A 143864-nucleotide genomic window follows, 5' to 3' on the forward strand; every position below is an offset into this window, starting at 1 on the left:
ACATTGTTTTATTAGGTAGACATAACGACGGGTAAATGTGTTACGAGCCGGCCTCGTGGTCAAGGTAGAAGGAGGGTGACTATTGGCTCCCATGGGACTTCTCAGTCCTCACCTTCTACCTCGGTTGTCCCTGATTCATCATATGATCAGTTCTTTATCATAATCCCTAATTCTAACTAAGTGGGTCCTACTGTGCCATCCCTTTTCTAAGCAGTCGTCATGCTGCTTCACTAGAGTGGATCCTTTCACCTCCTCCACTCACTCAGCAGCCCACTACCTCCACGACGTCACATCTAATGAGAGTCACAACAATGTCGCAATCCTCTCATAGATTCCAGCTAGATGTCCCAGCACCGCTGGTAATCGTACGGATGACGATTTAGTCTGATGACTTTACCACGTGAGTACTATTTTAATTGGTTTTAAATACAATTTATTTTGAAGTTCTTAAACAACATTTGTGTTTACTAATCTTAAGTTTTTTATTGATAGGTTTGTGCCAGATAACAATACATGTACACAGGAGGGAACCACTGTTGTTATGCTGATGTACGACAACTGATGACCAAGCTACAAAAAGATACCTGCTGAGACCAGAGAGCGATGATTTCAGAAGTGGACGATAAAAGCTCTATACATTCAAACTTTAGTTAGTTTATATCTTCTATTTCATTTAATTATGTGTTTAATTTTGATTAATTAGTACTAAATATTTTCTTGTATAGGAAAAAATTATATGAGAGAAGACTGACGATGACATGATCAATAAGATCTTCGACCATCGGATGGCAAGGCGGCTTCATCAGCAGATGCTTGAGGACGACGTGAGAGGTGCGATCATTTTATTCAGTGGCTCCACCTGGATGTTAAGAAGGCCTTCTACGTTTATTGGGAGACTGATGAGGGGTTTAGGCATTGCCGACTCACAAATAAGGCAAACAGGGTATCTGCTAGGTTATCCAAATATATTGGTTGGTCAGCGACTTCACGAACACAAAGGCCAGGTTGGTATGTAACTTGTTTTAGTATGTTAAATTAGTTTTCTCTTTGACATATAATGTAATTGTCAATTGATTTATCCTATTGTTTCAATAGGTGCAGTATAAGTCATTGGATCGTAAGACGATGATGACAGAGACCTTTAAGTATACTCACATCTTAAAGGAGAATAAAGAGAAATTTTTCGATCAGCAGTCTCAAGATTATTATGTGAGTAAATATCATGTTTTAAATCATAACATATAATGTCATGTTTCAATCAATTGGCGTCTTACTTATTGTTGCATATAACGTAATATATAGAAATTCTATACGCAGAGGTTGGAGACCATGAGCTAGTAATCTCAACAGAATGGAGAGGATGACTACAAAAATCGTGTCCACGGAATAGGGTTATTTTTCGCCGGTAGCCTCAGCACCTCCACCTTGAGGGCTTTGTCCGCTTCAGCCACTAGCCCTGCCAATCTTGAAGTCGTCGATTTGTAGGAGCAGATTTTCGGCCTCACCCAGAGCATTCAAGACCAGGCTCACCAGTCCCCTTATTCTCCTTCAACATGTGAGTATATTTAAAGATCTCAGCCATCATTACATCATGGTACAACGACTTAGACAATACATATTGAACAAATATGTTAAATCAAGTGAATTAATTTAAAAATTAAAAATAAAATGAACTTAATATATTAAAACAAGTTATATACCATTGACCTTTATTTTCATAAAAGTGGTTGAATTGCCAGTATACTTAAACACCTTGACTGATGTTTGATTGGCCTTATTTGTAGATTGGCAATACTTGAACCTATCCTCATTCTCTAAATATTCGGAAGGATTTTGAAAAGGGCCATTAGACAACTTTTTCACACTTTTATTCTAAAACTATATCCTAAAAAAATTAAATTTGGTATAAAATTTAAACAATTTAATATATTCAAAGATAAAAAATCAACCTAATCATTACATGAGAAACTCACAAAATTAAATGTAACAGCATGAATAATCCACAATTAAAGCTATACCAAATTCAAAAACAAAAACAAAATCCTGAAAAGGAAACTAAGTAACTTTATTAAAGTACATAAAATAACATATTGAACCTAGATAATCTTAGTTACCCTAAATTTTATTAAAACCCCATAAATAACATAATCTGAAGTAAATAAAAATTTTAATAACTGAACAGAAATCACAAGTTAAATCAATATATATATTTTCAAAACAAGATTATACCCAAAATTACAATATAATTAAAATTTTGATGCATTAAAATATTAAACCTAAATAATCCTAATTCCCCTAAATTTTATTAAAACCTTATAAATAACATAATCTAAAGTAACTAATTATTTATTAAATGAAACAAACTCACAACTCTAATCATTATGTAAATATTCAAAACATAAATATACCCAAAAATTAATTAAAACTTTGATTAATTAATACAGAAAATTTTGACAATAAAATTGGTTTCATTAAATGAAACAGTACATTCCACCATTAAAATGAGTTATTGACGATAAAAGGCGCACCAATTTAAATACATTGCGTAGTGTCTGTTATTGTCAATTTTTTTAACAGAAATATAAATCCAACGATAATATTTCAATTTAAAAAAAAAATTAAATACCAAACCGTCGCAAAAATCAATAATAAAATTGTCAATAATATCACACATTTCTTGCCGTGTTAGTAGAAAGAACTTTTATAATTCTAGAATGCATTTGAAAGTGACCTAATGGAAAAATACTTTTAATCTTTTCTATCTAAAAAACAATAATAATGTGATTCATATTCTTGCATATGAAGATTATTGATTTTCATTTTTTCTTCTATTTCTTTTTCTTAAATTTGTTTTGTTTACTTGTAGTATTTGAGCAAATAAATTATGGGAATATCTTTCAATTCATACAGAATTATTATGTCACTTTTTTTTCTACAGTTTATCACATGACAATCATTTAACCAACTCTATTTCAATGATTATTTCTATTCAATAATCATCATAAGCAAATTATTAGTAGTTTTCTTTCTATATATCTTTAATTTAATCTATTTATCATATCAAATATATACCAAAAATAACTACTTCATAGGATATACATTGAATATAATATCAATATAATATTTTCGGTGGAATAATATACTAATATATACACCAATTATTAGAGATACAATAAATATTTTCTCATTATATAAACTTTATAATCGATTTTAATTACAATAATTAAGTAGTCTATATTATAGAGGAAGACGACAAAGAGACACTATAAGAGTGGCTACAAAGATACACCCCCACTAGAGAGAGATATAATTTGTCGGATTTAAATTTGACCAACTTAGTTTATAGTTTAATTTATTAATTTAATTTAAATATAGAAATTTGCAACACCTGTTTAGATTTGTTCCTATTGACTGCACCTACAAGGGATCATTGATCTCTATAATGGTAGCATCTCTTTAATTTATTATATTCTTAATTACCTTTGTTTAACAAAATATAATAACTCTCACTACATAACATATAACAAGGGACATGTCTTGTATGCTATACACTGTTGACTATAAAATACGCCTGCTAGAAATATTATTCTCAACTATAAAAATACAATTTCTAACCTTAAAACAAATTAATTAAAATGCTCCCAAAATACATATTTTTATTACTAAATTATTTAGAGTTCGTCAGAAAAGTTTCAAAAGTTATTTTTTGACCTTTATTTAACTTGTAAAAAGTAATAGTATTAATGTCTGGTGTAATTTTTAAAATTAAATGGTAACTTTTAAGAAGTTATTTAAGTATTTATGAAAAGAAAAAAAAAAGACTTTTTTCATAATAAAATTTTTTTTATCACATTTTTTTTAAATAAATACTTTTAGAACTAAAAAATTAAATATAAAATAACTTATTTATAAGCTAATTTTAATATAAATATTTATTATTTAAACTATTTTTAAAAAAAATTAATTAAACTATTTATCCAAATTGAATATAAATAGATATAAAATAAATGTAATATTTTTATCAAATAATAAAATAGTAATATATTAGATATGCAATACAAATTAAAAATGAGTATACAAAATTTTTTCCCTTTAAAAAAAAGCAAAGAGATAGACACAACAATCTATTTTCTTCTATAAACTAATTATACAAATCTCAACTAGAAATAGAACAGAATCTGAACGTGACCGGCCGTTTACCAAAATATACAAAGCAAAGATCATGGAATTATATTAGGAAGAGATCAGATAACATAGGTGCTTATATTGTCATCAATATGTAATCATACTAATAATAATTATTGTTAACTATTTTTTTTATTTTTCATAATATTTTCCTATCTAACAGGTTATTTATTAGGAATCTAAACTCAATTTAAGAGTCTATCGTTAGTCAATAAATTCACAAGATAAAATTCGAACCTTTAACACTTACTTAAAGAAACAAATAAGCTCACCGTTTGACCAATTCAAGTTGGTTTATTATATTGTTAACTACTTCTAGTATAGCTATTTGATTATGTACATTTATATATGTGAATGTGAGAAATTAAAGAAGAGATTTATATGATCACAGAGGAGAATGTGGAGTCTCCTATGAAACACATGAGACCACATGCAAGGCTGCTTATTTTACAATTTGGAATAATATTTGGACTTTGCATTGCATCATGAGTTCATGACACTGTTAAGCTTATAAATTGTAAGTAAAACAATAATCAAATACTGCCTTTGACTTTGACTTGAATAGCAGCTTCCATATGATTCGTTAGTCAATGCAACTACACATATACATCATATATAACTCATTTATATATCACTGGTGTAAAAACCATAGACTTATTAATATCATAATATCATGAATTATATATGTACCAACACCATGGTTAAAATTAAATGATAAATGTTTTAATTTTTATTAACTGTTTTTTTTTTTAATTTTAAACTTTGATAATAGGAAAGGAAAAAAAAGGATTGAAATATCTTTATTTCCTTTGTAAAAATTCAATTAAATTGAATTAGGTTATTTAAATTTCTGATAATAAGAAAAAAATAAACGTCAGTAATTCAATTAAAATAGAAAATATAATTATTATATTCTTTTTTATAATAGGTATTTTTTGGTCACTTTAATGTGTTTTGTTCTATTTTTATTATCATGACTTTAAAATGAGAAAATGTGATGGACCCTTCCCTTCACATGCATTTTTCTGAATCAATTAAAGTAAAATGATTAATAAAATAAAACAAAAATTACGGTGGCCATATATATATGGAATGTCTCGTAATTCTTGTAGTTATCAGCAAGAATTAAGGCCTACCAGATAGTGAGTGTTCTTCCATTCCCAAATATCTCTGAGTGTAAAAAAACAGTGCAAATTCTGTGTCTATCTTCAATTATATTGTTTCCTGGACCCAAACCATAATTTTATTAAAGGTTTGGATATTTTGTAAAGATAATTTCTACTAGAGTTTTTTGAACGAACTTTTTTCTAGTAAATTTATTATAAATGTATTTATTTTTTATTTTTAATATATTTTTTATATTAAAAATCTCTTACAAATCTTTTTTACAACGATATCTTTCAACTTTACAGATTAAAAACTGATTTTTCGCAAATTTAAATTCTATTTAAGAGTTTGTTGTTCGACAATAAATTACTATACGTACAAGATTGGATTGAAACCATCAATATTTTTTAGAGTAGACTAGTAAATTAATCACTCGACTAATCTAAATTAATTAAAAACTCTTACAAGCTAAGAATCCTTAGTTAAATTTTAGCATTAAATATATATATATATATATATATATATATATATATATATAATTTATGTGTCTCTTCCTATTAGTTTAAATTTTTAAAAAAAATAATTTTATGATATAAAATGGAATCTTTATGATCAAAAAATATAAAATTCGATTCTTATTGGATTCCAAAAACACTAATTTTAGCCTAAACCAAAAATAAAAAAAATAAAAAAAGAGTTTATACAAAAATTCAAGTAAAAATATTATTTTAAAATGTATATTAGAGATATAATTATTTATATATTTTTTTATTAATTTATATTTTTAGAAAAAATAATTTTATGATATTTGGATATATTAGTTTTTTTTTATCGAATCTAAAGAATAAAAGAGAGAATAATTTTTTTAAAAAAAATATGTATATTATAGATATAGATAGATAGGGACGTTATATTTTGGAAAGTCGTGGCGGGGGATGCATATATTTGGAGGCATGTGCAAATTGAAAATGACAAAATTGGAGTTATTCTAAGAATTCACAATTTATTTAATTATTATGAATAATTAAGTATGAGGAGAGTAAGACAAAGCTAAGAGTACAATATATATTAAGGGTATGCTATAGTGCTGAAGGAGAAAATTTTCAGCAGCTGCTGAAATTAGGTGGCATTATAGAAAAATTTACGCGTGTATTTATTGCTTCTAAAATCCCGACAAATTCTGCAATGTGCCCAGAAATTGATGAAAGAGAAAAGTTAATTAGATGTTATTTGATTTTGTTAATGAAGATGATTAGGTTGCTGGGCTTTTTTTAAAAGTCCAATAAATATTTGGTATGTAATATATTACAAGTCCAAAAAAGATTGAGTGTTGTGATAAAAAATATTGTACAGCCTGATAAAATGAATAATGATAATAATAGCACAGTAATTATAAATAATTTCTGGGTACCCAAAAAAAGAAATCAAATTCCAAATGAAGTGTAGGAGATGCTGTATTGGTGGTGGTGGTATATACATTCTTATGCTTACTCTTATTATTGGGTTTGATCAAAAGTCAGCTATCTCAAAATGTAAGAGCCCACCACCCTACAAATAACAATAATAATGCTTCATCATTATTTATACAATATTTAGGGTTAATTGCATGTTATACAGGTTAAATATTTTAGGTTATGTATGTAGCCTTTAAATTTTAAAAAATATGTGAAATTATTTTTTTAATTTATTTTAAATGTGAAAATAGCTAGACCTTTTAGTTAATTTTCTAAAATGTATATTTTAATTAAAATAAGTGTGTAAATTATGCATAGATTTTTTTAATCTTTCTTAAATATGCCACTTTGACAAATGATATAAAAAGACACGTATATATAGCTAGGTTCACAAACATCGCTACCTCATGAATGTTTTTTTTTTATTATTATTAAAGATAGAGACACTCGAAAGTATGACTTTTTAGGTAAATATGAAAAAATTATACCATTTAAATTACAACTCATTAGACTACTTCATGTATGTTAGTTGTTGTTTGTTTTAGGTATGAATAATATATGAAAATATACTTTATGAAATTAGATTACTCATAATTTATTTAATATTGTTTTATTTAATACTATTTTAGATTATAAATATTACTATGACTCTATTGTTAATTATAGTTAGTTTTTTATTTATTTTGTCTTTTTTAGTAGGATGAATAATTTATATTTTTAAAAAATTACAATGATAACATAATATACAACTATTACAATTACAAATTTTACTAGAGGTAACAAATAATAAAAAAAAGTTTGTACACAGAAAAAATAAAATACCAAAAAAAAATAGAAGACAAGAATTCAATTCATTTGGGACTTGATTTCTTTTTTGGTACCAATAAATTATATATAAACAGTGTGAATATTTTTATCATTATTCATTTTATAGGGCTGTACAATATTTTTATCACAATACCAATCTTTTTTGGACCCGCAAAAGATTATATACCAAAATTCTTTGGACTCCCAAAAAAAGCCCAACAACTTAATAATCACCATTAACAAAATCAAATGACATTTAATTAATTGGCCTCCTCCATTAATTTTCTGGACACACAACAAGACTTGTCGGAAACTTTGAAAGCAATAAACACACGTGTAAACTCTTCTGCTGTGCCACTTAATTTCAGCACCTGCTGAAAACTTTCTCTTTCAGCATCATAGCATTACCCTATATATTATTGCAATCTCTAATATATAATTATTGTGACAAGGAATTTCGTGATAGCGATATTGCTTGATAAATGCTGTTGCCTAGCTAGTTCGTTTTTATTATTAATGATTATTGGACATAATCATTTTGACAAAAAAAAAAATTCAACACTAACCTAAATCAATGATCACTACTTACTGGGCTAATTAATACCCTGTTAACAAACAAGCCTGATCCTTTTAATCACTTGACATGTCCAAGATAATTAGCAGTTACTTTCATTTTTTTAATTTTGAATAATAATAATAATAATAATAATAATAATAATAATAATAAAAGATTCTTAATATATACTATGTTAGGAGTAGTATTAGGTTTAACTCAATTAAAAAATTATATTATAAATAAAAATATAATATAATAATATAAAATATGTATGATGTAATTAGAAATTTTAATTTTTTTATTTTAATTTTAGAAATTTTTATTCTATTTTTTTTATTTTTATCTGGTATCATACTATTTGTAATATTTACTTATATAATGTCAATAAATTAAATAAAGAAATTTATTTATAATATTATATATACATTTATATTTGTTTTTGACTTTTTAAGTGAAAAATAAGTAGATGTGTTAATATATACTTATTTTAAATTCAAACAATTCATATTAATAATTTTTCAGTAAAACTGTTTAAATAAAAAATATAAACATTACGAAAAAATTTTGTAATGTCTGTATTGTTTCTTTTGCCTATTATTCATTTTGTCTAAAAATGACTATTTTTACCGTTTATTGACGTAATTTTGGAGGCACATACTAGTTTTAAAGAAAATCAATTTAAGTTAGTCGAGTAATCAACTCATTCGTCCATTTAAATAAATGTCGATAATAAGCTTGACAAAAAAGATAATAGTGGCAGTCATTTTCTTAATTTTTGTTGGTATTTATTTATTTGCCTTTTTGGGAAATCTTTTTCCGCGATTTTCTTAGTTTGTTATAGATTCTTGTGAAGAAGCTTCCACACACATATTATTAGATGGTTCAATTGGAGATTTTGCATAGTACATAAAATGAAAGCTTGTCCTCTATAAAGAACTTTATGGTTAGATGTAACGTTTTTTTTTTTGTATGGAAGATGGATGTAATGTATGAATGAAGAAACTAAAACATATAGTTAGTTTTTCTTTGTAGTATTTGATGCATATGCATGTAAGATTTTACGCACATTTTAACTTTTAATTATGTCTGCATTATTTCTTTTGCCCATTATCCATTTCGCTGTGTACGTTGCTCCTTAATATTTGCAAAAATAAACCCATTTTAAAATTTACAAAACAGAATTATAATATCGCCATAAATGTTAAATAGTGCACAAGGATAAAAATTGATTTAGCTTAGTTGGTAATAGTTAGATTCTTTTATTAGGTCTGCAGTTGTTCATGATTAGATAAACGTAAGAGTGATAGTAAAGTTCAATCTCTATGTATATTACATTGTGTTCCTACTCTTAATAAGTCAACATAAAAATGATATAATTTTAGATAATGATTCATTATTTATTAAGTTTCTATATAATTGTTATTAAAAATTTTTTATTTATCACGAATTCTATTAAAATATGTAAAATTTTATTCTAAAAATTATTATTTATATGATACTCTTTTATAAATAAATATGTAATAATAAATAATAGTATATATAAATACTATTATTAAATTTTACGTAATAAATTAATAAAAAACATCACGTATTTATCGTTTACTATTATAAAAAATTAAATTGATATTTTTTTCTTTTAAAAACTTAATTATCATTTTACTCCAAAAAAAACATTACACCAATGCCGTTATTAACACGCACAATGAAAAAAAAATAAAAGCATTGTAATCCTGTTATCCATGCAATTTTTTTATGGTAAACATTATTTTGACATTAATATTTTTTTAACAATTAACATACATTTTTTAATTTTATTAATTAAAAAAGTTAAATATGCAATTATTTAATTAATTAATTAATAATAACTGTATTTTTATATTAATATTAAGAGTGTTTGATATATGAATATTATTATTGAAAATATTGCCAAGAAATTATATTATTTTCTAAAATTATTTTTTAATCTGACAAGTTAAGAATTAATCTGTTACAAATCAGAATTTAATTTAAAAATCTGTATACACAAAATGAATTTAAATCTCTTATACTTATTTAAATGAATAAGTGAACTGATTAATGATTATTCTATCAGTTAAGTTGGTTGGAATTAATATAAGGTTTAATTATTCTATTAATTTTTATAGTTTCGTCAAATTTTTAATTAGATCCCTATACTTTTTTTTCTTTTAATTGTTGCACAAATTTTTTTTATTGAATCTTTAGTTTTTTTTATTTGGATCTCTGCACCAATTTTTTTTTTTACTTGGGTCTCTATTCAATTAAATCAATTATTGTTAAAAAAGACTTAATTAAAAAAAAATAATGTAAAGATTAAATTAAAAAAATATATAAAAATCTAATTAAAAATTTTATAAAATTATAAAAAACAACAGAATAATTAAACCTTAATATAACGTTATTATCATAAATAAAAGTGGGCCAAAGAAATGGGAGATTGGCATATACTAAAGAAATAGAAATATGGGCAAAATGTGAATACAAATGGAATTTCCACAACTAGGGAGTGCCTATATATAGGATAGTGAGAGAAATTGATTTTCATAGGGTGGAGGACCTTAACACCATTGGGAATGGACCAAAAATTGGTTTGCATTTCAGGTGAACCTTGTGGACTAGTATTATTTCTACAAATTTTGAATGGACCATAATAATAACAACAAAACCTAGAACAAACTCTTTTATCTCTTTTCTCTTTCTCACCAAAGCTTATCCAAATCAACAATCATAATTTTTGAGGCCCAATTATCATGGACCGTGAGATCATCAACATTAATAAAATTAGTGAGATTACAGTTGTGATGCCTATAAAATGTTAGATAACTATAGGGGGGGTCCAATACCATATAGCATGGTCCCTAACTTTTTTATTTTTTTTTTTAATTGGGTGTACCTATTCTTGAGTAATGGGTATGTAATGTAACCCTTGTGTGATTGTGCTAGTTAGTGGTGGAAACTATTGGGGCCAGAGCCATGTGAATTCCGAATGGGTTTGGTGGAACAAATTACAAAAGTTTCAATCTTAAGACTTTGTGATTTTTAATCAAATTATATTTTAAATTAAATATATTTTCTTTTTTGAAGGGAAGTTCCTATCAGCGGCGGATTATATCGTAGCAATTACCAAATAAGTTGCGACTTCATTTTCATTCAATTTTAGGTTGACTTACAAGTAACACAAATCATTGTTAGGATAATTGGATAAACGAATGTTTGCACTTTTCTTCATGACATGATAATAAGAAAATCAAAACAACCCATGTGTTCCTCTTGTGATATATGCAACTGAAGCATTTAGACCACAGTTTTTCATTCCATTTTTTTTTATTCACTCAAAGTTGGGCTTTCTTGGTATGAAAAACCCAACTGGTTTACAGTTTCTTCGGGTCGGGTTGGATTGAGTTCTGATTGTATGGGCCGGGTCGTTTCTTTGGGCCATGGGCCATGTAAAAAAAAAAGATTTGATTTAAGTTTGAGGCTGACATCCAATTGGAGTTTTGTTTGAGTGGCTAAATATGTTGTCTTTTAATATATTGTATTTAAATTTAAATTTTGATGATAACCAATTAGTAAATAGAACCCTTAAATATGTCATATGTGTGTGAGTATGTAGTATATATAAGTGTATGATGCCTAAGGTTAGGAGTTGTTGAATCCATCCGACACAAAAAAAGTTTGAAGCATGCAGTAAAGAACTTCAAAAAATTGAAGCATATAATATTTACAAACTTAGAAGGCTCATTCCCAATTTATTTCATTAATTATCTAGTAAAATATAATCTTTTACTTTATACTTTTAAATGAGGTTAACATTTTATTTGGATAGATAATGAAAAATAGAAGGAAGAAAATAAAAAAAAATGAGTGAAAAGAAAAACAAGTAAAAATTGATTATTTTATGTGTTGTTTGGATAAAGAGAAAATAGATAGAAAGAAAATAGAAAAAAAAATTCTTTTGTTTAGATGAAAAAAATAAGAAAAAAAAATTATATTAATACTCTTAAGTCTTTTATTTTTTATTAATTAAAAGGTGAATTAGTAATTTTATTCTTGTTTACACATTTTTTCTTCATTTTCATCTCATCTTCGAGGCATACTATTTTTTTTCTTGCACCCCATTTTGCTTTCTTATCCAAACATCAGAAACTCATATTTCGATGAATTTTCTTTCTTCACATTTTTTTTCTTTTATATTCTCTTTATCCAAATCATGTGTAAGAAAAAATACGTGAAAAAAGATATTAAATGATAAAAAATTATATTTTACCTAATAATTAAAAAAAATTAAGAAGATCTACTCTCTTCTTTAATTCGTAATAAACTTTTTTGAATGGCTAAGTTTGTAACTTTATTGATATTTACAAAAGATAAGTGGTGACAAGAAATTTGATGATACACCTAAAAGATACATAAAAAGAGTAATGAAATTTGACTTTTTTGTTTTCTTTTTGCATTGTATGTCTTTTTTCTAAATAATGAAATTAACAAGAACGACAAAACAATAATGAAATATAAATAAGGAAGACAAAGACGACAAGAACATAAAAAATGACATAAGAGGCATTATAACTTCTTTTTAAGACATAAGAAGAACAAATAAGGATTAATCTAATATCTGAAATCTGATACCAAATGATACAAAATAAAGATAAACAAAAAGATATGAAATTATGAATTGAAATTGAATAAAAAATATATTGAAATTGAAATAGAAACAAAAATGACGGGTTGAAATTGAATACAAAGAGAAGCACTCAACTTTTTATCCAATTTCTTGATGTAACAAGAAAGGAACTCCCAAACTAACTTGCCTACACTATAGTTTGGGAATTAAATCGAATGAACACTCAATCTTCTACCTAATTCCTCAATGCAACAAGAGAGTGACTCATTCAACCTCACTTGTCCACACCATGATTTTATCACGAAACTAAAAAGTGTTTTGACACTCCTCTAATCTCTCTAGATATGAAGACTAAATAGTTTAAGAGGTATTTAAACCTTTTATTAAATTAAAATAAAGAAAATTCTAAACCCACAAATATAGATCTCAATTAAGTAACTAAATAAATAAAATTAAAATACATCAAATTAAACTAAATATTTTAAAATATAAACTGATAACTTTTCAATAATATTTGAACTTTTCATATCACAAATATTTGAAGCAAGTATCAATAATTTATGATAAAAATAAATGAGTGTTACTCGCATTGTTCAACCCGATTCGACATGTATTTTTGTGGATCGATCTGAGTTGGTGAGGTGATTGAGTTGAGTGGCTGGGTCATTGTGATTCACCCACTAGCTCGACCCAATCACCAGATAAATGATGTCACATTTGCATTTAGTTAGAACTTGGCTAAGACATTAGTTTTCACGTAAAAGTATAAGAAATATATGATTTTATTATAGGCAATATGGTGAAGAGTGAAGATTTACTTCTTTTAAAAAAAATCCAACAAAAAAATTTATCAAATGCAATGCACATATTGAAGAAATTCCCTTGTGTCATTTCTAGACAAAGCTTGCACTAACTATTCTAGTTCCTCTTGATTGACTTATCAAAATGCAAAGAACCAGGATATGCAACATCTGTGTCTCAATCAAATGATATGTATTTGGATTAGTTTAAGTGCCTATTACCAAAATTACATACTTATTTATCAGAACTGAGAAGGCCATGGACATAGGTACCAAGATACTTATTTGAACTGAATAACATTGTTGTTTTCTATTATGTCTTGTAAGTTTCTGTGACCTATTCATACTCTCTGCCATTTGCATCTTGCTCCTCTATTTTGAACTTGACACAAAGAAAAAACAACTATAGCAAAGTAAATGAATGATCAGATATGTTAGAAACAAGAGACTAAATTGGAAAAAGAATTTGTGTATTATTTTATTGAGTGTATTCAAGTTGTCTATTATGATACAATATAGAAGAGTATTTATAGGTACTAAGAGAATCATAACAATAAAGACGTAATATCCTATAATAAATATTCAGATATACTAAATAATACTAATTGATCCTAATTATATTTTAACAAGATAAATAAGGTGGGGAAAAAGAAGTTCAGCTGAAATAGAACCTATTCATTAACATATTTTTAAATTTTGTAACTTTACATAAGTAAAAAATTGGTTGGAAAGCATTTCAGATTTACCAAAAGAAACCAATTAAAGCTCCTTCACTAATCCTACCATATATTATATATCCCTGCCCCTAGAAATGCTGAAGATTTGAATTTTTACAATTGAATGCCAACCAAAGAATGAAAAGAATAAATTTACATGAGGGGCATGATGATACAGGGAATAAAAGAAAACATGGCATTTACAAAGGCACCAATGGCAAGGACCAACAACTAGAACCATTTGTGACTATGCCTACTACTCATTTAAAAATTGGAAGTCTGGATTCTCAAGAAGCTCGTCCGCCACTTTCATGTCTGAGAAATCCTTCTCTTGCAGTGATATAGACAGGTCATCCACTGAGAATGGAATGCTGTGAAAGAAAGTAAACATGTCACCATTTTGCCTAGTTAACATCTCAACTTTAGGCCAAAAAACTGAAAGATATGAGCCTGCTATACAAGTTTTCACTCAAAGTTCATGTTATGGAAGCAATCTAACCTGGAGCTATCATCCAACAAGAAAGAATCATTCTGAGCGTTATTGGAGTCCTCGACCATAAGCATCCTCATGCTCGAAAGGACCTGAAGAAAAATTGGCATTAATCGAATGCGTAAACTTCAGCTATGCCCCTGTCACTGAATTCAGATGCAATATAGATAGAGATTTACATCAGGAGATACGCTTCGAGTATTGTAGTTAGCATCCCAGTAAAGCGAGCATATTCTATACAGCTGCTGGATACTTAGGATCTGCCATAATAGTACCAAGAGTTGGTGGAAAAAGACATGAGAGAGACATACAGAAAATGAAAAGACATAGATGAAGAGATAAAAAGAAATAATGCTTTCATGATCATATGCATAAGCATAATCTCAAAGCGCCTTCATAACAAAAAGAAAAGGAGGAAAAAAAAGGCACTATGAAGATTGAAATGGATAACGACTTACAGGGCATAAATCATTAATGATTTCATCATAGGAAATCCTATACTTCTGATGAATTACCTGTATATTGAAAATGACAACGATTAAACTAAAACAAACAAAGATTTAACCAACAATGAAAAATGTCAGATTATCAAACAGCAAACAGTTACCAAGAATCCAACAGCCTGTCTTATGTGCTTGAGCTCATCCCAAGATGACCCTGCATACTGCACACCAAAGGAGATTAATTTAAGAGCTTTTTGGAAGATTTGTATGTTCCTAAAACTACGGAGAATGGCAAAGGTCATCATATTTCATTAAATTAATAAATTCCAATTGATATATGTACTAACTCAAAACTCATTACAGTCAAACAAAAACCAAATACCTCTTCCTTGGCCTGACAGCACCACAGTTCTAATTCAGCTAATCCAGCTTTCACATATTCCCCATTGCTGAACGTACAACAATCACGGCGCAGAAGAAGACTAGTAATAATATACAAAAACTTGTTAGCATTGCCACATTTTAAGATGAAAACATCATAATGAAGTAGGTTTCTTCTATGTTTAAATGATGTATGTGAAAAAAGGCGGGTAAATCTACTTACCTATTAAAGAGTTGGACATTAATATACGAGAATGTTTGACTGAAAATCTTTTGGATAAGAACTTGAGGCACCTAAAACCCACATCATGTTTCAGCATATTCAGAAATCGCATGGACAAGTTAATGGAGATATTGCTAAATATTCAGGAATTGGAAAGTTGCTTCTTACAAAGTTCTCTTTCAGAGTACATAGGAGGGTGTTGAGGGATTCAATAATAGTCAGCCAGTGAACCATAGGAGAATCTTTACCATAGGATCGACCAGAAGACCGTAACGTTGCTTTTGATGTTCTTGGTGCCTGCAAGGAAAAGAACCAAAAGCATACTTGACTAAAAGCAATAAAATGACTCGAATTTTTTTTATTTTGAGTTTACTTTTTAATGCTTCTAGAAAGTATATTAAGAATGAAGTATGTGGGGTCCAATGAATGAGTACTATATGGGATGAAACATAGTATTGGTTTAAAGCTTGCACCTGGATACATAATGCAAGCATTGGTGTTAACTCCTTCTTCAAGTTGTCCCGAATGATGCCATATATTTTCTCCAAATAGGCGGTGAGCTGTTGCTTGAAAAGTAAAGCCGGGTATTTAGCCTCTACCTTGCGTACAACCTCCGATGCAGGGGTGGCAAGGTTTGCAGAAGAAGGGGATGAGAGAAAACTCTGCAAGTATGCCATTAAGTACATAAGCGAATCTTATAGCTAAACAAAAAATTAGATTACTAAGAATATAAGGAAGATACTTTACCCTGGTCATTCTTCCAAAGAGGGATGTTGGATTAGGTGGTTTTTTAGCTGGGGTAGCAGTTGATGCACCATGAGATTTAAGGCTTTGTTCGAGTAAAAATAATAACGCAGAGGTATTAGACAACCAATAGGCCATAAGATTATTTCCATCTTCATCCTGTATGGTAGAAAAGAGAGTAAGGAAGAAGAAGATGAAACTTATTTTCAGCAAGTGCTTTCATAATACCATTTATTAAACCAGAAAAGTAGCATAAAGAGCCATAAAAGAATTCATTTTTCAACAAATACATGTATGAATGTCCATATCTTTAAAGAAGTGGATGGAGGGATAACTGGAACAACAAACCATGAAACTAACCAGTGCTAAATGTATTACTCATAACAGGAATAGTGTGATGTAGAAAATGCATCCTAGAAACAAGAATTAGACTAAAACACACCACCAGATCCACCATTAAATTATTCAGTACGTTGCGATTATGATGGTAAGTATATCCTTACTTTCTCACTGAAGAGAAGTTCACTTTAGAGGAAACTTACCCAACTAAGTAAATTAAAATGCAAGTTTGTCAAAGTCATTAAAGAGCTATGTCCAAACTTTTACTAAGCTTTACAGTATCATGTATTATAGAGCATACTTCAGAATTTAGTAATAAAGTTACCTCAATTGCAGAACCAATCATCTGGATAAGGCGATCAAATACATTAGTTCTTTCGGCTTCAAATGATTTCCAGTGTAGAAGACATTTGTAAATGGTAAAAGCAGCAATAGGCTTTTCATTATTGAAGCCAATATTTTTCATAACACAGTTGACAAGTAAATCAACATTCTCCTACAATGAAACAAGTTTAAAATTGAGAAAAGTACTCTCAATTGAGAACTAACAAAATTGAGTTTCAGATTTTCAAGCACATACATGTTGTCGTTCAATGTAAGACCTCCTCAATTTACTGTTAGAATCTGTACCAAATAGTTTCACAGGCGTAACACACATTTCCTGTAAAGAAAACTCATTTTAGATTCCACTAAACAGGCATACAGGATGGATCAGACATAAAGAGTAGCAAAAAAATGCACTTACAACAGCTTTATGCTCTTCAACGACATGGTGACCATTTTCCAGCTTCTGTAGATAAAAATGTCAATCTTCCAAAAGTGCACACACAGAGAAAGTGAGGAACTGCATAAGAAAGTAAGTAAAATGACCTCATCTATAGGTGTTGCGATGTGTTCTGCTATTGTTTTCACAGATGAGTTTAGCTGAGATTGTTTCTGAAGAATATGGTTTGCAGATTCGATATCTGAGAATTTCTCTTCAAGCCTATCAATATTAAAGGAAAAAATGGTCATCAATTCTGAGTATGTACGAAGACTGTTAAATTACGAAGCAAGTCATGATTCAAACGATATCAATTTAATCACAAACAAAACCTTTGCATAGCAGTCTTCAGCTGGATTACTTTCGATTCTGCATCCAAAGCTTGCTTCAACCTTTCTTCACCAATTCTGTTTGCCTCTTCATACCTTTTCTCTGTTTCATCAATTTTCTTTTCCAGTGAATTCACCAAGTTCTGTAACATAATCCAGGAAGCACTTAATTAATTATACGAAATGGAAACCTATCTTATGCAAAAGATGAGAATATTTCAAAATATATCAATAAGCCTTTCTTTCGAATATAGTGCCAACATCTAACAACCTTACCTTAAGTTTTTCATTTTCACTACTAAGCTTCTCCAACAAAGAGTGGTCAACAACTGGAACCTCCTGTATGACAGGTACAATCTCCATTGCTCTTTTTGCAGCCTCCTGCTCCTTTTCAAGAAGTACTTTAGTTTCTTTAAACTGAAGTTGCATCTCATCCAAAGCAGATTGTAATTTTTCATTTTCCCGTGTTTTCGCTTCTTCCATGTCAACCTATAATTGATATTGAAGATTTAAGAAACTTTGCAAGGAATGATGTAAATAGCACAGATGTGAAATACATCACTGTTACATTTGCCAGAAGATAAGGAGAGACAATCCATTTCTATCAGTTACACAAATCAAGTTTACTCAACTAAGAAAAGTTTGTAAACAAGTTTTGCTATTGAGCAAAAGCATAGTCATTTACCCTCAAACGTTTTTCCAGCTGCAACCTCAGTGTAAGGTCTTCAACTTGCTTTTCAAGCTTATTTTTAGCAGCTTGGAGAGCTCCTGTTTCTCTTGCAGCCTACAACAAACACAATGATAAGAAAATGGATAATAAATGCATATAGAAAGACAATGCTGAAGAGTAAAATTGTTCACGATCCGAATGTTGCCCACTGAAGTTGAGATTTCCAGATCTAAACCAATGAAGTTTTGGCAGTAGTACTACATTGATAATGGGTTAGCTTTGAAAGAGTGTTCATGAATAAGAACGAATACGTCGGGTTTTCTTCTCATAATTTCCGCAAAGTGATCAGAAGGTTAACCAGAAGTAAACCATAAGGATCAATGCTAAGCTATGATGAGATTCTTCCACTAACCTCAATGTCAATACAGCTTTGATTTGTTTAATTCTAAAATATTGAGGCCTAGGTAATCAAGACCTACAATTTTATTTTAACATATCTCATTGATGGATTCAAAGGATTACCATCTTGAGTTTTCGCAGTTCTCGCCTCGCCATTTTTCCTCTCCATGCACATTGTGTTGCAATTGCTGCCTTCTTTAATATCATAAAATCAAGTTGTGCCAAGTACTTCTTGCAATGGCTCTGGAATACACAAATTCATTAGAGTTTGGGGCGGGGACTATTTGAACCAAAATGAAAAAAAAAAAACAACAAAACAGAAAAATTAAGCAACAATAACCGTTGTATGGAATTCGAATATTTGAAAAATATGAATAGTAGAACTGTTAAACATATTTTTATAATGATGGATTTTAAAAATATTCCCTACCTGAATGATAATCGCTGCTCTAGTACGCCTTCTAAAGCATAGCTCACAACGAGCAGCCATTACCCGCAATCCAGTCTGAATACAGACAGCAGACATATATAATTCTTCGTATGCCTTCTTAGCGTTATACATGCGGAAATATCTCTGAATCACCAAACTAGAAGCCTGCTGCCGCATTCCCTCGTAAACATGCCGAGAAAGTTGTCCTGCAGTCAGTATAAAGAAACTTGTCAGAATGATCAGACTTTCACAAGGTTTTCACCAAATCCATACAGCGAGCTAATATTTGAAGAAGCAAATCTAGCAGAGACCTCTGCATGCGGCTTGTATCTGCACTGCAGACAAACGAAGGGAGACAAAACTCTGGCGAGCCAAATAAGAGCGGATTTTCCGCTGAATAATGCTTGCTGAGCGTCCTAAGATCTCACTTCTGCGGGTGTCTAATTCTGCTATTTGACCAGCTCGAAGAAAAACCTTTGTTTTACCAATCTACAGCAATAAATATATCTGCTATAGTTAGTTGCATAGAATAAGCCTTATGTTGCCACTCTAAACAAACTGATGTGATGTTAAACATCATAGCATAGAGTTTTTCAAATACAAAGACACTGGAGAAAGAGTACTTAGAAGAATATATAGTTAAGGGATCTTTTGAGGAATCAAGGATTAACCAATAACCATGTAATTATCCAAGTTATTCTTATTTAGTAGACTGTTCTTTGTGCCCCACTACCCAAACAAACTTATCCCTACGTCCACGAATCAAACTATAATATAAAACAGGATAACATAGCAGTGGTTACCTGATAGCCTTCAAGTCCAACATTCTCCAGAATCCTCTTGCAAGCTTGAACTTCATCAGAGCTGATAACGAAAACATGAGATAAGTGGTCATTTTTAGAATATGACATGCATGATAAGGAAGATGAACAACTTAGATACCTTCCGACCAAAGCATCAGGTGCAAGAAGGCCAAATCGATCCACAAATTCATCAAAGGTTTTCCGAGTGGGATACCCAGCACAGCTAATCCTAATTGCCTCCATAACTCCCTACAACCATACATACTATTTAATAAGCATAAACTCATTAATCTCAGGTTAACCATCAATTAAACCATTGAAAAAATGCTAGCAGTCTTACCCCACAACGGAGTTGCAGCAAGACATTTTTATTCTCAAAAATTGCTGGCTTGAGAAAATTATTGGGTTTCACACAACGGATGTAATGTGGCTCAGTGGAACTGAGAGTTTCAAGCAAGGATTGCAATTGTTGCTGCAGGACATATGATAGTCAATACCACAAAGATTAAGCAAGTCAAATAAGTTCTGTCCAACAAGGGAAAAAACTAACCTTAAATCGTGAACCAATTGAAGAGAACTTTGATTGTTTGGATGATTCTTCAGGAGAAGGTGGAAACAAACCCGATACAAAGGGGCATTTAGAAGCATAAAGAAGTGCTTGGTGTTCAGCTACAACATAATCTTTGTTCTTGTCGAGGAATAAATCAGTTTGATAAGTGACCTAAAATTGACACAGATTAATTGCAAATGTTCCAAAGAAGAAACAGAAGACATGTAGCATTATGGCTTTATATTATACCATATGTGTGTTCTATTTATGATATGAATTTAATTTGTATGCATCATCAGTGTGAAAAAGTTATTCACAAACATCCAATCATTGAATGACAATGTAAAACTTTTTTATATTGATGGTGCATAGCAATTAAACTTTTATGGTCTGATATCTGCTGAACCCCCCCCCCCCCCCCCAAAAAAACAAAGAAACCCCAAAAAAGAGCTCAACTTACATCACCGGCATAATGGCAAATAGTGAAGTCACTAAGTGATAACTTGGGCTTGCTAAACCTTTTATGGTTTTTGAAGGTCTGATACAGCTTTTGAGCAAAAGTTTCATGTGTTGATCTAGGAAACATGCTGCATCACACACACACACACACACACAGAGTGATGCAGAGCTATCAGAGCATGAACAGAAATACTTTAAGAAATAATTAATTTTAAAAGTACTTACCAAGCTTCATCCAAAAGAGCAATAATGCCACCAGGTTTCTGAAAACGAATGCATAAAAATTATTTTAAAAGAAATACAAGCACAATTGCATCATTTGTATGCTAATAAGAATAATGACAATGGAAGTAGTTCAACATTTTATTTCACTCTTTAAGGGGAGGGAGATAAGAGTAAATATGTGTACGTATGTTCACATAGAAATTCATTTCATGATAATCAAATCCAGTAATATAATTTTTCCCCCTCTTTTGAGAAAAGGCTGTTGATACAACCTTGTCTCCAGATTGATAAAAATGTTACTGATTACTAAGTTTCCATTCCTTTAGCTACTGGGGAAAAAAAGGAAGTCCATTTCATGTCTCTTGTTTGATTTCAAGAAAATAGTCAAGCACCTTATTTAACACATTAAGATCATATACCAAAATGCATGCTATAAGAGACAATCAACGTTAAGAATTACGAATAAAACTATGAACCTTTTCAATGAGATCTAGAATATCTTGATTGTCAACAAATTCAATGTAACTCCAATCGATCTCCTCCTTCTTGTACTCTTCCTGCTCCATTTTGAAAACATGCTGGAGAACAAATATTTTAGATCATGAGTACATGTTTAAATTGAAAAAGAAGTAATGGTGTTTATCTTTCAACTATACAAGCAAGATACACCAGCAATTATAAACAAAATAATATCTCTATAACAAACAAACCTGATTAAAATGTTGCTGAAGCTTTTCATTGGTCAAATTAATACAAAATTGCTCAAAACTGCAAAGTACATAAATAATATACCAAATCAACAATGCCACCTTTGCAGATGATAGAACTGCAACTTGACTGGTAGTAACGAGTGAACACAAGCAATGGCATTTCAATAAAATGTATTTAGTAGGAAACAAAACAAAACAAAGGTTGTAGGAGTTAACACACCTGTTGATATTGAAACTCTCAAAACCATAAATATCAAGCACACCAATTAAGGATTTTGAGTCAGTATCTTGTCCAATTGAACTATTAATCTTGTCAACCAACCTAAAAGAGCATGAGAGAAAATTACAGAAATAGAGATTAATACTTGGATCAATTTGATCAAATTTTCCAAAGTGTAACCAAGGTTCAAATAAATACATTTTCATGCAATCTGCTTATAGGCTTACCAGTCAAACAACCTTGCATAAACGATCTTAGCCAAAGCATCTCGGCTGAGTGCAGCAGCTTCTGGATCCAGCCATTTTGTAATTGTTTCATCACGAGTAACAATTACTCGTTTGCAAAGAGAATCTTCAAGTGCCTTAGCATCACACCTGAATTAAATTATCAGCCAAGGTTGACAAGATATGAAATGCAAACCTTTAGTCGATGCAACAGTGCAATATTTGCTCACATGAAAAGCTCAGCTGCAGTCTGTAGATGGAACCGAGATTTCTCATCTTTTGGAGCAGATGAATCTATCTCCTTCCCTTTCATGAACTCAATGTTGCCAAGATGCAAAATTGCAGCAACAACTCGAAATATTGCATCCTGAAGAATGACAGGAAAATGGAAAGGCAAAGCATTGAAGCACAGGTCAAGATTTAAGAATCTAATCATGAATTTAAAGAAACTTCCTATAAAATACCTGCTCCTCAAAACTCATTCCAACAACATCCATTGCTCTCCTTGTAGCTATATATTCTTTATGTTCGTCAATCCCTTCTAACTCATAGCAATTTGATTGATTCAGATAATGAAATGTTTTTGGATGTCCTAACTTGTACTTCATAATCTCCTGTCAAAACAAAGTCCTATCATGCTAAATTTCTGTTACCCCATTCAAATTATCAGCTAGAGCTAATAGCAAGACCAATAATGAATAATGACATGCTCTAAGCTTCTAAGCACTGAAAAAAAGACCACAATGAATAACAACCGCATGCATTACCATAATTAAGCAAAAGGGCATAATGTACGACGAACACTGTATACCTAACAAGAAGACAATGATAGGAAAAGGAAATGATCTCTTATTCTCTATCAAACACTCTAGAGGTCCTATGTCAGGGATTTTTGTTTAATTATCAGTCACTCAAATGTGTGATTTCATCCAGAAACAAATTAGTGCAAGAAAAAGAATCCCACTACCTCCTGCGGTGCAGCGCAGAGCATGTAGAAACAGTGATAATTCCTCTCTGGGTCTGATAGCTGACAAACACGCGATCTTTCCAGCAGATATGTTCTGATAGCAGCTCCTGAAATTCTTCCCCTCTGATCAAATTGAATCTCCACAAACTTACCAAAACGACTGCAGAAGTCACAACTTATAGTAAGACAGCATGGCATAAAAATAATGCTATATAACTAAATAAGAAGAAAACTTACTATTATTTCCCACCTTGAATTATTATTCCTAACCGTCTTTGCATTCCCAAAGGCTTCAAGAACAGGATTGGACTATAAATCACAAAAAAGCAAAAATGTTCATGTTTATATAATTTTTATGGAAACTAGGTACTAGAAATGATTAACAAAGAAATAAATTTATGGCATTCAAATGAGCTTGCGAAACTAAACTCATGAAGTTTGATTCTCTTACCTCCAAGACTTTTTGCTCAACAGTTCTACCTTCAGCAGCAGCTCTCCCTCCCATGTAGGCAAGATACCGCATGAGCAACTTAGTACTTTCTGTTTTACCAGCTCCGCTTTCACCGCTGACTAATATTGACTGGCTGATTCCCTCATTTATCATAAGCCTTTTGTACCACAATAATGTATATGGTCAGACTTATAAAGTAGTAGTAGTAGTATACGCCATTTACAGTGCAGCAAAGAAGATTACCTATATGCAGCATCTGCAACGGCAAAGGGATGTGGACTTAGCTCACCAAATACTGCTCCTTTATATTGTGCCATCATATGACTATCATATAAATGAGGAAGCTTTACGAAAGGGTTCACCGCAATCAATATATCTCCAGTGTAAGTCTGGAAGCAAAGTATTTGACTAATTAGCATAATATTCCACATTTCCAACCATACAACATCATCAAAATATGAAATACATACGTAAATTTCATTGATATCATATCTTGATCTCAGATTTTCTAGTACACCAGGTTCGTGTAGGTATGCAAGCTTTGTCATATCGTCTACTCCACTTGGCGGAACTTCAGTGTCTTTATGATAAATACAGGACACTTTAACAACAACCTGAATTTCAAGGCAAAATTAAAGGGAAATTCCAAAATTTGAGTTAGCATTACACCCAATAAAGCATGGGCATATTGCAATACAAGAAAGGACCCTCACCGTCTTCCCTGAAGTGCAAGAGACTTTAACTTCTTCTCCATTAACCTCCAAGACTTCACCATCTATCCATGCTACTTCAGAATCCTCAACCCAAACATGGGACCCAACTATAGGAGTGGTAGCAGCAACCTACAGTGCACAAAGTGTCCAACTTTACTTAACTAATCATAGTACAATTCATTTGCCCCTCTAAATAAATTTATGCATAATCAAGCAACTAAAACAAAAGGCATTCACAGAACAGACTTGGAATTGACGAGAAAAGACCAAGAAAAATAGATACCATTTTGAGAATGGGGATGGGATCAAGAACTGAGCTTGCAACTGGATCTACGTGCAATGCATCAAAGGGCAACTCCACCACTGAAAAAAGAAGAGTCTTGGCACTGCCCCTCCACGTTTCAAAGCACAACGTTCACAAATGTGTGCTCCAAATGGTGAAGAAAACCAAACGGTGCCTATGAAACTGATTAAAAAAGGAAAAAAAGAAGGAGATAAAAACGCTTCAAGAAGACCACAAGTGTTGGAGATGGGATTAAGCGCTCTCTGCTTCTGCAATGGGGTTTATGTTTATTACTCTCTTTTGGTTTCCAAGTCTACAAGTTGTTATGGTGTGTTTCAGTTCAGCTGCTGCTTCTTTTTCGCATTTTTCACCCTTCTTTTCCATACTCGGATCATGTTCATTTTTGTCAAAAAAGAATATTTGTGAATGTTGTATATAAAAAATTATACTTCATAATATTATCTGAGAGAGGAAAAAAATTGAAAAATCTATTTCTGAAGTAAATAGTTAACTACTTAATTAACTAAAGTGAAATGTTAAAAATCATTGACTCAATAGATAAGAAATGATTTTTTAGACATGATTACATAAATATAACACAAAAATAAATGGACTTGGAAATTTATTTATCTATTGTACAAAGAAGCAAACTCAAGAAAGGCAAGAAAACAAAGGTGAAAATAAAAAAAAAATTATTTCTTAAAAATAAAGACAAAAAGTATTTTATCTATGTAAGTAATATATATTTTCTAATTCAAAGATATAATATGAATATAATTAGGGGTATTTATGGTCGGACTGAGTTTTTAAACAGATCATAAAAATTATTGGGTCTATTTTAATTCCACCCGAAATCAATCGAGTTAAACTGGATCATTTTATATAAAATTAGTATATATAAATTTGTAAATTTTATATATTAAAGAAATAAAATTTTACATTAAAAATTAAACTTAACAAATGTTATAACATATTTATATTAAAATAAATTATTTTAAAGCAAAAATAATATTGTATAATATAAAAAATATTAATTAAAGTATAAAAGTATAATATGATATTATTAATTTCACTAAAATATATTTTTTATTGTAAAAAATAACTTTGGATTGGGTGGAGTGACTCGAAGCATAAACGAATCCGACACAAAAATAACATCGAATATAAATGATAAATTTAAACCCAACAAAATATATCTCAAATTCGAATTGAAAAGTTTCGAATCGGAGCTTGAACACTCCTAAATACAATCATATATATTAACACATAGTAGTTGATATTCTAATTCTAAAAATCATACCGTGTCTGACAGTTTGACTCGATTAACCGAAAATTAATTATTAGATTAGTTTGGTTTAAAATTAAAAATTTTTTACAAAATAGGTCAAAAATTAAAAATCAATTAAAAAAATAGTCAATCAATACAATTTTTTAGTTATTAATCGATTTAAAATATTAAACACAAAAAATTATATATTTTATATATAAATATATTATTTTATTATATCTAATTTAACTCTAATTAAATCTTGATTAAAATTTTAAATTTTAAAATATTTAACTATACTAATTCGTAATCGTTTCGATTTTCAAAACTTTAGTTGATACTTTTTTTTTGTAATGAGTGTTCAAGATTTGAGTTCTTGAATGTAAAATAATTAATATATCAAAACTTGTTATACTCAAATATAATTACCTATATATTAAGAATATATGTAAAAAAAAATTATTAGATAACATTATATGTATATATTAAATTATTTCATTTGATTTCATACTATTCAATGTATTATTGTATTTAGTAAATATAAAATTTAAAAGATTATCACAATTTCTTAATTTTAATGAAAATAAAAAAATAAATACAAGATTTTTTTATTAGAGAATCATTTTTCTGCAGACTAAAATGACATTCTAAAGAGGATTAAGTACTTTTTTTTATCTTTAAGATCTTGAGTCAAAATTAAAATTGTTCTTAATTTTTTTTAATTAAAATTATACTCAATGTTATAAAACGTTATAAAATCATTCTTTTGTCTATGAATAATATTTTTTAGACAATTTTATCCTTAAATAAAAAAATATTTAAAAACTGGGTTTTACCAGATCCATTCCCCTCTCTATGCCACACTCCCTCACTTCCTTCAGAAGCTCCAAACTCTTCCCTTAGCTACGGCACCTCACGCTACGGTTACCACCAGCACCACGACAACGATGACGAAGGATCCAGCTCCGCTGCAACTTCGACAGGGAGAACCAGACAAAACAGAAAACAGAGAAGCTCGTGGATCTGCTGAATGAGGCAGAGGCGAAGAAGAAGGAAGAGGTGCTAGTGAAGCTGAAGCGAGTGGTGAAGGACCTAAAGCAGGGAGTGGACTTGGCGATTTATAATTTTCTAGGTGTTTTAAAGTTTTTGCCAAATCTTCAATCATACTCTCAACACACTAAACCTTAAAATCGTACTTTCATAATAGCGAGAAACGGCATCACCGACCCTCTACTCCCTCTATCCTCCTCTTCTAACTACATAATCCTCAACCTCTCCGAATCCCAATTCTCCCAACCCATTTCAGTTCATCAGATGCTCCAAATCCCTGATCGTTTCTCTAACTTCAACTGTAGACTCCTTTCGAAATGGCACACAGAACGTGAAGGGAGTGTACAAGTGAGTGAAAATCCTTGCCTTTGGCGCTGGTTCGAGTGGTGGTGTTCCGTGTTCGGAGCGTGCTTGATAGTAGGATACTTGACAACAAAATTATTTTGCTATTTTAAAGGGTTTTGGGTTCATCTTTTTCAGGTCATTAATTGGAATTTGATTATGGTAACTTTTGTTAATACCTATTGAATTATTGGTTGTGTGTGGGTTGTGTATTTTCAATTTGATGATTTACATTTTTCATTTTTTTATGGTTTTTTTAAACTCTTGTTTGAATATAATTTGTTCAGAATTTCCTGTCTTTGCTACATAATTAGGAGAGTGTATGGAAGACAGATGGTGTTTTTACTGAAGAGAGTGATAGGGATGGAGAGATGAAGAAGAGTATTTTAGTCTAAAAAATAGAAAAAATGTTTTTATAATATTTTATAACGTTTGGAATGATATTAATAAAAGAAAAAAGTTGATATTAATTTTAATTTTGACCCAAAACGTTAAAAATAAAAAAAGTATTTAATTCTTTCAAAAACAGAATTTCATATGTCTGGTAATAACTAATGGCAAATTCTTTTGATCTATAAATTTAGTATTGAATTTGTCGAACTTGTCTTTTATAATAAGTATTAAATATTTAAAAATTATTTATTTTTATATTTTTAAAATTAAATATTAAATTTTATCTCTTTTTAAGTATCATATAGCAAACACTATAACTGTTAACTACTAAGTAAAAAAGATATTAAGGTTAAGAGATGAGGCTATATGGTGCTACTTAAAATGAAAAAAATGTTCCCTTAAAAAACCAAAAGATTGGAGGCGCTAAACTTGCGGCTACAAGGGTAGGTCAGGTAACATCTTGATGATGCCATGCTGGTCCCATATTTCTATCTCTCTCTTCTAATTTGTCGTTTTTGTTATACCATATATTAATTAAAAAAAAGTATGAAATTTTTAAATATTAGTTTAAGAAGATAATGACATATAGTACAATTGGTCTTAAGGCGCTAAACATAAACACAAGTCCCACCCTTAAACATAGATCAAGATTCTCTTCATGACAGACAGGGTGATATGTCCTTATTATAATTTCGAAAAATTTTAAAAATAACAAAACTAATTTGATTTTCTACATATTTTTTATGTTTGTCTAAAAATATTCGAATTGGAACATATAATGAGATTGAATTTTTTCAATTTAGGTTCAGTTTTGAAAAATTCGTGCCAACCTTAAAGATGTAATTCAAAGATTGGTAATATATTTAAATTTTCTTCTCTTAAACTTTTTGTATTAAAAATAATTTTATAACATATTGTGATTTTTTTCAGAAACTACCAACTTTCTGGTGCATTAATTCAATGCCATAGAGGAGAATACAAGTCAATTTAATTTGACAATTTTAACAAGAAGATAGTCTGAATTTGTACGGATTCTAAGTGTTCGATCTTATGATGTTATTTCGGTTAGTTGTTACAAGAATGACTCTAATCTATACGTATCTAAGGATTAGAATAGATTAAATATTATTTAAATAATTTAGTTCTAATATTGGTAATTGATTAAATTTGTTTTAGAGAAATTTAAATTGTTGTCTCAATTTATATATTATAACTATTCTTTTTGAATATGTTATTTTTAAATTTTTTAATATGATTTTTTTTATTTTTAAGTTTGTTTTCTTTTTTGGATATATGTATCACTTTTTTTTGTATTATTTCAGATTCGTAATGCAATTATTAAAAGAAATAATTCATCAATAAATTAGAATGATTAAAAGTTTAATTATATTGTGTAGACACAAGATTGATTAATTAAGATTAAGGCGTGAAAAAGGAAAAAGAGTCACAATACGTGGTTTTGCTTTCTTACTAATATATAAAAATACGTGAAAAAAATATCACCATTTAAAAAAAATGTTAATCATGCATATGAAAAGGAATTGGAGAATATGCATGGATATAAAAAATAAAAAATTATTACTGGATTGTAGAATAAAAAATAATCATATATATATATATATATATATATATATATATAATCATAACAAAAAAATAATTAATATATGTGACTTAAATTTTTATATGTAAAATTAATATATACATATATAGAATTATATAGATAAATAAAAAAATTATTATAATTTATGAAAATTACACATACAATGACATTAATAATAAAGAATAAAAAAAATTATTGAATGATTGTAGACTTAAAAAAATTAATCATGATAAAAAAATAATTAATATATATGATTTAAATATATTTACATACAATTAATATATATATATATATATATATATATATAAACTACATAAAGAAGTATTTAAAATTATTTAACAAAATAAATATATTCTAAAAATAAAAAATTATTAACTAAACAATTGATATATTTACATATAAATAAATACGGAAATTAGTATGATTTATGAATATTATTACGCGTATGATGGTATTAATGAAATAATAAAATCATTGAATGATTCTAGGCTAAAAAAAAATATCTACTCTACTTAATATACTAAAACTGGGTTTTCTCCTAACTAATGGAAGTGAGGTGTCGATTACTCATAAATTCATTTTCCTGCCAAAATGAATGCATTATTTTCTCTTCTAAGTTTATTTTATAAAAATATCTTTATTATAGTTATATAAAATTAATATTTAATGCATTATTAAACTATTTATCAATTATCAATTATCAATCAAAAATATTTTTAATCATTTTAATAATAATAATAATAATAATAATAATAATAATAATATATAATAATTATATGATAATGGAATCGATTATTAATAACCAATTTATATTTTTCTAAATAAATTTATTTTTAAAAATATCTTTATTATAATTATATTACAATATTACAATTAATATTTAATGAATAATACATAATTATACTAATTTAAGAAAATAATTTTATTATCTATCTATTCTATCTATCTATCTATCTATTCTATCTATTCTATTATATAAAAATCGAATTTTTGCATTTAATGATAGAACTGATATGGCATGCTCTAGAGGTATTTCCTGATTTATTTCATTTAATTCGTTAAATCAAATCAATTATAATTAATTAATTATATTAATTAATTAATTTGATTAGACATTCAAATCTCACCATTTATTATAATTTATATGAACTGATTAATTATAATTAATTATATCAATTAATTAATTTGGTTAATTATATTAATTATTTGATTTAATTGAAGTAAATATCAAATTATTTAATAAATAATAAATATGATAACGAAATATATAAATTAATTTAATTGGTTTATTTTTTTCAATACCATCTATTTATACAAGATCAAATATTTTTTACTCATTCTGTCATTCGCTCTTTTCTCTCTCTCTCTCCCTTTCTCCCTTCCTCGTGTTTAGGGTATAATTTTTGTAATTTATTTAATTTTTATTTCTTTTATCTTTATTTATACATTTTATTTTTTTAATATTTTTTAAATTTTGTTTTTTAATTGCTTATTATTAGACACATACTTTTTTTTTCTTTTAGCTTCTGACTAATAAAAAGATGTGTCATCTTTACATTGTTTTTAAATAATCTTACTAAAATTTTGTTTTGTAATATTCTATTTTGTCATGTGTACTTCAATTCATATATATATATGTGTACTTCAATTCACAATTAACATATACATTGTTCGTGTATATGGTTTATATATTGTCTTTTTTTTGTGATTCACGATTAATATATACATTGTTCGTGTATGTGGTTTATATGTTAATGTTTTTATTGATTCTCTTTATTATTATTTTTTTATGTGTCTCTTTGTTGCTCTTTATTTTAGTTGTATTCATTGATTTCTCTGTATTGATACTCTTTTTATTTGAAATATCGTGACAATTTAGAGTGTATGTTGTGACTTATGTGATATTCGTTAATTTGGTATATCTTTTTAGATAGTTTATGTTATAATGTGTTTAAGGAGTTGACTTAAAATTATAATATGATATATAAATTTATAATATGATTTATAGTATGCTAAAATAATAGACATTATCATATAGATATTTTTTTATTTGTCCATTAGATTCAATTATATAGGATCCTGAAAATTATGCAATTAATTATTTTTTCATATAATTATTGTATTGATCATTTACATTAGTGAGACTATTTTCATTATTAATATTTATAAATATGCTATTATTTATATAATTGATTGAATTATCTTATTTGTTTAAATTTAATTCTATAGAATTAATTATTCAAGGTTCCATGCTATTTCTATTTTAAAAGAATTTTTTTAATATTACTAACAATTATAATAACATAATAACAAACTAAAAAGACATAATAGTGACTTCCGAATTTTGGTCTCCAACACATTAAAGCCACATCCGTAACTCTTTTTTCATAAAAGGAATTGCGATTCAACTCTATGCGGGATGCAGAAGGTTTTCAAAGAATAAGAAAATTGTCTGAATTTGCACGAATTCTAAATGTTTGAACTTACGATGTTGTTTTAGTTGGTTATCGTTACGAGAATGACTCTAATCTATACGTGTCTAAGGACTATAATAGATTAAATATTATTTAAGTAATTTATTTCTAATATTAGTATTTAGAGAAATTTAAATTGGTGACTCAATTTATATATTACGACTATTCTTTTTGAACATACTGTTTTTACATTTTCTAATATAATTTTTTTTAAGTTTATTTTCTTTTTTGGATATATGTATCACCTTTTTTTCTCATTTTATATTTCAGATTAGTAATGTAATTATTAAAAAAATGTATTTAAAAAAAATATTAAAACATCACTATTTAAAAAAAGAAAAAGAAAAGATACCTAAAAAAAGAAAACAAAAAATTAAAACATCACTATTAAAATAAAATGTTAATATGTGTATGAATGGGGTTGGAATTGAGGAATATATATGGATATAAAAAATAAAAAATTATTGCATGATTGTAGAATAAAAAATAATCATATATATAAAACGAAATAATTATAACAGTCAATTGTTACAATTATTTATAAGGATTAATAGTGTGTGTAATTAGTGTGTATATATATAAGAATTAATAGTGAATTGTTATAATTATTTATCATCTAAAAAATTTGTATCTCGGACATAAATCTTTTGTTTATTATTTTTTATATCTAAGGGCTACTAACTACGATTCTATCAACAGTGTTACTTATGGTAGATGATATAATGAAAAAGTTTGAAAAATAAAAGCAAGAATTATAAGGTTATGAAAAGTCTCATCCAAATTTGATAAGAACAAGACGACTTACATAGAAATGGTTCTCATGGATGATATGATAAGTTGATTATTTTTCATTATTCTTTCAAGTGATGCTAGGTCCATTTTATAAATATTTTTTTGTTCATATTTTAAGTTTATTTGATAAGTAAACCCTTGCACGAATCAAAGACAATGCGATTTTATAGATTTATAAGTGCCAATAGCCTTTATATTTAATTTGTTTTATAGTGTGATAATAGCCAATATATATGTTAGTGGATTTAACTATTACTATACTATTTATGATCACATTCAGTATATATATGTTTGATTTATTAAAGAACGAAGATTATTAAAACCGATTAATAATTATTTTAGAGTTAAGACTAACACTAGATTAAAAAAAACAAACAATGCATAACATGTTATTTTTTTATTAATCAAATTATTATAATTTAAATTAATTTTTAAAATTATAATTTCAATCTTATCACGTGTATGGTACGGGTATTACACTTGTATAATTATAATAAAGATATTTTTTATAAAATAATTTAGAATAGAGAATAGAAAAGTTCATTTTAGAGGAAAAAATAGAGTTACGAGAGATCGACACCTCACTTTCATTAGTCGGAAAAAAATTCAATTTTTTTTTAGTGACCGGAGAAAATCCAATTTTAGTATATAAAATAGATTTGAATCGAATAATGCTGCTGTTAATCTGTTATGTGTCCTCCGGCGGCGCACTGCACACAAAAATTATATTTGTACTGTTTAAGTTAAATATATTGTCTTACAGAGCCATATGGTAACGGCCCGGGCCAGGCCCTAAACTAAGTTACAACTTGCGAAGCCAAGAAATATATATAAAGAACGGTACAATTATTCCCTCCAAAATAAAAGCAGGGAGGGCGCTAGTATTGAGGAACAACCAGTAACCCTTGTCACGTCAGTTGCGTGTCCAATTCAAGTGAATGAACAATCTTGATTTTTAAAACCCTAGCCACCTTTGACGTTTTTGCAGGCAAATTCGTGGGTTTGTTTGAGGACTGGAAGCTAAAGGTGCTCACAAAAATTTGACGTGGCACTACGAGACTACATATAAATAGACAAAGAATAACATAATAGACTGTGTGTGTGAAAGAGATGAACTGAGTTAGAACCATAACTCAAGGAAGGAAATGGAGAATGCAACAACCAATTCTCCATGTGAAGAGGAACCAAAACAAGATGAGCATGCATCTGCACCACAGGCACAAGAAGCAGGAGGATGGAGATCAGTCTACTACATTATTGGTAAAAAAAAACAAAAGAGAAGGAACGTTTTTTCTATAATATTAATTAGCAAAAACCCTAATCTTTTTTATAATTTTGTTGCTTAATTTGGGTTTTTGAAGGTAACGAGTCGTTCGAAAAATTGGCATCAATGAGTTTGATATCGAATCTGACGATATACTTGCTAACGAGGTACAATTTGAGTGCAATATTTGTGGTGAATGTGGTTCAAATTTGGAACGGATCATCCAATGTTGCATCCATAATCGGTGCTTTCATTTCTGATACTTATTTGGGAAGGTTTCGCACGCTCTTATTTGGCTCCATTGCATCACTTCTGGTAAGCAAATCAATCATCACATCAATGTCACAATTACCAGGATAATGTTTCATTTCATTATTAAATATATTTCCCCCTTTTGGTAGTGTAACATTAACAAATTAGGGTTTATGTCAAGGAATTACGCTAATGAACTTTTTAAGTTGAAATAAGTTAAAACCCAAGAGATATATTTTGATGGAATAAATTATCATTTCTGACCATAAAAAAATCCAATGCTTATAATTTTGACTTTGATATAGTTTTATCGAATATTTACCTTAGTTTATATTGTCTGTGCTTAAATTCTTAATGATAAGAAATGATCATTTATTCTATTGTGAAATTGTTAAATGTTTTATTGATTGAGTTATTAACGTGGGGTAGAACATGAATTACATGGACAGGGTATATTGATAATGACCCTAACAGCAGGTATACATCAATTGAGGCCTGCTAACTGCACTGATAGGCCACATTGCCAGTGGCCACAACCGTGGCAGCTTGGTATACTCTTTTTCGCCCTCGCCATGTTATCTGTTGGCGCAGGTGGAATTAGGCCGTGCAACATTGCATTTGGCGCTGACCAATTCGATACCAAAACAGAGAAAGGCAGGGCACAATTGGAAAGTTTTTTCAATTGGTGGTACTTCACCTTCACCATTGCACTTGTGATCGCGCTAACTGGCGTTGTCTACATTCAAACCAATGTTAGCTGGACCTTAGGATTCGCCATTCCAACACTCTGCCTTGCTTTCTCAATAGCAATCTTCTTAATCGGTCAGCACACTTACATTCGAAAGAAGCCTCAGGGGAGTGTCTTCTCTGATATGGCAAAGGTGATCACTGCAGTGTGTCGAAAGTGCAAGCTTAAGACCTCTGATAGAACACGTTACTATGATCCTGGTCCATCAGAATTGGACCACAACAATGTTAGGCTTGTTCGTACAGATAGGTTCAAATTTCTTGAGAAGGCTGCTATAATTTCTGATCCTAGTGAGTTGAATGAACAATTGAAACCGAAAAATGTTTGGAGGCTTTGTAGCTTGCAGCAAGTTGAAGAATTAAAATGCTTATTGGGAATTCTACCAGTTTGGGTGACAGGAATATGTTGCTTCATTGTAATGGATCAGCAGAACACATTTGGTGTTCTTCAAGTTATTCAAACAAACAGATCAATTGGGAAACATTTCAAAGTTCCACCAGGTTGGATGAACTTGGTCTCAATGGTAGCACTTTCAATTTGGATCTTCATCTACGAATGCATCTATATTAGAGTGACAAAGAAAATTAACAAAAAGGCTACTCGGTTAAGCATGAGCCTAAGAATCAGAATTGGGATTCTTTTGTCAATTTTGTGCATGCTTGTGGCCGCAATTGTTGAGCAGAAGCGCCGCGACTCAGCTTTGAGAGCAAAATCGTTTACTTCGCCGATGAGCTTCGCAGTGCTGCTGCCACAGTTTGCACTGTCGGGTCTCAATGAAGCCTTCGCTGCTGTGTCCATAATGGAATTCTTCACCACGGAGATGCCCGAGAGCATGAGGACTGTGGCTGGTGCTGTTTTCTTTCTGAGCTTGTCAGTTGCAAACTACTTAGGATCATTGATTGTGAACATTATCCATAAAGCTACATCACATGGTGGGAGAAATTCATGGCTTGGTGGGCATGATTTGAATGACAATAAGCTTGATTACTACTATTATCTAATTGCTGCACTTGGTGTTTTGAATTTTGTTTACTTCAATTTCTTTGCTAGCCATTTCTTGGGTAAAAAACCTAGCAATGATACAAAAAAGGTGCAGCCAAAGAATTCAATACCAAACCAGCAGAATGGAGAGCCACCTCAAGAGAAGGTATTTGACATAACAATTGATCCAAGATGAAAGAGGGAACATGATCATGCTAATTTGATACATTTTATTTTATTGTTGTTTAGTTTAGGTGTGACTGTAACAATCTTTTTTGCCTTGAACACTTTATTGTGCTAATTAGGTGTGGTACATTGCAGATTTCTGATTCTTGGCTCAATGTATTTGGAATTGTTCTAAGTTGGTGATTTATGGTGGAGATTCACTGTTTTTCTGAGTTTGCTGTTATATTCTGTTGAACCAGTTTGATTGATGTTTTTGTTGGATTAATGGATAATTTGCCGACGAGCTAAATTGGTTACTTGATCTGATTGTCTGAATTCTGTTAATCCATGATATTGATTGCTGGATTCTTTGGTTTTTACTTTATTATTGCTATTTGCCATGCTGTTATGCTATCTTACATGCTGGATATGGTTTAGTGAATATGTATTATGTGCTGATGAATTGGAATTGCAATTTATTGGTTTGATCATGCCGAATTTCTGAGCTATCTTGTTGCTTTTGTGTTATTAAGGCTGAATATTTTATCTCTCATCCAACGCACTATTTTTGTTTTGTCCCTTTTTTGTATTCTTTTTCATTCTTATGTGGCTGGGGAAGAAACAAAAGCTATATCGAAGCTTTGCTTCTACTTTGAGGGAGTGGCTATAGTCTTTAGCAGGGAAAGGTTACTAAATAATGTAACAAGACATTTTGTTGCTAAAACAAGGCAACCTGGATTTTAAATCATTTAGGGGTGCACATGGCCCGACCCGGTCTTGCCCGAATACTTTAGAGGCTAATTTGGTGTGATTTCACTGGGTTTAGGGCTGGGTAAGGGTCTTAAAAATAGACCCGGTCATTATTTCGGGTCGGGTACGGGCCATAACTCGGGTCACCCGAACTCGGCCCGGTGGCCCGGTCATCATATACAATTAATATTTTGTGTTATTAGTGATGAATTATGATTATTCTTATGTGGAATTTAAGTATTATAAACTTTAATATTTTGTGTTATTGGTCATCATAAAATTATAAGTTAATATTTCATGTTTACAATTAATATTTTGTATTATTAGTGATGGATCATAACTAATGCATAATATTGAGTTATTTGTATTGATTTAAATATTTGGTGTTATTAGATAATATTAATATTAATTGTGATTATCCTTTAAAATTAAAAGGTTGGTTCTTGTTATAATTCATTACATGTTAAAAACAAAATTAACATAAAAGGCCACGTGACATTTCTAATCTATCTTCATCCTAGTGTTTCATTGATTTACTTCTAGTAATCTCAATTGAAATATTAGTATTATCATTGACAATTCAATTAAAATATTTGATAAAAAATATTATGCATATAGCAAAATTAGTGATCAAATTAGTCACGTGTATATATATATATATATATAAATTGAGCGCATGAATTATCATCAACAAATAGATATATTAAATAGTAATGTAAAATATTTTATGTATCAAGATTAAATTCATTTAAAATTTATATAAATTAAAATACTTATTATTATTTTAATAATTCAACTAGGTATTTTTTAAAAATTATACAATATTCAGCCTTTATTATAATGATTAAAAAAAAATAAAATAAATACATCTAAAAATTATTAATAGATTTAGTATTTTTTTAAAAATAAATACACATTCAAAATACAAATTAAATAAAACTGAAATTTAAATTTTAAATTTTTATTTCAGATTTAATATATTTAATTATTATTATTAATATATTACAATTTAAATACACATCTAAAAATTAAATTAATTAAAATTCAAAATTTTGATTTTAAAATTTTAAAATAAACCTTAAACCATGTGATAATTAACTAATACCATTCAAAACCTTGAAAGAGGCAGAGCAGTCACATTCACCACACATTATAATGCTTGTTTGGGCACTATTATTTTGTTTAAAAAAGATCTTTTTTCAATGAAAAATATCTTTTTTTATTTTTTAGCGTGTTTGGCAAATTTCTAGTAGTAAAAATAAAAGCACTAGAAAAATAAAAAAAGATATTTTTTGAGAAGCTGTAATTTACATCTTTTTTTAAAAAAATTTTTTTCTTAAAAAAATATATTTTTTATGTAACAAATAAAAAAAAGTACTTTTATATTATTATACCCAAACATAATTGATAGATAAAAAGGTCTTTTTACATGAGATATCCAAACATAAAATTACTTTTACTTCTCCATAAGATCTTTTAAAAAAAGATAATTAAAAAAAAGATATTTTCTTAGAAGTATGAGTAATACCCTAAATCAATTACTAAGAAATTTAGTCGGACACTTTAATTTCCAAATTTTTGTTTCATTAAACAAATCCGTCTCCACATCAGATTATTCACCTATATGGAAGGACTAGTATGAAAATTTTGAAAGTATTAGGATTGTTATAATGTTATGTTTTTATTAAATAATGATAGGAACTAATATGTAACATTTTTACGAAAATTTAATGTGAAGATTGATTGTTCTAACAAAATAAAAGGTTAGTAAGTAATTTTGCGATTAAAATTTATTGAGTATTAAAGTGTCGGACTAAAAATTTCTTTGGACTAATTTGGAATATCACTCTAATTAAATTTAGGTTATTTGAACATGTTGGACTTTGCTTAGACTTGCATCTTTTGCAGCATTTATAGCTCAATCCATGAGGATGTTATGGATCAAGTTTTGATAGAAGCACTGTGTCGCTCTCAAACAAGGGCGAGGATGGCGGAAGAGGCGGCGAAACAGGCTTATGCCGAGAAAGAGCACATTATTACACTGTTTTTCAAACAGGCTTCACAACTCTTCACCTATAAGCAATGGTTTCAGTTGCTGCTTCTAGAAAATCTTCACATTCAGCTCAAGAATAACAAGGATCAGCAAATCTCCGGTCTCTTCCAGGCTCCGGCATCCTTTGAATGTGGCGCGAAACCTTGGAAGACAAGGCATAAACCAAAAGATGATATCACAACATATGCTGTGGCATTTGCTTTAGGATTGAGTCTTGTTGGTGCTGGCTTGATCTTAGGATGGAGCGTTGGACGGATGTTACCGCGTTTGTAGCGGCCGCGGCCGCGTCGTAGGGTTTAGATCTAAGAAATTGAAGATCCATTTTTGCATGCTTAGAACTTAAGAAAATGAGCATGTTTGATGGGAAATGGTTAAGAGAGAATGTGTATGGGAATTTTGTATATTTGTGTTCTTAATATAGTGTACATTTTCTGAATCGTAATGCCTTTTGTGAAGAAATTGTTTACCAAAATTGTGGAGATAACATATGTTAAGAATATGATATAAATAGAGCAACAAGAACAAATAGAACTTGTCGTTTGATATCTACTAGTTCAACAGGCTAAGTTTAACAGGCTAAGGACTAATTGATCATGAATTTGAACATTATTTAAGGATGATCATTCACAAATGAATTGTGTAGCTAAATTTACACAGCTAATTGTTGCAATACAACTTATAAAACTATCAATGGGGGTAAAAGCTTCAAATTATGGTGGAACTTGGCCAAATTTAATTGCTGAAATAGTATGTAAAGTGCTTCAAAATATGCATCTTTTAAATATGTACATATTATGCTTGTATCATGTGTTTTAAGCTATGACCAAGTAAATATTATTTTGTCAACATTAAATAAATGAGTATATAAAAGTAATATCAACTATACTATATTATAAACATTGAATGTTTAAACTATAAAATTATATAAGTATTGTAATACATAAAATAACACTCCCAGGATTCAGTACAAAGTTTTACAGTGATATTGATTTCATAAAGGGAAGAAAAAGATGAAACCAAAAAAATAATAATATTAAAATTAAATTATTGAAAAAACAGGTGAATCATGGATAAGTTATGATTGATTTGGACCTGACTATGGTAAAAAGTCCTAGAGATTAAGGGCACCATAGCCAACTTCCTTGAGCTTTTGACTCTTCCATGGAACCACTTGCTTGAAGCTCTCACATATCATTGTCTATAAAAATCAAAAGCAGTGCAATAACATTATTAAGGTCCTATCAAAAAAAAAAAAAAAAAACATTATTAAGGGACCATATCCTTATTCAATGTTATAACTTTGTAAAAAGATCTAAGGCAAATATATTTAAAATGTATTTAAAATTACTAATTTTTTTTTTGAATGGTTATAAAAGTTTCTAAAACATGTATTATATATACTCACAAATAGTTTCTAGTCTAAAGCCACATTAATTAAAAATATAATCTTCATAATTTTCATAAGTGCAAGATAGTTTTCAACCTATTCCGTAGTGTTTATAACCAAATAACAACTACAACATCCTTAAAAAATAAAAAATTCAAAAGAATTTCCTATGAGATATTCTTAGATGAAAATAAATCAACCACTTTGAATTTCCATGCACTCCTATAAAAAGAAGTATTTAAGTACTAATATTCATTAACCACTTAACCCTAGAAAGGAAATTATCACTATAACACAAGTTCTTAATGTTTAGAAGTCAAAACTTACCCATGGCTTGGCATGGAAGAGGTGGGAAATGCTTCTAGAACGTTGCATCTTTGTCACACTTCTCACCTTATTCTCATTAACATGATAATCTTCATCAGCAGAAGATGTAGAATTAGAGGAAAAGACATAACTGCCCCTACTCACTTCCCTTTTGACATTGAAGCCCTTCCATCCCCTCAACGAACCAAACCACCCTCTCTCCTTCGTCCTCATTCCTGTGTCTAGACCCTAATACAAACAATCTTAGTTAGTAAAGTATATTATACATAAAAAATCTTACATGTACTATTTTTGTAACATCTCTTTTATATTAAAAGTGATCGATAAAAAAAACAAAAAACAAAATAAATAACGCCTTCATACTATTAAAAAAACCATATTAAAAAGTGTACAGAAAAAATAGTACAAATATCATTTCTTTTTATTCGAACCGAAAACTCACTCTAGAAGATGGAGGAACGTGACAAGTGTTGCTTCTTGAGATACAATAAGGACCCTCCAATACACTGCTTGGTGAGTGAACTTTAGTTGCATCATCATCACCTTCATCATGAACTAGTCGTTGCAACCTTGGAGGAAGTTGCAATGACTTTGACTTTGACTTTGACTTTGAGTTGGTCAAAGTAACAATGGCATTAGTACTAGAAGAAGAAGAAGTTATTCTTGGCTTGCCAGGTTCCTCTTCCCAACCAAATGGTACTGAAGCTAAGGTGCAAAGTGGTGGAGTTACAATCCCTGACCTCTCATGAGAAGAAGAAGAATAAGAATAATCCACCATTGTGGTTTGAGGATTGAACTTGAATATTGGTAGAAGAATTGATGTGTTACTCTGTTCTTGCTCTGTTTCTGACTCTGTTTTACTACCACTCATCTTTGCTTTCTCCCTTCTTTGTGTTTGTTATATAATAAGACTCTTTAATCTTCTGGTCCTATTTTGAAAATAATCAAATCAATTTCATGGTATATATAATTCCAAATCCTTTATATAAATAAATAAGAGGGAATTTCTTATTTGTGTATCAACAAGAGAAGCTTTTGGTTATTCCTCAATTTGTTTGTAAAATAATTTGATATTTAAGAATATAGAATAATAGCTAATATTGAGTTATTTTTATCGTATTTTTATATATAAAAGCATACATTAATATTGGAAATTTCAATTATCTTTATTCAATCTAGTGAAAATATTTTTAACATATTATAATATATCTCTCACTTTCACGGTGCAAATAAATAAATATACAAAAATATTATATATATTAAAATTAGTTATTATATATCTGTGTATAAATATATGTGTTATTTAACTTATTTTTAATATATATTTTATATTATTGGTTAATTTTAATATACATCTAGTATGATTGTTAAATATATAGGTATCTATTTTCTCTTTTAATTGTTTACAAGTTCATACTATTTAAAATATCTAAAATTGAAGTAGTAAAATACTAATATTCAGTAGGTTAAATAGTAGTTTAATAGATGATCTTATTATTTTTTAGATGTTCTTAATTTATGTTATGAAATAAAATACTCATCCTAAAAAAATGATTATAATTAGTTAACTTCTTAATAATATAATTTATTATAAATTATAAATAAACTTATATATGTAGGGATTAGGACATTTATGAATATACTACAAAGTTTGGTGTCTTTTTTATGAGATATTGAAGGAAAGAAAGTGCCACAAAGGTGAAGCTACTCCACAAAAAAATGTTGCCTTTCTCTGCAGAAAAGTTACAAAATGACAATTCATAATCAATAATCATATATGCTCTTATTATTTGTTCTCCATCTTGCATTGCTACATGTAATTTTCTCAAAATATGCGTATAGTGTAGGCAATTCAATTCCTTCATACATTATCATTCCATAAAACAAACATAATTTGTAGAAACATGCATAAAATGTCTGTTATGTATGTAAAATTTGCATGCTAAAAATTAATAGCTGAGTTATTCATAGTATATTTGTGTATATTTATATATATATAAATTAATTAATAGATTTTTTAATTAAACAATTAGCTATCAAATCTGTAATAGTTTAATAATTAATTTATTTATAGGAGGATAATAAAAGTTTTATAAAACACCAAATATGTTTTTTATACAGTGATTGATTGATAGTTAATTTTTTATATACACATAATATATAATCAATTGATTTGATCACAGAACTACTTGACAATTTTTTATATTTTATTAATTTAAAAATAATTTAAATATACAATTAATAATAATAATAATAATAATATTTTTATTTGGATTTTAACAATATCTGATGTACCAATAATGTTTTTGAACTTCCAATATTTCATGTTATAGAGCGTACATAAGAGGGAAAAAAATACCAATCTGAAAATAGTTATGCGTAGTGAAATTGTTAGAAGATTATTATTCAAATATTAATGGTTGGTTCCTAGTGTGGCTTGGTGTATGTGGTTGATACCAAATTGTGATGGAGAATTGAGAAACATGCATAGGGCATTAAATAGTCACTAGTGATTGGTTTCCAAAACAACATTAATTAACATAACATAGTTGCCCTAAAAAACAAGTAATTTCAATTTGCCACAAATTTCATATGATTTCCTTCACCATGAAGCACATTTGAAAGTTACAAGCTGAGAATTGAGGTTCATATATGGCCAACTATCTCAAAAGTCAAGTATTTTTGTAGGAAAGCTTCAATTTTAAAAAATAAAAATAATAACAACTTATTTTTTTGGGTGGACAAAATCTAGATTTAAATGAAAAGAAAATATTGCATGGACCGGCACAGACACGAGATATGCTGATACACGAATTTTACAGTTTTATAAATACCGGAACATGTCTATGTATAAAATATAAAGTATTTTTTAGATAAACCGTAATGATATTTTGATATTTTGTTAATATTAAAATAAATTATTTTTTAATTATTTTTAATGTCTTATTTTAATTACATACATACATTCATCTCTACAAAATATATAAATTATATATTTCTATTTAATAATTTAAAATTTTCACATAAGTAATTTTATAACATAATATCAAAATATTTATGATAAAAGAATTCGATTTTTGTTACTCAAAAATAAAAAAGATCGAATTTTAAAATAAGACAAATATAAGAAAATTAAAAAAATGTTTGTATAAAATTCACACAACCAAAAAATAATTTCTTACATAAAAGGGTGCATAAAATAAATATATAATTATTTATATATTTTTATTTAACTATGCAAACTTTTTGAATAAATTATTTCAAGAAAATCTCAAAGTTTTAAGTTCCATGCATGTCTAAAAATATTCCTTATTAACATGATAGTCTTAAAATAACACTGATATATATATATATATATATATATATATGAAATAAAAATTAAGTGTCCACATCTCATCAATTATTACAAGTAATTTCAATAAATAAATTTATAATAATGAAATATTCATGATCATTTTGTAGTAATTGAAGTCCATTTTCCATCATAAGATGAATTCCAATCTAAAAATTACTCTATATTTTTCACTTTAATCAAATTTTGAAAGAGATAATTATGAATAATTTCATCAACTATTTGATTAAGAATGATATAAATGGCCATCAGTTTTGATAGATAAATAAAATCACTTTAATTTATATAAATATAGTTGGTGTGCCAACTACTCTTGTTTTCAATTTTTCATTGACTGTTTTTATGGACTGTTTTGTTAAATTATCTTGATTGTTATAGGCAAGAAGAACAAGAATCATGTTGAAAACAACTTTTGCCTCCACATTTTGGGCAACCATATATTTGCTTTGAGAATCATCAAAATATCAAATAAAAAATATATGTATTATATACGAAAATTATTTTTAATATGAAAATAAAGATGGTGTTTTAGTTAAATATTGATATTTGAAGTGTATTATAGTATTATAAATTATTCAACACATGAGCCAAAATGTTGACACGTGACAACACGTTTCCCATGCATTAACTCTCCACCTACAAAATTCACTCATGACTGCAATTATACCAAATAATCACATTTTTAACAGAAGTCCCAATATTTTTTTTCATATAAAAAAATTAGCCTATTATATACAACCTTGGCTTTCTTCTTTTTAAAAATAAAAAAAATAAAAAAGCACCAACCAAACCCAATCAACAACAACAGTCTTCATTAAAAGGTACTTAAAATTATTCAAAATTGACTACTGATGAAAAAAATAAGCTAAGAATGAAAGTTAAGGTAAGTCAATTTGAAACTATAATTTCACAAACAAACAAAAAAATTATTTTAGGTGTCAATTTGAAAGTTATAATATTATTGATGATATATTGTAGTAATTATTTATGTTGCATAATAGTATTTATCATTTTCTCCTATATTTTGTAGTTTATATATAATTTTTATTATTTAAATTAAATCCCCTTAACACTATATATATATAATTTTAAAACTACTTTCTTCTGATAAGTAATAATACTTGATTTTCAACAAAAAAAAAATGAGTAAATTGCAAAAATAAAAAACTTTTTTAAATATTTAAATGCTGACAAACATATATCTAAACACTAAAATAATAAAAATATTTTTAAAATATTAAAAAATGTAATGGTAGATTAGAATGATCTTTTAGAAAGAAAAAAAACGTAAATTTTAACAAAAAAACCGCATTATATAAATAAATTGTGAGTCATTAAAAATTAAAATTGTGATTAAACTTTTTTCCAGTTTTGTAGGTATCTTTTTGATGATACTAACGCAATCATTGTTTTGTGTATCTCCAAAGACACTTATATGTCACTTTCCATCACGTCAATGTCAATATCTGCCATCACCAACAGAGCTCATATGTGTGCATTAAAGACCATCAATCTTATATTATTAAATTAGGTCAATTAAAGGCTAAAAAATTTTGATATGGAAGTAACATGAGTGATACACTTTAACATGGTAATTTTTTGTGTTTTTTAAAAATATGGGAATACACAAATCGGACCCTCCGATTTGTTTTTAAAAAGTTGAAAACAATTCAGAGTACACAAATCGGACCCTCCGATTTGTTTTTAAAAAGTTGAAAAAAACTCAGAGTACACAACTCGGACCATGCGAGTTTTTTGGTAATGAAATTTGGCTTCACAAATCGCATGGTCCGATTTGCAGTTGATGGAATTTGAAATCTGAAAAGTGGAATTCGGAACCCTCTGTTTTCTTTGATTTGCGTAATTTTTTTTTACATCTTGAGAGACACAACTCACAGGTCCGAGTTGATGGAATTTGAAATCTGAAAAGTGAAATTCAGACCCTCCGTTTTCTTTGATTTGCGTAATTTTTTTTTACATCTTGAGAGACACAATTCACAGGGTCCGAGTTCTGCTTCTTCTGATCCCACAACAAGGTAAAGCACCCCTCTTCCCCATACGCGAGTGCAACCCTTCCTTTACTTCCATATTCAAATTAAATTTCCTCAATTAAACCCTTTTCAAGGAATTAAATTTTGTCTTGTAGTTTTAATTTTGATTTTTTTTTGGTCTACTAATTTTTATTTTCTTAACATGTAATGTAATATACTTTTGACATTATTAAATAAAATAATAACCAAGCTTATGTCATGTATATTTAGAACACTCACTAACAAAATCATACTTAATATATGGGGAGTTTTTTTAATTTAAAAATATTGAATTTTTAGAATTTTATCAAAATATGGGAATAAATGCAAAAAGAGAATGGGACGGTTTCTGATTTTCCTCTTTTTAAAAAAAAAATGGAAAGAAAAATTACTGAATGCTATTTTTAATTTTATTTGAAAAATTCGGTAACTAATAAAAATAATTTGTGACAAGAGTGCATAGATGTAGAAAATTACTGCACAATATTAAACAGAGAATAAAAATAAAATTAAAAAAATTAAAATAAACTAGGATATTTACAATTATAAAGTACCTAAAAAATAAAAATCACCTAGTTGCTATGCACACTACCATCAGATTTCCTTCCCTTCCTAAACCTATTAAAGCTTAAAAATAAAAATTAAAAATAAAAGAAAAAGGTTAATTAAGGTTTCTAAGCATCTTATATTAGATTGGTAGATGTTGAGTGATGTTATGAATCACAACATGGAGTCAAGTCATTCAACAAATGACTAATTAATCCTCCTTTGAACAAATGAAAATCCTCTTCACCATTTTGCAGAAGTCCCTACAAAATTTCATAGCATAAATTAAAGGGTTTGTTCCAACTTTTTGTTATTACTAAAAAAAAGAATTATATAATTGTAAAACCTTTTATAAAATAATCAAAATCTTAATAAATAAAAAACCATATAGAATAGCTATTTTTTTGGACTATACAAAAAATATCAAGTTACAAAATGTCTTTTTTTTTTGTGAAAATCAGAAAAGAAAAGCTTCTTGATGAGTCTTGAGAAAGTTTACATAATAATAATAATAAACCATTTACATATCTTTAAAAAGAAAATTTGAAAAACAGAAGAAACTATGCAAGAAAGTTGAAGTTACTCACTGCCATAAATCATCATCAAGAAGCATAAGGTCATTTTCTTCATCAGTGAAAGTAACAGCCCATTTCTTCTGAGATATAATTTCTCCTTCAATGTCGAACATTTTCTCAAGCTCAACTATGAGTTCATCATAACCATTTAATGTGGTCAAGTCAATTGCACGACCAACTGCTACACCTTCCATTTTCACCTTCAAATATTAAATATAAATAAAAAACATCAAAAATAAAATAATGAATTATGAAGGAAAAAATTCAGGAGACAATTTTATACAAGTAAATTACTGAAATAACACCTGAAATATCTCTTCGCTAATAAAATAACCAACCAAACATTAATATTTCTTCGATATGGTCGTCTAACAAGTTCATCCGATCGTCAGTTGGGCTTCCATGTCATGATTCATGACAAAATTAGGCCCAATCGACAATCGGATCCAATTGTCAAACCACCTAATTTTTTAGAACATATCAAATAAATATTCGATCTTTTAGGGGTTATTTTGTCAACTAAGTAAACTTTCATAGGGACTATTTAGGTATTTCACTAATTTGTCACCTTCAAAGATTCCTAGCTACCAAACACTGTCCTACTCAAAACAAAGGCTGAACAATTTCCTTCCCCTTTTTACATTATTTGACCCAACCTCTCTTAAAAATGTGGAAGGAATCTTTGAAAACATTATATGTATCACATATGAAGAGTTTCAAGTATACCAAGAATAATGGTGTTTCAGTCATTTTACCAGTTGATCTCGATCATAAAATATAGGAAAGTTTTCAAATATATCGGTACACTGATATTTCCGTGATTTTTAACCGTTGATCTTAATTATATATATTGTATATATTTTTTATAATTAAGATCAATAGTTAAAAATTACTGAAACACCGGTATACCAGTACACTTGAAAATTTTTCTAAAATATAGACAAGATTGAGATTAATGACTAAAAGTACTAAAACACCAGTGTTTCTGGTATACTTGAAAATTTTAATATATTCATATGTATGTTTAAGGTTGAAACAAAAATAAAAAATAAAATGAAGGTACCTTAGTCCTAGTCCTCATGGATGGTACATGGCCCTGCTTGTTGGACAGTGAATGGTTATTGAGACTCTGAACCTTCTCAGTCTCACATGCACCAACAATAATAGATTCTTTGGGACCACAATGAAGGATAGTTGAAGCTTCACACCAAAGTTCTTTCTCCAAAGGAGTAACAACATTACTATAGCTGGCTAGTCAAATTCACCCCAAACAACCAGCAATCCATGCCCTTCTTCCCGTCTTCGTTGTGGTCGCGTGCCGGGCCTTCGCCAGCTGGACCGGCCGGGACGACAGCTTTGTTGCTTTTGGGGTCTTGAGAAGAATTTCCATTGCCATTCAAATGTGGTGGCTGCCATATTGTAGCTACTTGGCTTTCTTTGCTACCTGAAGCAGCTGAAAAAGTTAATAATCGAACAATGTTTGTTCATTAACACCCTAAGGTTGTCGAACCATAAAAAAACGGCTTCTTGTTAACTTTCCTTCCAAAATTACTCCTCTATTAAGATGTTATTTTATCAATAAAATACATCACGTGAAAGGGTAATTTTGGAAGAAAAGTTAAGAGAAGTCGTTTTTTGCGCAGTTCAACAACTTCAAGGTGTAAATTGCATATTTATAAAGTTTAGGATGTAAAGTGCACATGATCCAAAGTAACATTCTTTTTCCTACCAAAAGATGAAGCCTCAGCATGCCTTGATCTCTTTCCCTTCGCCATCGGTTGAATCATATTCAAAGGCGAAGTAACAAGAGGTTCAATCTCCCAACATGAAACTCTATCTGGTCTTTGCATTGTTGCTGGTTCATCCCATTGAACCTATGTAACAAAGAAAAAAATTATACACTAATGAGAAAATTAGAAGAACTTAATGAGTGATTTCGAATGAAGTCGAACCTTCAATGACCTCCATTGAGAATTCGGCCATTCTCGAGATTCATCTCCAACTCCAACTATAGTACCACAAAACCTGACAAAATAATGGTGCATTAATCTAAGATCAACTTAGAGACTAAGGTAGATTAAACTCTTGATACACATTTAAAATGATACCTTTTGTCAAGTGGATCTTCACCCTCATGTCTCATCTTGAATCGCATGCCGATTTTGAAGTCATTGTTCATCGTGTCAATATATTTGTTTAAACTAACAATAAACTGACTAGTCCTGAATTGAATTCAAAAGTTAAAAGCATAAATGTTTCAAGTAAGAGTTACACAAAATGTTTAAAAGATTCTTACAAACCTTGGCTTGTAATAAACCACAAACATGGTACTAGTCATAACAGAATGGCTTGCAGTAACAATCACTCCGAGGCGCATGTTTTGTGTCGACACCACCGAGGAAGGTGTAGGACTCTGCGGCGGATTCAAACGCCTAACGCCTACTCTCAGTTGTCCATTCTCTCCCCTGTAAGAATCAAGGATTGAAGCACGGAAATTCGCAGCATAAGGACTAATTATGTCAAAGCAGGACATTATAGAATGCATTATCATGATTTCAAGTACCTTAGAAAAACAAAAGAATCTCCGACAACCAATTTCTTGGCCGCAACGAATGCACTCCAGCCAGTTGTAAGCAGGTGCCTCTTTGGATGTCCTTAATAAATTGTGCAAAACAATAAGAAGATTTCGCAGTTAAAACATAAATTCAAAGAAAAACAACAAAGATTTTTCCAATATTATAAACCAAGAAAAAGTTACCTCTGTATATATGCTTAAACTTCCATTCAACCCCATGAATATCCTTTGCTACCAACTCCTGAGTAGGATTTTCCATTGTCATATCCTACAACATATAAACTCTTTTTATTATTTTCCATTCAACCCCATGAATATTCTGGTTCGATCATTCTCAGCTAAAGAAAACACACCAATTGAGGCAAGCATTCGTTAGCATGCTTCCGAAGAACCGAAAATCCTCCATGTGTGCTAGTATCTGAGGTACTCAGTGTCTTACAAAATGAGTAAAATTTCTGTTTCGGTTTCTCGGAACAACTTGGATTAGGATCTAGAGGATCATTCTGTTGTACATAGAACAAAACCAGAAAAAAAATGGAAAAATCAGTTGAACATTTTTCAATTTTCAATAATGTGGGAATTAATTGTTCGGAAAATGTATCAAATTCTCACATCTGAAGATGGCTGCAAAGTGATTCGAGCATAAACCTCGTCGGTTTCCAACTCGGCCTACAAAACAAAATTAACAAGATTGTATAATCAGTACATGAAAAATCATCATTCCAATGAGCCAATCAAGAACACATAACACAACATAAGGAACCAAAAAAAGATAAACATTACCAGACACTTAACATCGATAACACGACATAAGATCTTCGATGGAAGATCGTATTTGGGAGATTTCTGGTTCTTCATCTGCCTCAATTCTTGTTCTGTAGGTTCTGGCAACTACAAAAGAAAAAATCAAAATTATATAACACTTACTAAACCCCTTAAGGCTTAAATTTGAAAGCATACATAGCACAAAAATGGAAAAAAATGAAATTCACAAACAAAATCAGAAACAAGGTAAAGAAGTGTATATCATACCAATTCAATGTGACCCTGAGGGAAATAGAAAACTCTGTCTTGAACACAAGGAACATCCATTAATGGCCCTGCACACAACCTCCATAGCTCTTTAAACAAATCATCACCAGCCCCATCTGCCACAAAACAAAACACAAACATGTTGGAAAGTTTGCATGGTTTTTTTCAGACCAAAGTTGGAAACTTTTTTCTCTCATTTTTGCATTAAGCTTTCCCTTAGTAACCTCCATGTTCACAAGGCAAAAGGGTCATTCACTTCATATTGAAAAATTAAAGGAAAACATTAAAAATGAAGGGTCCCAACAACATTAGTCAATTGCTAAAAGAACACAGACATTGCTCTTTTTCAGCTCAACACTCACATTAACCAAACATGGTAACAACAAAACCACATGAAATTCCAGCCATAACCTCACACTGAAGTTGTTTCCTTTGACAAGAAACCACTGAGATTATTACCTTCATCCTTATATGCCATTCAACCACAGAAGCACAACAAATAAAAAGAACACCAACAACAGAAAACAAAGACCAAAGACAAAAAAAGACAAACGAGAGAGAGAGAGAGAGAGAGAGAGAGAGAGAGAGAGACCAACCAGCCATGATGATGGTTGAATGAGAGTGAATGATAATGTGTTCCTTTGTGTTCTCTCTTGCTTCTTCTTCTCTTTCTGTAACTGATGACTGTGAATTGTTCTGCTTTATATGTGTGTTCTTTTTCTTTTTTCTTTTTTCTTTTTTCTTTGTTTGTTTGTTTGGAGCTGCTTCAAGTTTCAGTTACAGAAAGCATGGTTGTGTTGTTTATGGTGTGTCACCAAAACCGAAGAATATCAAGGGATCATAACTTTTTCGGCCCCTTCACTTTGAAGCTGCAAGAGAAAAGGGTCACACTTTTTTAGAATGGAAGGCTTCTCTCTCTTGTTTCTGAAATTCTCTTTCTATTTCCTTTTGCTTCTTCTCCTTCCCTTTCATCATACACAAAAGATGTTAATTCTTTTTCATAGGGTGAAAACTCAAGTGCAGTCGATTTCGTGTGAAGTTGATAATTGAAAGTCGTTAGATAAAAATTTAATTAAATCAATCAAATCATCTAACGGTTCTTAAGTATCAAGTTCACGTGAAATCGACTGCACCTGAGTCTTTTCCTTTCTATAATATATTAATAAAAAAATTTACTTGCACACTAGAAGTCGGTTATTAAATAAAGGTGAAAACTCAACTTTATATGAAGTTAATAACTTGGAGTCGTTAAATAAAAATTTAATCAAATTATTTAAATTATTTAACGATTCTCAACTATCAACTTCACGTGAAGTTAATTGCACCTAAATTTTCACTTTAAATAAATTATAATATATATAAATATATATGATTTAATGTATTTTTAATATATATTTTATATTTTAATATATTTTATAAAAATGACTAATTTAATAACTAAATTTGTGTATATCTAAAATGATTGTATATTAGTAAGAATTTTCATAGGTCAGATTTGTTTAAATTTGAGAAAAATAAGAATTTAAGTGAGTAAATTTTAATTGGTTTGGATTTGTAATTTTTAGTGAATGGACCTAAACTAATATGAGGCGATTAAACCTAAATTGGATCGATTTAGATAATTCGATATCCGATTAAAAAAAAAAGGTAAAAAAAAAACTTAAAAGATTAAAAAAGGTAAAATAATAATAATAATAATAATAATAATAATAATAATAATACATCATTGATTCAAACTTAAATAACTACCATAATTTAAAAAATTTTAAGATTAGAAGATAAATTTATTTATATATATTATTAGATTTTATTTATTTTTTAATTAATATTAAACTAATCGACAAATTGGTTTGTATTTGGCGATTCCAGAACCAATACCTATTTAAACCAATTAAAGTCAGATTTGATGGAATGTGTCTCAACTATATCAAATTATCCATCAGGTTTAAAACTAATATAATCAAATCAGATCACTTTAGTTATCCCTACCCGTAAACACTAATGTATATTAGTATATGTTAAAATAAGATCTCAGCACAAAAATATTCAAAAAGAAGAGATATTAGTGTTATTTCTTGTAAAAATTATTATTTGTATATTAAAAATCAATCATTAAATTAATTATTGTATATTTATATATTTATACATTTTGTTTAACTATATAATTATTTGCTAGAATAGTCACAATCTGACATGGTAAAATATCAAATATGCAATAAAATAAAACTAAATTTATTCAGAGTAGTATAATAAAAAAAATTATAAAATGCCAAATACAAATTTATACGTAGTGTCATATAGCATGATTAGTTAATATATACAATGAATAATTTTATCATTCTTTATAAAATATTAAATTTTTAGATTATAAGAATGCTTAATTGTTCTCTATGCTTAACATTATGTTGTGAACGATAAAAAAGAAAAACACTTAGCACATATTATATATTGGAAATTAAAACTGACAGAGATGAAAGTAAGAAATATTCTCATAGTGAAAATTATTTCATAATTATAGAAATATGTATTAATATTATTATGTTTGATTGGATTTGTATTAATATGTGAGTCGATATAATGTTTTTATTTTAGATATTTACAAAGAAATCAACTTTAAATCATATTTTTAATGAATTTATATATTTTTAAAACACATTTCATATATATTATAGCATCTTATATGCATTTATTAACTTTATACAACTTTAAATATTAGTCCTCCTGATTTTTTTTTTGAGAAAAGAAAATAAAACTTTTATTAAAAAAAATAAATGACACTTACAAATCACAGAAAAATATAAGATTTATAGTTAATAACAAAGATAAATATTCTGTAAAATAAATTATTATTTGATATGAGACACAATATTCAATTTTAAAAAACTTTTAATGGATAAAAACAAAGAATATAAATATATAATTACATAGTTATTTTACTACAACACAATAAAATACTATTTCTCATTTTTCTAATAAATTTTAATACTTTTCGAATTTGCAAAAATTTCTATGAACAACAAACTTTAATTTTTTTGTGAGATATTTTTTTTAGACCTGTAAAAATCATACAACCAAAATTATAACACCCACTAAAAAGAACTATTATCACCACAAATAAGCCACAAAGAATTCTTTAAACTAGAACAAAAAAAAACCAAAACTAAAAAACTAAAACTAAAAATTCAGATGCAAAAAAGCAAAAAACAGTGACGTTGATAAATTTTCTTAGTTCGATATGTTTGTTGCTAGCTATCAAATTCTAATGTAATATTTATGAATTAAATTTAAAAATATTTATTCCAAGTATAGCCAATAAATTTTAAAAAATTAACTAATATAACTTTTAAGAATATAATTTTAAAATTATTAAATATACAAAACTGTTTTTAATTAATTAATAATTAATTTTTGTTTTACCTACACAAGATCTATACATTAAATACTCCAAAAAACTAATGTGAATATCAAAATACAAAAAATAATTTTCGATAGGATAAAAAATTAGATATAAAAAGTACATCTAAAATTAACACCATATCCTGCACCTTATTTTTATTTTTTAATTATATTTTAAATTGTATTTATCTACTCAATTTGTTATTTGAACTCCTAAAAAATAATTAGTCTAACCGAATTGATACTTATTTAGTTATTTAAAAAAAATGGACAATATTATATTTATTTTTTATTACTTGTGATCCGATACATTTTTCTAGAATTAGATGCTATAAATTCGGTAACCCTGCATGGAAAGAAATTTTATCTTATGGAATATATCTTGTCTTAGGTTGTTATAATTATTTTCAAGCTTTTAGGTTTTAGCATATAAAGTTGTAGATGCCATGCGTGATTCAGGTTTTTACCCAATAGATATTAATCCGTTCACACTACTATTATTCATATAATAAGAGAAGTCAATGTTAAAAGCTAAAATATGTCATTTTAATATATTAATTTTCTCTTTATTTTTTTATGTAAAAAAAATATTCAATTGATTCCAAAGTAGCTAGATATCAAATCTAAAATACCATACCTTAATAGGTTTTTTTTTGGGTATGAAAATAAAAGTGGGAATATATTTTAACATTATTATTTTTTATTTTTTTAAAAAATATGAAAGGTATATAAATTAAAAGGTGTGATTTATGTATTTTAAATTTTTTTTTTTAATAAAATTTTTCCTGATTTGATTTATATACCTCTCACAAATCAAACGTTCAATTTTTATATCTTATCAATCAAACAGTTTAATTTCTGTACCTCTAATTAAATGGTTTAATATTTGAAAATAACACCTCAATAATTTATATTTCAAAACACTATTACTATTTCACTATTAAAAACAAAAAATAACCTTAATATATATTAAAATAAAAGAATTTGATTTTCATATATATAAAGTTGTCACAAGCCGTACATAAACTGTCTTTTTCTTTTGCCACAAATAGAGATAGTGATAGACTTTTCATTATTTCTAGTACTAATTCAATTAAGAAAAAATTAATTGTTTGTACTCCTAATTATATTATGTAAATTAAATTATGCATGTGTAACTAGGGCTGGCAATGAGTAGGATAGGGTAAGGTTTGGACCCTACCCTAACTCTACTCGCGGGTTGAAAATTTTATTAAAACTCTACCCTACCCTATCCGCGGGTTGAGAATCTCTCAACTCTAACCCTACCCGCACCCTAAAATAATTTTAAACCCTACCCTACCCTACCCTACCCGCAGAAATATCAAATTTTTTTAAAGTAAATATAAAATTCAATTATTTCGAATTTTATACGTATTAATAACATAAAAAATAAAAAACTAATGCTCTAAATTACTTAATTAACTAACTAGTTTTTGTGGTTATTCACTTATTATAAGTCATTACATAAGAGAGGTTGTGGGTTCAATTCTCATTTCCTTCACTATATAGAGAGATTTTTATAAAATATGTGTGATATATGAGGTGCGGATAGGGTAGCCAGCCTACCCTACCCGAACGGGTTGGACCGGATTGGATACTCGCGGGTAGGATATGAATTGCCAGCCCTATGTGTAACACACATATACTCATATATGATGCTAGATAATTATTTATTGATCCTAATAATCATCATTATTATGCATCTATGGTGGATAGATATAGTTTAATTTATTAAAATTTTCTACCATATTACCAGAATAGCTAGGAAATATAATAATTATTCTATCGATATTGATAATTTTATTAAATTTTTAATTAAGTTCTTATATTTTTTTTTAATCGGATCTCTAGATCATATTATATTTTATAACTAAGTTTTTAGAAATAACAGAATATTTTGTTAAAATATACAGAATATTCAGTCAAGTATTACATATATTTATTTTATAACAAAATATCCATTAATTTTAATATTTTTATTACGACAAGAACTTAATTACAAAATCTAATATGGTGTAGAGATTCAATAAAAAAATATATATAGATCTAATTAAAAATTCAATAAAATGATAAAAATTAGCAAAATAATTAAACTTAATATATATATATTAAGCTGAAGAGAATAATTTGAAAATCTTCTTGTTAACAATTAAGTAGGGTTTATACCTTCAAGTAGGGCTCAAAATATGTTTTATTCGTTTTATAATTTTTGTCTTAAAAAAAACACAAATTATCTTAAAAATTAAACTAATAAAAAGATTTCAGTAACATATAATCTAAAGCTGAAGATGAAACTATCTCTAAATGATTAAACATTTGTAATAATCTTGATATTTAAAATAGATAAATATTTTAAAAATTTTAATTTTTAATAATAATAATAATAACAATAATAATAATAAAGACTAATCTTTTTTTATAAAAAAAGACTAGTCTACTACTACATACTAACTATTGCAATTTTATTTATTTATTTATTAATGTACATATATATAAATAGCAACATATATCAATAAATACTTTAAATAGTAATAACAACATCAACCATTTTCATATATATGATTCTATATTCATGTTATGTTATAGTATATATGTAGGTTCCATTTAGATTAGGGATCAGATTCCTCCATTAATTAAACATTAGAGATTGGATCATTTGGAAGCAATTTCCAAAGAATTAAGAATACAGCCAATTTTGTCCTCTTGACCTGACCTGACCTAATAAATAATGATTCTATTCCACCATGATTATTATTAATATTTATTTTTTTAGCATAAAGCTAAGTATCTTGGTTAGAATCTTCTCAATTCTACCCTAACCATCACTATGGATTGTGTTACAAAATTGACACTTTTTTCATTCTCTCTCTCTCTCTCTCACACATACACATGCAAAAGGGAAGAGAAAGAGATGAGAGAGAGAGAGTCAGAGTTGACCTAACTAGCTTTCCCATTTCTATATTGGTTGAATGGTTGCCTTTAATTTAGGGACATAAAATATTTGGAAACTATAATAATGTTGGTGGGGCTAGTGATTTGAATGCACAGCACACCCTATTGTGTAGACCAATTCAGTTTGTGTTTTTTGGTTTCCCTATAGACCGTACAAGTTACACATATATAGGGACATTCACTTTTAGATTCGATCACATTTTTTCCTCCTTCTTATAATAAGTAACGTGTATTCTTTTTTTTTTTTCCTTTTTTCACTAGAGGTAATTTCTGTAATTTTGATCCATTAACATTATTATGATCATTTAAGCAATAAAAAATATTTTTATAATTTAATTTTGATACAATGTCAGTGTAAAATAATTTTATACATGTATCAAATTACGTAATTTTATGTTAATAAAAATAATTATTTTTATATTGATCGTGTGAATAATCATTTAAAAAAATAAATGTGATTAGATGATTATGTAAAATATTTTACAATATTAGTATATCAAAATTAAACTCATTTCTAAATAAATTTTAATATAGCTACATATTTAGAGTCTAAAATTAAATCAAAATCTAACTTAATATAATCTTTTTTTCTTGGAGATAGAATCTCAAAAGTAATTTTGATACAATAAAATATAATTATTTTTTCTTTTATTTTCTATGATCATTTTTAGTTCGACAAGACTAATATGCAAAAGATTTGAGTTTTATGTCAATCGTTGACCAATGAATTATTACATATATAAAATGAAATTTGAATTTCTATTATTTTATTTAGACAGACGAGTAAATTGTTCACTCGACAAATTCAAATTGATATAAAATATAATTAGTTAAACAATAAAACACTTTGTAAATTAGTAAATTACTTGTTTATTATGCTGAGTTTATATTGTAATAATTATTTTTATCATTTATTTTTTGGTGATTTAGGTTTGGGTCATCTAGATTTGAGTGCAAATGATGTTGGATTCATGTATCAGAGTGTTGAGAAAATAATGGGAAATTGGATTAACTGAAGATATTCCTTTATTCCTCCATAGTGGATTAGCATTTAGCATCACAGTTGCTTCACACTTTAGGGAAATTATTTATAATTTTGATTAAGTACATCAATTTTTTAATTTCCATTTTTTGTTCAATCTAATGTTTTCCGTTAAAAGACTAGGATGTTTGAATATTGACATGTTTGGAAAAGAATGCAGATTTTACTTTGAATAAGTGATGAATTGTTAATGCCTTTTTCAAAGAATTAGATGTCAGGTGTCAACTATAAGCTTGCTTTTCAAATGAACATTTTTTTTTATTTCTTTTTGTAAAGCAAAGTTACGAGTGAGGAAGTGTGAGCATATAATGCTTACCAATGGCAAAGAAGGATTTTTCAGGTTGAATTCAAGTTATGTAATTTTCATCAATAATAATAATAATAATAATAATAATAATAATAATAATAATAAATAGGTGTCGACAACGCCAAATTCAAATTATGTTTGCAATTGCTAATGAATTACTAATATTTCTTTGTCTTTTGGGATTGAGTTTATTCCAAGTTAATTAGTATATGGCAAATATTAGTAAATATTTAATGGCTAGGCATATAAGAAAGAAGCATCTACACTACCAATCTACCATAACCATTTTTTTTTTTTTGGTGCGGTATATTTCCATATTAATTTTTTTTAATTACCCCAATATTCCGAAGCATGCAGAGATGGCAGACTCATAGTCTTCAGTGACACCTTTGTAGTGTACACTAATCACATCATATCCTTTTCATGGTTGTGTTGAACTTTGGGCTGCCATGCCAATATAATTTTAGGTGCACTTATGTTGTGATTACCTCAGTTTAATCAGGTAAGAAGATGAATCAACTTTGTTGAACCCTCATGATCTTGGTGAAAGCAAGATTTTATGAATTGTCACAAGTTATGGATCCAAAAGCTCAATAATCAATTCATGATCAGGATCAAGCTTGGCAAAACTAAGAGGAGTTCAAGCCAAGTGATGTTTTATGAATGCAAGCTGCTCCAAACCAATTCAATTGTCTGCAACAATTCTTCTACCAAAAGTCCATGCAGGAACAAGATCCATGTTTAAAGTGGTGGAAGCGATGACGATCCCTCACCACAATTTCGCGATTGAATGCTTTTGAGACTAGTTTCACCACGGTGTGGAAATCACTACATATTCGCAGATTCTTCATTATTCTGATAGGAGTTGGCGGAGGAATAGTGATCAGTCCGAACGCCACCGCAAGTTTCTCACTATGGCTGAAAAGTGCAGTTTCCTTCTCTTCTTCATCAATATCAAGTGAAACCTCATTTGTGCTTGGTGTATATCCTTCGATCTTCAATTTTGCAGCCACTACGTATAACATATGTTCAATATCATTGATTTTTGGGTGTGTCTTATCCCCTGCAAAAAATTCATGAACTATCCCATTTGCTTCAAGCATGCTACAACCAGGTATCTTCACCACCCCGTGTTGTGCCATACTATCCCTAATTTCAAGAACATTGCCCCAATTCCCTTTCGAAGCGTATATACTTGACAATAACACATGTAAACCATCATGATCAGGGTGAAGCTGAATGAGTTTTCTTCCAACCCTCTCTCCCATTTCATTGTTGTTGTGCTTCCTACAAGCACCAAGCAAAGCACCCCATGTAGCAACATCCGGTGCCATTGGCATACTCTCGATCACTTCCTCTGCTTCCTTAAGCAAACCTGAACGCCCCAACAGGTCAACAATGCATCCATAATGCTTTACATTCGGCTCTATCTTGTGTTCTTCAATCATGGAATTAAAGTAGCGGCGCCCCTCGTCTACTAGTCCCATATGCCGACAAGCCCCAAGAACTCCCACAAATGTAATTTCATTAGGACAAGTTCCTGATTTTTTCATCATCTCAAACATGCTAAGTGACTTTTGTACTAAACCATTCATTGCCAACCCAAGAATGAGCGCATTCCATGTAGAAACCCCCTTTTCCTCCAATCCATGGAAAACCTCCAATGCATTCTCCACACAACCACATTTCATGTACATATCTATAAGTGTTGTGCCCAAGATGAAATTAACTTTCAATCTATTTTTACTTATATAAGCATGAATCCATTTGCCCAAATCCAAAGCAGCAAGACGGGTACATGCCGAGACAACACTCACTAAAACAGTCTCATCAGGCCTAATTCCATGAACCTGCATTTCCTGAAACAAAGCCAAGGCTTCCGAGAATCGTTCATGTTGCGCATAACCAGATATCATAGCACTCCAAGACACAACATCCTTCTCAGGCATAGAACCAAACAGCATCTCAGCATCGTCAACCGAGCCACATCTCAAGTACCCAGAAATCATTGAGTTCCAAGATATCTGATCCGCGAGCAAACCACCATCAAAAACCTTCCGAGCATTCAATATTTCCCCACAACTCGAGTAAAAATTGATCAATGCATTCTTCAAGTTAACATAACCTTCAATCCCTACCTTTGTAGCCAAGCCATGTATCACCTTCCCAGTCCTATCTATCATCAAATGTGCACAAGCAGACACAGCACTAATCACGGCCACCTCATCCACCACCACCCCATGAGCATTCATCTCAACAAACAAACCCAAGGCCTCCTCAAAGATCCCATTCTGCTCATAACATGAAACCAGCGCAGTCCACGAGATCATATCCTTTTCCTCAATCTCATCAAACAGTTGGCGTGCCTTCTCAACACAACCACTCTTCCCAAACAGCACAATCATTGAATTCGAAGCAATCGTGTTCCTCACTGGCATCATAGCATAAACCCTCTCTGCTTCCTCCACATCACCCAATTGAACATACCCAGCCAAAACCGTGTTCCACGAAACCTTATCCAACACGGGACTTTCATCGAACACCTTGCGAGTGCTCTCCATGTTCCCGCAAACAGCATACAAATTAATCAAGGTATTGTTGACATAAAGATCAGAACCAAAACCCATCTTGAGAACATGGGAATGCACTTGCCTCCCCTCGAGCTCAGAGGTACGTGACGCGCATGCACGAAGGAGGATGGGGTGTGTGTAGTTATCAAAAACAGCACTTGTTCTGCAAAGGGAGTTGTAGAGGGAAATGGCATGGTGGGGTTGGTTGCGATCGACATGAGCACGCATGAGGGAGTTAGAGGCAAAGGGGTTAGGGTTTTGGAGGAAGTGGGTGAAAATGCGGAGAGAGTGGTGGAAGGGGAAGGAGGGGAGGGAGAAGGTGAAGAGTTTGGTGGAGAAGAGTGTGTTGTGGATGTGGCCAGTGAGAATGGATTGGGAGAGGATCTGGTTGAAGTGGTTTAGAGAAATTGAACGGTGTAAGAGGGATTTTAAGATGGTGAGGTTGATGGTGGTGGCGGTGTGGAGATTGGGACTCATTTTCCGGTTGAGACATTGTGTGTGTGTGTGGGGGGGGGGGGGGGGGGGGGGGGGAAGGGGAAGAGAAGTGTTAGGTAAGAAACTATTTTGATCTACAATTTGATATAAGGTTCAATTCGTGGAATGAATCTTTATGAATAATCAAGAATATTCAATTCGCCATCTATTTTTGTTGAAAATTATCATTCACCTACTTCTGTTGAAGATCAACTCTTCTTACTCCATTCAATGTGCAGATGAAAGGGAAGCTTGCAACCTGAAAAGGGACTTTTTGAGCTAAGCTGTTAACAAGGAACTTTTTGAAAGGAACATGTCAACATGCTCCTTACACTTTTATTCAGTATCTAAAGCTCCCAACTAGGCATCACCATCATCATAACTATCTATTCCCTTTTTAGCATTTAGCAACATGATACATATATAAATAATCACAATTTGCTTTTGGGTGCCCTTTGTCTCGTATTCTATAACTCAGCCATTCTTTCTTTCGGTTTTTTTTTTTTTTTTTTCTTAACTCAGTTTCTTCCTCGACGTCACTTGATTGTAAACTATTATTTTGTAATTCGAAGTGGTTCCAAAATAATTCAAGAGATTGTGTTTCATCTACTTCTCAACCTTTTCAGTTATGAATAATAATATTCTGTGTGATCTGACATATATTGCAATTACTGAAACTAACATAGACAATAATAAAAGATAAGAATATGGTTAGTTTAAGCTGTACATGATTAAAGTTAACCAAAAAACCAAACCTAATTTCAGTTAATAACCAGAAATTTGGTTTAGGTTAGTAAACCAAACTGGTTTTAAACTAGAAAAAGTACGTTATAGCTTCTTGAAAGCTTCAATTTTTTGGCTAATTTTCTTCTCTACAAACGCAGAAGTAATTTTGTTCACAAAACTACAGCAATAATTTCTAGCTTCTCCGGCTTTTAACCACTATATTCAATATTTATTTTTCTTTTACCAATTTTATCCTTTATACATGTTATTTCATTATTTATAGAATTCTTATTATTTCTCTCTATATGAGCTTTTTTTATTATTTATTATTCATATTTTTTATTAATTTTTTATTTGACATTATATATTTTTATAATTGTAATTTTTGTGTATTATATTTATTATTATCTTTTTATAATAGAATTTATTGATCCCATTAGATAAAATAAATTAAACAAAAAAATTAATCATAAATAATAATAATAGTTAAAAATTATAGCGTACTCAAAAAGAGTATTAAGAGTACTAAAAATATACTATATAAAAAATATATAAAAAAAGTATAAAAAAATTAAATATGTATAAAAAAATAACATTATAATTTAATATCATGTTCTTTTAAGTAATGATTTATCTAAAAGTGATTTTAACTACTATTATTCAAACAATATTTATTTTATCAAAATCAATTTTGGTATAGAATTGCCAAACATAAATCATATTGACACAAATTTACTTCTAACCAAAATCAATTTTATAAAATCACTTTTATTCAAACTCTAGTTGACAAACCACAATCCAAACACACACTAATCAATTACAAAAGTAATAAATCGGTTTTAAAATAAAAAAAAAAAAAACAGTTTTAAAAAATAACCGGGTTTTCATTTTTCCATTTAAAAACCAATGCTAAACAAAATCAATTTTTTACCCTTTTTTGCCATTATAAAGCCAATTTTTTACCCTTTTTGCCTAACCTATAACACATTTATATTAGAAAACCTGATCTCAATACTCCAAACCATAAAAAATGTCTAGACAAATACTATAGCATATACACCATAGGCATCTTTAGAATAACCGTATCAACAACATGTAATTAGACCAACTCAGTTCTAATTCTAATACTCACATTCAGAGGAGGGGGAATGAGATCATAAACCACACGATGATTGGTGAATGCCTGATAAAACGGAAGGGAACAAAAAGAAATCACTTCTAATTCCATGGTAAAGTCTCTCAACCTTATTCGTCCAAGGCTCTTATTATGATTGTGTACAAAGTATAAGGAACATGTTGCAACTTGCAATATATGAATAAAACACACATCAATCACTGTCATTCCAACAGCAGAGAATGGAAAGGCCATATGCTTCTAGCATAAATAGGCTGCTAGGCGTGGATCTGTCAGATATGGAAGACCAGTTCTAGCTCCCAAAGCCCTACACTTGGCAGCTGCCTGCAATAAACACCATGAAAAAAATATAAAAAGAAACTTCATAGTCCAATTCCCTTGCTGACTTTAACTTTTGAATGCCACTTAAAGTTTATTTTGTATAATCTTGGGGTAGCTTACCACTTGAGCAGCAAATGGTAACATTTTCTCTGGTTCCATGTTTGTGCAGATTGCTACAAAAGAAGTCAGAGCATAACTAAGTATTTTACAAATAATTGAAACACAGCAAGACACCAATTGTGTCATTTAACTGAGTAAAAAATATGAGCTCTTATGTGCATCTGCTAATCTGAGCTTAGTCGCATCAGTGACTATACCTACCATAAAGAATAGCACCAATAAATGCATCTCCAGCACCAGTTGTATCGATCAGCTCACCATCCGGTATCCTCTCTGCTGTTCCAAGAAAGAATCTTCCACAAACTGTCCCTCTTCCGTTTGCTCTAAATTTTTTCACCCCCTGGGAAAATCATCTACATGATTTCTTCCAATGCTTTTGAAAAGTACTTCATGCATCAATGCAGTGATTCCTTCTAATGTATCTCATGCCAAATAACCAAAGTTGTAAGACATATTCAAGCATGTGGTTTTCAATGCTTTGTTTGGATTGTATCTTCTAAGCCAAAACTCAAATAATTGTGGTTAAGTGATGAAATTTGGTTGCTCTGGGGAATGTTGGGATGCTCCACCACCAGAGATCCTCAATTGTCAAATTGACAAGCTTTTACATCATCAATAACCCCCAAAGATCTAAATTACTAAGCTGATAAGCTCTAATTCAATTGCATCTAGGAATATATCTTCATAATGAAACAAAAATTGTATTAAGTTTTAAATTCCACAATATTTTACCGACGATATACAGGTTGGGACAGCCAAGCTATCATCCTTCCTTTCATATAAGGATTCAAAGAAACAATCTATATCCTTTTCTTCTGTATCAGCATCCTCTGCCAAAATGAGCATTATGTTTTCCAAGTTAACATTTTGCTCGAAGGAAAAAAAATGCAATTCAATGCAATACCTTTACAATATTATACCACCCTCTGAGGAATTAAAACATTAACAAGAAAAGACCAGTTTTGTATTCACCGTTTGCATTTCTTTCCAACATTAGACATCCATCTTCACCCAAAGTCACAATCGCAAATTTGATATTTGGCAATCTTAAAAGCATGGAAACCAGTGCACTTGGGATAGATGATGCATGTGTCCAAGCCTAACACACACATAAAAATGATATATCCAGAATAAACTACATCACAAAAAATTAAATGAGCATATTGACACATAATACAGCAACGAGTTGAAATCTAAATGCATAATGAAGGAGTCAAATCAGGAAATATATATATTATGGTGCTGAGAAGAGGAGCATTTTGTAAAAACCATGAAGAGTAAGTCCAAACACACAGGTCTCCATCTTTTGGGTGCTGAAAAGATAAACATTTTCTATAAATTCTACTACCAAAACCAATCCGAAATTACCAGTCCAAACCAATTCAAACTGTATGCAGAGTAAATGAGAACAGATGAGAAACAAGTGCTTGTATTACCTTAGGAAACCTTGCAGAGCATACAGCAAAGTCAGCAAGTTTCAGAAGCTCATCCAACCCTTCCTTAGGTGATTCGGCCTCAACTAAAATCGGTATCTTATTTCGGGCGGCCTGCATTTGAAAATTCAGCAGTTAAGTCCATGTTAGTATATCAAAAATCAAATTCTAACAAAAGAGTTCCAAATTGTTGCTAATGATCACTTCCTAAATTTCACCTAAGTTCATGCAGACTAACTGCATTAAGCATTATTTATCATTCACCAGAATGCATACCTGGAAAACTTTTGTCATGCTACAGTAAAGAAACTGCAAGCAAAAGTAAGATCGTGATTACCTCTTGTGCAATGAATAGAGCAGTATCGGTAGTCAGTCCATCAAAATACACTAATCTTGCTTCATTAAATGCAGATAATAAGGTTGATTGGGATTGATCATCTGGCATCATGGGAGGATGTGCAGGGGTGTAAATACTAGTCCGAGTTTTTCTGAAAGTTTTAATTAAAAATTACAGACAGTTAACTCAAATCGTAGGATAACTTTAAGCCATACACTCTGTTAAGTGTTAATTGTATTTCACTTTAAAAAACTAAAAAAGTAAATAGAAAACAAAAGTATTATCAACAAAAACACACTTCAGGCTCCTAGCTGCATTTGGAAAACTAGCAGAGTTACTAAGCATCTTAATGTGATGAAAGAATTGATATACAATACCAAGAGGGAGGTGGCAAATGTTCTAAAAGTACACTTACACAAATATTCATAAACAGGAAAATACTTCTAAGCTAAATTTCGGGTTCAGAACACGGTGAATGAAAAAAGAAGAATGCTATCTGCAAAAGAAACACACAAACAAACAAGCAGATAAGCAAAGAGCATTACGTCTGGCTGTCGATTAGAACATACGAAAACGCGGAACTACCACCCTTTGATACCTGGAAAATTGATGGAGAAAAAAAAAAAATTCAACTCAGAAGAAGCCACATATAAATAAGGATTACGGAACAATAGACTGCTAAGATAAAATGAACAGAAGCACTCTGATCTATGAATTGTTGCTAGCACCAGGACAAAGGAGGTGTCGACGGCGTCGCGCTGAAGCTCGTTGAGAATAGCGTGGCCTTGGGAATCGTCGCCGACCTTGGAGATGAGCTTAGGCTTCAAGCCGAGTCTTGCGGCGCAGGTTAAGGCGTTGCCGGCATTGCCACCTCCTTGAACCTATAAAAAAAAATGCAAGCATATTCAGATGCAAATGACAGGATAACTGAAAGAGCAATGAATGAGTGGAGTGAAGATCACCTTGAAGGAGGTGGTGCGGACCTTGTCGTCGGGCTTCGGAAAAGAGTCAACGGTGGCCAAGAAGTCAACTGTAGTCATTCCGTAACCGATCACAACGACGTCGTTTTCAGGAACGCACATGCTTGTGATTGTGGCGCGGCGAAATCGAAGGTTGGAGTTAGAATTGAAACGAAGAGGAAGAAGTGGAGAAGAAGAGTTGAAGAGAGTGCCATTGGCCACGCATAAAGAGAGTGCCATTGGCCACGCATAAAGAAGATCAGAGGTCACAGTTGATGAGTGTGACCGAGTAGGCGAGTACAGTTAGACGGTACGGAGGAGAAAGATAGTGTGTTAGGCTTCTATGCTAAGTTCTAACATTAGTATTTGTTTTTGAGAAGACATATTCCAACAAAGTCGTTGTAGTATAGTGGTGAGTATTCCCGCCTGTCACGCGGGTGACCCGGGTTCGATCCCCGGCAACGGCGTTTTTTTTATTTTTTTGGGTTATCGGCTCTTATATTTAATAATTATTTTTCCAAAACTTCTTTTGGCCTATTCTTGTTCCTATTGGGCCTTTGAATATTCAAGGAAAGAAGCCAACCAAAAATATATACTTGTCTAATGTCTTGTATGCTACATTCAACGATTTCAGCTAGATTTGATGCCCATCAACTGTGTTTTTTTTTTTTGGTATTTTGCCCATCAACTGTTAATCTGATAGATTTCAACTTTCCAAGCATAGGTTTAAGTGAAACTTACTTTATGGACCCCCAAAAAAGGTTAAATATACTTTGTACCAAAATTTAAAAATGGATTTAACTAATATATTCTTTTAAAAATTTTGTAAAGAAAAAAAAATACAAAATATAATTTATTATTTATTTATTAAAGCAAAAAGTTTAAAAACAGCTTTTTTATTTAAATAAAATAAAAAGGGACCAATATTATCTGATTTTCCTAAACCAATTTTCAAAATGTAAATTCCCTATACCTAATAATATATAAATCGTTTCAGGACTGTGTTTTAAATTATATATTAACCATTATACACTAAAACAATTTATGCTTAAAAGTGCACTCAAGAAATACACATAAATTGTCCTAGGATATTGAACTTTTAAAATCAACGTAAATTGTCCTAGGGTTTGATTATTTACACGTTTTACACCTAAAACACATTGGAGAAGGACGATTTATGTGCAACTTACTAATGCACAATAGGCTATGAAACTCGTTTGGGCCAAACATACATGGCCCGTCTCCATGAATAACAGGCATCTGTTGATCTGAAAATGCCAATTGATTTATTGCCTCAAGATCCAAATTAGAGAAGTGTGAGGGTACTGTTATGTCTGAGAGCTTGACTGAGCTTGCGATCTCCCGACACGTGTTGTGTCTTCCTCGCTGTCAATATCATCACCAATAATGAGTGGTTCCGAATTCGACCCATCATTGCCTATAACCTTGGCAAGTGGATCCTTATATCTGACCTCCATAAATGTTGGTGCACCATCCAATATAAGTGCTACTCTCATTGCTGCTACAAGCTCTCCAAAGATACACACATCACCCAAGTTGTCTGTATTATATGCTTGAACAGACAAATGATGGAGAAGAAACATAGGTAATAACTTATTGACCCGCTATAAGTGAATCGTCACAGCCTATTGTGCATTAGCAAGTTGCACATGAATCATCTTTCCCCAATATGTTTTAGGTTTAAGTGCTACTCTCATTGCTGCTACAAGCTCTCCAAAGATACACACATCACCCAAGTTGTCTGTATTATATGCTTGAACAGACAAATGATGGAGAAGAAACATAGGTAATAACTTATTGACCCGCTATAAGTGAATCGTCACAGCCTATTGTGCATTAGCAAGTTGCACATGAATCATCTTTCCCCAATATGTTTTAGGTTTAAAACACGTAAATCATCATACTCTGGGACGATTTACGTTGATTTTAAAAGCTCAGTACCCTAAGATGATTTACGTGTATTTCTTGAGAGTGTTTCCAAGCATAAATCATCCTAGGATGTAACGGTTAATATATAATTCAAAACACATAATCCTATCCTAAAACGATTTATATATTATCAGGAAAAGGAAATTTACGTTTTGAAAATTGGTTTAGGTGAATTAGGTAATATTGGTCTCTCTTTATTTTATTTAAATGAAAAAGCCTTTAAAAACTTCTTAGTAATAGTAACATTAACATTGCCCTATGCTAAACTCCCTTAAGAAAACAAAATTCAATTAAGAAGCATCTAAAACCATTTACTTTTGTTGCGAGTAATCTTTTATTAAACCAACATATCAAGATTATGCTAAATTAAGAAATCTACTCGGAAGATGGAAAGTTGTTATGCTAAACTAAAACGCTTGTTATTTTCCTTTTTTTTTTTTTATGAAGCATGAGGGTAGTAGGAAGTTCACAGAAGTCATGCTGAGTAATAACAAAATCAAATGATTTCATTAACAAGTAAAAGGTAAAAGCATAAGCATATTAAGCCGGACCTCTCACTCTTCCAACTGTGATGAAACTGAACTTCAAACCATATCCGATATGATTTTAACCAACCAAAGATAAAAATCTACTGCATGAATGATTCTAGTCGCGGATCTGTATGGTGTGGAAGGCCACTTCGTGCGCCTAGAGCTCTGCACTTTGCTGCTGCCTGCAACCGCCACGCAGCTAAGTAAGATAAACCATCCGTGATGTAACTAAAATACATGATATGATAGCCATGCAACATTCTTTTTCATTAATAACCGTTGCAAAGACTACTCACCACAGTAGCAGCAAAGCACAGCATGTTCTCCCTTGAAAAGTTGGCACAGAGAGCTGAAAAGCAACCCAAGGCAGCATGTGTCTTAACTTCGATATATTCGTTTTGGAAACAACTAAGAAACATGAAGTTTTGAATTTTGAACATGTAGAAGGCTTTTTTATAGTTTGATCCATGTCGAAATAGATAAATATAACAATGTAAGTGATAAAATCTGACACGTAATCATGTAACCTCCAATGATGAGTTGTAGAATGACATGGTAGGGGAAAAGAATCGAGGAAAAAGCACCAACCCCGCATGAAAGGAAAAGAACTATAGAGAACAAAGGTGTTAGCATTACCATAGAGAACAGCTCCAGCAAATGCATCTCCAGCACCAGTTGTATCAATGAGCTCAGATGGTGGTATGTTCTCGGCAGTTCCAACATATAACCTCCCACAAACTGTTCCTATGCCTTCTGCCTGCAATTTTGTCACTGGCTGCAAGTAAAGAAGAACAAGTATATCACTTAAAAATGTTCACCAAAAGTTCAAATAAGCATGCAGTTTGAGATCAGTAATTCTCAATATAGAGGCATGAGGTGATCTGAAAATTTAATATATAATTCAAATAATTATGTCTGGTAACAAATGCAAGCTGTTTGTTAGTCTTCTCTTTGTAAGACATTAATATTAAATATAGTGTCTATGCCAAACAGTGGCAATTGAATGCAGGGCTACTAAATGTGAACAACTGTTTTCTGCAAAGGTTTATTGGCATCCATGAATGTCTTCCCAATATTTGCTAGATCATCTAGCTTCTAACCTTAGCTAAAAAATGTTGGCTTTATTTTAGTAACTTTTGAATTTGTGATACAGTACCACAAAAAAAAACATCTGATGAGTTGTATACGTCAATAACTTGCTCATGCAAGAGGGGACACAAACAATAAGAACCACATCGATGTCCACAAATCCATACCAGTAATTTGCTTCAGTTATAATTTGCAATACTTGCGTAGTTCATGGTGCTTACAGACAAAGTTTGCTTCAGTAATAGCACTGTAGAGAAAGAGTATGGTGTGTGTATTGAGATTACCGATGATATGCAGGTTGGCATGTATGTGCTCCTATTCCTTTTCATCTCCAGAGATTCTAGTAATCTGTCCACATCCACTTCTTCCCTTGAAGCACCCTCTGCCAGATTTTTATTTTATTTTATTATATTAAAACAAAGGTGCCGACCCCACTTAGTGGGACAAGGCTTTGTTGTTGTTGTTGTATATTAAAACAAAGGTAAAATAAATATGAATTGTTTAAGCTAAAACCACATGAGAAATGTTTATTGTATACATTTTATAGAGAATACCATGCTTACTCCTCCATCATTGGATGAGGTCCCAATAAGGGCCATGCCCTACTTAGTGGCGGATGATGGATGAGTGAGCACAGTATCCTATAGAAAAAAAGGAGTAAATTAAAAATAACTCAAAGCAGATACAACATAATTTTGACTTTTTTTGACAAGCACTATGCATAATTCAAATGGATCCAACATTCCAACTAAAAGAAAAGGTGAAATGGGAATATCACATATGTACCATCAAAACTTCTCTCAAGCATTATGCATCCATCTTTTCCCAGAGTTACAATCACAAATTTGACTTTGGGTAACCTTAAAACCATAGAAACGAGTGCTTTTGGAATAGTTGTTGCCCCTGCCCATACCTGTCAGAAGAGATAGGTACATCATGTATGTGTGCAATCAATGATTCTTAAAGGACAAAATTAAAGCACAGGTTATGCAAACACATAAGGACAAAGATAAAATTTATTTATATACAGGTAGAATAGAAAGATAGCATGTCAAAATCAATTCAATTCTAATGTCAAGAAACACGGTTGATGAGAGAATTCTAAAATTATGTTGATTCTTATAAACATATATCACTTCTAGAGAAAACAATTGACTTGCCTGAGGAAAACGTGTTGCACATGTAAGATAATCGGCCAATTGAATGAGATCATCAAGCCCTTCTCTGAGCCTTTCGGCATCCATTAAGATAGGTATATTCTTCCTAACTGCCTGCACTGGAATATATGCAAGTTTGTTTAATGCACTTCTTCAACCTCCAGTACCAGGCACCAGCAGAACAAAATACACAATACAAATGATGAATAAAGGGAAGCTCCATAGAAACAACAAAAGGGAAACTTGGTTCAATTTCACGTAACAATGTTGACATAACTTTTATGCCATGGAAATTTTATTTATTACAATTTAATCACTTATATTTCTCCATCATATAAGCCATTGATCTCATGTTCAACCATCAGTGTGAGGAGTTTGCACTGTATTAATACAAGACAATAAGCAGTTATGGAAGTTAGTCTTTCACCAGATACAATATCGAAAGTTCTGCATTCAATAACTATTTTCCATAGAGACTTCAACGTGTAAAAATGATTAGGCTCTTAGAATTCAAACAACGTGAATGCATGTAACAACCTCGTGTGCAACAACCAAGGCAGTTTCATGCAGCCTCCCATCCAAAAAAACAATTCCTGCTCCGCTCAATGCAGAAAACAAAGTTGATTCAGGAAGTTCAGCTGGCATCAGTTTAGGAAATCCTGGGGTATGTATACAAGTACGGGACTTCCTGAAAAGTTACATGAACAATTAATTGATTTACGGAAAAAAATTTCAGCAGCCACAGTAGCACCAAATTCCTGAACATCTACCAATTAAGAATAATCATAGAGCATAGTTGTTTTATTCTTATTAAGAGAATGCGCAACCTTTCCTTTTCATGCCTGCATTACTGCTGCTAAACAACAGTTTCAGTCACTTAAATTGTGAAGTATCTAAAGCTGATTAGCTTATAAATAGAAGATAAGGGAATATTAGAAAGGAAAAAAGAAAGAAAGAGGAACAAAAAAGAGAAGTATAGGCAAAAAAGGGTTTGCAACTTTTGTTTACTTTGATTTTTCTATTCAAGAAAAATAAAAATACAACACAATCCACTATTTTATGATCAAATCCAAGCACGGGACTTTGACTAGATTCTCAATTAGATCCACCTAATCAATGCCCTTATTTTCCTTCTGGAATTCGGATAACCAAATTACTCAATAAAGAAAGATGGTGTAGCCATATGTAGATAGGATTAGTACAATGAGTCAAAAGAATCAAAGGAGTAAGTAATGAATTGAGAGTACTATATAGGTCAAATTTTCAATAAAGATTGACAACAGTTAGAATGATCATTACGTTTGACTGTCCACAATGATATAAGTAAATGGTGAAGTCCCTTCCTTGGATACCTGCAGATAAAAGAGAAGTAGATAACACAATGAGATAAATTACACATGCATAATAAAGAGTAATTTACCGACCAACGACTAGAAACAAATCAGATAACTGCAAGACTAGAAACTGAAGATCACAGAAACAAAAAGCTTCATGGAGATTGCAAACAGTTAGTTTACCACTATAAAAGATGTATCAACACCATCAGCCTGTAATTCATCTATTATGGCCCTGCCATGAGTGTCATCTGCAACCTAATAATAATCGGGTGTCAAACAGGTTCATAACTATTACATAAAAAACAGGTTATCAAATTAATATCAACATTTATAGAAGACTAATAGGATACGAAGAATCATAGAATATGCGTTAGATTTAACAAAAAAAGGGGTAAGAACCTTGGATATAAGCCTTGGCTTGAGTCCCAAGCGAGCAGCACAGGTTAGAGCATTTGCTGCATTGCCACCTCCTTCAACCTAAACAAACAATGCAAACAATTAATACCAAAGAATGTTGCCTTCTTTAACCCCGAAAATAAATAAATAATTAAAATTTCCTATCTTAAACCGCGAATATGGATGAACCTTGAAAGAAGTGCTTCTGATTTTTTCATCAGGTTTGGGATAAGCAGCAACAGTGGCCAACAAATCAATTGACACTGATCCACACCCTAACTGCACATAAACAGAGAGGGAGAAGTGAGAATTAGAAAGGGAACATGTTTTGAGCTTCAAAAAATGAAAATGGAAGGAAGGTAAAATAGAGAGAGAAGCAGCACAAGGATGAGGTTTTCATTTTCAGGAATGGAATCGGAGGACATGGTAATGGTAATGGTAATTGTAACGGACACTGAACTCAAATCTCTGCAACACCCAAGAGAGCCTCGTTGACTGTAACATGAAAACCCATACACCACAAAGCAAAGCTCCATTTAATTAAATACGTTAATAATTAAATTAGTCTCAAGACATCTTATTTTAATTCATCCCTCAAAGATTTTATAATTAAATTGATCTTTTAAAAATTATGAATTAATAATATTTATCTTTTAATTATTTAATTAATAATTTTGCGTTAATAATAAATGATATAAAATATTAACTAATAATATATATAATAGTATTTTATATGTTTAATTAAATATTGATTAAATATGTGAAAATTTATCAATTTAATTCTTAGATCATATTAAAAATAAAATTTATGTACTTAAAAAATAATTAAATTAATAGATTTTTATAAATATATTTAATTAATATTTAATTAGATATATTAACTATAATGTATATTATTAATTAACGTTTTATATCAAATGAAACAATTAAGAGACAAATATGATTAATTTTTAATATTTGATAAACTAATTTAATTAAAAAAAATATTTTAAAAATAAATTTAAAAAATACTTCGTCTTTCATGAACTAATTTAATTATTATCGCTCATGTATATTGTCATGTAATTTTTTAATGAGTTGGTAAATGTTTATATTGGTTTGGTAATGCTAGATACTGGGGTCAATTTTTTTGTTCCCCAAAAATTTTAGTTTTAACAAGTCAATAAATTTTATAGTCAATAAATATTAGCTAAGTTAACCATTTTATCAATATTTGAAAGAATTTAACATTAACCCATAATTCAGAGATAACTAAGTTTTAAGTTCAGTTTGGATAAATTTTTTAAATAGGCTCTTTTAAAAAAAATTAAAATATAAAGATTTTTATTAATAATAGTTTATAAATAAGTTATTTTGTATTTAGATTTTTAGTTATATAAGTACTTATTTTAAAGTTTAACGTTTGGATAAATAACTCAGAAAATATATATATTTTTTTACATACAAAAAATGAATATTAAAATAACGATGATAATAAAGACCTTTTAATATTGAATGTTGATTTTAAATAATTTACTCACTGGTATTTTATACCACACACAGTATTAATACAAATTTAATAATAAAAATAGAGTGGTAGAATGATAAAAAAGAATTACTCGAAGGAACACATATAATAGGTGGTTCAGATAAAATATGGTGTAAAAATAATAATAAAGAATGAGTACTTTCAGCAGATAAAACATTGCATGAAAATCAAGGGCGGAGCTAGAAGAAATATTAGAGGGGGCCAAAAATATTTACACACTAAAAAAAGACTAAAATAAAATTTTAAGGGGGGCTAAACTAAAATTTACATATAATTTACATGTAAAAAATTAAAATTAAGGGGGCGATTGTCCCCCTTTCTATGTATGTAGCTTCGCCCCTGATGAAAATGATAGTACAAGACCAATACTTCTAATAGATGAAACATTGCACGAAAATAGTGGTGGAAGACCAATATTTTCAGCAAAACCAAAACACATTTTTCACAGAACTAAAAATGAAGGTAACACAATAATCTCTTTTATTTTGAAGTCAATTTTTTTTAATGAAAGTGATAAAATAACTTATGAAAAAAAATCATCATATTTTTCTACTTCTTCAAAAGCTCTCAATTAATTCAAAAAATTAAAAAAAAAATTCAAAAATAATATCAAACATACATAATATAATTTTTTATAATCCAAAAATAAATAAATAAATAAAAGTAGCTTTTGCTCCTCTTCAAACGGGCTCTTTAATTTGCTCTTAATGCTAGACGCTCTATTATTGAGATGAAGATGATGATGCTAATTTTGCTAAGAGTTTCATCCCTTAAATGAAAATTCTGTCTTTCCAACAAAAAAAAAAAGTAAGAGAAGAATACGAGAAGTAAATCAATATTTTACATATGCACCCAAATAATAAATACACATAAATAAATTCGATCAATCAGACATTACCCCACATGACCAAAAACACGCACTCTGACATACACACAAACATGACACGTGTAAAACAGAAAGAAATAAATTGCAGTTTATTGCCTAACGTTTTATAAATTTAAGGTACAAGGTTATGGTAAATTAGTAACAGGTAACATGTCAATTCGAATTTATCAAACCAATTAGTGCACTTTTAATATAAGTTTCATTAAAATTAGAATTTCATGTAAAGCAACTTTTTCAGGCTATTGAGTCCCATACTATTATTACATGTTTCCTTTCCAAATAAGAAAATATTGGATAATTAATTTTGATTATAAGGAACATTCTGGATAACAGGTATGGAATGGAACTGCGAGACAGAATGCAAGGCATTTTTACAACATTGCTCGGGTTACATTTTCTCCTTGTATAATGAATCAATATTTCAAAATTAGCCAATATTCTGTATCTCTCCAACCTTTAACATGAAAAAAAAATGCAGAAATTTGAGACACCTACACTAAATCAGTCACTCAATCAATAGTTCTGATCCCTTTAGGAAACTGTACATTTCAGAAACACGGTAAAAGAAAAGAAAAAAAAAACCTCAATCATTAAATTAAGCCCAGTAACCATCGTTCCAATGGTGCTTGGAAGAAGGTCCCCCATGTTCACTCCGGCTTCCTGTAAATCTATGCAATGATAACTTACTTCGGACTGTTCTCAATGGACCTGATCTGTTCCCATGCTTAATCGGTAAAGACATCTCATCTCCGATCAAGCTTGAAGTCGAAAACGGTCTGTTTTCCATATCATCAAGTGGACCAGAACTGTACTCCATGGTGATGAAAGATGATGCTTGCCCATAAGTTAATCGAGGGGTTAACCCTCCGGCATTCCACCAGCTGCTATCGGAAGGGGCGAGATCGCCTCTGAAATCAGAGTCCTGTACGGAGGAGTCCTTCTGACTGCAGTAATCTCCGCAAGTCTCGTCTGCATCATTGTATATTAACTTAAGAGCCTGCACGACTTCACCCATGAAGGGTCTCTGTGTGACCTCTGGGTGGACGCACATGGAGGCGATAGCAGCAACCTTTGCCATGTCATCAAAGTCGTAACTTCCAGCCAAAGATGGATCCACTAGCTGTTCTAAACCTTCCCTGCTCGCCAACAATGGCCTTGCCCAAGTTACTAGATTCTCCTGTCCCTGAGGTTGAGACATGTCCACTGGCTTTCTGCCAGTAAGAAGTTCAAGCAGCACAACACCATAACTATAAACATCACTTTTAACGAGTAAATGACCTGTCATCGCATATTCTGGGGCAACGTACCTGCAAATGATGGACAGAAATCAGAACACTTTGTTCATTCAACTAACAAAATACATAATAAATTGATGAAAGGTGGTCAATAGTCGACTAGTATCCAAACTTTACAAAACATATATATTGATAGTTACTGAACAAGTCCCATAAAGGAAGAAAAAAAAAATATATATATATATATATATATATATATATATATAAAACCATTTTGTACTTTCTCAACAAAGCTTAAGAAATTAATAATCAAAATGCCACAAACATTTTATATTACACTTACCCAAAAGTTCCCATCACCCTTGTAGAAATATGCTGACTTCCTTCAGTTGCTTCTCTTGCCAATCCAAAATCAGAAACCTTCGGGGTAAAGTCATCTTCTAGTAGCACATTGCTAGCTTTAAAATCTCGATGAATTACACGAGGATTAGAATCCTCATGAAGATATGCCAAACCTCTTGCTGCTCCAAGTGCAATTTTCATTCGTGCTTCCCAATCTAGAGGTCCCTTTTTCTTGTCAACACCTGCAGCATCATTGACAAGCATGAAAACAGTTCATTTAACAGATGACAAGACAATATAAATTGAACTCAAGCTGCATGACTAGAGCCTTTTTTATTGTATGTTACCATGCAAATGTGACTCAACACTGCCATTGTGAACAAGCTCATACACCAAGCAACGTCGGCGCCCTTCGATACATATACCAAGTAGTTTAACAAGATTCCGGTGATGCAATCGGCTTAGCATTTCAACTTCTGCAATAAATTCACGATCTCCATTCTGATTATCTCTAGTCAGCAGCTTAACTGCAACTTCAGCCCCATCTTCCAATGTCCCACTGTAAACTCGTCCAAATCCTCCTTCTCCTAATACTCTCTTTGAACTAAACTTATCCGTAGCTTTCTCGAGCTCAGAAAGCGAAAATGTTTTAACAGAGAGAATGGAAGCAGCCATTGTGGACATAAGGGACACTGATGTCGAGCTTGTAATACTGCTTGACAACATAGAACCCAAGCCTGCAGTAAAAGCAGCATCAATCAATTAACATTTGCTTCTTTACAACCGAGAGAATGAAGATAACCAACAAAATATGGAAATCAATCAAATTTAGGCAAGGATAAATAACTACCATATTTGCAAGTGTTGAATACCTGAGAAAGTGGAATTTGTAAATGTAAAATGAAAATGTTCACATCACTACCCTATTTTAGCTGCAGGTTTAACTCAATGAACATCAAAAGGAAATGACACCTAAATAATCTTATTGGTCCTGCACAACAGTAGTGTGTAATTGAATGAAGATGTAAAGCTGTTAAATGAAAATCAAGTACAAGTAAAAGGGGTAAACATTTAAATCGACAGATTTTAACATGTAATTCATCATTAATAATGTTAGACCTACAAAATCTTGATATCAATACACTTCAATTTTTGGAGACAGTAGAACATATAAACGTGAGATAATTGTCTTTGCCTAACAAGGCATCCTTAGGACAATAAAAGAAGGAAACTACATAAGGAACAACAATCAACCTGAGGAATGATAAGTTAGGCAATATGCCAGCAGAATATTCAATAAAAGATGTTCAATTTAACAATAAATAAAGCTTCACAAAATCAAACCCAAAACAAAATTTTCAAAAGGAGTTAAAAATTATACCAGATCTCTTGTTTAGAGATGAAGTGAATGCAGGGCCAACGGCACTCGATGGCCCCCTAATCTTCTGACATTTCAAAATGATAGAAACTGCTCCAACTAAAACCAATAAAAGTACAAAGGAAGACGAAGCAATGATGATTATGGTTCTGAGATTCATTCTCTGATTCTTGTTGACAAAGTTGGCAGAGACTGGTAGACTACCAGTTACACTTTCCATAGGAGCATCCCCAGCTATGGTTCCATATGCATACGGTGGCGATGAAGAAATTCCTGAAACCAAGCGCTTCAGTCTCAAAATAACATGATGGAACATAAATCAGTAACGTAAAATGCTATTCGAAGAAGGGAGACAACTACCTGGATAGGCAATGTACAAAACATCATAATCACCAAAAAGGCTTCTATTTAGTGGGACTTTCTTGTGCCAGAACCTCTCATATGTCAGAGCTGCAGTAGTATTGTCAAATTTCTCTCCCAATGGAACCAAGTTTATATCAACTACAGTTCTTCCCTGATTCTCACTATCAGCACTAGCACCCATTATCTTCACCTGACTCTGCTCTAAGTATGTGCCTAATGCAACTTCAATCTCTAATTCATTCATTACTGGAAAGACAGCATAAGGAGCTACACCCAGCGTGAGTCTGACTTTCATGGGAAATACACAACCACAAGGTGACCCAAAAGGTGTTGATGTGAGTGGATCCGTACAGATTTGGTCGCAACCTGCAAGCCATTTCATTAGAAATGAGTAAATATGAGACGATAAACAGCTAAGGACAAAGCAATGTTCATAAATCCATTGAATCAGAAAAAAATGTTCATTCACATATATTAATTTGAGTTTTTGATATACAACTATTTAGGACTCTTGTTTTAATTAAATCCATTATGCCATACCACTACTTCGAGAAGTTGGGAATACTTTTCACATAGCAAATCCAAAGCTGAGAAGAAAGGCAAACACAGTTTCAAACTCTTCCACAAACTTTTTTTTTGTCATGGATTTGAAATTGAAATAGGCAATAATTTTCAAGCACCAAAGACAGATTTAAATAACATCTGTAACCACATATAAATTGAAATAAATGAAAATTTCTCCAATAACACATTTGTAATCTAGAGGGTCAAACTAAATAGATTTGAAATTTTCTTCTAGAACATTTTCTTGTTTACCTTTTTTTTCCAATTTATATCATCTTACAATGCTTAACCATTAACAGCAGGATACATGGTAGGAATTAATCAGAAAATTCAGATTACTAAGCTTTCAAAGATCTACAGCATGGCTCACTTGATAAACTTAATTCACCACACAGATTCACAGAAATACATGCAGTGAAAATGATGGCAAAAAAGAAAAGATTGTTAAGAAATAAACATTATAAATACTCCTGAGAGCAGGAAGAATAAGAAGTAAAGATGAAGTTCCAAAAGTCACCTTGGTCTTTAGAAGGGGGTGGAGCGACTGGATAAGGTTTTACGCTATGATGGTGATGATGATGATAGCGATGTTTTGGACTTGGATGCACAATAGGACCTAAACTAAGACAATATAAGCATTTAGACTGAAATCGGTCATAGAGTTGACCATCAAGTCATTGAAGAATATGATAATGTACCTTGATATGATGGAGATGGTGCAGGTACAGGGGCAGCAGGTCCAGGTGAAGTAGATGGTCCAGAAGAAGGTTTAACTAACCAAGTTTTAGCTCGTTTTGATGAGACATATGAAACACTCACAGAAACCGACTTCACTGCAGGCAAAAAACTTACATGTCAAACACAGAAAACCTGAAAAGAAGTCTATAAAATTAAAAAACACTGGAAAAAAATCCATTAATTGTAACTTGTGATATTGAAGGTTTGAAACATTTCTTTTCCAGGAAAGCAACTAGTGTGTGGATTTTCTAATTATATGGAGTGCTCGATGTGATGTGTTTTTGACCATATTGCCTGGATATTTCTTTGGCGACTAGTCAGTATTTTGCTGCATAATTTTGCTGGTTCCGGTTTGATTAGGTTTTATATTCTTTTTCATCTGCACACATAAATACCTCATGGATTCATTCAGCATAACCCATCAAAGCCATTTAAAGCAAAACTTAAGCCAATATCCAGGTATAGTTGGCAATATAGTTTTGAAATATTCCATTTATGAAGTCTTTGTTAAATTTACACTTTGAAGACAATGCCCAACTTGCACATCTTCTATTGCAAGCATTGAAAAAGGAGATAAATTTATACTTTTATCTTTCTCACTTTCCAATTTTTCTTGACATATTTGTATGGCATGTTAACATCACATGCACTAGCAATTCTTTTTTACATTCCAGTAATAAGTGCATAACTTAATTGGACTTGGAATCTATAAAACAAAGCAGTCTCTAAGAATGAAACTTTTGATCAGTATACAGCTTCCAATATTTAAATCCAAATCATTCAAGCTTCTTCGAGAAACCGACCATTTGATCCAGAAAAGTGTATGAGAAAGTGCATTGACCAAAATATTTGATGAAAAGTTAAGTCTGAGCTACCCCAAGAAAGCACCAAGATAAGCATGATTGAACGTCCATTATAATGCTGTGTTAAAAAATTAGGTTTTCACATGAGCAGGGTAGGTTTCACACATGTAAGGAAAAGATGGAAGGGTTAGGGAGCAACACAGAATAATATGTTGCAGATAGCCAGCCACATAAACACATACTTAGAGAAGAACATATGACAGTGTTCAAGTAGTAAAATGACAACTAAATTTACCCAAAATAAGAATCAGAAATTTAACATGATTGACAACCAACCAACAAATATTCAACACCACAATTACAAAGTAGAAACTCCCCGTGAAAATTATAACTTCAAATCTACCAAACGAGTATTCCCCAAGCCTCTAGACTGGGAATTATCCTTCCTTCATATCGACATTGTTTACCTCCATTACAAGCCGTAACAGTGTAATTCCTGGCAAATTCTCTTACTGTGACAAAAAAAAAAAAGAAAAGCTACAGAATGAATCCACACAACCGATTATGTCAAATTCCAACCACTATATGAAGTCTGCATTTACTTGAAGAATCAAATCCCATATATCTTATCTCAATTCAGCTATAAATGAAGCACACCGACAAAAACAGTTACATCACACTCAAACAGTCATCAAGCAATGCTTCCTCCAGCTAAGCAGAAGAACAACAACCAAAATTCGAAACAACACAGTGACGCAAAGAAGAAAGTTTGAGGGGAGAAAAAATTACCTGAGCAAGATAGTAGCAAGTTGAGAAGAACGAGGAGGAAGAAAACTGACGCCGGCATTCTCTCTCGGCGAACTCGAAAGCGGTGAGAAGCATCGTCAGGAGAAGAAAACAGCAGAATTCCGGCGAGACGGCCGGCGGCGATCATGGTGGACGCCGCAGCAGCAAGCAGAACCAGAAGGAAGAGCATGCATAGCTCAGAATTGCAAGCAAATGAAAACCCTAGAAGAGAGAGAAATCGAAGAATAAGGCAATGGAGACGGTCGCATCTCCGGATCCAAGAAATGCGGGAGAAGATCTAGCCAAGGAAAACCGACACGCGTGAAGATTGAATCCGTTCGAACCTAGAGAGAGAGAAAACGATATATAGAGAGAGCGAGAGTTTGTTGAGAGAAGAAGTGAAAGAAAGGAAGAAAGAAGAAGAGAATGGTGGGAGTTGAGAAGACTTAAATGCTGTGAGAGAGAGTGAGAGTGTGAGTGAGCGAGTGAGTTGAGGACACTGTGATGCGTTAAGATTTTGTGTTTTAGAGCTACGTCGATGCTTCATCATCACCATCGTTGGGGTGTTGTTTTTTCTCTCACGCGACGCGTGGGAGCGTATGATGAACGGGTTCATAGAAACGGCAGCGTGGGGAGTCGTTTCGTGGAGAAAAAGGGGTTTTGGATTTGCCCCCATCGTTTCGCGAAAAGTGAAAAAGTGAAAACTGGAAACGCGGCCAACATATGGTAATGGTGGGGCTATATGCCTATGTCCCTGTCCCATAATATTAAAATTGTTGTAATATTTTCCGTTATGTTTAAATTTTGTTTGTTACTGCTTTTTCAGTTGGAAAGAAAAAATAAAATAAGGGGCAGGTAGGTGAAGTCAAAGAAAGGTTAAGATATTTGATGAATTTATTTGTATATCTATATAATATTAATATTAATGTATAGAACATTAGAACTATAGATAACACACAAATACATTGTCTCGCAATTTTTGTCTTTTTTTCTTTTCATGAATTTAATTTTTTTAATTTTCATATATTGTCGTCAAAAAATTATACAAATAAATAATTGTATATTATCATACTCAAAAGTAATTATAAAATTTTTTATATTAATTAATATTTTATTAAAATTAAACTTTTTAATATATAACAAATATAATAACCAGTATGTACGGAATAAAATTAAAATTATAATTATAATTTGTTTAGTTAAAATTAATACAATAATTATTGTTAAAAACAAAAGAGTAATATGAAAAAAATGTTTTTGTGTAATATTTAATATATAAGCAATGGTACAATATACAAAGATATATATAGGTGTTAGAAGAATCAAAGCAATAAAAATGTAATATCCTACAACAAATATACAGATATGCTAAATAAATATTATTAATGCTAATTGATCTTAATTGATCCTAATTATACTCTAACATTCCCTCTCAAACTCAAGTGGGAGTTAAAGATAACATCTTGAGTTTGGATGCTAAAGTCCAAATACGAGTAAAATGAAGAGCCTTCGTGAAAATATCAGCAATCTGATCCAAAGTTCCAACAGCTATGAGACGAACAACAACATTAATAAAGAGACGTTGTCGAACAAAGTGACAATCAATCTCAATGTGTTTGGTGTATTCATGAAAAATATCATTATGGGCAATCTGAATAGCACTGCGATTGTCACAAAAAAATATCAGTTATGGACAAATGAGGATCCAGAGCACCCAAATCTTCAAGAAGCCAACGAATCGAGACAACCTCAGCAGTGGTGTCCGCGAGAGCATGATATTCAGCTTCGGTGCTTGTTCGAGCAATGAACATTTGCTTCTTGGCTCACCAGGAAATGAGAGAGTCACCAAGAAACAAACAATAACTAGTAGTAGAACGATGATTAGTGGGATCCCCAGCCCAATCAGCATCTAAGTACGCTTGAAGGATTAAAGATGAATGGACAGAAAAATGAAGGCCATGAAATAGAGTGCTTTTGATGTAACGAAGAATGCGAAGAATTGGCGCATAGTAAGTAGTACGAGGAACCGACAAGAACTGGCTAAGAATATGAACTGGATAGGTGATGTCTAGTCATGTGACATTCAAGTAGGTGAGACCTCTAACTAACTGTCGATAAAGAGTATGATTATCCAAAATAGCGACATCCATAGGAGTAAACTGAACATTAGACTCAAGAGGAGTAAACCTAATGCGACTATCTATAATTCTGGCTCGAGCAAGAAGATCAGAAGCATACTTAGCTTAGGAGATATAGATACCGTCATCTGAGAATATGACTTCAAGGCTAAGAAAATAACCGAGAGAACCAAGATCTTTTATCTCAAAAGTGTGGTGAAGGAATGCTTTAAGATCAGAGATATCATCAACATCGTCTCTAGTAATGATCATGTCATCAGCATACAAAAGTAGAAGAACAACCCCATGTTCTCTTTTACGAATAAAGAGATCATTTGCATGAAAGCTGCAAGTGAAACCGAGATTGCATATAGTGGTGCTAAACTTTTCAAACATTTAGGAGGAGTTTGCTTAAAACCATAAAGTGCCTTACGAAGGAGACAGACTTTGCTAGGACAAGGATATCCCTGGGGTAGTTTCATATAGACCTTTTTTTTCAAATCTCTATTAAAAAATGCATTCTTCACATCCATCTGACAGAGACCATTTTTTAACTGCAGTAATGGCAAGGAGAGCGCGAATAGATGTGAGACGAGCAACATGAGCAATAGCCTCTTCATAATCAATACCATACTCTTGCGTATATCCTTGAGCAACCAATCGTGCCTTATAACGGTCAATAGAACTATCAGAGCGAGTCTTGATCCTGTATACTCATCTATTAGCCACAACTTCTTGATTAGAAGGAGGATTAACCAAGTCCCAAGTGTGTGCTTTTTCAAGTGCCTGAATTTCTTTCTGCATTGCTTGCTGCCAATTTGAATTTGTGGAGGCTTCTTGGAATAACTTAGGTTTACGGTGATAAAGAATAGTAGTGGTGCTGAAATTTTTATACCATTCACGAGGAGCTTGCTTAAAACCATAAAGTGCCTCATGAAGGAAACAGACTTTGCTAGAAGGACAAGGATATTTTGAGGGTGGTTTCATATAGACCTTCTTTTTTAAATCCCCATTAAGAAATGCATTCTTCACATCCATCTGACAGAGAACATGTTTTAACCGCAGCAATGGCAAGGAGAGCACGAACAGATGTGAGATGAGCAACATGAGCAACAGTCTCTTCATAATCAATACCATACTCTTGGGTATATCCTTTAGCAACAAATTGTGCCTTATAATAGTCAATAGAACTATCAGAGCGAGTCTTGATACTGTATACTCATCTACTACCCACAATCTCTTGATCAGAAGGAGGATCAACCAAGTCTCAAGTGTGTACTTTTTCAAGTTCCTGAATTTCTTCCTACATTGTTTGCTACCAATTTGAATTTATGAAGGCTTCTCGGAATAACTTAGGTTCATAGTGATGAAGAATAGTAGAAAAATAATGATAATCAAGAAGATGAGGAGGTGAATTTTTTATCCTAGAAGAACGAGTGGAGGGAGGAGAAATGACAGTAGGATCAGGATCATTGTCCAGTCTAAAATCATCGAAAAATAGAGAAGGTAGAAGCGTAGGAGGCTCGAGAGGTTAACTTGAGATAAAACCTATAGTATCATCATTAGGAAAAAGATCAACATTGGGGTTAGTGAAAAACGGTGACTAAGTAGAAAGAATAGACTCAAAAGATGAGAAACTAGAGAACATGTAATGCTCCTAAAATACAACATGACGAGATATACAAATACATTGAGAAATAGGATCCCAACAATGATAATCCTTGTGTTCAATGCCATAGCCGAGAAAACAACACATGCGAGCCCGATGTTCAAGGTTATTATGTTCATGAGGCTGAAGAAGGACAAAACAGACACAACAAAAAATACGAAGAGAGCGGTAATCTGGAGAAGTATGACAAAGACACTCAAAGGGAGTAGTGCTACAAAGGACAAAAGAAGGGAGTCTATTGATAACATGAACAACAGTGAGAACAACTTCACATCGAATACGTTCAGCACACGAAGAAGAAATAAGCATTGCACGAACAGAGTTGACAATATCTTGTCTATCATCTTTCGGTATCACCGGTAATATTTGTCAAAAATTGCCCCCAAATATAACTATTTTTTCTCTAAATGGCTTATCAAGGCTTTTTTGGATTCTTGAATCGCAAGATGTCTCACATCGTCCTATCAAGGACTTCAATGCAAATTCTATTTACCATCAGAACTTCATCCCATATAATAAGTTGGCCCTTATAATCAAATCTGCTAAAACACTATTTTGCTTTATATTACATGTTGAGAATTCATTCAAGTTGATTGGGATTGTAAAACGCAAATGTGTTGTTCTTCCACTGAGTAATAATAGGGATGCGATTGCACTTGAGACAACCAATAGGACAATTTACCTTTTCAACCTGATCGCAGTAGGTAGGGTTTTCCAAACAAATATATTCCCAGTACTGCCATAACCATATAGAAAAATACACCAACTTGTCCGTTGTTCACAACTACCATGATGGTGTCAAATACCTTTTTTGTTCATCGGTTAGATTTGTCATAAAGTCGGCTAATTATGCATTAAACCTGTATCTATCTTAATGTAATTCATCTAATAGCAACATGTTAACACCTGACTGAAAACAGTTGCTGTGAGGATAAGTCCATGTATGGAAATGGCATGGACAAAATCTCGTTTAAACTCTTGTTGTAGGATCTAGAATCTTCTCAATTTCTAAAAAAGTAAGATCTCTCATCTCCTTATCTGTCAGCTCTAGATCTGTAAAGAGAAGCTACATTATTGTAGTTTATAATTAGTAATTGTATAAATCCTAAAACAGGGAGTATTGTACTAAATCCTTCAAATAGATAATCCAAGAGTATAAAAAGATTGTGATGAATGAGTAAAACCGAAATTGTTAATAGTAAAGATAGATCCATCCCAAATATGAACCTCGGTGCCGAATATGATTACCTGTACTTTAACTCATGAAAGCTTGTGAAATAGCCCCACACAAAAATTATGTTATCTAATTGGCATGAACAATTCTTGTTGATGTACAAAATAGAGTCAACCACAAAAATGCATTCGAATAATTTTGTTGCTGACAAAAGTGCACCCGAATTTTATTATCGACAAAAATACTTTCAAATAATTTTAAAATGTGACAAAATGTCTAATATTAAATATGTATTCTCAAAAAGTATTTTAGAAATTGAATTTTGATGTAGTTTTTTGCAAGTATGATTTGAAAAATAAGATATTTTTATCCTTTATCTTTGGTATTTTTTGCTAAGTATATATATTTTTTTGGTGATTTTTTTATCAACAACCAATAATACTTTTAAAAAATAAAAAAAATATATCAAATTTTTATCTAGTTTTAATATGTGTATTTTTAAATAAATATCTAAATATTCCTATAAAATTTTAGATTAAATGCTTAAGCGGTTTGTCAAATACAAAAGTCGTTTGTCACTTACAAAAAAAGAAATATTCTTTTGGGTATTTCTGTCTCGTTAACAAAAATTCGAAGGTATTTTTTTTTTATAACAAAATTTGAGTGCATTTCTGTCAACGATAAAATTATTCGAATGCATATTTGGTAGTTTACCTGTAAATAATATTCTAATTTTTATTTTGGTTAGTGACACATATTGCTCAAATACATTTGTCCATATAAAAACTTTGTATGATACGTCAAATAATATTAGATTGCCAAGTAATCACTTTAAGTTGCCTATCTAGTCTACAAGCATATAAAATAATATACACAATGAAATACTAAAAACTTTTTGTGCACATGTATGTCTTGGCTATGGTATGTGTATTGTGGCAAGACCATAATAATTTGTTACCTTCTTAGTTAGACAGTGAATAAGAACATAAATTATGTGTAATGACTAATATGTAAGCTTATTATTTGAAACTTGAAATAGTAGTGCAGATAGCAACAAACCTTGGTTCTCGTATAAGTTCTAGGATATCTTCCGATAGACTTTTCTAACTGCTTTCCCATGCATATTCTGCCCTTGTTTTGAATTTGATATTAGAAGAATTATCGGAACCCAAACGACTTGCTTTCTCAATGGTATTAATGTACTCTTTGTCATCATGAAAAATACTTTTCGCATAACATGCATCTCTATAGGTGGGGTATACAACAACATCAATGGTTTTAATATACTTATAACTTGTAGGGCCTCTAGCAAAATTTAACAATAATTGAAGATAGTAAAATTCAATGGATTTAGGAGGAACAAAAAATATCTATCCAATTACAGAATGTGATTTCCGTGGGCACCATTTTCTTGGTGTTGAATTCCAAACAAACTTTCAAAGAAACTCTGTATATGTTAGAGTGCGGGCTTCGGGTATTTTTTATTTGCTTCAAACTATCCCATGAAGATCGATTCTTTTACGGATGCTTTCTTGGCAATATCTTATAGGTTTCCATGATCTTGGAAGACTACCGGTTGCTCACCAGGAAAGTGAAAGCCCAAACGTACAACTGAGGGTTCTCTGTAATGAATGTTGTAACTAAATACTCTCCATGCTGCTTCATATGGGGATCTATATCTACAATTGTAATGCATATTGACTTCATCATACTCATCATTCTCTACATCCGTGTTAGCATTGCTGTAGAATGAACCAGTCACTCGATTATTCCCTTTATTTACATACTTGAATAGATAATTGATTGCTCTTGATTGGTTGCACCACTCCACATTAATGTGAGCACCATACCTTAATAATAATTTTCATAGTGTAGGACAACATATCTATTATCAAGTTCAATCCCATATTTAATTATTATCTTTCCATCCTTTCTCCGTCTATAAACAGGATATTCATCCTCATCAACGATTGTATATTAACAAATCTCTTGAAAAAATGTCTTATGCACTTTTCATTTTCCATGCATGGGAGTCTCAGTTAATGGTTCTACATGGTCCGTGTATCGTGTTTTCTACATCTTCGTAGTATGTTGGATTGTCCTCTTTATTTGGTATTTTTGCACATATAATACGATCAATATCTTCTAAGGTTAGATATTTGTCATCTCTATGTAAAAGCACCAAAATATGTACATGTGGCAAGCCTCGCTTTTGGAATTCAATTGTGTATACAACTGAAAGTGTTTAGAAAATTTGTTAGTTTAAGAAATGGATATTTTTTGTAGACATAGTAAAGAGATATGATGATGTGTTATTCTATGTCCTTGTAACATCCCTTTTGATAACCCTTCTATGTAAATTTTCCAATATATGAAATATTAAAGGGTATAAAAGATTATTTTGACTTATAAAATACGAATTGAATTCCTAATATGTTTGATCTATATTTTTTGTTATAGCAGTGTAGCGATGATTATTTAAATCGCAATATACTTTACAATTTGACCCCTTAAGATTATGAATGGTCAAATACAAATTTACATCTTTAATATACCAATTAATAGCAAGCTTGGAGACCAAATTTTATCCAAATAAACATAATCCAAAACACTCAATTTTTATCTTCATTCTCTTGTAAGTTAGGTTGGGGGAAGTTGGGTTTTGGCTAAAAAACTGCAAAAATACCACCTTGCCAAAAGAAACTAAGCCCGGCGGGAAAGTCCACCCCCGTCCCACCAAAGCCCGCAGTTTAAGCAGTGCGGGTTAGGCGAGTTTTTGTTATTTAGCGGTCTCAATTTTCCAATCCAGCCTGCCATTTTAGTGGGTTACGCGGGCCGGCCCGACGGGTTTAGGCCCGTTTGCTCACAGAATCACCCAATGATACCAAAGTTGAATTACATTCCAAAGCTCCTATGGTAGAAACCAATGAAATTCTCCTTAACATCAAATCTAAGTTTAGTGTCGGGTGTGCAGCATCAATTTAGAAGGAGGCACCCAAGAAGAAGGTACCTCGAGGTTGGAGGAACAAGAAAATCTCCACTGAGAATTTCTCATCAGGATTGAACGTGGTGTTAACTCACCATCCAACATTGCCATACATAGTGAATATGATTCTCTCTCTTAAGCATATTAAGTTGATTCATGAGGACACTGGGAGAAGATTCACAGTAAGAGGGGAGGAGTTGAAGCAATATAATCAACATCCTCCTTAACAGCAGGAGTAAACCGTCAAGTTAGTGACGTTAAAGAAACACTTGTTGGGAGGCAACCCAACACCTTTAGTATCCTTTTTAGTTATAGTTTATTCTTCACATTTTATTTGATTTTATTCTAGTCCTTATGGTTTTCCTTTTTTTAACTGTATTTGAGCAATGTATATTGAATAAAATAGGAACAGGTGCATTTGGAACAGAGCTGGAAACTCAATAAAGGAGGAAATCAAACCTAATGGGTGGGCGCTAAACGCCGAGACCTGACGTTTAGCGCCACAAGGCATACACAAAGAGGGAATGGCTCTGGACCCCTAGCATTTAGTGCCAACTTTAGGGCGTTTAGTGTCAGGGCTAAATTTTTGTGAATTTTGCCCTTGGCCCCCTAGTGCGTAGCGCTAACTTTGGGCGTTTGGTGCCAGAGGTGCTATAAAAAAATTAATTTTGGGCATTAAATCCCAAAGGGCCGGCGTTTCGTGCCAAAGGCTTGCAAGGAGTGGAATGAACTCGGGAGGGGCGACGCTAAATGCCCGCAACCCGGCATTTAGAGTCGAGCACACTGTAATACCCCTCCCTCAATTTGAATTTTGAAAACCACCAACTCACCTTAATTCTCTCCCCCTTCTTCGTTCCCAATGTTCCCTCCCTCTCCTATCAAGTTATGCCACTTCCCCATGCCCCCTTCCCTCTCCCATCACATCCCTTCCCTTCCCAACAATCTCTCCCCCAATCTCATCACTCCTACCACCCAAGATTCCCCTCATTCCCAATGCACCTCGCCAACCCCCTCTCTCCCCCTTTATTTTCTTCCTCCTCTATTCCCACAAAGCCCCCACTTATTCTTCTACTTTTTTACCATTTCTTCTTTACATGCACTCACTTGTCTCATTCTTCTACCCAACTGTGACTACCTCCCCTTTTTGCTCTATTTTCTTTTGTTCGGGGATGAGCAACCCTTTAATTTTGGTGTTGTCGCACCACTCGTTTTCTATATCTAAGTTCAATGGCATTAAAGGGAGGAGAGTCATCCTCAAGGAAAAGAAAGGGAAAGGAATCTCAAATCAAAAACTTTGACTCAAAAAGGTTCTCCTCTAAGTTACATGAGGAGCACTTCTTTAAGATTACAAACAAGAAGACAGTGATCGCGGAGGTAAAGTTCGACCTCAAGTCGGATGAATATCCAAAGATTCAGCGAGAAATAGAAAAAAGAAGTTAGAGAATGCTATGTAATCCATACATATAGGTGGGCCAGCTAAAGGTCCAAAAATTTTATGTCAATACATGGATTACATACAAAGATCTTACTCATGGGGTGAACAAAAAGAATTACCGCACCTATGTGAGAGGAAAAGTCCTTGATTTTGGCCCAAAGAGCGTAAGGGGAACCCTTCAATTGCCACCTCCGACACTGTTGCAGCAAGACCATGATGAGAGGATAGATAAGGATAGGAGGTATGATCAAGTGCTCGTTGATATTTGCCTCCCCGGTGCACAATGGAGAATGGGAGTCGATGGTTACTTGAATCAACTAAAGAGGAGTGTCCTCAAGCCAGTTGCCAAAGGATGGTTAGAGTTCATCAAACACTCCATCATTCCAATAAGTAACTGCTCGGAGTGCATTATTGTCAAAGCCATCATGATCCACTATATCATGATAGGACAAGAGATGGTAGTGGATGACATTTTCCATAATAGATTTATCACATAGCCTCCAATGCCTTCACACATGGCAAGTTGCCCTTTTCTCACCTCATCTACTGGCTTTATGAGACCGTTGGAGTCCACATTGATAATGATTTTTCTATCTCCATTGAGCGGCCTATCTAAAGGAAGACCATGTAGCATGCACGGGAATATGCAAGGGTCCCGAGAGGACAAGCCGAGGAAGAGGCTCAACAAGCACCTCCATCACCTCTAGTGCATCAAGAGCACTATTTCCCACCTCAAGAGTATTTCCAATAGTTGACTTCCTCATTGGAGCAGATGAGGGTCACTCAGGATAGCCACGGCATCCTCCTCCATCAGATTGTGGCTGAGCAAGAGAGTCAGTGCCACGAGCTTCATCATGTGAGGCAAGACATAGAGCATCTGCAAGGACCATATAGAGCACATCTTGAGGAGTGAGATGGCCACTGATATGACTGAGGTGGTTGAGTTCTTTTCATCTTATTTCCGTTTCCATTTGCTTATGTTATATTCCTGTTTCCCATTTTCTAGTTTTATTGTTAATGCACGACTCTTAGTTTCTGTTTTCCTTTAGTGTCTTGTTTGTTTTGATTCAAATGGTGTCTTATGTATTATCCTCAAGTAGTAATTAAAAAGAAAAAAAAGAAGTGGTTTTCAATGTTAGAAAGTTGGGTTTATTCTACTATTATCTTGTTATATTACATGTGGTGGATATATATTTGTGGTACTGATTGCATTAAGAAAATAATATGTGAAGTTCCTTGAACAAGAGAAATGCTGAATCTTGAGGAATAAGAACTTATAGAATTGTTATGAAACCCCATAAATGAAAAAGAGGTTGATCCTTGAACTAAAAGAATGAAAAATAAAAAGAAGAAAAAGAGAGAAAAAAATAGCAAGAAAAAGAAAAAAATCATAATAAAAAGAAAAGAAAAAAGATAAGCTAAGTTGCAAAACTCTGAGAATCAATGGTTGAGATCCAATTATGTGCTTGTGGTGTTTATTGTCTAAGGATGGTTTGGGTGATTAGATTCGAGGGGTGCTTCATCACCCGACAACTTGAACCAACTGGTCCGGGATTGTCGATTGAAAACTCGCTACACAAGCCACCTTGAGACAAGACATTTAGCAGTCTAAAGAAGCTCTGAACATTGATGTTTGGGTTAAAAATCTTGGCTATATGCTTGTGGTGCGACTGTGTCAAGGAGAGGCTTGAGTCATAGATCCGTCAGGTGCTTTATCACCTGGTAACTTGGACCAATTGGTTCGGGATTACCAATCGAAAGCTCGCTATCAAGAGTTGCCTTGAGACAGAGCATTTAGAGTTGTCAATAGAAAATTCTCTCTAAAAGTTCAAAGAAAGAAATTCAAGGATCAATCTAGACTTAATGGGAGTGAGGTTCCATAACATCATCCGGGTTCTAGTTCCTTTGAGATGTTGACATTCCCAAGCTTCAAGGAACAATGTAGAGTAAGGATGTATTCATGATCACAATATTGTCAAACCCCACTCTTTGGACAAGCATGAGCTTCAATGGAACTTTAACTTCTAACCAAACCCACTTTTAGTTCTCATTGTTCAAGTTGCTTGAGAACAAGCAACACTTTAAGTTTGGTGTTGTGATGCGTGAGTTTCATTTGTTTCTTTTCCATGTGATTTATATGGCTTTTCTATTGATTTGTTTGAGGATTTGAGTCGATTATCTCCCATTGGATGATACTTTGAGTTTTGTGGCTTTTGATTGATTTCAGGTAGTATTCTGGTGAAGAATTGGTCATAGAGGGCATGAAGAAACAAAAGAGGACCATGCGTATGGATCATCCATACGTATGTGTTGCACGTACGCACGACCACAAGAAAACTTCTCAAGAAAATTCCTACGGAAAACTTTCTATTAGGGGAGAAAGTGCCTAAAAGGTGGAGGAACAAGAAAATTTCTACTGAAAACGTCTCACCAGGGATGAAAATGGTGTTATCTCACCACCCATTATTGCCTTATATAGTGAATAAAATCTTATCTCTTGAGCATATTGTGCTAATAGATGAAGACACTGGTAGGAGATTTAAAGTGAGAGGGAAGAGTTGAAGCATTATGATCAACCTCCACCTTAACACCAAACAACTGTTAAGCTAGTGATGTTAAAGAAGCGGTTGTTGGGAGGCAACCCAACGTTTGGTATTTCTTTTCATTCTTCTTTTTTCTTTGTTTAAGGTTGTGTATGTGTTTAGATTAAGTTTGGTGTGCTACACCAATATGATGTTTGCATTTTACTGGGTACTTGGCCTAGTTTCACATTAATTATGTCACACTAAGTTTGGTGTTACCACACCTCACCTATGCAAAGTCCAACCCCCATGCAAACACATTAACAACCTAGTTATTTTACATTGTTTTATCTTTCATTTCATTTTGTTTTAATTTAGGATGTTTTATTTGAATAATCCTCTGCATTACTTGATTGCCTTCACTTGATCATCATGTTTATTCCTATTCCATCACCACTATTTTTTTTGTTGCTTGAGGACAAATAATCATTCTAAGTTTGGTGTTGGAGGCTATGCTCTACATAGCCTTAGAGAAGATGAAGGCAACAATGATAATTAAGGTGGTATCATTTCCTTTTAAGCTTCCAGCTTTTAATTCCTTTTTGTGCTTCCTATCCTGTTTTTATATTTTCATTCTTTCTTATCTTGTCATGCTTGCTGAACTTACTACTCATGAAGTCCTTTTAAGCACTCTAATCACATGAAAAAGAGTTGTTTAGATGAAGAGAAATTGAATTTAACAAATAAAAGTCCTCTGATAATAAGTGATAGTACATTAAGTGTGATGATCATGGATTGAGCAAAAAGGGTTCATGATCTTGTATGAAAAGGAAGGATGATTCCTTATGAGCATGAGGTTTAGAGAAGTATTATGAGATTTCTGACCACTGGAAAAGAGTCCTTGAACTTGAATTGAAAAAGAAAAAAAAATAGAAAAGAAACAGCAAAGAAAAATCAAGATAAAGATCAAAGGTTGCAAAGCTCTGAGCATCAATGGTTAAAGAGCCCAGTTATGTGTCTATGGTGTGATTGTCTAAGGATAAAGCTCGGGCGATTAGATTCGAGGGTGCTTTACCACCTGGTAACTTGAACCAACTGGTTCGGGATTATCGGTAAAAAATCCACCATCAAGAGTTCCCTTGAGATAAAACATTTAGAAGTCCAAAGAGGTTATAGACATCGATGGCTGGGACTTAAAACCTTTAACTATATGCTTGTGGTGCGAACGTATCAAGGAGTGACTCGGGTAATTAGATCCGAGGGGTGCCTTATCCCCCGATAACTTGGGCCAACTGACCCGGGATTACCGATCGAATGCCCACTATCAAGAGTTTCCTTGAAAACGGAGCATTTAGAGTTGTCAACCCAAAAAAATCTCTCTGTTATAAAAGATTCAAGAATAAATAAAAAACTTGAAAGAGGGGTCTCATAATATCACCTGAGCCTTAACTTTTAAGATACTTCATTCCTAAGAATTCAAGATTCATCAAGAAGGAAGAGAATCAATGACACTCACATGGTTTGCTAAACCCCACTCCTATGAGGGTCATAAGCTTCAAGAATGATTCAACCCCCTCCCATCTAAAACAAGTCTTTTCTTTTATTCTTTTATGCTTGAGGACAAGCAAAGTATTAAGTTTGATGTTATGATGCATGAGCATCTTTCTTGTTTTTCCTTTATGATTTTTATTTAAATTGCTAAGAAATCCTGTTGGATTAGCTATGATTTCGTGGTTAATTGAGCATTACTTTGAGTTAGTTGAATTCATTGATTACTGAAGAATTTGGAAGAAAATTTATAAGGAACAAAGAGAAACAGAGGATAAGAGTCATCAAATGCAAGAAGTACATGGTACTGGAGCAAATAGAAAGCTCTTTGAATTAAACAGAAAACTCCCAAGACACAAAGTGTTGGAAACCAAGCTTCACGTGCAACGTGGAAGAGAGTAGTGTGCCACACCAAACCAATTAGGTCTTCCAGGGGCATTAGGCACTTCAACATAGGATGTGGAAGCTTTGGCATTCAACGATAAAACGGAAGCCGTGCATATACATGAACCATGTGTACACACAAGTAGCAGAATATGCTCATTCATGCGTATGCATGACCCATGCATATGCATGACTCCCATTTTAACGTGGTACGTTGAAGAATAGACACGGGACGTGAAGACTTTTAAGTGGGATGTTGGCCATCATGCATACGCATCTAGCATGCGTATGCACAACAAGAGGATTTTGAGGTGTCATGCGTACAACACCTGGTTTACGTGGGACATGAGTTTTTCTACGCGCAATGCCTAGGAGCGAATAGAGGCCAGAATTGAGGGAAAACAAAGTCACATACCACGTGAGACTTTCCACATCCAACGTGAGCTATCCAGAGAGAATTGAATCAAGATTTGGGCTTCTACGTACGACGTGAATCCTTCACGTGCCACGTGAGATTGTTAGCCACTCTTAAGGACTTTAACTTAGCCACCAAAACCTCCAATTTCTCATCACTTGTGTAGTTATTAATCAAAAGCTCAACAAAGGCCCACCAATCACAGCATTAATTGAGGATTTATAAAAAGAAAAATATGGAAAGCTTGGCTGGAGGAAAATATTAATTAGTAGATTTGATTTTATTTTAAATTTGATTCTGTTTTAGTTTGAATTTGAATTCCTTTCAGGGTTAGTATTTAAAAGGAGAAGGGAGATGTTTTGAGGGATCATCTCTTCTTCTCTTCTTCGATACTTTTTATCTTTCATAATTTTAGGATTTTTCTGAAGACATGAGCAACTAATTCTCTTTGGTTAATGTTAGGAGTTCTATTGATTCCTATGAATTAATGTTTTAGCTTTTCTACCTTTGATTAATGTATTGATATTTTCTTTAGAAAAAGTTTTCACTCTTCATCCAAAAGGGTTTTAATGTGTTGGGAAATAATTATTTTATGATTTTAGTTCTTTTAACTTCTTGTAAAAGTTGATTAATTGAATTGAGTTTGAAAACCAATTCTCACATCTCTTAAGTTTTGAAAATATCTTGATATGTGACATCGAATCAACTAGGGGAGATTCTTATGAATTGTATGGCGGATAAATCAGGGAAGGTGCTTTAACTCTTTTCTTAAGTAATTGACTAAGGGATTAGCGATTAATTATGTTAAAGAGAAATTAAATCACTAAAAGATTAGGGTTTGATTACCAATTATTTGCCATGGATGTATCTTTGCATGATCAAGGTGGGAAGTAAAAAATATTAATCCGGAAGTTTTAACATCTCTAAAACCTTAACTCATTTAATTATATTATCTTTCAATACTCAATGTTTGCTTTTGTTACATTGTTGTTTATGTTAGAGTTTTCAAAACCTTAAATTATGACTATCTAACTAGAATAATTGATTGACTAGTTTTCAAGGAGGGCTTAAGGAGGACATCATGAGTACTGGGCTCCATTAGAGATTCGGAGATTTTTCGAATTGGTGAATAAGGCAAGAGTTGTAGAGGACTATGTCAAGAAGATGGCTTTGGCGAGAGATACTCATGGTGGTACCAGTAACAGAGGTCGTGGGAAGTGTCTTCCACCAAGAGGCGAAAACTTTAAGAAGGGTGGACGTGCCCCTCAGCATCTTCAGGGTCAAGGAAACTTTAAAAGAACTACCTATGACCAATTTCACCAGGCGAGAGGAAGAGGTTTATGTTTTAATTGTGGACTACCTAGACACTTGCTAAGGATTGCACTCATGGGAGGTGAGCAACTTCAAGAACACCATTTTCTTCATCAATTGGTAAAAAAGCATCTCCAGTAATATCCTACATCATAGTTTTTCTTTTATTGTATTGTGGAGTTTTTCTTGAAAAAAGACGAAGATTAGTGTGGACAAATACTAAATTTTCTGCACGTTTAGGCTTTAACTTGTTTCTTTTTAGGAAATGGGTAAAAGAATAAGTGTTCCAATTCCTTTCACAACAAGAAGATGAAAATGGTTGCAGACTTGTTTATTTGATCTTAGATATTCATATAAAGTGATTAGTATACACAACCAAGAATGAAACCATAGAAAAACATAAACAGAACAAAAAATTAAACTATGGAAAAACATCTCTCTTACTTGGAATGGAGTAGGCAGACGACCGGAGAGGTGATGAACAGCCAGCAAGCACTAGTGAATAGGAAGCAACGATGACGAGCATGACGGAAGTGGTAGCGACGACCAGAGTTGTGGAAATTGACAACTAACACTCATACGACGACGACGACCAGAAGTGACAGCAACGATCGGAGGTGGTGGCAAACCGGTAGTGACAAGGAGAGGGTGAGTGGGTGTAGAGCCAAAGAAGGTGGGACGGTGGAAGGAGAAAATTTAAAGACTTAGGTTTTACCATTTCACTTTTGTAAAAGCTAAATATCACTAAAGTTTATCTTTTAGACTATCTCATGTGTGTTTGGGCCGTGTCCAACAATTTTTTTTGGTTTTTTTGAACAGAACACATTTGAACACAGAAAATTTGTGTGTCTGAAATGTGTCCAATACGCCGACATAACAACTCAACGAAGTATCTGTCATAACTTATTTGAGTTGAAATTGATTTTGACATAAAATAATAAAATAAAATTTGATCTAAATTATTTTAAATATTGGGATTGAATTCAATTTCTAATTTCAAGGGATTTTCAAACAATAGGTGATAGACAAATAAGGAAAGAAATTAATACGAGGCTGATCGATGGACCTAGGTAATAAACGAACGGTTTATTCTCATGTTTTCATCTAGGTTTTCCCAAATCCTTATGCTCCCTCAAAATCCAACGGTCCACATCTAGGGATCTTGTCCCTTCTTCAAAGCATTCATTCTTATCCATATCACAACAACAAAAGCATAAAACAACGCCTACCCTTGCAGACACACCCTCGCAACTTCTCATCTCCACAAGCCCCTCCACAAAACTCTTGGAAATTCGAATTTGACCCCGAAAAGCACACGAATTCGTTTTTACCGTCGTCTCCTTAGGGTCTTTCTTCTGTGTGTGTGCCCCCTTTGAAAATCAAACACGGAGGCTCTGAATTAAAAGCCCCACGACGCGACATAGCGAGAGGAGAGAGAAAATTGAGAGATGAGAGAGAAACTAGAGAGGCGGTGCCTGTGAGGGTTGTTTTTTGTTCGATTTGGGGAAAAATAAACCCACCGGAAACATCATAATCATAAATATCCTCTTTGCTTGCATTAAGATCTCTCGTTATTTCAGATTGGATCTTTTTATTTTCTTGTTTTTTATTTCCGCGTTCTTCTTGTTGTCGTCGTCAATCTCGAGAATTTCTATGAATTTTGGTTCCTCACAGAAGAAGAAAGAATGACGGGGCTTCCCAGGGTTCGTGATCACGCATCGCTTCCATCCTCATCGTCTCATAAATCTAATAGCAGGCAAGGATTTACAATTTTTTTTCTGTGGTGATTATCGCCGTCCTCCTTTTCGCATCGGTTTGCTTTTGCTTAGATTTTTTTTGTTTGCTTTTAGTCAAATTGGGCTTTGATTTTTCAATTAACCCATGAGACGGAACGGAATTCGGGATTCTGAATTCTTGGGTTCCTTGATTTGGATGAAAATTTGAGAAAATTTGCATTTTTTGTCATTATTGATTGCCGCTCTGTCTTTGTTTTGTGCCTGTGCCGTTTTTGGATAATTCTAGGTATTGGGAGTTTTGGAACAATGTAATGTTGTAGTTGTGATTTGAGTCAGCTGAAATTCTGCCTGATGTGCGTGTTTTTAGTTGTTTCTGGCTGCTATTTAGTTTTCTAGCTGGATCTTGAAGTGTGAAATTAACTGGGTGCTGAGATCGATAATAGTAATGTGTGATTGTAGTATGGATATTGGCTATAGACAATTGGGTGATTGGAAGCAGATTGAATGACTTCAGTTGATCACAAATAATTGGCCGTATGGTTGTTTCCTAGGGTGTTTATGCATTATCTGGAGAAGATTAAAGAATACAATATTTTGTCAAAATTTTCTTACTTCTATTGAAATATCATGTCATGTCCGCAAACACTGTGCTTTGCATTGGTATGAATTGCTGATGCTGAATATCAACCCAACCACTTCATATTGGATATGAAGTCTAATACTTATCTCTAAAACATTTCTGTCATTTGATGTGTCCAAATTCATCAGTGGTAGCAACGTATTTAGTTTGCTAGTGCGGAGAGAGATCTCGCCTAGAACGAAACACGTGGCAAAATGGAACTGGGGAGAAGCATCTAAATCAAAATCTGGTTCTAGTTCCCGTCCTAAAAATGAAGTAGCAAGAGATGCTAGGCGTGGTCTCCTATCATGGTACTCGTAGTTCTTCAATCTAAAAGTTAATGAATTTCTTTTGCACTCTTCATGGAAGGTCAATTTTGTGGACCAACATATCTAACAATGTTAATCAGGGTTGAAGCCGAGTCATTGCGGCATTTGTCAGCCAAGTATTGCCCTTTGTTGCCTCCCCCAAGGTCTACTATTGCAGCAGCATTTAGTTCAGATGGAAAAGTGCTTGCATCAACACAGTAAGTTATAACTAGTTCATCTGTTTACCAAATTTAATTTAAGACTCTGTTGTGATTGAATTTGTTTGTTTGTCATGTACAGCGGTGACCACACAGTAAAGATAATTGATTGTGAAACTGGGAGTTGCTTAAAGGTGCTAATTGGTCATAGACGGACGCCTTGGGTGGTAAGCTTGTAATCTGGCTTTTCATAGTCATTTATTGGATCTATGTCTTTAATTTCTTTTGGTGCTTATTGTATAAAATGAATCCTCTAGCATGAATTTTGATAATGTATGCATTTAGGAAGTGACAATTCTATGGAATTCAGCACCAAGTTTTCATTATTATCCATCAAAACCATGGGCTGCTGTTCAAATTGTGTGGTTTTCTAATTGCTTACAGAATATTGTATCCTAAACTTGTATTTGAATAATTTGTTCAAGTGGTTAGTAGTTGTTAGTTTGAAGTCAAATTTCCTTCTAAGGTCGAATTGCATTTATATATGCAAGCACTAGTATACATGCAATGCTTGCTTAGTGCAGACGCAAATTGATGGTTTTGTCAATTCAATGATAGATGCTTTTATTTTGCTTGATGTGGAATTTTTGTGTGTGACCAATTTATGGCCTATCCTTCTACAATAAGGTTTACATTTAGGATGCACTGCTGTATATTCTCCAATTTTAATTATGTGCTTCCTGCAGGTTAGGTTCCATCCATTGCATCCACAAATACTTGCTAGTGGTAGCTTGGATCAAGTAGTTCGTTTATGGGACGCTAACACATCAGAGTGCATAATATCTCATCATTTCTGTACGCTTACTGTGAATGTTTTTTTTTTTTTTACTTCTTTTTGGTTGTTCTTTTTCTCTTAATTTATTGTATTGTCTCTCATGTGAATTAATTGGGTGTATGTTACAGATCGACCCATTGCATCCATTGCTTTTCATGCCAAGGGGGAAATAATTGCCGTTGCATCAGGACACAAGGTATGATCTTTTTCCTCTTTAATTTCCTATGTTCCCATCTATAATGAGTTTTTGCACGGTTTCCTTGCAAGCCGTCCCCCTGAAGTTGTTGCATTCTGTTCTGGAATACCTTGTCAGCTGTATATATGGCACTATAATAAGAAAGGTGAAGCAGCATCACCCGTGTTTGTGTTGAAGACAAGGCGCTCACTACGAGCCGTGCATTTTCACCCACATGCTGCACCATATCTCTTAACTGCCGAGGTGAATGAACTGACATATTTGGTTGCTTAGATACGTATGCTACTCAGTGTATTAATTTAGGATTTTTCTTGTTTTAACATGTTTGAGTTGCTTGCTAGGTCAATGATCTAGATTCCTCAGATTCATCAATGACAGAGGCAACATCACTTGGCTATTTACAATATCCCCCGCCTGCTGTTTTCGTCACAAATATTCATCCCAAGGAAAATGCTAGTTTATCAAGTGAACTACCCTACGTGTCATTACCTTTCCTCTTCATGCCACCATATCCTGTAGATGAGTCAAGACCAGAAGTCCTGCACATTAGTCCCGATGTTGGCTCCAGTAGCATGCAAATTGAATCTTCTGCGACAGGGCAGTTTCAAACGGACCCACATGCAACCGAGCAATACAATACTACAGTGTCTCCCATGGAAACATTCTCCGAGATGCCCACTAGCTCTCAAACTGGTACAGAATATCAAGCTCATGCTACTTTCTCAAATGGAATGGGTATTGGAATCAGTAACCTCAGAATGGATGGTATGGACACTGATGAAACTGAACGTGCTGAAGGATCCCAACATGGAAACTATACAAATGCCTATTCTCTTAATGGGGTGTTACATGGATTGTCTAGACAAAATAACAATCGTGAGGTTCTTCCAGAGTTTGGTCAATTTCCTCAGTTCTTTCCTGCAAGAGACCCAAGTGGATGGGAGCTACCTTTTCTGCAAGGATGGTTAATGGGTCAAAGCCAAGTTGGTGGTCCCTCAATGCTTCCTAACATGGGTGTTAGTCGTGACAGTGTAGGCCAACATATTGGTTCTTCCACATTGAGCTCTAACCATCCCACTTCTAATGCAGATATAGGAATGTCGTCTGGCATTGCCATCCCTGGATCTTCTGTTAGATCAGGTTTACGGAATCATTTTTCACAATACCGTATACCTGTATCTGAATCTGGAAATCTTGCTAGCTCTGCTAGTACCCCACATGATGGGTCTGATATCCAAACCATTATAAGTCGAATCCAGTCAGAACTTGCCACGTCAATGACTGCTGTGACGGCTGCAGAGTTGCCTTGCACCGTGAAGTTAAGAGTATGGTCGCATGACATAAAAAATCCCTGTGCTCCATTAAATGCTGACAGATGCCGTCTGACTATACCGCATGCTGTCCTTTGCAGGTTTGTATTTCCTCCAACATGTGGTAAATATATATGTCGAAGTTAATTGCTGTGTTTTCTGGTTTTTTGTTTTTCTTTTTAACGGGGCCTCTTTTAATCATTAGGAACTTAATATTTCACAGCAATGTTATCAAACTTAAATTTTAGGAACTTAATATTTCACAGCAATGTTATCAAACTCAAATTTTAAGTACCCAAAAAAAATTACTTAATCTTTTCACCAGAAATATCTGGACTTCCGAGTTAAATGGTACTTATATTTTCAATTCATGATTGTGTTTGTAGTGAAATGGGTGCCCATTTTTCGCCGTGTGGTAGATTCTTAGCTGCCTGTGTTGCATGTATGCTCCCACATATAGAAGCTGAACCTGGATTGCAAACGCCAGTACAGCAAGAGCCTGGTATTGCAACATCACCAACTCGTCATCCAATATCAGCACACCAAGTAATGTACGAGCTGCGGATATATTCCTTAGAGGAGGCAACGTATGGTTCACTTTCTTCAATTATTGCTTCCAAGCTTTCTCTATATTTCTTGCACATTCAAGTCAGTCCATTAAATTTCAACATAATTTTGTCATCTGCTTTTGTCAAATAGATTTGGAATGGTGCTTGCTTCACGAGCAATCAGAGCCGCACACTGTCTGACGTCAATTCAGGTTAGTTGGTTACTTTATCATGTTTCTAATGTATTTTTCATAATCTATAAATGTAGACAGGTTTCTTGTCAGCTATTTAATTGAATTATGGTATAGATTGGTACTGCATTTTTTGACAGCTGGGGAGGGGTAGATTGTGTGGCTTTCAATTGTCACCATGACATTAGTATTTCTCATCTCTACTGCCTTTTTTACATCCTTGTGTTCATGATAATTGTTAAGTTTTCAACATTCTCTATGCACCTGTACGTCTGGTTTGATATCGGTGTTGTGTGCACAAATAGATGGGCCACTTCTTCCTGATGTGTTTTTGCACAAAATGTATTTCTTTATTGTTTTGTTTAAGTGTATTCTTACATGTGAATTTCTTTAAATATTAGTTACTTCTGTCACTTGAGTTGATTAACTAAAGTTTGGAATGCCTTTATATCATGGAGTAAAATTTATGCAATTGCTTTTCCTTGTGTAGTTCTCACCTACGTCTGAGCACATACTACTTGCCTATGGTCGACGTCATGGTTCTCTTCTTAAAAGCATTGTAATTGATGGAGAAACGACGTTACCTATATATACAGTATTAGAGGTAAAATGCGTTTCCACTCATCTCAGTCTATAGGCTTTTTTTCTCATCTGAGTTGCTTCCAATTATGAAATACCCAATTCACCAATTGTTGCAGTCCATAGCTTGCTTATGAAGTGACCATTGTTTTGGTACATAAAATTTATATTTTACCTTTTCTGGGACCATCCTGAAGTCTCAACTCTGCTCAATTTATGGACCGATACAGATTGATGCTAGTTATCCTATATTCCCCTTATTTGTTAAAATCATTTTAAATATGAAATTCATTCTCTGAATTTGCTTTGTCTATTAGGTATATAGAGTGTCGGATATGGAACTTGTTAGGGTGCTTCCTAGTGCAGAAGATGAGGTTAATGTGGCTTGCTTTCATCCTTTTGCTGGGGGAGGATTAGTTTATGGAACAAAGGTATGCATTTGCTGGGGAGATCAATGTAGTATGCTTTCATTTGCATTTTTTTTCCGATAACATTTTTTGTGGTTTCAGGAAGGAAAGCTTAGGATCCTCCAGTATGATGGTGCTCATGCTGCGAATGGCACGGGACCGAGTTACTTTCCTGATGAGACCATCATTGGAATCAGTCAATGAGCAAGGTTATATATTACTTCCTTTAGGGATTGTAGTGCTAATTAGACGCCTACAAGAGTCATGTACACTTTGCCATTTTCGATTGAGTTTTTGCGTTTTATGGATATAAATGTTTGATGGGAACTAAATTAATGTCAGATTACACTATTACAGTTATGCATGATTTCCATAACTGCCGATTCTAACACAATATTCTTAAAAAAAAACATCATTTTTGTTGGTCAGGTCGAACAGCCATCACTGTCTTACTTCTGTTTTGAAAATGAATTAAAATGTTTGAAGTCCAAAATGTTTTTAATTAGGAAATCCTCAACCAATTATTTTCATTATATTCTCCAATAAGTACAAGTCAATATTTGGTCATCCCTTCCCTTTCTTGGATTGATATAAGATTGTTGATTACTTTAGGTTTACTTTTCCGTTTTGGTTACAAATACTGAATACATATGGAAGCCTAAAAACTATATAGTAATTGGTTTTTGCACGATTGGGTTGCATGACTGCATCCTTTTCAGGGGTTGAAAAGTGGGTTTTTCTATGTAGTTTGAAAGATATGGTCTGATGTGTGCTTCATTTAGTTAGAACATGCTAGAATGTTTTAGACAGAATTAGGTTAAACAGGGATCAGTTGGACACTGCTACCTAATATTGTTTGCTTTTGGCTCAACCACTCAACTGAGTAACATAATTGGAAATAATGATCCTTACTTCTTTCTTCTTGCATTGTCTTCTCATGTCTTCAAGCGTATTCTGATGACCTTATTTATATCAGTAAATTTCACAAACATATTTGGTTTTCTTTTCATAGCAACTCCTTTTATATTAATGCGCATTTGGATCACAATAATTGACATTTGTTTTATTTATCCTTACAAAGTTACTATATGATTGTAGGTTTAGACATGTCATCGGAGATTAAATTCAGCATCCGGCTTCCATCATCTGTACTACTCAGATGGTAAGCCTTCTACCCTAACTTCCTCATTCGTTCATTTGCATTCATGTTAATATAAAGGGTAAAATACTGATTTAATGTCTAATGTTTGGGTTAAGTCCTAGTTTCGTTCCAATGTTTGAAATATCTATCTGTCCCAAACATCTTGTTTTATTTTTATTTTAGTCCTCTGGTTAAATATTTTTTAACCCCCCTCTAAAAATACTCATTTTCTCCATTATCATCTTATAACAATCATAATTGTGGTGACTGGTGGTAGTTGTAGTGATTTTCTGGTAGAAAAAAAAAAATAATTTTGACCAAAAGTGAAAAATAGGATAAAATAAAATGTTTGGGACAAAAATAAGACGTTTCAAATGTTGGAAACAAAAGTAGGACTTAGCTTTAGATATGAAAGCAGTATTTCACCCGATTAAAGCTCAACCTCTTGAGGGATATACTTTCCATAGAATTGTCCTTCCTTTGATTTGCCGAAGTTTTGAAATATGTCTTATTCCATTCAGCTGTCTCTGCTGGTGATAATACTACACATTTGTTAAGACTATGTTGAATGCTGAGCAGTGAGCAAATGCAACCTGGCGCTGGAGTTTCCAATCTTCCTTGCTAATACAAATGTATATTTTTGTATTATCCATGTATGAATATGTACTAATATTAATCCGTTGTTAGTTTGTATTTCTTCTCTTTTCCCCTTTTTCTCTTTGGTCCTCCTCCTTCCAGCCCATAACTGAGGCTTTTTTCATTTCTTACATCTGTGGAACAAATTTAGTGGTACCCCTCCCCCAAAAAAATGGACTATTTTGTCCTTTGGGTAATCCTAAAGCTGTAGTATAATGGTGCCATGCATTTGGGTATTTTACCATTTCTCAAATTAGCTTAGCAAATATTTGAAGCTTAGTGAGTTAATATCCACTTTGTGTGATAGGTGAGAGAAGTAAATCCTAATTATTTGTTCATGGTATACACTTGCACAAAGAAATACGTAACATTATAAATATTCATGTGACTGGCATGTTAGATTAATTAATCTAGGTTTGTTCTTGCACAAATTAGTATTTCTCCAGATAGATATATACGTGATGGTAAAATAATATTTGACAAGGACATGGCTTGGCAAGCGTTTTATGAATTATTATCAGATAATAGAAGTGGTGGATGAAGTACGGCACACGGTGCCCTAGTTCTAGTTGCCCTTTTCCTCTTCATTGGGGAAAAAATTGTTCTCTTCATCTTGGGTATAATGGGTCAACCCTAAAAATTGAATACCTAAATCTTAAACCATATAAAATGAATTCTAACCTTACCCTGAATGAACAACCCTAAACCCCCTAAAAGAAAACCTACCTACATTACCACTATGTTTGTGTTTGGTTGGAGAGAAAAAGAGAGAAAAGAAAAAGGATGAAAAGAAAATGAATAGAAAGTGGTATTTTTCCCTTGTTTGAATTGTGGGTTCGATTAAAAAAAAATTCTTTATATCACAAGTAAAAAAACAAAAAATAAAATGTTATATTTTTTGTATTTCTAATGTTACTGTTAGTTATATTATTATTAACAATTATTAATATAAACTTAGTTTATATATTATATTATTATAATAGAGATTCATATTTAAACATATTAGATAATTAATTTAAATTAAATATATAAAATTATAATATTTATTAAATATAAATAAATAAAAATATTTATACTTTATTTTATAATAAGAATATTAATATAATTTTATACTGTTATAATTTTTTTATTTTTTTTCATCTAACAAAATAAATATTTTTTATTTTCTTTTCATCAGTTCTTTTTTCATTCAAATAATACACAAATATTTTTTTTATTTTTGTTATAACCAAACAAAGTATATGGGATCTCTGTGTACGGTGGGTGTAGGATCTAGGTGAGTTGATTGAATATGTAAAAAAAAATATGTTAGAAGAGTAAAAATGTCATTTTTTTAAAAAGTATTTATTGTATTAAAATTTAAAAGATATATAAAACTAAAAAACATTTCATTATAACTTTGTTACCCAAATCCTTTAAGAAACACAAAGGAAAAGTGAGAAAAAAAAGAGATATAAGGACAAAAAAGAACACAGGGAGTGGAAAGGGGCATGTGCGAGTCGTTTTCTGATCTAACAAAATCTACAGAACGCGTGTACTTTCTGCACATCCGGGGTATATTCCATTTCCACCGCACTCTCTCATATGATGCTTCTCTTAATATTTTAGGGTGCCTTTGCTTTGTATTTTTATTTTTTTATTTTTTTAATATTTTTTGTTTTTCAAATTTTGTGACCGATAGATAAAACAAAAGTTAAAAAAAAAACTATTTTATTATTTTTTATTGTTTTTACTTTCTTTTGATAAAATTTAAAAAATAAAAAATATTAAAAATAAAAATAAAAAATAAAAACGTAAACCAAATACACTTTTAAATTTTAAATCATTAATTCTTCGATTGTTATATGATTTAATATACTTAATTAAATTACTAACAAGTAATAGTTTAAATGACATAATCTCTTCATATTCATCTAAAAGTCGTAGTTCGAGTTTCCTTTATCTTTGATAAAAGAAAATTTGTTTAATTAAACAATTATTTAATAATTTTTAATTATTAATTTTATATAAAAAAATTGTACGTTAATTTTTATTATAAAATAATTAATCGAATAAAAAGAGAATTTAATCATTGTTAATTTTATAATTTATAGTGTATGTAAATTTTATTAATTAAAAAATAATTAAATTGTTATGTTTTTATTTTTGTAAAAATGTCCTTTTTTTAAGTTAAGAATAAGATTTAAATTCGTAATTTTTTAGGTAAGTAGAAAGATGATATCATTTGAGTTATAAATTGTTGACAGAAATTTATTTTTTAAAATTATAAGATTTTTGTTTTTTTACAAAACAGCATCAAGTAAAAATTGAAAACATAAAAAACTAATATTAATGATCTAATTGCATTGTTGATTATAATTTATAAATAATCAGAATAATATTCAGAGGAGTATTACATGCATCATATTTGTTATATCTTTTGTGTTAAAAATAAATAATAAAAAATAAAAATGAAAATTTACTTTTATATTATAAAATAAATATATGTAAAAAATAGAAAAAAAAAACATGTGCAACAGATTTTTAGTGTGGGCATAATGATTAATGAACGCCTTGATAGAGGGGTAGTTGGGAAAAATAAAGAAAAAGAAGTAAAATATATATATATATATAAAAAAATAAAGGGAGAGAGTGGAATGGGTCGTGGTCATCAGATGATGGAAGAGGACAGAGAGTCAGAGAGTGACACACACATGGTGTCCTCATCATTCATTATTCCCCTTCCATTCTAGATTCTACTATTCAAAATTTCAAATCCTCATCATTATTATGAACAAAATTGTATATCATGTTTAAGAAACCCTAGTCAATTTAATTATTTATTATCGAATGGTGAGTCCATCATAGATTTGCCATCTGTTAATTAATTTTATTAACAGGAATGCACTATAAAGTTTTGGTTTTTGAAATTAGCCAGTTGAGCTGGTTTACTTTTTAAATTTTTTAAGAATTAAATTTTAAAATAATTCCTGAATTTGTATTCGAATTTATTTAAAATAATTTTTGAATTTAATAATGAGTTCTACTAACGAGCTAATAAAATATTTGTATAATGTGTATAATAGATTATATGAGTTATAAAATAAATATCACTTATAATATCCAGAATAACTATCTGAATACTAGGAATAATAAACATCTTATGTCAAACTCTTGACCTTTAAAATCTAAAGTTCTAATATAATATTACGATACCACTCATAGCAGTTTCTAAAATAATTTTCGTCTATTCTTATTATTGAAAAAGACTAAAATGAGATCGTTTTGTATTAAAAAAAAAAAACTCTAACCCTACTCTATCGCACTCAACACTCAACACTCAACACTACTCTCTCACTCACAACAGGAGAGACAAGCTTTCCTCAACCCTCTCTGTCGCCACCTCTCTCACCGGCCTCCATCTCCAAAACACACCCAACCAGATGGAACTTTAGTTACAACCCGATATCACATCCCCCTGCTTCAGATGAACTTAGGCGCTGCTCGTTGGTTGATGGTGAGGCATTGCGATAACGTTTAAAGCTCCGCTGGCCGCTGCTGCTATCTCCTCCTCCACTCTAACCTCACAATTTCACCGTTATCCTAGGTCTCGTCATATTTTTTTTGCATTGCCCTCCTTCCCTCTACTACATCGATCTCCGCCTGAAGCTCTGCCACATTTTTTTTTTGTGACTTCCACAATTTTTACTGAAGAGAGATGATGCTATCCCAAGGAGCTTTTTTGCCCGATTTTGTCTATAGCGTCACTCGATCTGCTCGCCGTCTACGCTCTTCTCTTGTCTCCTTTTTGTTTTCTTGTGCCTCCCTCTTCTCTTCTCTAGCCCGGTTCTCTTTCTCTCTTGTGATTGTTGCTATTTAAGTTGATGATGTTTGCTATTTAAGACAAAGGCGAGGCGTAATGGCGGAAACGAGAGATGGTAGTGACAGAGAAAGGTAGATCAATAGATTGGAAGTTGCAGAGACAAAAGAGAGAGAGAGAGAGAAAGAAGAGGAGGAGAAAGGAGAGAGTCGATGGTAGGGTGAAGTGTGGTTTCTTGATGTGGTGATGATGATGTCGGGAGTGGTGGCTGTTGGGGAAAGGTGATGGTGGTGTGTGGTGGTGCTGTGATGAATGATGGTGTGAGTGGTAAAGAAAGAAAGGAAAGGACAAAAATTATTTTAGAGACTATTATGAATTTTGGAGACAAATTTAAATAATTATTAATTTCAGAGATTACTTTGTGAATCGAGTACAAGTTTATAGCTACTTTAAAATTTAACTTTTTTTTTAATGATTATAATTTAATCTTTTAAATTTAAAAAATTACACTAATATAACTTTTATGTATTTTTTTATCACCAGAGCTCAATCGTTAATGGTGCCGACTAAATATCCTTTAAATTTACTCTTTAAACAGCTTTTTATTACACTAATTTAAAAGATTAAAAAAACATATTTAAATAAATTTAATATTTTTTAATTTAAAATACAAATTCAAAAATTAGTTTAAGAAAAATTTATTCTTTAAACAATTTTTTATTACACTAATTTAAAAGATTAAAACAAACACATTTAAATAAATTTAATAATTTTTAATTTAAAATACAAATTCAAAAACTAGTTTGAGAAAAACTAAAATTCAACAGTTTAATTTTAAATCTTTTAAACCCTAACACATTTTAAAACACCCCTCTTTAAATATCTCAAAACACATATTTCACTCCATTAAACATTTTATCCGCTTGTAAAAGCTACATCTGCAGTACCTACACTCCTCTTTTGTTGCCGCGCTCCTCCCTTATGCTAAACTCCTTCCATGCCCTGCTGCGTTCCTCACCGCCTGCACTCTTCCCTCGTTGCACTCCTCCCTCGAACCGTGCTTTTCCGTCATGTCGTGCTCTTTTTTTGTCTCGTGTTCCTCTCATTTTCGTCGCGCTCCAATTTTCTATCGGAATTTAGATGTATAATGCCGTCTTCATCTTTTTCGCCTCCTCTAATAAAAAATTCTATCTTTCTAATATACATTTTTGTTTGTATTTGGAGAAAAAACTGTATTTTTGTAAGAATAATTTTGAAACTATCACCTAAATAAACATAATAACTATTATTTTTACACTTGATAGTATCTATTTTTTTATGATTTTTAATAATTTTGGACGTGTTTACAAAATTTTTAGTTTATTATTTATTATTTTAGATGTGATGCGTTTACTTAATTTTATCAAAAAAGTTATATTTTTAAATGTATTTTAAAAATACTTTATTGATTATTTATTATTTTAGATGCGTACCTAACAATACTTAATGAAAAAAAAAAGAGAATTTTATAAAGGCAAGTGTATATAAGAAGATATAGATTTGTGTTTAATTGGTTTGGGATATTTTTTTAAAAAAAAAAAAGTGTTTTTAACTTTCCAAGATAAAATAACTAACAAGAACTATAAAGTTTTAAAATGAGAGAAAATTAAGGGATATAAAAATTAAACTAAATCTCACTAGATACGATTTTTTAAAAAATCGAAAAATTAATAATTAAAAAATTATTTTAATTAAATTATTAGATTTAAAGGCGGTTTAAAGAATGATATTTTAGAGGATGAAATAACATTTTTCTCTTATTTTGCATTGCAATTTTTATTAACTCTATCAGTTCTATGTTATGATTTTTTGGTAGTTTTTTAATCATGGAATCATGCCCTTAATTATTTTCTATGACTATAACAACTTGAAAATTATATAAATTTTCTTTTCCCTATTTTGTAAAACAAATATATTTTTAGTTAATTAATTGAAAAGCAAGTCACTACGTATAAAACAAACATTTTTTAGTTAACTAATCGATTATTACCATTATATTAGAGAAGAAATTACGAATTTGAATTTTACAGCAATTTCATTAGCTTGTGTACTGGAGTTCAATCGCATCTTTTTTGTGTGCTCTTGATATGATGAACTTGGATGTAGTTGTTAGATTGCGGTTTAAAAGTACAAAGAAGAAGGCAGTGATAATAAGAAATATATTCATCCTAATTTTATGCTATTACTGAAAGTTTTCAATTGCTTTCTCTTGTTTTTTGTATTGTTCCTCGATCTCCCTCTAATTTAAAGTTTTATGTGTAATCAATTTTTATGATTTTATAGATAGATGATCATATCATGAGTCAAAGAATAGATTTATGGACTAAAATTTGTTTACTAAAACTTGTTATTTACTGGATGAATTCTTTTAATATATACAAATGATTTTTTTGGGAGAGTGTATAGTGATAAATAAATTATTCGGGTCATTGTATGCTTTTAGGATCTTTGAACACACACTTTATATTAAAGATATTTAAATACAAATCATATATTAAAGCTGAAAGCAGAAGAGGAAAAGTAAATGAATGATGTTTTAATACATAGAATATTCAATTCATCATCATGAATAAGTTTGTGCTTCAAACTGCACATGCTTCCAATTTTAACTTAGGAACCATATATGGTTAATGGTTTAGTTGCCATTAGCACCATTGCCACTTATATGTTGCCTCACTTTGAATTTCAACATGTATTCATGTAGCATTGATGACGATTGTTTTAAGCGATAAACATGTCAGTCTCTTCTTATAAATATTGTTTTTTCAGTCTACTTCTCAAATTGACTTGTCTAAGGATTATTTCTTGCCAAGTTATGAAGATGTAATGTTCATAATTTTGAATTTGCAAATATTGTACTTTTTTTGTTTTGTTCAATTGTGTTTATGTCTTGACTCTCATTTTTTTATATTTTGAACGGTACTATTTGTTCCAATTATCTCTTTTTTTAAGGTAGCATTTGTTTTGAGGTATTAAGATAGAGACTAGGAGACTGAAACTCAGTATTATGTTTGTTGGTTCAGAGACTGGTACTAAAATTTTTGTCTCTGTTCCCAAAATTTCAGTATTTCAGTACCTCTAAAAAATAGAGACACAGGAGACTAAAATTTTTAGAGATGGAGACTGAAACTTTAATAATATTTTATACCTAAAATACTTTTATTTCAATTAATTAATTTTAATTTTATCCTTTGTACAAATTAAATTAGAATTTCATTCTTATTTCAATTTTTGTCTCCCATTTTGCACTAAACAGAATACTGTGATTTATTTCAATCTCTGTCTCTTAGTTCTATCTCTCAGTCTCAGTCTTTTCATCTCTGTCTCTCCACCAAACGCTATCTAAGGTATTATTATTTTTTGACTGGAACCATGGTGCAGGTTCCTCTTGTAACTAATAGATAAAATTGAAATTGAATCAGATCAAAAGCTCTCCAAAGTACTCTTGAGAAAATACAGAAAGCTTAAAGGACATGGTTGTGCTTTTAAGATATATCTCTTAGTTTAGAGTTATTGTTTTTCTATATAAATTTTAAATTTAGATTGTAAATCTTAGTCTATATTTTCTATAAATTTAAATATAATTCTTGAAAGAAGACATAAAAAGTAACTCTAGACAATTTTTTTACTAAATTGTGTTAAGGACAGAGAAACCTTGAGTAATAATGTGAGTCACTAATCTTAGAGTTAAGAAATTGATTTTTTTTATTAATATTTTTAAATTAAAGTTGATATGACAAGGACATTTCTTAATATATATTTTTTAATAAAAAATAATAACAGTTTGAAACTTAAAAAAAAACATTATTTTTTTAATTTAATGATTAAGAGAATAATATTCAAGAAGACAAATAATTTTTATTTTTGACATTACACTTGGTGTGTGAGCATATAAATAATAAATAATAGAAAGATAAATAATTGAGGTTTACACATTCTATTATTGTATAAAAAAATAGATCTTTTGCTGTGAAAGATAATGAAATTTTTTTATAATAATTAGTTTTCACTATAATTTGATTCTTTTTCAATTTGTTATATTTTTATTTTTTATATTTTGGATGGAAGATTGCGGTAATAAAGTAAGTTAAAAACCTTTATGAAGAAGGTTAAACACTTCTAAAATATTGGAATAGTAAAAAAAATTAATTGGTTAATTTTAAGAGCTCTATACATATATGTTCATTTTAATTGAATGATAATTTAAAATATTTAAAAAAAAAGAAATAAAGTAGTTTTTGAAGCGTGCAAACATGATTGAAAGTTTGAATTTATGATAAAAGAATTCTTATTTTGAATATGTTTTAATATTTGTTTTAATCTAAATTATATTCTGAATTTGGTTAGATATATATATTAATTATGGTTTAAAACATTTTTTGCACAACATATATATAAACAAAAGCAATGTAGAATAATTATTGTTGATTTTATTTTGTAGGTTTATGATATTTGTGTAGATGAAAGTGATTGGAAGTATAAATAAATTTTAGAATGTAACGTATGAATAGTTAAAAAAAAAAAAGGGAAAATTTCATTCCCCTCCTCTGCGAGATGTTAAAATGACACTCCCCTCCCCTCTATTTTATAAATGTACATCCTCCTCCCTTCTAACTTTTAAAAAATTTCCTCTTTAATCTATTTTAAACTTTTTGTGTTAACTAATGTTAACTTTATCCATTCTTTAAGAAAAAAAAATTATTTTTTAAAAAAATACCCATTAACAAAAATTTTATTTTTTATTATTATATTTTTTTACTAAAATATTTTTTAATAAATTATTTTTTATTGATTAAATTGTATTTTTTTAAAAATTTAATAATTATATTATTTTTTTCCTAAAATATCCTTCAATAATTTTTTAATTATTAAATTATAATTTTACCAAAATTTTCGTTAACGATTTTTTTATATTTTACTATTAATTTTTTGATATCTATATATATTATTTTAACATTAAATAAAAAATTTTAGTAAGATTATTTTTCAATATCAATATATATTAATTGTTATATATATTAACAGTGGTAAAAAATTTTTATTTAATGTTAAAATAATATATATTGATATCAAAAAAATTAATAGTAAAATATAAAAGTAATTGTTCATAAAAATTTTGGTAAAATCATAATTTAATAAATAAAATATTATTGAAGGATAGATATCTTAGAAAAAAATAATTTAATTATTAATTTTTGTAAAAGTATTTTAATAAAAATACAATTCAATTAATAAAAAATAATTTATTAAAAGGTATTTTAGTAAGTAAAATTTAATGATAAAAAATAAAATTTTTGTTAATGGATATTTTTTCAAAAAATAATTTATTTTTTCTTAAAAAATGGATAAAGTTAACACAAAAAGTTTAAAATAGATTAAAGAGGAGGTTTTTTAAAAGTTAGAAGGAAGGGGAATGTACATTTATAAAATAGAGGGGATGAGAGTGTCATTTTAACATCTCACAGGGGAGAGGAGTGGAATTTTCCCAAAAAAAAAGTACTTACTACAAATCTACAATAGCTGATGGTGTGAAAGTGTGCAGCTGTGATATCTATTTTTACAAATTGGAATCAAAGTTGTGTTGTTTAAATAAAAATCTGTCTAATAACAAAAGCACTAAAGATAATTTTTTTTATAATTTGTGCGATTAAATAGGCAATATCAAAGATACTCCAAGCAGTAAATATAATGTCAGAAATTAAATAATTAGACACTAGAATTTTAATATGGGAAAACTTTTAAAAGAGTGACAAAAAATTTACGGGACCTAATCCAAAAAATCTTTCACTATCAAAATAATGGGTACATGATCAGTCTTTCTAGTGACATTAGGACATCTCAATAATCAACAAAATATATCAACAAAACTGATAGAATCAACATAAACCTTCCACAAAAGTGGGTATCTCAAATCAGTCAAAAAAGAAGGCAATAAAACTAACAAGTTATATCCTAATATTCATGTCTACACTAGGAATAACATACTAAATTTTCATAAAAAATGGAGCGAATTTACCAGTTTAATCAAATAAAAAAAGCATGCTTTTTTTCCTCAATTTTCTTCTTCTCTTCGGCGCCGAAGCCCTGCTTTGTTTCTTTTTTTTTTTTATTTCAAATGAGAGTCTCTCTTCTCAATCTCTCTCGGGCTTTAAGCCACTCTTTCTTTTATTTATTTTTTGTTTTTTTTTCTACAGTTGTGTGGGACCTATTTAAAATTGGAAACTCACCAACAAATCTCTCTCTCACCAATTCAAGTAAAAATAGACTGCTTTACCAAACTCGTCTTCTCTTTGCAGGAATCAAACTTTACTACAGGTAAACTCTTAGTCATTATATCTGAACTATTGTCATCAGTATGGATCTTCTCAAGTGCATCTGACTTCATTTCAAGCGCTTGACATATCCAATGATACCTCACCTTTATGTGCTTCGATCTGAAATGAAACGTCGGATTCTTGCTGAGATGCATAGCACTCTGATTGTCTCGAAATAACACAAATTGCTCTTGATTGATGCCTAACTCTTGTAGAAATTTCTTCATCCATAAGAGTTCCTTAGAAGTTTCAACAACAAAAATGTATTATGCCTCTGTAGTAGACAAAGCAACACATTTCTGAAATCGAGATTGCCACGACACAGCTTCCCCTGCAAAAGTCATCATATAACTAGAAGTAGACTTTCTTGAATCAAGATCTTCAGCCATATCTGCATCTGTGTAACTATCCAATACAGGTTGGTCACTTCCAAAGCATAAACAAACTCTGGAAGTGCCATTAAGGTATCTGAGAATCCACTTTACTGCTTGCCAGTATTCCTTGCCAAGATTAAAGAGAAACCGACTAACAATTCCAACAGCATGAGCAATATCTGGCTTGGTGCAAATCATAACATACATCAAACTGCCAACTGCAGATGCATACGGAATCTTCTTCATTTCTACTTTTTTTTCTCATTTGTAGGACATTGCCGCGAACTCAACTTAAAATGACTAACAACTGGAGTACTAGTAAATTTAGAATTACTCATGCTAAATCTCTTTAAAACCTTCTCAAATTTACGTTTTAATGCATAGAAGCACTATATAATATTAAAGCATTTTCTTTTATGGTATGCTTAACCTATGCTCTTGGCATAGAATAGCAAAACCCTAAGACTTCGTTTGGATAGAAAAAAGAAAATGAAAAGAAAGAAAATAATAGAAAAGAAAATAGAAAGAAAAGTAAAGTTATTTATGTATTATTTCAAAGAAGAGAAAATATGAAAAGAAAATAAAAAAAATATTTTTTTTGTTTGAATAAAAAAAAAGTGAAAAAAATAATTATGGTATACACAATGACGGATCCAGAAATTTTAAACAGTGGGGGCAAATATATAGCATATAAAAATAATAAAAAATTTTTATAAATATATTAAAATATATAAAAAAATAAATAATATAAAAATATTAAACATTAAATAATTTTTATTTATTTATTATCAATATTAATATAATGATAAATAATAATATAGTTATTAAATTTATCTTTTTATAAACTAAATATAATAATAATAATAATAAATGAAACTAATCAAGATATAAATAAATTATCTTTTAATCAATAATGAAAGAAAACATATTTTTTATGAATTATGTATGATAAATAGTATCTTAAAAAAAATTATGCATCAAATTTCTCATATTCTCATATGTTTTATAGATTATTTAATAATTATTTAATTATTTAATAAAAGAAAGACCAAAAATTAATCTCAAATAATAATAATAATAGAGTTAATTATTTAGATAGATAAAAGTACAAAATACATTAATATTTTAATTGATTTTTATTTTAATTTATGTATGAGAATTAATTATCAAAATAAATATTCAATATAAAATTTTTCAATTTAGTAAATATTAAAGTGAAGTAGAAAAAAATCAGAAATATAACCGTCAACTAAATAAATTCATTAATTAAATAATGCTACAATAATAATATTTTGTTTTTTATTAAATTGATTTAATATATATTTTTATTTTATATTTTTAGATATAAATTAGAGTTTAATTTTAATGTATTGATAGTGTAAAATATTTTATATAATTATTCAATTACGTTTATTTTGAATACAATTAATATAAAAGGTAGTTATTTTTTATGATGTGATATTACGTAATTGGATACATATGTAAAATTATTTTACACTAATAGTATATCAAAATTAAATTCTAAAACTTTAAAAATATATATAAAATAAATATTTTGACACAAATTAATATGTATTTTTTTTAATGTGGGGGCAAATTGCAAATATAATTTTTCAATGGGGGCATATATATATTTATACACATATTTTCTTATATTTTTCCAAAATGCTAGTGGGGCACTTGCCCCCATAACTCATTATATGTATCCGTCCCTGGGTATACATTAATACTAAAGTATAAATATTTTTATTTATTTATATTTTATCGCATTTTATAAATATTTAAAATATTATAATTTTATATATTTAATTTAAATTATTCATTTATTACATATATAATATTTAAATATAAATTTTATTATAATAATATATTAAAATTATTAAAATTAAATTTTTATTGATAATTATTAATAATAATATAACTATAAGTAATATTATAAATATACAAAAATAATTTTTTTTTATTTTTTTGCTTGTTATAGATAAAAAAAAATTTTGGTGGAACCCACAAATTTTTTTTTCTATTTTCTTTGACATTCAAAAAAAAAACATTTTTCATTTATTTTTCTACCATTTTTTTTCTTTTCTCTTATTTTCCTTTGAAGCAAACATAGTGTAAAAAAAATTGAAGTTTAGAATCTCCTTCGTCTCTTGCAGTGTACCCTTCTTGGTAACTTCGCAAGTATCTGCTACTCGTGCTACTCCCACTAAATCATCAACGAAACCCGATCCAATCAACGTAGGTGGATCAAATCCTTTCCAGTTCCTGAAATTTTCTCTCTTCTGTTGTTTGGTAAATTTTCACAGTCTGATCTGTTTCCTTTCCATTTCTCCAATTTTTTTATGCAACAAAGGATTTCGCAGCATGGAAGAAGTTCAAGCAGCTCAACCTCAATCACTCGGTAATTCTGTTTTTGCTCTGTTTTTGTTTTAGGGAAAAAAATAATTTAATGGATGCATTTGCAAATCAAGAAGATGAAAATGGTGTGATTGCTGAAAGCTCTGCTTTTGTTAAAGGGGAACTTCCTGCAGAATATAGCGTCCCGCCGAAAGTTGATTCTGAAGTTGAAGTCCTTCACGAGAAGGTCACTAAGCAAGTAATTAAGGAAGGCCATGGCCAGAAACCTTCCAAATATTCAACTTGCTTTAGTAAGTATAATGTCCTAATCATGGTTACATTGCAATTAGGATTGAATTCCTGTGTTCTATACACGTTACCTTATAATAAGAGTGCGCTTACAGTTGTAGAATCTTGATATGTAATTGTGAATGTGTAAAATTATCTGAACTTATACTTGTGCTACTTTTGCCTTTGATTTCAAGTTCAAGTTCAAGCTATCATAAAAAATTAACGTGGCCACGGGCTAAGATAGGAGCTTGAAATAGAGCATGTGTTGAGATTATGCAATATCTGATCTTCACATGTGATTTAAGTTAATAGAACAGGGGAATGCTTTGAGCCTTATGAGCATTTTTCTTGCATATCCTTTTGCTATTCTTGTAAGGTCAAAATGACGATTTTAAACAAAATATTGTTTGTTGTAGTTCATTACAGGGGTTGGTCTGAAAGCACCCAGCACAAGTTTGAAGACACTTGGCAAGAACAGCGACCAATTGAGATGGTATTAGGAAAAGGTACCTAGATGGATGTTTGAAGTATTTGATTTATTTTGTCTTTTGGTCGGTACAATCTATGGATTCCTGTCATAATTATTCTAAAACATCTTTGAATTTTCTGATGGAACGTTGTGTCCAAGTCTGGTGATGTTCTTTTCTATTAGGCTTAGACACCTATTCATGAATTTTATCAAATGATTGAATAAATTATAAAAATGACAAATTTTGTCTGATATTTAAGCCTCCCACTCCCGTATCATTAATTCCTTGTTTATGCATCGTTATCTTCCTAGAACTTTGATATCCAAGCACAAGTTGTCCAATATCTTAGTAAACATGAATGCAAAACAAAGTCAAGAAAGTAAAAATGTTGTGGCCATCGTTCTATTGGACTTGTTATCGGATTCCGATGTATTTGTTCTGCAACAGAAAAGAAAGAAATGACTGGCTTGGCCATTGGTGTGGCAAACATGAAAGATGGTGAGCGTGCATTGCTACGTGTGGGTTGGGAATTAGGATATGGCGAGGAAGGAAGTTTTTCTTTCCCCAATGTTCCTCCCAGGGCAGATTTAGTTTATGAAGTCGAGCTTATTGGCTTTGATGAAACAAAAGAAGTAAGTTGCTATTACTTACTTTATATGGCCATGGATTTGGTAAGATACTTATAGAATCTGATTCCATAGGGAAAAGCTCGCAGCGATATGACTGTGGAGGAAAGGATTGGTGCAGCAGATCGTAGAAAGATGGATGGAAATGTTTTGTTTCAGCAAGAAAAACTAGAGGAGGCTATGCAACAGTATGAAATGGTTACACACTCATGTTGCTAATGCTCTTCTACATTGCTAACTAGTATTTATTGCTTTTAGCTCATTAAAACTTTATTTTTCTCTTCATTTCGGTTTTGGGTTTCACAAAGTTTTACTATCTTGGTTCTTCTTAGGCCATAGCATATATGGGAGATGACTTCATGTTTCAGCTGTTTGGGAAATATAGGGATATGGCTTTGGCTGTAAAGAACCCATGCCATCTTAACATGGCAGCTTGTCTGATTAAGCTGAACCGTTATGAAGAAGCTATAGGACAATGTACAATTGTAAGTAGATTTTACCCAATCAATTCAGCAGAGCTTGATTTTTCTTTGTGAGATTTGTTTAACCTTATTTTGTATTGTATATTCTGATAATCACTATTATAACTCTGGATATAAAAATTGATCATTACAACTTCTCAAGTTCCTTTAACTTAGTTTTTGGTTGTTAATGGAATATAACTACGGAAGTAGAATGATTCTGAAAATATTGCTGTCTATAATGTCATAGCAAAAAATGGAACCAGTTGTGTTCTCTCTGACACGAGAGTTACAGTATCATATCGTAAGGGTTTGTTTAATCTTAGCAGAGGGAAACTTCAAACTCAGTTTCCATTATTGCATAATCACACGGTTCAGTCATTCATATACAGAACTTGTGGATTTCATTGCCACTAGCTTGTTTTGTCATATTTTGTTATTTAAGTAAACCTACATAGTTTTCAATAATTCTGTCTCTTCCTCTCCAAGTAGAGAGTTGTTTTACTTCTGGTTCATATGTTCTGCCAAATGATGTTTTATTTTCTCCAAAAAGCAAATCAAGTTATGAAAAACCTTGGTTTTTTTAATTAAAACAGAAATTAGTTTAAAATTTTACAATAATAGGTACATGAGATTCATTGCTCCCTTGATGTTTGACTGGATGATGGAACTTGAAGGTACTGACTGAGGATGAAAACAATGTCAAAGCTCTATTTAGGAGAGGCAAGTCTAGGGCAGCACTTGGGCAAACAGATGCTGCCAAGGAAGATTTTCAAAAGGCACGCAAGTATGCTCCTGAAGACAAAGCCATTGCAAGAGAATTAAGGTTGCTTGCTGAACACGACAAAGTTGTTTATCAAAAGCAGAAAGAACTATACAAAGGAATCTTTGGACCAAGACCAGAACCAAGATCTAGTAATATGCGAGGTGGTAACTTGCTGATTCTCATTTGGCAGTGGTTGCTTTCACTATTTTATGGCCTTGTTAATCTATTCAAGCGTAAAAGCCCCAAATCTGACTAATTGAATTGAGATGTTTTGATGACTTAACCATTTCTAAGTAAGGGCCACGCATTATGCCTTCGAGGGACTAGTCTCTTTTTTTTTCTCTGGTGGTTGTTCTCTGTTGGTGATAGTATCATGTGTAAAAAAATTGTGGTGCTTTCACTCTTCTCTATAGAGGAGTCATGTTTTACAACACTACCAACATGTGTTAATGTTACTTTTTTGTTTTGTTGGTTTATTTAATATTGGGAATAGTAAGGGAAAATGAAATTCACTAGTGTGACTGAAATCAGATACTTGTGTTGCGTGTGTCCCTTTGGATTTATAGGCTTGTGTCGTTAATCCCAGAGTGGAATATAGCTATCATCATAGATTGTGCCAACATGTTATTCATTCAATACTCTATAATATGATGATGGTTAGTATTTCAAAAAAGATCTTATAAGTGAGAAGATTTGTAAAATAATAAAAAAGGACTAAGCACTTTTAAATTTATAATTTTTATTATGCATGAATTTTACTACCTTAATTTAAAGGTGATTAGACTAATCACTTTTCCAAAGCATGCGGTGACAATAGTTGTTGGTCAATGCCTACTAATTCATCTTGAGCTTGTCTACATGCAAAAGGCAAGCAGTCAATAAATCTCAACTCGGTAGTATTTGCTGGGATTGAAATTTCCTTTGGCAATGGATGTGCCAAGAAATGCCACACTTGGTTTCTCCGAAACTTCTTGGATTTCTCCTAGATTGAACTTGAACTTCTCTAGCTGAGCACAGTGACCAAAGCAAGCATACAGATTATAGAGAACACAGTGCCAGAAATCCACTTCAAGAGATGATAATCTCGAGGAGGATATGATTTCAGAAACGCTCAGTATCAATGATTTTTGAAAGCCGAGAGAAAATCAGATGGCAAGATGTTAATCAAGGTATTGGAAATATATAGCCTTCTCAGGTTGCATAGCTGTTCTATCCGATGTGGAAGTTGTTTTATGTTTCGGCAACCCGAAATGTCGAGAACCATCAACTAAGTGAGTTTTGCCACAGAAGGGATCAATTTCAAATTCCAGCAATTGCTCAATAAAAAGGCACATAGATTCTCTAAGTTAGAAACCGAACCCGGCAGCACCCTAAAAGATCACATGAAATTATACGTAAGATAGACAAGTAAATCTCTTATGAATTTAGAGATATTCATTTAATTTCAATTGAAAATGAAGGAGATTTTTCATTTGAGGGAAGTAGACTACTAAAAAATTTTATACTTCTTTTTTGCGATAAATAAAAAAAAGGAGTTTATCAACAATGAAAAGTTGTTAGAGTTTTTCTTCAGTGATAACTTGAGTAAAGAGTAAAAATTTCTAGATTATTTGATCCCAGTGTAAGAGAGATTAAGAACTTTTAGGCTTTGCATGAAAATAAAGAAGTCATAAGGTATATTTTGAGAGAAAGAGTTGTATTGCAATAACAGGGAAGTAACAGCTGGATTGCCAAGAAAGATATTATCCCAGCAAGCATGCATATTTTAGTTTATTCAATATTCTGTTTGCTTGTTGAAATGCTATCCACACCCAATACTCAATCAATTCATTTGCATCAACATGATTACCTTCAGTATAGAGAGCACAATATAGAAAACAAGACCTTCAATTTTGTGAAGCTGAATTTCAAACGAGAAAAAACAGATTCTTCCATTTGTTCTATGTTGAGAGCTGAAGCTTTTAACCCCATCAATGAAATCTGCCATTCTGAAATATATCAGTTGCAATCAGTTTGATGTCCGGAGAGGCCAATGCTTCATCCCCAACTTTGATATCTCTATCTGTTTCCATGCCTCGGCATCTCCACAGTTGGTATTGGTATTCCAACTCTTTCAAGAGAGAATGGCTCCCATACATCATCCTGAATCAAGGCAAACTTCTTCCTTCATTGTTGTTTCGTGTTCCATTAGCTTTGTTGTTGGAACTCCATTTTTTTCTCAATAAGTTCTCCCCTCTTTATTCTTGAACTATAATAAAATGGAGAGAAAACACTCGTGCTTCCATTTTCTTGTTCAACTTCCCTTATGATCTTATTTACTTCATTTGCAATCTCATCAACTTGTTTCAGCCACAATTCCACTTCTTTCTTTGAATTCATCCCTTTTTGAAGCCACCTTTGATTTAGCTTGGCCCACAGACTTGAGTATGTTCAAATTTCTTTTTGAGTCTTCTAAGGTGTCTAATATGATGACCAAGTGATTCTTGAAGACAGTTCTGTGTACAGAGGCAGCTCATAACTCCCATGATCACACCAACGATGTTAATAGCCATTTCAAAATCAAATATATATCTGGTTAAGACACAAGGAGGTGCTCTTCAGTTTGGATTAATTATATAGTATGTAGTTTCAATATGTCTAAGAAGATAAGAACAAATCTACAAGTTATTTTACACATTTACATAATTTGAATATAGACTTATTTCAGAAGGATCTGTCATACCTTGCACTTTCTCTTGATGCTGTTTTGCAACGATAGACATTGACTCAATGTCTTGAGTTGAGTGTTGACTATGATAGTGTGACACAATCTAAAAATAATCATAATCAACTACTAATATAAAATAAATGTTGAAATAGGATATACATTAAAATAACTTAAACAATACACGTTTATACACAAATATATTATGACTTAATTGGTAATTTTTTTTTTTACGTATGCATAGTATTTTTTATTTACAAAACTAAAATAAATCACCTCAGCTACTTTTAATATATCTAGTTTGAGTCACGTCACTAACATCATTATCCTACTTGAGTTACATCATTTTTTTAATATATCCCGTTTGAATCACGTTACTAACGTCATTATCCAACTTAAGTCATGTCACTAATGCCGTTAAACTCCACTGACGGATATGAGTAAATACATTGGTGCAGTTTTTTAAATTTGAAAATCAAATTATAGCAATTAAAAAGTCAAAGAACAAATAAGTATAACTCAACAATTTTAGAGACTAACATGAAGTTTAATTCAATTTGAATTTTTTATAACACATGGATATGGGGTATATAAAATATAAAATTTATTTTAAAAATTATAATAATATTTTATTAATATTAAAATATAAATTAATATTTTTTCGTGTGTTGGATATTTTATAATTATTTAAAAATAATGTTTAGTTTTAATAAATAATAAATAGGATTAAATATAATTTTGGTCCTTAAGGTATAGGTTGAAAATTTTTTTCGTTCCTAACCTTATTTTGCATACAGAATTGTCCCTAAAGTTTAAAACTAATTTTTAAAATCATCTTTTTTACTTAAATATTAAAATTTTGGACCAAATTATCTATAACAAAAAAATTATAAAAAAAACAAAAAAAAGAGAAAAAGAATGTTTCTGCTCTTGCAAAGAGGGAAGGAAGAAGAAGAAAGAGAAAGGGAAGAAAAAGAAAAAGCTGTCTACGATCTACCTCTGTCTCTACTTTCGCTGCCACCTCTGTACGATTTTGGTCCCTAAGTTAAGGACAATTTTAAAATCAAGTTAAACTTTAGGGACAATTCTGTATGCAAAAAAAAGGTGGAAACAAAAAAAAATTTCGATTTATACTTTAGTGACCAAAATCATACTTAACTCTAATAAATACATTATATCTAAACCATTTCAAAAATATATAAAAATAAAGTCAAATATATATATTTTTTATTTTTTATTAAGAAACAATTAGACACAAAAAATACGTGTGTCAAATGAGTATCGAATAAATATCCAAAATATATCAAGTATAGAGACACAATAACTCAATAAAATATTCATATTTCATACATTTGGTGAATAACATGTTTGACATTAGAAATAAATTCTTTCAATTTCTTTTGCAATTAAAAGTATAAAATGTAATTTTTATTTTTTTTAATATTTTGTTATCATTTTTTTGTTTCATTTATAAAATGTATAATAAAAAATTACACTTATCTCCTCAAAGTGGAGTATTTACCGAAATTAGTCCCCAAGAAATTTTGAAGTGGACGTTTTGGTCCCCAATAAAATTTAATTATGTAATTAGTCCCCAACTTTTATAAACGTCCGTCATTTTAGTCCTTCTGTTAGTTTCCTCCGTAAAATTCTAACAGTGGAGTCCTACATATCACGTTCAGGTGATGAGTCAGCCGTTAAGCGCCACATGTTCAATCAAGACGAATTAGTCCATATTCTGAATTATGCTAAACGCCGCATTTTGGGAGTAGGGCACGAGGGTGTGTGTCGTTTTGTTAGCTGAGTGGTTTTAAAGGTCCATTTGTGTCTTCTTCTCCCAAAACGAAATTACGACCGACACCCTCTCTTCCCTTAGGTTTTACAAAGAAATCCACCACCACGTGAACCGGTAGTCAGTCTTCCGACTACCGCCGCTGACATTGTTGACTCAAGACTTTGTACCAGATGAAGTTATTGTAGAAGAAGGTTTTGCGGGTCTATCGGTCTACACCGGTCAGGTTAGTATATCTCTTCTCTATTATGATGCGGATAGTATAGTTGATCATCATTACAATTGTTCGAATGTGTTTACCTTGTGTATCTGTTTCTAGTAGTAGAAATTAGTTACTGAAGAAAGTATTTTTAAGTTCTTCATTACTATGAAAATCAGTTACTAATAAGTGACGTAATGCATGCATATATGAGTTTAACATTAAAAATATTCAATATTTTATGGTAAATACACTTTATACATTGATTAATCTAGTTATCACAATTAGAAAATTAAAGTTTGAACAGTTGTTGTTTAATATGAAATTGCTCTGTATAAGTTTGTGTTCTGATTTTGACATTTTATTCCATGTTTATGGATTGCAGATGACTGATTGGGTTATCCCTGTCTTTCAACATGGGGGGAGTTTTGTCAAAGATAACAAGGGTGAACTTCTTTACATTAATGGGAATGCAAAGAGATTTCCTCCTTTGGATCTTGATTTAGTGAATTATTTTGATTTGAAGAAAATATTTGAAGAGCTTGGCTACCATGCCTACAAGAAGATGTATTGGTATGACCCAACAACTCCTAGTTCTACATCCTATATATGGAGACAAGGAAATTAGAGAGATGTGTGACAAAAAGAGGGAGGACAGAGAGCCAGATGAATTGTGTCTGTTCTTTGATCACCCAATTATGGAAGATGTTGATTTTGAGGATAGCGATGATACTGATGAGTATAGTGAGGCTGAAGTCTTGTCTGATGAACCTATTTCTGACAACGATAGCTATGAAAGTGCTGAAGACGAGGCGTATAAACCCCCACCTCCAAGATTTGAGGATGACACCGATGATAGCTACGATAGCTTTGAAGATGAAGGACTCATGAAGAAAACAAAGAGAAAAGGTGGCAAAAGAGATAAGAAGGATAAGAAGAAAGCTATCGGAAAAAAGGATAATGCAAGGAGGATGGCTGTCGAAAAAAGGGATAATGCAAAGAAGAAATGTTGGCCTAAACAGACTACTAGATCCAAAGACAAATCTGGACCCAATATAACTATTGGGCCTACTCCTACTAATGGGTCTACTCCTACTGCTAGGCCTACTCCTACTGTTGGTGGGTTAGAATTTGGTGTTGGACCAGGTATAGCAGAAGAAGGGGATGACATCTTTAGTGATAAGTCTGATGGTTTAGAATTTGAGTCAGAGGAGTTTGATACACCTCAATCATCAGACAATGAGGGAAATAAGATTGGCCTCAATTTAATGAGGAAGCAGACTTTGGTGATGTTCAACTCCAATTGAACATGGAGTTTGCCACATTAGAGCAATTCAAGCATGCCTTAAAGGACTATACTATTGCTGAAGGAAGGAGGATTTTTTATGTTAAAAATGATAATAGAAGAGTTAGATGCAAGTGTGCAAGTGGGGAAGAGAAGGCTATGATTACAAAGGCAAAATTCAAGGCTAAGTGTAAGGAAATTGGAGTATGGCAAAACACAAGAAGATTCTAAGCACCTACACTAGAGTACTGGCACCAGTTCAGCAAAGAAAATTGGAGGACCTTATGAAGGATACTAAGTTCTGGACGGCTCAATGGATTGGTGACAATGATCGTAATGTGTTTGAGGTACAGACACATTCAAAGAAGGTTGGTGTGCATCTTGGAAGGCATACTTGTACTTACAATAGGTGGCAACTGACAGGTAGTCATAACATGTTGTATTTGACTTACATGAGTTTAAGATATGCATTCTATTGTACTAAAGTCAATGCTAGTTAATTCTTTGTAGGGATACCATGTGTTCATACATTAGCAGCTATTCCAAAGAGGTGTGATAGGCCAGAACCATATGTGCATCCTTGGCTAAAGATTGATGCATTTAGAGCAACCTATGAGCATGTCATCAAACCCGTCAATTCAGAAGAGTATTGGGTGAAGACTGGACTACTATCTCCAGAGCCACCCATCATTAGGAGGCCTGCAAGCCGCCCCACGAAGAAAAAAGGAAGGCGGACTCTGTTGAAGACGCGCGTGATGGAACAAAGGGACGACGAACATTCAAGGTTACCTGTAAAAAATATGGCGAATATGGCCATAATGCAAAAACATGCAAGGAACCACCAAAGCTTAAACCCCGACGAAAGAATAAAGGTAAAAAAAAAAAGGGTAATGGAAATGGATCCACCATTGCAGCAGAGTCACAAGAGGAAGTACAAGTAACCCTATCAGCCCCTCAACCAAAGGCACAGGTACCTTTCTAAATTGGATTATATTCGATGGTTTGTATGCCATTCATGTACTTACTTGTCTTGTTATTTCGTCTGGTGTTAGGAGCACACTACTAACTCATCCAATCAAGTTGCATCAACAACAAGTTTTAGGCCTCCAAGACCCAAACAACAAATTCTGAGACCTCATGTAGCTTCGGTCACTGCCCCCCAACACCTCCTATGAAGCTTGTTTCGGCTCCAAGACCTTCACCTCCACCAACTTTAACTCCTCCACCTACAGCCCCATTTGCTCCAGTGCCTAGGTCACTCCATCCGAATCAGATACCAAGAGTCTTTTCGAAAATAGTTGCTGCTACAAGCTCTGGAACTACTGCCAGAATATTTAAGTTCTTGCCTACACCAGGACTCAACCTCCAAAAGAAGAAATGATATTGCTCTGTGATATAATGCTGATTGTAGTTATGTTGTTTAGTTTATTAAGACCCTTTTGGAATAGATTATGGTCATGTAGTGCATGTATGAAACTTTAAGTTGTGCTTTTGGAATGTATCTTTGATGCTAGTAATAAATATAAACTAGCTACGAGTAAGTTTTTGGTTGGAATATTCAGAAACTTTGATGCTTGATTTCAAATATATGAAATTATGGTTATTATACTATTTTGATAATTATGAGTGATGTAGTTTGTATTAAATCAGGTTTTTGAAATATTATTTTTGTGAATGCATATGATTCTAATATTGGGCAAAGAAAATTTCATTACACAATTCTGACAGACTATAATATTAACAATTACACTTTGATAAATTATTCAATTACAATACATCCATACATTATAAGCACTTAATTCCCTTCTTTTCCTATCTAACTATATCTTTTCTACAAAAATACAAACCAAAAAACCTAGCATGAAAAAGAACACATTTTTCTATTGACTGCTTCTCTCCCTTTTTTTACTTATATTCTTAGTCTTCTTCTCTAATTCATCTACCAAATCTTTCAACTTCTTCGCCATCTCTTCCAGTACAACATTATGCTGGCTACCTCGCATTTCATGGGAAAAATTTTTGTCAAACCATATAAAAAATTCACAGTGTGAAAGATTCTCCTATATTGAAGGAGAAAATGCACAAAATCAGAGTTAATCCGTGAATTTTGTAATGCATAAAGAAGATACCATACCCAATGTTCCTTACCCTATAATAAGGACAACCAAAGAAAGGTCTTCTTAGGTTCTTCAGATTCCACAAAAATGGCATAAACTCCGCAATGTCATCTTGGATTCTCCCCTCTTGCAATTCCAAATTTGGGGCCACCTGAAGCACTGCTAGCACTACCATCTCCACTACCTCTAATAACTCGTTGACGATAAGAGCTTGCTGAATTTCCTCTACTTGCCATGATTACACGTTTTCAGAGTAGCACACGACGATAATTATGACCTTCACTCCGTTGTTTTAGGATTTAGGGCATCATACAAGAACAAATTTGTAGTTGTATTTCTAGGGACCATTTTGTTTTTCATCCCACGTAGCATGTGGCGTTTAAGAGCTGACTCAACACCTTAACATGACACGTTGGATTCTATCGTTAAGGTTTCACGGAGGAAACTAACAAAAGGACTAAAGTAACGAACGTTTATAAAAGTTGGAGACTAATTACATAATTAAATTTTGTTAGGGACCAAAACGTCCACTTTAAAATTTCTTGGGGACCAATTTTTTTTTTATAAAGCACGGGGCCAAAAGCCCAAAGAAACAAACAAATTAACTAAAATATCTTGGAAACTTTATCCCTCTGCAATCAGCGTCCAGTGAAAGAAATAGGAAAGGAGGGGCTTCTTCAAAGCAACTCAAACCATGGGGGAAGCGATGTGTATGTTTTGTAAGGACATCAGCTGCAAAATTTGCTTCTCGAAATATGTGGTTCACCTGAAAAATTCCAGGCTTCGCTAGAAGGCGCTTGATTTCCCTCACCAGAGAGGTACTCGAATGTTGGGAGGCAGAAGCGCTGTGGATAAGGTTGAAAGCACACAGGAATCCGTCTCTATAACAAGCTTTCTTAGCCCCAGATCAATTGCGAGCTTTAATCCCAAATAAATTCCCCAGAGCTCAGCTGTGGTAATGGTTACCGCGCCGATGTTAAACATGAAGCCTACCTTGAGTCTTCCATTTGTATCCCTCAGAAGCCCTCCACAAGCACCGGTTCCCGAATTAGTGAGAATCGAGCCATCAGTATTAATCTTATACCAACCCTCCTCTGGTGGAGACCAACCAATGTCGATAATCTTGGTTGAGGTAAGGACATTTCTGCTTTTGTCAGTTTTTTGAAGAACCTCATAATAGTGTTTGGCTAAGTTCTAAATTATTCTTGGAAGGTCTGAGTTGTGGATGCCCGAATTGTTAAAAATTAAATCATTTCTGCTTTTCCAAGCTGCATTGCAGGTAGTAACAAAATAGGTGGGCCAAACATTCCCATCCTTTCTTCGAGCAGTCCCGCAAATATTGTGCTTGAACCAATCCTGGAAGTTTTGGTTGAAGAACTTGCCTTGTTGACTGCTATCAACATTGCTCATCCAAGTTTCACGGATATAGTGACAATCCCGGAGAACATGGAGCAAGGTCTCTTCTTGGCCAGGGCACCTGGGACAGCACTCATTGCTGGTAAGTCCTATCCTTTTTCTCCTGGAATTAGTGAGTAAAGCCTCATGCATTACTAGCCATGAAAAAGCTTTAAGACGTTGTGGTATATTGAGCTTTTAAACATCTCTAAAATTTTTGTCTGTGTTCTCATTATTTGTAAAATAGGCTTCATAGGCAGATTTAATAGTAAAATTTCTCTTAGGTTCTGGTAGCCAGCTGATACTGTCTTCTCCTAAATCAGAATGAGGGACTTTTATAATCTGGATTAGCTCTAAAATCTCCTCCGAAAGGATTTGATTCAGTTTGAACCAATCCCAATCTCCCTCTGCTCTCGCATAAGCGGCCACCTTCTCATCACTCCTATCCCCGTCTTGGGACCAATTTGAGTAAATACTCTTTCTAAAGTGAGAAAAAAAATTTGACTGACACTTTATCATCTCGTCAGACGTTTTAGATTTAAATTTAATATCATACATAATTAAAGAAAAGGAATGTGACTCACTGGCTGTAAATCTGTAATTTGATTGAGATTTTTAGTAGTAATAACTAATAAGTTTCTAAATAAAGACACCTATTTTGAGAGGTCAAATAAAATAGTTATTGGTAAAAAAACTTAGTATAATTTCTAAAAATTGTAAAAATAAAAAAGGCTATCACGTTAAACATGCATTAAACATGCTACGAGTCCAAAACTCCAAATATCCATCATACAGATCTATTCCACATTGGTAGGGTCCGACATAAAAATCAGGAATTATTAAAAGAGAGAATGAATAAATAAAAGAGAAATATCCAAAATGAATTTGACCAGTCAAAGGAACAATAAAAGTTGCATTTTAAGTCTTATGAACACGTAAAGGAGATTGGTTTGAATAGGACATGCATTGACTGATTTGTTTTCTCCTCTTTTGTCTTTGACCAAATAATACCATTTACTTTCATTTCATCTCTCTCATATGTCAGGCATCTAAATTCAGTTCTCATCACCACAACCAAACACTCATAAATGGACAAAGAGTAGTAGTAGGGGCCATAAAACTAACAAACATAAATTTAATTTCAATAAAAACTTATATTGATTTACTAATTAATGTCATAAAATTAAATCAGTGTTAATATTAATAACTTGAATAATAGTAATAATATATACTACTAATACATTAATTAATTAATTAACAAGATCATGATGATGGTGTTGAATATTATCATGATCATGAAGAAGAAGAAGAAGAAGATTCAGATTCAAACTTGTAGTACTTATCAACTGCAACAGAAACATCCCAAGTGCAACTAAGTCCCTTTGGAATGGTAACAAGGTCACCGGCACCAAACTCAACAAAATCTGATGAACCTTTTGGGTATGCCTTCACTTTCCCTTTCAGCAAATAGCATGTCTCTTCTGCATCAAATTTCAACTGGTACTTCCCAGGAGAACAACCCCATCTGAGATTATCAATTATATAATTATTATTTCACATTAAATACTATACCTATAAAAAAAAAGGCACATAACATAACATACTTGGGCCAACACTTGATGTTGAGTTCAGAGAGGCGTGACTGTGAAGGGTTTCTTTCAATGGTGATTCTAAGGTTGTTGGAGTTTGATGAATTATCTTCAGCCATGGAATTGAACTATGAATGGAGAGATAGAGAGTGTATTATGTATTTTATATGAACAGGGTCTTGAGTTTTGGCAACATGCAGGGTGGGATTTTAAGGAGAGAGAAAAAAAGAAGAAAAAAAAAGAAGGAATCTTTGTGCAGTGTTGTTGGAAGAGGATAAGACTTTATAATAAGAGACATTGAAAGAAATATGATAATAATACCTAATGAATTTAATCCTGACCTATCACATCATGCCACGTAAGTTAGAATGCTTTTTCAACGAAATCATTTATTGCATCTTTCAGCTCGTGGGGAGAGATATTCCTTTCTGTGGTTTTTCTCTTTTTCTGTCCGCTAAATGCCATAAGAAACTTTGAGATGCGTTTAGATTTAATCATAGTCAAACCTCTTCATTACAGTCAAACTCTTTTAATGTTGTGATTGAATAATTTGATACTCCCTCTGTCCCCCGATATAAATATAAGTTGGTTTACAAATGTGCATAATTATTAAGATAGCATTTTAGTCTGAAATTACTATTACTGGAAATTTTAATTTTCTTTAAATACATTAATAATTTAAATTCATAGTTTCTCTATAAAGAATTATCTTATTAAATACTTTTTTCGTTCAAATAAATTAGATAAATTCCAATATTAAATATTACATCACAAACTCACACATTCAATATTTTCAAGAATTCTTATCCATTATTTGGTCTTTCAGTCTTTGTCAGTTTACACTTAGTTAGAACAGTTTATTTAAAGTTTCAAAAAATGCATTTATATATCTGTTCATACCCTGGCCCAATGGTAAGGGTCCAGGTCCAATCGAAAAGCCTGATCCAATAGATTAAGCCTAGCAAAGCGCCCACCTCCACTTAAGAAGTCGGTGTCAACCACGACCTAGTATGAAGAAGTCGGTTATGAGATCAGCTGGCAGATAATCACTCATTCAAATGAGTAACCGCCCCTAAAATCTCTCTAACCACTTCATAAAGCCATATCTTAACCTCCCTAAGATAATGGGACGGTTACTATCCTAAAGATACGGCACTACTCCAACGGTGGTTATTGGCTCACCACTATAAGTACACTGACACGCCTCAGGTATCTCTAAGTCCAATACTCTCTAAGACCTGCTTACACCCTTGCTAACTTAGGCATCGGAGTGTCCTTGCAGGTACCACCCCCCATTCACACGCGAGCACAAGTCGGACGGAGCCTCCCGAGTTGCGGACTTACCCGGAGTTCTCCTCCATTATACACTTGGGCCGCCAAACGCCATCCATTGGGCTAATCTCCGGTTACCTACCGTAACATTGGCGCCGTTGCCGGAGACCCGCGAGATCATCCCACGATGGCAGATAGATCCCACGAAGAAGGCCATGTTGAAACAGATTCTGAGCAAGAGAATTTAGACATGGGCAATGACAATGAAGACACAGCCCAACATCAAGACAATGATCAACACAGAGAGGGTACCTCCGGAGTAAAGAATCCGAAGGTAAATTCCTCAGATGGGCGTGAATCAGAAAAAGGCGGACCAGCTCACGTAGCTGAACTAATGGAATTGGTCCATAGCCGCCTGGAGCAATTGGAACAAGAGCGGGAGAGGCAAAAGGAAACCGAAAGGTACCTTAAAGAAGAGATGGAACGTCGAAAAGAGTTAGAAAGAAAACTCTTGCAGCTAGAATCCTCCCTCAAGAACTCCCGCGATGAAGGAGAAGATCAACTCTCATGCGGAGAAGATCCTTTCAGTGAGGACATAATGAGGGCAAAAGTTCCAAGGAACTTCAAAAGCCCTGATATGGACCTCTATGATGGAACTACGGATCCAAAGCATCATCTTAGCAACTTCAAAAGTCGGATGTATCTAGCTGACGCCTCCGACGCTACGAGATGCAAGGCTTTCCCGACCACTTTATCGAAAGCAGCGATGAAGTGGTTCGATAGCCTTCCCCCAAGATCCATCACTAGTTTTGAAGACCTCTCAAGGAAATTCTTGACGAGGTTCTCAATTCAAAAAGATAAGGTAAAACATGCACCGAGCCTCCTGGGAATAAAACAGGAGGTCGGAGAGTCTTTACGAGCCTATATGGAAAGGTTCAACAAGGCATGTTTAGAGATCCAAGACCTGCCCACAGAGGCAGTAATAATGGGGTTAGTCAACGGACTTAGAGAAGGCCCCTTCTCACAGTCCATATCTAAAAGACACCCCGTTTCTCTAAGTGATGTACAAGAAAGGGTCGAGAAGTACATCAACATGGAAGAGAATGCAAAGCTAAGAGACCTGAGTTCGCGACCTGGACCCACTTCCTCCTCTAGGGAGAGAGAAAGGGAAGTCAAGAAGAAGGAAGAGCTCGGTCTCGAGAGGCCCAGGAAGTACCACTCTTATACTCCTCTAAAGACTTCTATAGTGGACGTATACAGAGAGATTTGCAACACTGAAAGGCTGCCACCCCCAAGACCTATTAAAAATAAAAAAGGGGGAAGTCGCAGCGAGTATTGCGAGTACCATAAAATATATGGTCACTCCACCAATGACTGTTACGACCTCAAAAATGTGATAGAAAAGTTGGCTAGAGAAGGTCGGCTTGACAGATATCTCATGGAGAGGTCGGACACCCATGGAAAGAGAAAGCGAGAGGATATGGACAAGAGAGATCCTCCACCACAGACCCCTGAGAGACACATCCACATGATCTCAGGAGGATTTGCGGGAGGTGGAGTCACCAAATCTTCTTGCAAAAGACATCTGAAAAGAGTCTATCAGGTCGGGGATGAGACACCCGACCTCCCCACTATATCATTTACAAAAGAAGATGGGCAAGGGATAATCCCTGGGCATGATGATCCCGTGGTGATAACTATGATCCTAGCTAATGCCCATCTCCATAGAACCCTAGTAGACCAAGGAAGCTCGGCGGACATCCTTTTCAAGCCCGCCTTCGACAAGCTAGGGTTAGATGAAAAAGAGTTGAGAGCTTACCCCGACACCCTATATGGGTTAGGGGATACGCCAATAAAGCCACTGGGATTTTTACCCCTTCACACCACCTTTGGAAAAGGGGAAAAATCAAGGACTCTGAGCATAGACTTTATAGTCATCGATGAAGGGTCAGCCTACAATGCCTTAATCGGCAGAACTACCTTTAATCGCCTTGGAGCAGTGGTATCAACTCCTCACCTCTGCATGAAATTCCCGACTCCAGGAGGAATAGCAATGGTGAGGGGAGATCAGAAATTGGCGAGGAAGTGCTATAACGAAAGCCTAAATCTGAGAGGAAAGGGCAAAGAAGTCCACACCATAGAGTTAGGTGGAGCAAGAACCAGAGAAGAGCTACGACCCCAGCCGGGAGGAAAAACCGAGGAGATACAAGTCGGAGAGGAGGAAGGGAAAAACACTCACATAGGAGCCAACCTAGGGGAAATCCTAAAACAAAGGTTGGGTGAACTCCTAAGAGCTAATTCCGACCTCTTCGCCTGGAAAGCGTCCGACATGCCCGGGATTGATCCCGGGCTCATGTCCCATAGGCTCTCGGTTTACCCAGGGTCCCGACCTGTACAGCAGAGAAGACGCAAGCTCGGCCCAGAGAGGGCCTCCATAGTAGAAGAGCAAGTACAGGCGCTCCTGGAAGCCGGCTTTATTAGAGAGGTCAAATACCCAACGTGGCTAGCCAATGTAGTACTAGTCAAAAAAAAAAATGGTAAATGGAGAATGTGCGTCGACTATACCGACTTGAATAAGGCATGCCCTAAGGACCCTTATCCCCTACCGAGTATTGATGCCCTGGTGGACTCCAGCTCAGGGTACCAATACCTATCATTCATGGACGCCTACTCGGGATATAACCAAATCCCGATGCATGAACCCGACCAGGAGAAAACATCGTTCATCACACCAAAAGCCAACTATTGCTACGTGGTCATGCCATTCGGACTGAAGAATGCAGGAGCCACGTACCAAAGGCTGATGAACAAAGTGTTTTCCTCCCATTTAGGGAGCCTAATGGAGGTATACGTCGACGACATGTTGGTAAAAACCAAACAAGAAAACGACCTCTTAACCGACCTCTCACAAGTCTTCAACACTATAAGGTTGCATGGGATGAGACTAAATCCCGCAAAATACGCCTTCGCAGTAGAAGCGGGGAAATTTCTAGGCTTCATGCTAACACAAAGAGGGATTGAGGCCAATCCCGACAAATGCAGAGCCATCTTGGAAATGAAAAGCCCGACTTGTTTGAGAGAGGTTCAACAGCTCAATGGCCGACTTGCAGCCCTCTCCAGATTTTTGGCGGGATCGGCACTGAAATCCCTTCCACTATTTTCTTTATTAAGGAAGGGATGCCAATTGGAATGGACTCCGGAATGCGAGGAGGCGTTCCAAGAGTTCAAAAGATTCCTAAGTCAACCTCCTATCTTAACACGACCAGTACCGGGAAAAGACCTTGTCCTATACCTATCCGTGGCAAGCAGGGCTGTCTCATCAACCCTGATCAGAGAAGACGAGGTCGGGCAACACCCGGTCTATTTCACCAGTAAGGTTCTACAAGGTCCTGAGCTAAGGTACCACAAACTAGAGAAGTTTGCTTACTCCTTAGTGATAGCCTCACGAAGGCTACGACCTTACTTCCAGGCTCACACAATAAGAGTCCGTACGAACCAGCCCATGAAGCAAATCCTTCAAAAGACGGATGTTGCAGGGAGAATGGTTCAATGGGCGATAGAGCTCTCCGAGTTCGATTTGAGATATGAAACTCGGACAGCAATTAAAGCCCAATGTCTCACCGACTTCGTTGCAGAATATGCAGGAGAACAAGAGGAAAAACCGACTACATGGGAACTCTATGTAGACGGATCCTCCAATAAGACAGGGAGCGGCGCAGGCATAATATTGGTAGATGGAAAAGGAACCCAGATAGAGGTTTCCTTAAAATTTGAATTTCCGGCTTCAAACAATCAGGCAGAATATGAAGCCTTGATAGCCGGATTAAAGTTAGCAGAAGAAGTTGGCGCTGAAAAGGTGATGATCTACAGCGACTCACAAGTGGTGACCTCCCAAATAAGTGGAGAATATCAGGCAAAGGACCCCAATATGAAGAAATACTTGGAGAAAACATTGGAGCACCTTGGGCACTTTGCGGAAACCGAAGTTAAGCATATAACTCGGGATCTAAATAGCAGAGCGGACGCCCTATCCAAGTTAGCAAGCACCAAACCCGGAGGGAACAACAGAAGCCTGATCCAAGAAACCCTCCAAGAACCCTCGGTATCAAAAACAGAAGATGAACAAGAGGTACTTGAGGTAGCCGGCCTAGACCTCGGATGGATGAATCCCTTAGTCGAATACCTGAAATTCGACATCCTCCCCAAAGAGGAGAAAGAAGCTAAAAAGATCCAAAGGGAAGCACAATATTATACTTTGGTGAGAAATGTCCTTTACAGAAGAGAGATATCAACACCATTGCTGAAGTGCGTACCGACCTCAAGAACCACCGAGGTGTTGGAGGAAGTACATAGTGGGATCTGCGGGAATCATCTCGGGGCAAGGTCGCTGGCCAGGAAAGTAATCCGAGCAGGATTCTACTGGCCGACCTTGCAGAAAGATGCCACAGACTTCGTGAAAAAATGCCAACCATGCCAGATGCATGCAAATTTCCACGTGGCTCCACCAGAAGAGCTCATCAGTATAACTTCCCCCTGGCCTTTCGCAAAATGGAGAATGGATTTATTAGGTCCTTTTCTCCAAGCATCAGGGCAAGTCAAATACTTGATTGTGGGAATAGACTACTTCACGAAGTGGATAGAAGCAGAACCATTAGCCACTATCACCGCTCAAAGAAGTCGCAGGTTCCTCTACAAAAATATTATCACAAGGTATGGAATACCTTATTCAATCACCACAGATAATGGAACCCAATTCACCGACGCCACCTTTAGAAGTCTGGTAGCCAGTCTGAAAATCAAACATCAATTCACCTCGGTAGAACACCCACAAGCCAATGGGCAAGTCGAGGCAGCTAACAAAGTCATACTGGCAGGATTGAAGAAGAGATTACAGGAAGCAAAGGGAGCTTGGGCTGAAGAGCTCCCTCAAGTATTGTGGGCTTATAGGACGACCCCCCAATCCGCCACAGGAGAAACACCCTTCCGACTAGTCTATGGTGTAGAAGCCATAATTCCCATAGAAATCAATGAGCAAAGCCCAAGGATAATTCTTCATGATGAGGACGGAAATGTACAAGGACACAAAGAGGAGCTCGACTTGCTCCCCGAAGTCCGAGAAGGTGCCCAGATAAGAGAAGCTGCGCTGAAGCAAAGAATGACTACAAGGTACAACAAGAAAGTCATTCGAAGAACATTTGCTACAGATGACTTGGTCCTAATCAGAAATGACATTGGAGTCAACAAATCGGGAGAAGGAAAGCTCGCCGCAAATTGGAAGGGACCATACAAAGTCAAGGAAGTCTTAGGGAAAGGTTATTATAAAATAACCGACATGGACGGCACTGAGCTACCAAGGTCGTGGCATGCTTGTAATATGAAAAGGTACTACAGTTAGAAGCGAACTCTACTCCCTGATGTACTCTTTTCCCAGCTTCATGATTTTTTCCCAAAAAAGGGTTTTTTCTGGAGAGGGGTTTTTAACGAGGCATCATAGTAGAGGCTAAGGGAAAACATGCTGTCAAGACCCTTAGTAGCAAAAAGGTACCTTCCCAATTAATAAAGATCTTTTCATTTACTATATCTCTCTTAAATATCCTCCTTTATTTTTTTCATTCTACGAAACGCGCCGACTTAAGCTCGACAAAACGTGAAAATCCCATGAACCGACCTAACATGGTCGTCAGGATAAAACGACGAGGTACAAGTCGGTGTAAAGAGGTTATATGAGTTGATCGTATTAAACTCGGGAACTATCCGACTCTTAAGTCGAAAGGAAATCCGAGTAAGACAAACTCGAAAGAACTCCGAGTAAAAGAAAACCGAGCTCCGAGTAGATGAAAAAACGCATCACAAAAATAACCTAAGTCATAAAAACTCACAAAAGCAAAGTTGAGCATAAAGGATAACAAAAGAGATAGGAAAACCTGGAAAAAGTTTAAAGGCTGCATAAAAGCCCTTGAACGAAAAAGGCTCGAGAAAAACGCAAGCCAACAAAGAGGTTTCTTCGAAAAAAGATCAAAAAATATCAAAAACAGAAAAGCATGCACGCACGAGGTAACTTAGAACCCTTATCCAAAAAAGGGCATTTATTTTTCTACGCCCTTGTCCAGAAAAGGGCAATCGCCATAAATATTTTTGTTTACGGCCTTAAAAGGCCAAAAAGCAATTGTTCACAACCACCAAACAAAGAAATAAAGTTTAAAAAAGAGGGGACCCACAGGCCGGGCCCCCATATAGCCATAAAAAATAAGAGTCATTTCTTATGAGGAGTAGAGGAATCACCACCGCTAGGCTCAGGAGGGGCACCATCAGGACCGGTCGGAGGAACAGAGGAAGAACTCGGAGCCTCCTTAGGACGGGGAGGAGACTCGATAATCCTCTGCCCCCGAGTCTTCAGGTCTGACTCGGAAATGACCTCGGGGACAGGAGGATCGACGATGGCACCATCAATAACTACCTTGTCGGGATGTAAAGGAGAAAGGTCCAAGTCGGGAGCGATAACTCTGACTTGTTCCAAGAAAATTCTCCAAGACTCCTCGGCACCATCGGCGATAGAGTCCTCCAACTCGGCGTATGCGTTCCGAGAATTCAGCAAGTCCTTCCTCACGGCCACAATATCTTGGAATAAGCTGTGGTAGCTGTCTTGCGCCGTTTTCCTCAGATTCGCCTCCAAAGTGCATTGGGCCCGCAGCTTACCCTCCTCCTCCTTCAGGTGATCCCTCTCCTTCCTCAACTTATCTCTCTCCTCCTTCCACTCCTTCTCATGCTTTTCATAAATAAGAAGCCTCCCCTCTAACTCCTCAACCCTCGAGGATGCCCCCAAAGAGCTGAGGGGAGCCTTCTCAAAAATGTCCAAAAGTTTGCCACAAACACCCGCCGTCCTAAAACTCTCCTCGGCCATGGTGGTAAGGTGGTTTCGAACAGAAACATCATCCATATGTATAAAAGGATAAATGTTCTTTCGGACGAATGCCATAGCATCCGCCTTAACCCCACCATCGAAGGAAGAAGAGCCAGACTCTGAAGTCTTGCGCTTCTTCTTCTCTGGCTCAGAGAGAACCTGGGCAAAAGGGGGTGGTCGAGACAAACTCGAGGAAGAAATGACAATGGGTTGAGAAGGAGTGCCAATGTTCTTAGGAGGAGGAGGTGGGGGAGGAGGAGAGGTGACCGCCCCGGACCTAGCCCGGGACTTCGCCTTGGCTTCCCGGACCCTTTGGTAGGCCTCCTGAGCGTTCTTTTTTGCCATATCTACAAAAGAAACAACCAAGTTACAAGTCGGTAAAATATAAGTCGGCAGAAACAACTCGGAAATAAAGAATGCATGCACTACCAAGTTGAGATTGAACGAAAGTCGGTGTTCCCTGAAGAATTTTTCTGGTATCCAAATATGGGGACCTCCCCCACGCATCTCGGAAAAACCCTACAATGGCCGCCTCCACCTCATCCAGGTCATCGGGACCATATTTTTCACAAGAGGAAGGCGGCGACCAATAAAGGGGGAAGCGAGGGGAGGAATGCTCATCCAGAAAAAAGGGATGGTGACCCTCTACGGCTTGAAGTTTAAAAAAGAAGTTTTTGAAGTCATGGAAAGATTCATCAAAAAGGGTGAAAATCCTCCGACCTTGTATGGCTCGGAAGGATACCCATTGCTGTTTGTTGTTTAGCCCACTAAAGGGCTTAGTCATATGGAAGAGAAAGAAGAAAATCTTCAGGGAGGTCGGAAAGTCCAGAGCATGGCTTATAAACTGATAGATCTTCAAAAAACCCCAAGAATTAGGGTGAAGTTGAGTAGGGGCAACATTACAATGATGCAAAACAGATGTCTCGAAATCTGAGAAAGGAAGAAAAACACCCAAACGGGTGATCATGCACTCATACATAAAGAAAAAATGAGGGGCCTCCTCATTTTCTCTCCCAAAACAGACCCGGTCTTCAGGACCCGGGATTATCAGTTCATATTTGGGCTCGTCCTCCTCTGAAGTACAGAGCCTGTGATGAGTACGAAGATGAGTGATGAACTCAGCGTCAACCAACGGTTCCTCCCCAAGGACCGTAACATCTACCCACTGAGAAAGAACGTCTACGGAAGCCATTTTTTATATAAAGAAAAGTGACAGAAACCTACAAAAGGGAAAAAAAGAAAAGGAAAAATCAAAAAACACGGCCTCTAAGGAGAAAGATTCGAAACTAGAATCTACAGGTCAACCTATCTACTCGCAAAACAAAACATGCAAACATAAGGCATGACATGGAAAAAGCAAAACTAACCTTTATCCGAAAATGAAGGTTGGAGAAGAACAGAAATCTTTTGAACGCAAGGATGCAACACGAACAGGATAAGGAGAAGTTTGAAAGATCGCAGAAACGGAAAATGGAAAGAGAGGGAAAGTATTTATAAATAGGCTAAGGGGCATAATGGTAAAAAAACGAGGCAGTCATTAATGAGACTGCACCGTTACCAAAGTCCTCAATCCCTAGATGATCCCTCAACGGACACGACGCTTGAATTGACGTAACTGTCAGAAACTAAAAGTCGCGAAAATCACGTCGGTTTCCCAGACCCGTGTTCTTTCAAACAAGTCGACTACGTATCCGAGTTAAATACTTGAACCCAAGCCTTAAAAGGATCTTGGGCTCAAGTAGGGGCACTGTTCATACCCTGGCCCAATGGTAAGGGCCCAGGTCCAATCGAAAAGCCTGATCCAATAGATTAAGCCTAACAAAGCGCCCACCTCCACTTAAGAAGTCGGTGTCAACCACGACCTAGTATGAAGAAGTCGGTTATGAGATCAGCTGGCAGATAATCACTCATTCAAATGAGTAACCGCCCATAAAATCTCTCTAACCACTTCATAAAGCCATATCTTAACCTCCCTAAGATAATGGGACGGTTACTATCCTAAAGATACGGCACTACTCCAACGGTGGTTATTGGCTCACCACTATAAGTACACTGACACGCCTCAGGTATCTCTAAGTCCAATACTCTCTAAGACCTGCTTACACCCTTGCTAACTTAGGCATCGGAGTGTCCTTGCAGGTACCACCCCCCATTCACACGCGAGCACAAGTCGGACGGAGCCTCCCGAGTTGCGGACTTACCCGGAGTTCTCCTCCATTATACACTTGGGCCACCGAACGCCATCCATTGGGCTAATCTCCGGTTACCTACCGTAACAATATCATTCATTGTAACTCTCAGTGATTTATTTATATACTTCCTTCACTTTGAATGGATTGTTGCTTATGTTGAGAAATCAATGTATTTAAGTTATGGAGGAAAAGTTATGTTCACATATACCTCAATCTTTTAATGTAATATCCAACACCTCATCTAATCGGGAAAACAAAACCCGGGAACAAAAATACATATACATGTATATTTGTAACACAATTTAATCGTCTTATGTTCAGCATTTTTAGATGACATGTCAAACAATATGATAATATCAAAACATTTCACTATGATGGGAGTAAAATTCAAATTAAAGATGATGCCAACAAATAACTCATCGTATTGAGATATAACCATTGGCGTTGAATTGCAGAGATTTTGAAGACCAAATCCCAGATCTTGTCTGATTGTATTACGGCGGGTAGTGGAGTGCCCCAAACGAGAGTCAGTATTGCAACACTTCAACAAAGTTTTATTTTGGTTTTTATAACTAATTCATATGGGTTTGATTATCTATGCAAACTGAATTATAATTCTAATAAATAAATAAATAAATAATACATTATAAACAACGTTAGTTATATGTATATCCATCCTATAACTTAACAATATGACCAGCATCCTAAGATGAAATTTGGACTCTAGAACTCTATAATTAATAAGTTGGACAAAGATTAAAAATCCTAACTTTCCTGGTTAAAGATTTAGGGCTTATTAAACA

At 32.4% G+C, this 143864-nt stretch overlaps 13 protein-coding genes, 1 long non-coding RNA gene, 1 other non-coding gene and 1 pseudogene across 20 annotated transcripts in view; 5 read left to right on the forward strand and 11 right to left on the reverse strand.

Annotated features, from left to right (window-relative positions):
• Positions 1-14255: 14255 nt before the first annotated feature.
• On the reverse strand, positions 14256-27209 carry LOC130935232 (myosin-6-like). 3 transcript variants are annotated; one of them, XM_057864874.1, is made up of 39 exons: positions 27187-27209; positions 25084-25266; positions 24801-24929; positions 24558-24701; positions 24331-24476; positions 24088-24244; positions 23887-23945; positions 23637-23796; positions 23134-23283; positions 22900-23036; positions 22673-22819; positions 22446-22547; positions 22226-22283; positions 21992-22093; positions 21516-21553; positions 21292-21418; positions 20832-21002; positions 20622-20753; positions 20282-20530; positions 19790-19967; positions 19479-19684; positions 19172-19291; positions 18665-18763; positions 18256-18468; positions 17983-18122; positions 17758-17872; positions 17633-17677; positions 17468-17548; positions 17213-17383; positions 16552-16707; positions 16278-16466; positions 15973-16101; positions 15805-15875; positions 15583-15682; positions 15365-15421; positions 15216-15272; positions 14937-15017; positions 14767-14849; positions 14256-14638 (listed from the first exon to the last, which is right to left on the reverse strand). In XM_057864874.1, the coding sequence occupies exons 2-39, from the start codon at positions 25084-25086 to the stop codon at positions 14524-14526; spliced, it is 4617 nt and encodes a 1538-aa protein (XP_057720857.1). In that variant the 5' UTR covers positions 25087-25266; positions 27187-27209; the 3' UTR covers positions 14256-14523. The 3 variants fall into 3 exon arrangements, with proteins under 3 accessions (XP_057720857.1, XP_057720858.1, XP_057720856.1); XM_057864875.1 differs by lacking the exon at positions 27187-27209 and having other exon boundaries at positions 20282-20342; positions 20421-20530; positions 25084-25433; XM_057864873.1 differs by lacking the exon at positions 27187-27209 and having other exon boundaries at positions 25084-25433.
• Positions 27210-33953: 6744 nt separating this feature from the next.
• LOC130935874 (protein NRT1/ PTR FAMILY 2.8-like) lies at positions 33954-36676 on the forward strand. The gene is made up of 3 exons (XM_057865785.1): positions 33954-34261; positions 34363-34580; positions 34967-36676. The coding sequence occupies exons 1-3, from the start codon at positions 34147-34149 to the stop codon at positions 36440-36442; spliced, it is 1809 nt and encodes a 602-aa protein (XP_057721768.1). The 5' UTR covers positions 33954-34146; the 3' UTR covers positions 36443-36676.
• A 2472-nt stretch (positions 36677-39148) lies between these two features.
• On the forward strand, positions 39149-39487 carry LOC130936589 (uncharacterized). The gene has a single exon (XM_057866680.1). The coding sequence runs from the start codon at positions 39149-39151 to the stop codon at positions 39485-39487; it is 339 nt and encodes a 112-aa protein (XP_057722663.1).
• Positions 39488-40118: 631 nt separating this feature from the next.
• Positions 40119-41887, reverse strand: LOC130936460 (uncharacterized protein At4g00950-like). The gene is made up of 3 exons (XM_057866528.1): positions 41371-41887; positions 40929-41156; positions 40119-40412 (listed from the first exon to the last, which is right to left on the reverse strand). The coding sequence occupies exons 1-3, from the start codon at positions 41797-41799 to the stop codon at positions 40326-40328; spliced, it is 744 nt and encodes a 247-aa protein (XP_057722511.1). The 5' UTR covers positions 41800-41887; the 3' UTR covers positions 40119-40325.
• A 5017-nt stretch (positions 41888-46904) lies between these two features.
• Positions 46905-51179, reverse strand: LOC130936600 (auxin response factor 18-like; annotated as a pseudogene).
• A 7702-nt stretch (positions 51180-58881) lies between these two features.
• LOC130936378 (putative pentatricopeptide repeat-containing protein At5g40405) lies at positions 58882-61857 on the reverse strand. Its single transcript, XM_057866443.1, has one exon. It carries the CDS (start codon positions 61801-61803, stop codon positions 59464-59466), a length of 2340 nt encoding a protein of 779 aa, XP_057722426.1. The 5' UTR covers positions 61804-61857; the 3' UTR covers positions 58882-59463.
• A 1823-nt stretch (positions 61858-63680) lies between these two features.
• LOC130932950 (uncharacterized) lies at positions 63681-67056 on the reverse strand. 2 transcript variants are annotated; one of them, XM_057862419.1, is made up of 10 exons: positions 66835-67056; positions 66601-66753; positions 66418-66470; positions 65873-66023; positions 65539-65649; positions 65075-65201; positions 64835-64932; positions 64304-64442; positions 64103-64155; positions 63681-63985 (listed from the first exon to the last, which is right to left on the reverse strand). In XM_057862419.1, exons 1-10 carry the CDS (start codon positions 66952-66954, stop codon positions 63902-63904), a joined length of 1089 nt encoding a protein of 362 aa, XP_057718402.1. In that variant the 5' UTR covers positions 66955-67056; the 3' UTR covers positions 63681-63901. The 2 variants fall into 2 exon arrangements, with proteins under 2 accessions (XP_057718402.1, XP_057718404.1); XM_057862421.1 differs by lacking the exons at positions 64835-64932; positions 65075-65201.
• Positions 67057-67226: 170 nt separating this feature from the next.
• Positions 67227-67298, forward strand: TRNAD-GUC (transfer RNA aspartic acid (anticodon GUC)). The gene has a single exon. It is a non-coding gene; the product is annotated as a tRNA-Asp (tRNA).
• Positions 67299-69147: 1849 nt separating this feature from the next.
• Positions 69148-73795, reverse strand: LOC130933022 (uncharacterized). Its single transcript, XM_057862513.1, has 12 exons — positions 73674-73795; positions 73480-73569; positions 73294-73371; positions 73075-73149; positions 72857-72909; positions 72095-72245; positions 71561-71671; positions 71187-71313; positions 70685-70782; positions 69948-70086; positions 69608-69660; positions 69148-69493 (listed from the first exon to the last, which is right to left on the reverse strand). The coding sequence occupies exons 1-12, from the start codon at positions 73713-73715 to the stop codon at positions 69410-69412; spliced, it is 1101 nt and encodes a 366-aa protein (XP_057718496.1). The 5' UTR covers positions 73716-73795; the 3' UTR covers positions 69148-69409.
• A 2217-nt stretch (positions 73796-76012) lies between these two features.
• On the reverse strand, positions 76013-82323 carry LOC130936468 (receptor-like serine/threonine-protein kinase ALE2). Its single transcript, XM_057866538.1, has 8 exons — positions 81917-82323; positions 80285-80419; positions 80104-80202; positions 79020-79388; positions 78663-78932; positions 77629-78018; positions 77283-77523; positions 76013-77011 (listed from the first exon to the last, which is right to left on the reverse strand). The coding sequence occupies exons 1-8, from the start codon at positions 82101-82103 to the stop codon at positions 76300-76302; spliced, it is 2403 nt and encodes an 800-aa protein (XP_057722521.1). The 5' UTR covers positions 82104-82323; the 3' UTR covers positions 76013-76299.
• A 16424-nt stretch (positions 82324-98747) lies between these two features.
• On the forward strand, positions 98748-106195 carry LOC130933002 (uncharacterized). The gene is made up of 15 exons (XM_057862486.1): positions 98748-99230; positions 99979-100140; positions 100239-100355; positions 100438-100522; positions 101042-101150; positions 101259-101326; positions 101444-101569; positions 101668-102737; positions 103023-103223; positions 103336-103396; positions 103866-103979; positions 104272-104385; positions 104464-104570; positions 105460-105523; positions 106024-106195. The coding sequence occupies exons 1-13, from the start codon at positions 99160-99162 to the stop codon at positions 104563-104565; spliced, it is 2400 nt and encodes a 799-aa protein (XP_057718469.1). The 5' UTR covers positions 98748-99159; the 3' UTR covers positions 104566-104570; positions 105460-105523; positions 106024-106195.
• A 12571-nt stretch (positions 106196-118766) lies between these two features.
• Positions 118767-122142, forward strand: LOC130936663 (peptidyl-prolyl cis-trans isomerase FKBP42). 2 transcript variants are annotated; one of them, XM_057866778.1, is made up of 8 exons: positions 118767-118902; positions 119018-119065; positions 119181-119312; positions 119709-119798; positions 120210-120394; positions 120464-120586; positions 120721-120873; positions 121527-122142. In XM_057866778.1, the coding sequence occupies exons 2-8, from the start codon at positions 119029-119031 to the stop codon at positions 121869-121871; spliced, it is 1065 nt and encodes a 354-aa protein (XP_057722761.1). In that variant the 5' UTR covers positions 118767-118902; positions 119018-119028; the 3' UTR covers positions 121872-122142. The 2 variants fall into 2 exon arrangements, with proteins under 2 accessions (XP_057722761.1, XP_057722760.1); XM_057866777.1 differs by lacking the exon at positions 119018-119065 and having other exon boundaries at positions 118775-118956; positions 119098-119312.
• Positions 122143-122313: 171 nt separating this feature from the next.
• LOC130936664 (uncharacterized) lies at positions 122314-124730 on the reverse strand. The gene is made up of 3 exons (XR_009068144.1): positions 124338-124730; positions 123465-124186; positions 122314-122985 (listed from the first exon to the last, which is right to left on the reverse strand). It is a non-coding gene; the product is annotated as an uncharacterized LOC130936664 (long non-coding RNA).
• A 7550-nt stretch (positions 124731-132280) lies between these two features.
• Positions 132281-132971, reverse strand: LOC130932911 (uncharacterized). The gene is made up of 2 exons (XM_057862370.1): positions 132712-132971; positions 132281-132632 (listed from the first exon to the last, which is right to left on the reverse strand). The coding sequence occupies exons 1-2, from the start codon at positions 132813-132815 to the stop codon at positions 132401-132403; spliced, it is 336 nt and encodes a 111-aa protein (XP_057718353.1). The 5' UTR covers positions 132816-132971; the 3' UTR covers positions 132281-132400.
• Positions 132972-140221: 7250 nt separating this feature from the next.
• Positions 140222-141214, reverse strand: LOC130936661 (uncharacterized). Its single transcript, XM_057866775.1, has 2 exons — positions 141029-141214; positions 140222-140425 (listed from the first exon to the last, which is right to left on the reverse strand). The coding sequence occupies exons 1-2, from the start codon at positions 141212-141214 to the stop codon at positions 140222-140224; spliced, it is 390 nt and encodes a 129-aa protein (XP_057722758.1).
• Positions 141215-143438: 2224 nt separating this feature from the next.
• The window catches only part of LOC130936398 (protein RTF1 homolog), a 3260-nt gene continuing 2834 nt past the window's right edge, over positions 143439-143864 (reverse strand). The window contains exon 2 of one of the 2 annotated variants that reach the window (XM_057866464.1): positions 143439-143864. This exon is cut by the window's right edge and continues 2210 nt beyond it. The gene's annotated coding sequence lies outside the window, so the exon portion shown is untranslated. The other variant, XM_057866463.1, reaches the window with a different exon arrangement.

This window comes from Arachis stenosperma, chromosome 6 (assembly GCF_014773155.1).
Source record: "Arachis stenosperma cultivar V10309 chromosome 6, arast.V10309.gnm1.PFL2, whole genome shotgun sequence".
NCBI classification, from domain to species: Eukaryota; Viridiplantae; Streptophyta; class Magnoliopsida; order Fabales; family Fabaceae; genus Arachis; species Arachis stenosperma.

Excerpts from the sequence above, each read along its gene's own strand:
- LOC130933002 (XM_057862486.1), top strand. The coding sequence starts at position 99,160 with ATGACGGGGCTTCCCAGGGTTCGTGATCACGCATCGCTTCCATCCTCA. Across the intron at positions 99,231-99,978 it reads TCTCATAAATCTAATAGCAG|TGGTAGCAACGTATTTAGTT; the intron begins GCAAGGATTTAC and ends CAAATTCATCAG. Across the intron at positions 100,356-100,437 it reads AAAGTGCTTGCATCAACACA|CGGTGACCACACAGTAAAGA; the intron begins GTAAGTTATAAC and ends TGTCATGTACAG.
- LOC130936663 (XM_057866777.1), top strand. The coding sequence starts at position 119,114 with ATGGATGCATTTGCAAATCAAGAAGATGAAAATGGTGTGATTGCTGAA. Across the intron at positions 119,313-119,708 it reads CAAATATTCAACTTGCTTTA|TTCATTACAGGGGTTGGTCT; the intron begins GTAAGTATAATG and ends TGTTTGTTGTAG. Across the intron at positions 120,395-120,463 it reads GCTTTGATGAAACAAAAGAA|GGAAAAGCTCGCAGCGATAT; the intron begins GTAAGTTGCTAT and ends CTGATTCCATAG.
- LOC130936468 (XM_057866538.1), bottom strand. The coding sequence starts at position 82,103 with ATGCTCTTCCTTCTGGTTCTGCTTGCTGCTGCGGCGTCCACCATGATC. Across the intron at positions 79,389-80,103 it reads ACCCCCTTCTAAAGACCAAG|GTTGCGACCAAATCTGTACG; the intron begins GTGACTTTTGGA and ends AATGGCTTGCAG. Across the intron at positions 78,933-79,019 it reads TTTGTACATTGCCTATCCAG|GAATTTCTTCATCGCCACCG; the intron begins GTAGTTGTCTCC and ends GCTTGGTTTCAG.
- LOC130933022 (XM_057862513.1), bottom strand. The coding sequence starts at position 73,715 with ATGTCCTCCGATTCCATTCCTGAAAATGAAAACCTCATCCTT. Across the intron at positions 72,910-73,074 it reads TTGATACATCTTTTATAGTG|GTATCCAAGGAAGGGACTTC; the intron begins GTAAACTAACTG and ends TTTTATCTGCAG. Across the intron at positions 70,087-70,684 it reads TGCCAACCTGCATATCATCG|CCAGTGACAAAATTGCAGGC; the intron begins GTAATCTCAATA and ends CTTTACTTGCAG.
- LOC130935232 (XM_057864874.1), bottom strand. Across the intron at positions 21,554-21,991 it reads TTCTAGATCTCATTGAAAAG|AAACCTGGTGGCATTATTGC; the intron begins GTTCATAGTTTT and ends ATTCGTTTTCAG. Across the intron at positions 18,469-18,664 it reads AGCTGGAAAAACGTTTGAGG|GTTGACATGGAAGAAGCGAA; the intron begins GTAAATGACTAT and ends TATCAATTATAG.
- LOC130936378 (XM_057866443.1), bottom strand. The coding sequence starts at position 61,803 with ATGAGTCCCAATCTCCACACCGCCACCACCATCAACCTCACCATCTTA.
- LOC130936589 (XM_057866680.1), top strand. The coding sequence starts at position 39,149 with ATGGCGGAAGAGGCGGCGAAACAGGCTTATGCCGAGAAAGAGCACATT.
- LOC130932950 (XM_057862419.1), bottom strand. The coding sequence starts at position 66,954 with ATGTGCGTTCCTGAAAACGACGTCGTTGTGATCGGTTACGGAATGACT. Across the intron at positions 65,202-65,538 it reads GCTCTGCAAGGTTTCCTAAG|GCTTGGACACATGCATCATC; the intron begins GTAATACAAGCA and ends TGTGTGTGTTAG. Across the intron at positions 64,933-65,074 it reads GTTGGAAAGAAATGCAAACG|AGGATGCTGATACAGAAGAA; the intron begins GTGAATACAAAA and ends TCATTTTGGCAG.
- LOC130936460 (XM_057866528.1), bottom strand. The coding sequence starts at position 41,799 with ATGAGTGGTAGTAAAACAGAGTCAGAAACAGAGCAAGAACAGAGTAAC. Across the intron at positions 41,157-41,370 it reads ACGTTCCTCCATCTTCTAGA|GGTCTAGACACAGGAATGAG; the intron begins GTGAGTTTTCGG and ends TGTTTGTATTAG. Across the intron at positions 40,413-40,928 it reads TCTTCCATGCCAAGCCATGG|ACAATGATATGTGAGAGCTT; the intron begins GTAAGTTTTGAC and ends TGATTTTTATAG.
- LOC130932911 (XM_057862370.1), bottom strand. The coding sequence starts at position 132,815 with ATGGCTGAAGATAATTCATCAAACTCCAACAACCTTAGAATCACCATT. Across the intron at positions 132,633-132,711 it reads AACATCAAGTGTTGGCCCAA|ATGGGGTTGTTCTCCTGGGA; the intron begins GTATGTTATGTT and ends TGATAATCTCAG.
- LOC130936661 (XM_057866775.1), bottom strand. The coding sequence starts at position 141,214 with ATGGCAAAAAAGAACGCTCAGGAGGCCTACCAAAGGGTCCGGGAAGCC. Across the intron at positions 140,426-141,028 it reads GACCACCCCCTTTTGCCCAG|GTAGTTATTGATGGTGCCAT; the intron begins GTTCTCTCTGAG and ends CATCCCGACAAG.
- LOC130935874 (XM_057865785.1), top strand. The coding sequence starts at position 34,147 with ATGGAGAATGCAACAACCAATTCTCCATGTGAAGAGGAACCAAAACAA. Across the intron at positions 34,262-34,362 it reads ATCAGTCTACTACATTATTG|GTAACGAGTCGTTCGAAAAA; the intron begins GTAAAAAAAAAC and ends GGGTTTTTGAAG. Across the intron at positions 34,581-34,966 it reads GCTCCATTGCATCACTTCTG|GGTATATTGATAATGACCCT; the intron begins GTAAGCAAATCA and ends TTACATGGACAG.